Source organism: Lytechinus variegatus, chromosome 11 (genome assembly GCF_018143015.1).
Source record: "Lytechinus variegatus isolate NC3 chromosome 11, Lvar_3.0, whole genome shotgun sequence".
Lineage (NCBI taxonomy): Eukaryota > Metazoa > Echinodermata > Echinoidea > Temnopleuroida > Toxopneustidae > Lytechinus > Lytechinus variegatus.
Window position 1 is genome coordinate 28,108,271 of NC_054750.1, and position 142,409 is coordinate 28,250,679.

Genomic DNA, 142,409 nt, shown 5'->3' on the forward strand with positions numbered 1-142,409 from the left:
CTCCAACACTCAAAACAAGAGAACAAAAGTGACACAAAAACTTATACAAATCCCATCCCCATTTCAACTTATGAACACAACCCTCCCCCCCCTGCACCCTTCTTGAAAAAAAATAATAATTATAATAAAATAGAAAAAAAAATGAATAACATAAAATAGACAATAGAGCCATGTGGAAGTGAAATATTTCCTCTGAGAGTGAAAAATTAAACAACAAATTTTTTGCATTTTAATCATGGGCGGAAATTGGCCCCAAAGGTAGGGGGACGCTGGCATCGGCGGCGAAAGCCAACAGTTTTAGGGGGACCACCAAATTATTTTGATAATCAAAAAAATACACCAAAGGTTATCAACCAAAAATTATAGGGGGATGCAGAAAACTAAATTTGACAAGCCAAAAAAAAAGAAAAGAAAAAAAAGGTTATCAAAAAAAAAAAAAAAAAAAAATTGAGGGCGGGGGGGGGGGGGTACACTTCCCCCAGCTTTCGCCGCCTATGGATGCTGGCAACTCTGACAAGTTAAAAAAAAAGTTTATCCCCAAACTGTTGTAAGGTCATTTTCACCCCAAAAAGTTTGACCAAAAAAGAAAAAAAGAAAGAAAAAAATGTATTATTGTTACATGTCCCCCTATTATTTTGGGTAGGGGGACGTGTCCCCCTGGGATTTCCACCCATGAATTTAATTTTAGAAAAGTCAACATTGATATTCCACTGTCAAAAGCAAATCCAGTTTCCAAATGAAACGATAATCAACCACCTAGACTCTTGAGTCACATAACCTTGGGATGATAAAATCTTTCTGTGACAAATGAATGTATTAAAATCAATATCAGAATAATTATCTACGGTATAATGACAGATATTTCCCAAAAAAGGCACAACATAATCATCAAGTAAGCAATTTACGATCTAGTTCAATCCAGCATGAACGACTCACTATCGACCGCTCCCATCACCCTGCCAACCGCAGGCGCATCGGGCAGCTCGACTGACGAGAGACCGGCTGTGACAAGGGTAGCATCGCCCTGCCAACGGCAGGCGCATCGGGCAGCTCGACTGCCGAGAGACCGGCTGTGACAGGGGTAGCTGGCATCTCTTATATCTGGACTGCGCAACGTCAGAATCGCGTAAGTTTGGATTTTTTGATAATTCAAATATATTTCCAGTCAAATTGTATACCTAATCGGATTCTTGTTTTACTTACCATTAAAAAATTTCGAACATTTACGCGTCCAAAAATTTGATGAACTTTCAAGCTCCGATATCCACACTTTACAGGCGAGTATCCACATTGAAACTTATATGTACAGAAAGAGCACATCTTCAGCTGTCTGTTAAAAGGCACGAGACTGCACCTACTATGTGCGCATGCGCATTAAACCCCATTTTCAATGAGCCGCCCAGACAGAGGCGATGCCACTCGTAGCAAAACCCGCGCGAAAACCGTGCCACCAAAACCAGCGCTCGCGATGCCCCGTATTCGCACATAGGCATAGCTAAATATTGGTGATGAGGTATGCTGGTAACCGGCCGGTGCGAAACTGCATTAGCGCCCTTTCTGGTTTTGTACCCGTATGTGGGGAAGTATAGGGAGGAATCCCAGGCGTTAGTGGGGAGTGACTCCATACGTACAGTATATAACTTTCACTCCCCAAAACGCCCCAGCCCCAGGCTAACGCCGACGGGAGGCGTCCCACTCCTCAGAGCCCAATTCCCACACACACAGTGCAGTGACCATTGGTGACTCGATCGACTCATTTTCGGAGTGGGAGTGACTGACGGAAGAAAGGCAAATTTCCTTGCAAGAACGATAACATAATTACCAGAAGAGTTTCCATTAATGAAATATCAAATTTCATTCAATTTTTTAAACATTATTTACATACATTTAAAGTAGAAACAACTTATTATCCTCAAATTATGTTTTGTAAAATTTACCGTCGTTTCCCCGTCTCTGTGTACACGTGAGTAAAAGGCTGAAAAACGAGAAAATGTGTGTGCGTTGTTCTTACTTATGGTATCGCTTCTGTAAAAATAAAAAAGACAATTTACATTTCATAATTTCAAGTCCTGTCCTATATAGATCTATATAGTTCAGGGGCGGATCCAGCCTTCGCCAATAGGGGGGGGGGGGGCGGAATTTTTCAGCCATATTTTCCCCGATCGGCCGCTCGAATATGATTTTTGTTTCTTTGAAGGGGTAGTCCTAATGGTCACTTTTTAGCTTTATTCTTATGAAACATAAATGTGTAATACCATAACCCTTATTTATATAATGCGAGCGCGAAGCGCGATAATTTTTTGGAAATCTTATGTACTTTTTCATAAAATTTTGAACATTCTCGGAAATGTTTGTTTTCCTGAAAAAAAAGATGTGTATGCAAGTTTATACGAACGTAAAGAGTGAGCAGAAATGAAGTGATGGAAAATGTACTGTTAAATACTTGCTTGCAATTAGCCATGAAGACGTTACATATTTCAAAAAATCAAATAATGCGAGCGCGAAGTGCAAGCCAAAAGTTTTTGACATTTTTACCTAAGGAATGGAAATTCTTAGCACTTTTTGTAACTTAACAGAATATGTATATAATTAAACATGCGAGCACGAAGCGTGAGCAAAAAATGTCGATACCTATACTGAACAAGACACTCTTAAATTAGTTTTGTAAATCATGAAAAGGATGAGCTAGTAAGTGGGGATCTTCCTTACATTAACAATGCGAGCGAGCGCTTTTTTTACGTTTTGAACTGCTCGAAATTGTACCTGTTATGGACTGCTTGCTTTTAGCCATGAAGACGTTCATATTTTAACATTCAAATTGCGAGTGCAAAGCGCTAGCTGAAAATTTTTGACCTTTTTTACCTGAATAATGGAAATTCTAAGCAATTTTTGTAATCTTGGAAGGACTCTATGTATATAAACTAAACTTTATTGATGCGAGCGCGAAGCGCGAGCGGAAAAATTCTGGACACTCTAATCATATGTTTTGTAAATCATGAAAAGGATAAGTTATTATCAATTTTCATACACTTGATAATGCGAGCGCAAAGCGCGATCAGACACTTTTTGATATTGTGATCTGAAACTGGATAATGATTTGAATAGAGAATAATCTGCGTATCTGAATAAGTCAAGCTTCGTCTATCTGTCCTTCGGCTTTTATCTTCATCATTTTGTAATACCAAATTTGTATATTTTTTCTTTCAAATTTGTATATAGGGAATAGAAATAAAGTTCATATCTACTTATAATATTCATGTACAATAAAATACAAAGAGCATTTTGAGAAATGAAGGAACAATATAACCAAACCTGAAATTATAGCAAAAGTGGAAATAATTTTCTTGGTAAACTATTTCATTTCAAAATTTTCGGAAAATTACAATTAGGCCTATATCAATAATATTGGCCGAGTGATTTTTATTTTAATCAAGTCCACAGTCAGTGGTGGACCGTGACCAGAGCCGGACAAAGCATTGGAGGGGCACAGCATTGTTCACAAACAATCCCCTCCAATGCCTTTGTCACATCCCGGAGGGGCCACTTACATTGACGAGTGGATACCATGCGCGACCAAAAAAACACGTAAAAAGGATGTCTTTTTCACGATAGGGCACGTTACGTACGTAACGTGATATGGGTGCCAAAAACACAAATAATGACAAAAGGGTATCTATTTCGCTAGGAAAATTACGTGTTTAGGGTCGAATTTGCGGGGATGATAAAACAAAATTAAAATGTTTTATAAAGGATGTCCTTTTTGCCCCAACACTACGTGTTTAGAGTCCGATTTGCGAGAGGTGTAGAAGTAGGGTCGTACTAAACCAAATAAGGTAAAGCCGACGACCGAAGGAACCGTAACAATAAAACATTCCTACTTGTTTAGGGGTTCATTTCAGGAATATTTGCCAAGAGTATCGTTTTTGTTCCCAATACTTGTTAAGGGTAGGGTTTCACACGCCAATACTTGTTAAGGGGTTCATTTTCAGAATATGGAAATTACGTGTTTAGGGTGCTTTTCGAGACCCCTTGGTCGCGCATGGTATCCACTCGTGAATGGAAGTGGCCCCCCCCCCCCGGGGCTCGGTGTAAAAATGGCAGAGGTAATAATGGCAGAGGTAAAAATGGCAGAGGTAAAAATGGCAGAGGTAAAAATGGCAAAGGTAAAAATGGCAGAGGTAAAAATGGCAGAGGTAAAAATGGCAGAGGTAAAAATGGCAGAGGTAAAAATGGCAGAGGTAATAATGGCAGAGGTAAAAATGGCAGAGGTAAAAATGGCAGAGGTCATAATGGTATAGGTAAAAGTGTTAAACCCCATGAAAAAAAATAAAAAAGCCCCCGCCTGTAAGCCCTACATAGATTAACGAAGAACGGTTCTATGAAAATAAAAATAATGGAAAGGGTGACATTCTTAAAATCATAGATAGATCGTCTGCACCAAAATTGATAATCTTTTGGCTAGAATATCTTATTTTTTCTGGACTCTCATGGACGGCCTTCTCATGTCAAATCGCTGTATTAGTATTCGAATATGAAGCACACTCTTGATCGCAATTGTACTTAATTCATTACAGTATATCTATATCTTCAGTATATATCAAGAGACAAATCAGTTCACTGACGCTCCTGAAATATTTTTTTTAAACAATTATGGACCATTTTTAGTGCATAAAATGTCATGGGCAGCTTCCCATATATGACGTCAAACCCTTTGGGAACCTGGCATCCACTAGCTGCATTGAGGTATTGCTGAACAATAATTGTATCATTTACATTTAACGTATCACATTAATCAGGGGCAGGTCCAGGAATTCCCCAGGGGGCACATTTTCCTGAAAAATGACACGCAAAAAAGTTTTCCGCCTACTAACTCGTCCACGAAAATAATTAGCAATCAGAAAAGGGTATCGCTTTAAAAAGGGGCACACTTGAGTTAGCATATTTGCTAAGATTTTAATTGTACCTCTCAAGGGGGGGGGCACGGGCCAGCTGTGCCCCATGGATCCGCCAATGACATCAATATCTATTCATCATGATCCATCATGATATGGAAATTAAAAAAAATACTTTTATTACAGAATGTTCAGTTATTTGTTTTATCCAGTTTAAATTATGAAAGAAGTTCGACGTAGACCCGAATTTGTTCGTTTCAGAGGGTTATAAGTGGCTGCACACATTGGTGTTTACATTTTAAAAAAATCGTTGGGTTTGTATGTAAAGCGTTGTTCTGCTTACGAGCTTAAGATCCTTTCATCATGCAGTCACTAATTGAAATCATTTTGGCGAGATATTGCTTTAGTTTAGTCACATAAATGACAGAGTATAGATCTTAAATGATGAAAAACAACATAATATTTAATCAGTTTTTATAGCCCATTTCGTCGACAAGAGTCTGGTCATGGATGATAATTATTATGATGTAGCTTATCTTTATCATCTTTACCTCTGCCATTATTACCTGTCATTATTACCTCTGCCATTTTTACCTGTCATTATTACCTCTGCCATTTTTACCTCTGCCACTTTTACCTCAGCCATTATTACTTCTGCTATTTTTACCTCTGCCATTATTACCTCTGCCATTTTTACCTCTGCCATTTTTACCTTTGCCATTTTTACCTCTGCCATTTTTACCTGGCACCCCCCCCCCGGGTGTCACCTCGGGTCACGGTCCGCCACTGTCCACTCCATCTAAACAACCCAACTTACAGGCCCCTTGGAACAATAGGGGTGCTGATCTAAATTTGAAAATAATAATAACGTTTTATTTATACCCAGGGTATATAGCCACTTCAGTTAGGAAACTGCTCTACCAGCGGGCCCAGCATAACATAACCCATAACATGTTATTATTACCCTTCTCCAATCTAAATGCTGAGCGCCTAGTACGAAGGCAGAAGGTCCCATTTTTAGAAGTCTTTGGTATGACTCGGCCGAGGATCAAACCCACGACCTCCCGTTCATGAGGCGGACGCTCTACCGCTGAGCCATGCACCATGCCCGGAAAGCAAAAAAAAAAAAAAAAATGGTTTCACTACAAAACGTAGGTCATTTTGGTCCAGAGAAATTTGACCAAAAAAATGTTTTACTTAAAAAAGTATCTAAATTTGCTTACATTTTTAAATTTTTCCATCCCATACCAGAAGCACCCCAGACCTCCGCTTCCAAGGGTCATGCCAACTAAAAGTGTTTTTTTTTCTATTCGAAAAGCATAGGTGGATCCGGGAGGGGGGGGGCATGGAGACCGCCCCCTTCCTATTGCCTATTGGTGGAGCAAAAAAAGAAGATAAAAGTGGGAAAGAGAAAATAAAGAAGGGATAGTCATAGAGAGGAGAAAAGGAAAATAAGAGGAGGAAGACGATCGATTGAATAAAATAAGATGAGGGGAATTAGACTTAACAGGAATAACTTTAAGGTGTTGTTCTCAATGAATATATCATTTTTCTTAATTTTCATGCCAACATTTGGAGTTAATTCACTTAGAAAGTTGACGGAACCAACGCCGCGGAGATAAAATGGCCCATATACCCTCTTTAAGTTTATTTTATTTTTTTCTTCAGAGTAACTTGGGCGCAGGATTTTTTTTTTTATAATTGTGCCCGAGCAAATTAGCTCAATGCGTGATAAGCATAAAAAATACTTGGCATTCAAGATAAAAATTGTAAACTTTATTTTCCTTGCTTTCAAATACTATGTTCACTTTTTTCAATTCAGTAACAACTGATATTGGAATTCAAAGCCTTAAGTATTGATAGGGACATTATACTTTTTGGGAAAGAAGAATGGTAAATTTAGGTCTAATTCCAATGGAGATTATTTTGATATATTTGTGTGTGTTTCGTATCTATTTCCATAAACTTGAATAAATACTTAAGTACTGCTCTGTTTTATGATGTAAATAGCATGCTGATTTGTTTGATTCCTATAATGTGATTTATATCGATAAATAAAGATTGAAGAAAAAAAGAAGAAATCTATTATGACAACAATAGGGAGCTTCCTCTATTTATTTCAACGCAGAGGACGCTATAACTGTGGCCATTTTGCGTTGTCAATGTAAACTACTTTGTGAATTTTCAATGAAAGGTGAATCAAAAGTTACGTTTGTAATAGGAAAACCTGTTGTGACACCTTCCACTTTTGCTCAAAGAAGAACTAATATCATTTCCGGAACAAGTCAGTAAGTATGGAAGTTATAATATTGTGAATTTATGTACGTTTTTAAGTTTAACAAAATATCAATCATTTCAAAATTTCAATTCATTCGCACGGGTACGATACCGGTACCGGTACGTACGGTACCGTATCTCAGACTCAATTTTCTTTGACATTGAATGAGATTGCATCATGCATGCACTGATGCAGCTGGGTGCGGGATGGGATGGAAGAGCGGAGCTCGGCCTCGGAGAGAGATGCCGCCACAGCTCGGCCTCCACTCACACGTATTGCGAGGTTAGTAATAGGATGATGGGGTGTCCAAACTTCGCGCACTTTTCAAAATATTCATCAATCTTAATTTTGTTCACAAATCATTCATAATTTATAGGATGGGGCCTTGGGGGGTCGGGTGTCCAGACACTTTATCTTTTTGAAGCCTTCTTTTTTTGTCTGTGGATTACACTAAAATATGAATTCATTACTTGTAATCATTATCTATATTGTTCTTTATAATATTTCCTAACATTTTGTACTAAAAATTGATGAAACTTCGCTTGTAATTTTTTTCCAAATGACATTCTAAAATTGATCGTCCGGATACACGACAACTGGGTAAATACAAAACCAATTCAAGAAATAGTTACCACATTGACGGCAAGATCACTGGTAAACTATGAAATCATGGACGAAAATGTAAAGTAGGTCAAGGGGTTTCGCCGGTATCGCGATCTCAAAATTCTATTCCGATCGGCGAATGCGGGCTGTGCTGGAAAACCGTTCAGAAAAAGTGTGACCTAACTTCGCGCACCAAAGCTTTTGTGGAGATTTAAACAAAACTCAAGCTCAAAAAGTGAAATATTTATATCAGATTGATAGCAAAATTTTATGGAATCGGTTAGTACCACATTTAACTCACATTTTTGATGATTTCTACTTGCAAAATCGTGATATTGTGTTGCTTGTTGCTTTCTTCAAAACGGGTGCTAACAGTGACAAATTTGCCGATCTTTTGCCAATATTTTCATGAATACTGAACTCATAAAGAAACTTTCACCAAAGGGTAATTTTAGGTCGCTTTTCACGTTGATGATGTCAGATTTTAAGGATATTGGCTAGTTTTTGAGATAATGACCGTCCGCGAAGTATGGACACGCGCAAAGTTTGGACTCACTGCCATATGCTAACTCGGCCTCGGCTTCAGACCAGCTCTCTTATTGTTGACATGGCACAACACTAACGCAAGTCCCGTTCAAGTGCAGTGACACCCGCCGTTTTGGGGCTCTCACAAGAAAAACAGTAGGGCGAATGTATACCCAGTTGTTAATGTTGGGTGTCTGGACAGGTTGTGTATCAGGACAGTCACAGTCAATTTTAAACAGCCAATTGAAAAGTTAACAATTCAAATCTCTTAAATGTCTTAGCACAAAGTGTTAGACAATATTATAGAGAACAAATTTGATGATGATTAGCACTAATCAATCACATCACAGTTATTGTGGAATAAAAAAAAGAAGGCTTCATTTTTGTTACGTGTCCGGACACCCAACACCCCATCCTACCCATCAGACATGAAATTAAAAATTAAGTGTGGAATGGTAGTTGGTACTCAGATGAAAGTTTTCTACATTGACATTGTAGACAATGGAATCTATCGTCATGATCATAGAAAAAATGTTCTATGATCATTGTTAAGTTTAATATGGGCCCAGGCCCAGGGCAGGTTTCACTGCAAAATTTTAAGTTCAAGACTTCTTCTAATTTCGATTTCAGTTCATGATCTTCCTCACTCAGGGCTCAGTGTTTTTGTTGTTGTTGTAAAACTAGTATGAAGAAGGTGGGCCCCATGTCTGCGCACCTAACTAGATATAGATCTATTTAAGATATAACATAAATTTTTATTTCACCAAAATTTTTAGTTGATAATGTTCCTTATATTCTTAAAAAATATGATTTAACTTAGTTAAGTACCAAAAATCTAAAAAATTTAAAGAAAATGTGTGATTTTCTTGAAAAAACCCGGCCAGTCATTTTCTGATTGAAAAAAAGGTGCCCCAAGTCAGTTCACCCATTTACTTCACACATGATTTAGGGATTTTGATGAGAAAGGCCGCATTTTGAGGCCGTCACATGAAATGTCTAAAATTAATTATTTTTCCTCCATTTTGAGTTGTTAGTCTTCAACATGTTCACTGGGTCCACAGGCATCAGTGCCTCCTAGGATCAAGTCCTTGCCCCTCTCGCCGGAGGGTCTGCCAAAAATGTGTAATTGCTCATGTTACCATTATGTAAACATTTGTTGCTTTATTGTTTGATACATGTATTTACAGGTGTCTGGTTCAGCTCCGTCTATTGAAATCTCTAGCAACCAAGTGGCCATTCTTGCAGTAGCACCACAAAGGGCATAATCAACTAAACCGTCACACTCAAATCGCCATTCTCGCTTATTGTGGTCGATCATGAACGTGCCCTCTGTCTACACACCAGGGTCACAGTGATTTCTTCATGCGTGAATCAGAGATGTTCAGACATGGAAGATGTCAACGCTAATATGATGGAGGCGTACGAGAAGCCCCTCTCACTCTGGCGTTTGGTGGAGGAGTTGGTGTCCCCGGGAGAAAGACCGGACATTCGAGATATCCTCGGTTCCTCCCTGATCGAGCAGAGTCTGGAATTGCATGAAGAGGTATGGTATTTGGTAAAGATGTAAGGTCGAGTCAAACCAACCTGTCTACCTGTGACCGACAGGTTCTGCCGGTTCTTGCATAGAATTGTGTTGAATAAAGTTTGTGTACAAATTGCTGTAATAATGGACTAGTTGTGGCTGTTACCTTTTGACATCAAGCTGTATCTGGATAAAGATTACTTTATCAATCTCACAGATGCAAAAATGAAATGCAACACTCATTCCTCACCTGAATGAGTTTGAAGCTATTTAGATTAGTGTAATATTTGATATTAGGCAGACTGTGATATAAACATGTAATGATACTAATGATATTGACAGGCCTGATATTGATATTGCATAAAAACAATTAACCCTTTGCCTACTGAATTCTGTAATCCCCATGTAGGCTTTGATACAGGGACCTCCCACTTCCAGTAGACAATTGGTTAAAACTTGCCCTCTGCACTTTAGATACAGGTCTCCAAGTCTATTACATATAGTCATTCAGAGTAGAAAATCACACGGGGCTAAAAAAATTCCCCATTCACTTAAATCCACTTTAAACAGTCAGACCGCAGGTCCCTATGCTAATGAGCAAAAAGGCCAGATTCATCCAAATCATCTCGTGGCTGAATCCTCCTTGCAAAATCTCGCGATTCATGAGATATTCTTTCTCTAAGAATTTACCTGTTTTAACCTCAAGTTAAATGAAATATTACTGTACCATCAGATCAGTAAATGTTACTCTTTCATATTGGTTATTTATTTTGTATACAATATTTAGTTAAATAAGTAAATTTTGGGCCTGAAAATGTGCCTCAAAACTGAATTTTCTTCCTCTGTTTTCTTTTGCAAATTGTGCCAAAACTTTTTATTTTGAGCCTCAATGATATTTATATCACCATAAAGCTGAACTTCTGTACTTTCTCGCAATGCCACTCTTGATGTGTGGCACCTTTTAATCCGGTCAAGATTACACTTTTCCCACCAAGGTACAAGACGAGATTTCTGAAATTTTGGACTTGCATGAAATCCAGAATTCTGATTGGCTGGATAAGATTCTCAGAACAACAGGCGCGGGGTATTTGAGGAGATTACCACATGGGAAGTGTGACCCTCCCATGAACCCAGGCACTGGAACCGTTGGAATTTGGCAGTGGGTGGTCTGTTTGACCAATCAGAGTGCAGTATTCTTGTTTTCAAGCTGCTTTATGTACTTGGCAAATGAAATGTGTGATCTTGACCCAATTAAACCAAATCTTATTTTGAAACCTATATGATTTTAATGCATACATATTCAGCTTTATCGCGATCTAAAAATCATTTGGGCTCAAACAAAAATAAAGCGTGAAAATAGCATCTTTTGTCAGGTGAAAATAATTGTTTTGTAGCATATTTTAGATCAAAATTTTAACCTATATTACAAACTCTTTAAATTATTTCAAACACATGACCTGAAAGAATGATTCTTCTTCTTTACAATGATACCAAATTCATTAAATTCGATGCACAAATAGAGCAGCAATGACCGAATGAAGAGGTGTTTTGGTCCGCATCAAGCTCATTAAATATGCAAAACATCTCAAGTCATGAATATCACTTGGATGAAAGAAGCCACTTTCTTGGGACCTGCCGTCTGACTGTAAAAGGGGAAGTTCACCCTGGTAAAAATTTCATTGTAAAAAAGAGCAAAAAAAAAAACGATAAGAAATATTGATGAAGGTTTGAGGAAAATCCATCAAAGAATAAAATTAAAAAAGAATTATTAGAATTTTATAATTGTGATGTCATATGTGAGCAGCTTTCCTACATATTGTATGGTTAAAAAATCAATGAAATGTAATTTTCTCAGAAAATTGAAAATTGTTTTTACCGTGACATTCAGTATATCAATAGACAAATCATTTTACACCCGTTCCTGAGAAGTAATCAGAAATAGTCATCATAAACCATTAAATAATTGAAATATATGCACTTTATATTACATAACATATGGGGCAGCTGCTCGTTCATGAAGTTATAAATAAAAAATGTTAAATTCCAATAACTTTCTTAATATTTAATGGATTTTCCTCACACCTTCAATATTTTTAATTATTTTTTTGTATAATTTTTAGAACAAACTTTTCTTCAGGGTGAACTTCCCCTTTAAAGTTAGCTAATCTTGCAGATTATGCAATACATGTACTTCGTGAAAAGTAGGCCCCCCAAAAAAAAAAATTGAATAAAAAAAAATTTAAAAAAAAATGCCTGATAAACATGTACATGTAGATGTGCTGGCAAACTTCACATTGGGGCTGCAAAAAATTGAAGCTGAACTCCAAATGTTTTTTAAAGATTTTATTACTTTACTTCACAAGGTGGATAACCTTCTAAGCATATGGCAGGACTATCGGGCGGAAACGGATGACGACATCCCCGCGTCTCCTGTCAATCTTCTCCCGGAGCCACCAGGGATGAGGGAGAATCTGAAAACCCACATCAGGATGCTGCTTGAGTGTGTGCGGGAGAAGGCAAAGGAGGAGGGAAGGTAAATGAATGGTTTATATACATTTTGTATTCACCAAGACCCATTTTACATCTGGAAAATTGCTGGTTTTGGGCCATCCCAAGACCTGGGGGGGAGTGTTTCACAAAGATTTAAGTATGACTTAGAGTCGCACTTAAATGCCTAGTTGCGGGCGTTATCAAAGACATGATCACATTGGTCAGATCATGCCAAAAGGATGCGCATTACTGCGTATCGATCAATAACATTGCGCGTTGCGTTTCATTTACACGTCAGCATTTAAGTGCGACTTAAGTCATACTTAAATCTTTGTGAAACACCCCCCAGGACCCCCTCTCACAAAGAGTTACGATTGATCCAATCAACTTCAACTATTAGGAAATCCAATGTCATAATATTCTTCTACAGGAAATTTGCACAAAGTGAACAAAGAGAAACACACCGAATTTGCAATAAAATTATAAATTTATTAATATCCATTATAATAACAAAATATTTTGAACAAATATTAGGTGGTGATGTTGCTAGCTTTCCATAGTTGTGGTTGATCAGGGCCCATCTTGCAAAGAGTTACGATTGATCCAATGGTAATCCTATGGAAATCCATCAGTGTCATAATTTTTTCTATAGGAAATTTGCACAATGTCCTTTTTAAACAAAGAGAAGCACGGTGAATTTTCAAGAAAACAACGAATGCATGAATATCATAGTCAGAAAATATTTTGAACAAATATGGATTATACATGTTGACGTTGCTGGCCGTCCATAGTTGCGATTGATTGGATCAATCGTAACTCTTTGTAAGACAGGACCCAGTTTTGACCTTGTAGAGATATGTGGATTAGCTTCACTGGTATGGAAGAGTCTGTTTTCATCAAAGCTTTCTTTCCTCCCAGATAGGTCACAGAAAGTTTGGCAGTCTGTTTCAAATCCATGGTCACTTTCTAGGAAAAATCTAAAAAACTGTCAGTGTAATTTCTGAGCCTTCTAGGATGAAAGAGAAAAACTAAAGACACACAGGAACCTTGTATTTGCATTTTGAAATAATTTTTTTTTACTGAGGTAAAATCACTTTTTGAAAAAAAAGAAGAAAGGAATTGTTAATAGAACACAACTAAATGTATGCATGGTATGCAGTAGTTAAAACATTGTATTAAGCGCTATATGTTGCATATTATTAGTATTATTGATAAAAAGAAACAGAATAAACACTGCCTTGCTGGTCAAAGGACATCAACTGGATCATGTAAGCATTACATAAGATGGTAGTGAATTTAAGATCTAATCTCTCACTGTGGTGCAAAGTTCAGTGCATTCTTCATTATATGCAGGGTTTTAGAACAATAATTTACCCCCCCCCCTGGATAATCTACCATCCCTCTGTAAAATCACCCACTCTGTATAGCAGGCCTGCTGTATAGTGTACCCTGGAGGAAAAAAGAGCGACATGATATCTGATTTCACCGATACTAAATATTACTTTCTTATCTATTGAAGATAAGTAAGGGCTTAATTAAAAAAGTGTTGCAGTATATTGAGGTTAAATTCAAACTAATGTTAATCTGATTACATCTTCAGAATGATTTATTTCATGCTTCAATAATGAACTACAAAAAAGGAGAAAAAAAGATAATGGAATATTACATGACATATCAGATAAGTTTTTGTTTGTGTAGTGATGTTTGTCATAAAATCTGAATTGTGAAAATATATTCTTTGTTGGACTTTCATCAAACTTTCCTGAACATTTTCCTCTTTTTTTCTTGTTATCAAGGTGATTTTTGTCTCACCTGCGAAGCAGAGTGAGACTATAGGCGCCGCTTTTCCGACGGCGGCGGCGGCGTCAACATCAAATTTTAACCTGAGGTTAAGTTTTTGAAATGACATCATAACTTAGAAAGTATATGGACCTAGTTCATGAAACTTGGCCATAAGGTTAATCAAGTATTACTGAACATCCTATTAAAGTTTCATGTCACATGACCAAGGTCAAAGGTCATTTAGGGTCAATGAACTTAGACCATGTTGGAGGAATCAACTTCGAAATCTTAACCTGAGGTTAAGTTTTTGAAATGTCATCATAACTTAGAAAATATATGGACCTAGTTCATGAAACTTACACATAAGGTTAATCAAGTATCACTGAACATCCTGCATGAGTTTCACGTCACATGACCAAGGTCAAAGGTCATTTAGGGTCAATGAACTTTGGCCGAATTGGGGATATCTGTTGAATTCCCATCATAACTTTAAAAGTTTATGGATCTGATTCATGAAACTTGGACATAATAGTAATCAAGCATCACTGAATATTTTGTGCAAGTTTCAGGTCTCATGATCAAGGTCAAAGGTCATGTAAGGTCAATGAACTTTGGCCATGTTGAGGTTTTTTGTTGAATAACCATCATATCTCTAAGTTTATTGGTCTCGTTCATAAAAAGTGGACATAAGAGTAACCATGTATCACTGAACATCTTGTGCATGTTTCAGGTCACATGACCAAGGTCAAAGGTCAATGAACTTTGGCCGAATTGGGTGTATCTGTTGAATTACCATCAAAACTTTGAAAGTTTATGGATCTGATTCATGAAACTTGTACATAAGAGTAATCAAGTATCACTGAACATCCTGTGCGAGTTTCAGGTCACATGACCAAGGTCAAAGGTCAATGAACTTTGGCCGAATTGGGTGTATCTGTTGAATTACCATCAAAACTTTGAAAGTTTATGGATCTGATTCATGAAACTTGTACATAAGAGTAATCAAGTATCACTGAACATCCTGTGCGAGATACAGGTCACATGATCAAGGTCAAAGGTCATGTAAGGTCAATGAACTTTGGCCATGTTGAGGTTTTTTGTTGAATAACCATCATATCTCTAAGTTTATTGGTCTCGTTCATAAAAAGTGGACATAAGAGTTACCATGTATCACTGAACATCTTGTGCGAGTTAGAGTAGTATTCAAAGTCAGCACTGCTGCTATATTGAACCACGTGATGCAGGTGGGACGGCCAGAGGCATTCCACTTGTTTTTCATAAGCAGGCAATTTCTAAATAAACTCTTTCATTTATTACAGAGACGTGGATGGCCTTCTTTCAAGACACAACAGCGATATTTTGGACTACGTCAATGATGAACTGCCCAGAAGTAAGAACAGCAACTTTATCTATCATTAGAGGGGGTCACTGCCACTGGACTGCTGAAAGCATCTCTGAGAATAAAAAAAATGGAAAAAGGCGTGTAATGAAATCCCCTTATAGAGTGTGCAAATCCAGGAGATCTGCACAAAATCTTTTTTTAGATTGTCCTAGTGGCTTGCCCTTGAATCCTTGATCCGGCTGCCTTTTTTCAGGACAATGTCCAATGGCAGTGACCCACTGGCCCATATTCTGAAGTGGGGTTTAACTTAAACCCAGGTTTAAAGTTGTGGTTTAAGTATGGAAAGCCAACTGTTACATAAATCACTAATGGAAGAGATATCATATTTCAGCTCATTTGGCTCTCTAATCATTTATAATAGTCTAGGAAATATAAATAGATGATCGTCTCCACCATCGATGAATCAGGAAAGAGCACAGTAAACATAAGAAACATACAACTTAATAAAAAAAGACACCTTTGGCTTTCCATAACTTTAGCACAGAGTTAGACCATGGTCTAAGTTAAACCTGACTTCAGAATATGGGCCCCTGTGTCTGCATGATTTGTGTGTCAAATATCAGAGCCATGTAATGAATGTTGCACCAAAATCTCCCAAATTTCCCACGGGCATTTCTGTTCATTCGGATGCCATATTGCATGGGCTAATGGATAATGATTGAAGATTTGAAGGTCTCTCTTCATTGGTTACCCCCCCCAAAAAAAATCAATTTGTTAGGGCCAATATTGCGCTCTTCTCCATTCCTGCAATATTCTCTGAATTGTGGAATATTCCTTGTTTCCCATTATGAGCTACCCGAAATATTATAGTCATTGAACCTTTGCTAAAGCTTCAGAGAGGATTTAAAGTGCTTTATGATGTTGGTCCTTGTAGATACTAGTCCAGGACTAGGCTTCCCGAGACCTGGTAGTTCTAGGAGCAGTAGAGATGGAAGAGAAACTCCCATGAGGATGACGCCAAGCAGTGACAGTGATGGGTAAGTCTGCTATGCAGGGGGGTGTTTCACAAAGACTTAAGTATGACTTAGGTCGCACTTAAATGTCGACGCGTACAAGATATGCAACGCGCAAACTTATTGATCAATACGCAGTAGTGCGCGTCCTCTTGGCATGATCTGACCAAAGCTGTCATGCCTTTTACACTGCGCGCAAGTAGGCATTTAAGTGCGACTCTAAGTCATATTTAAATCTTTGTGAAACACCCCCCAGTTGTGGTAATGATCTCAAAATGAGTTCGAACAGAATCCAATGAAATGGCCCACCAAGTGTTTGTATGTATAAATATGTGCAAACTAGCTCTGGAAAAAATGCGCTATTGCTGAGAAATGAGCAAAATGAGCACAGAATTCCATTAAATGTCGGGTATTTTTCCAAGCAATGTTAATACACTGTCTCACAGATGCCTTTTTGTGTTAGTTATCATCAGAGTTTTCGATTTTCAGCTAAGATTTCATGATTTCACAAGATGAGTTGATTTCAATATACCAGACCTAGATGTATGATAATATGGTGGTAATTCATCTTGATTTTAGAGGTTTTTTGTGAAATAGTTGTTTGGCTGCAACTACTTTCTTTACTTGTAAAGTCGACAAGTGCATAATTTCTGCTCCTTGGGTGGTAATCCAGCAATGAGCTGTCATGTCACTGTAGTGTTAGGAATAAAAATATATGTAGGTCTGCTATATAAGCGCACTTCCCATGACCATGTTCATATGTGGATTCAGATATGAATTTAGAAGAAGAGATGAGCTTTTATGTTTGTTGATGGTAATGATACTGTAATGATGACAATGACAATTTACAGCAAGGTTTGGTTGATTACAAATCTATGTAAATTGCCCGGGTCTCCATCTTTACACCTTATTGCATTTGCTGAAAGCCATAGGCGGCGGAAGCGGGGGACCTGTCCCCCCCCCTAAATTTTTTTTTGATAACCTTTTTTTTTTTTTTTTTTTGCTTGTCTGAAAATCTTGGTTAGCTACTCCGAAAATTTAGGTTGATAATCTTTTTTGCGGGCGCTTGTCCAATAATTTTTTACTTGTGTCCATCCCAAAATTTCAGGTGGACACCCCCTAAATTTTTGGGCTTCTGCCGCCAATGCTGAAAGCATGCATGCCTACACAACACGGACATTCAAATGTAATGCAGAGAGATTTCTGATCTTTCTTATGATTATTTCTTATATTTATTTTCAGAATGTCAGCCACATCAACAGTCAGTGACCAGGTAGATGCTGTCAAGGACCAACTCAACATACTACGGATAGATGAGGTTACAAACCAACTCAGGTAGGATCGTCTTTCTTTTAGGAGGAGCCGTGGTGTAGTGGTTCTGACTCTCACCTTGTAAACAGAGGGTCGTGTGTTCGAATCCCACCGCGGTCTGGCGTCCTTTGGCAAGGCGTTATCCACACTTTGCCACTCTCGACCCAGGTGCTAAATGGGTACGCGGTAGGATGTGAAAGTCATTGTAGCTTGTCCAGTATTGTGTGCGCCTCACAGGCGACTGACTGGAATACTCTCCAGGGAGTGGAGGATGTGCACACATTGTGTGCGGGAATGACTGATTGAATCCGATGACCGGGGTAATAATATATGTGTAAAGCGCTTAGAAACGTCGTTCCGATGGATTAAGCGCTATATAAAAGCGGATTATTATTATTATTTTAAAGGCAGTTAGAGTAATATTCTACTTTTCTGTTGTGCTTACCACATCGGAATGACATACCTAATTAAGCACTTTACAGAAATACATTAGGCCTGAGACGAATACCCTTTTTGCCATATGAATGTTCACCAGGGTAAAAAGTCGAATGGTTTGAACCATCAAGATTCAGAAATCACTAAAAATTAGACATACAGATATGGTCTGAAAACAGTCTAATTCCTGAACAGAACTCTTCCTAGGCAAAATGAGGTTGTCTCTCATGTCACATTCCTAAAGTATAGCTTTTTCTGAACTGTCTTCCAAATTTTGAGATATTGAGAGAGGAAGTTTTAACAGCAAAGTGGCAATTTGTGTCATTGCATTAACGTTGCAACCTTGCAACGTGGAGCGTCGTGGCCCAGTGGATTAGTCTCCGGACTTTGAAACAGAGGGTAGTGGGTTCAAATCCCAGCCATGGCGTAATTTCCTTCGGCAAGAAATGTATCCACATTGTGCTGCACCCGACCCAGGTGAGGTGAATGGGTACCCGTTAGGATATATTCCTTGAATGCTGAAGCGCCTATTAATATGGCGGCTTAGCTACAGCCGGGGTAATAATATGATACTAAGTATCAAAGCACAGTTGAGTATATGCACATTCATGTAGTAACTGCGCTATATAAATGGACATATTATTATTATTTATCTTTCATTCTTTGATAGATCCATGTTAGAGGATGAGATCTCCCAGCTTCTTAAGGATTCAGTATTCCTTCAGGGATGTCTGGAAGATGAGAGTGATTACAGGAGCCAGTCAAGGATGTCCATAGTCAGCAGAGAGCCTTCTATACAAGGTAATCTTGCAGAGTGAACTACTCCCTCAGTTTTTTTACCAGTGCTCAAGAATCTAGGCACACATATTCATCTTGGAGTGCAGATGTGCAAGACTCGTTTTAATTGTTTAATCAGGAAAAATCATGTGCGACCAAGTTCTCCATCAGTTGTCCAGATTTTGCTCATAGGCTTTGGCACATACCGTACATTTGTCTTAGTGTAAAGACGTCCAAGACACATTTTCATGGGTGTTGAGTACTGTGTGGTCATGGCAAGTGCATATTGCAATAAATCAGCAAAGTCTTGCAGAGCGATTACCTCTCTTGTTTTCTATAATGATCATGCACATTAGCTACACGCATTCATCCATATATCTTTCATTGGTGTGGTCAGAGCTGCCAAGTCATACTGGTTTTCAGTAATTACCACTGAAAAATGAGAAAGAATACTCATGCAAAAAAAATGATTTCTAAAGTTTCAGTTTTATGTGTTATCCTATGGTCTTTCTCTGAAAATACTTATTTCTACACCAAAATACTGATTTCAGCCTTAAAAATACCGAAATGTTCTTATTCAGGTTGGCATCTCTGTGTGTTGGATGTTGAAATGTTGACCCTACATATTAAGCACTATATAAAAGTGGAGTGATATACCTTAATTGTTCAAAGTATTTGAAACTTCAGAAATTATCACACAAAATGTGATGGTACATAGTTTAATGTATACATTTGTAAACTCTATTTTTTGTTTCATCTATTTTATAGAATTGAAGGAGGAGAGAAAGAAACTGGAGAAAGAGGTCCAGAGTGCCCCTCCCCCAACCTCTGTTGGTGTCATGAATTCTGTGAGGACACGGAATAAAAGCTTGCCAAACTCGCCTAAGTAAGTCCCATAAAGTTATTAAACACTTTGCAGCACATTTAAAGGCAGTATGCCACAAGCAGTTTGATCAATGCCAGCTTAAGATCTAAACTTCACATGAAGACCCTAGATCTCTAACATTGGTGCAACATTTCAATCTTGTAGTCTGAAGATATTTACCCAGTAATATGTTTGATATTTTTTCGTTTAATCTTGTAAATATTTATACCACAAAAATGGACCAAGAATTAAATGTTTAAAGTATGCTTCCAAACATTCTTGTTTTTTCAGGAAGGATTGACTTCATTATCATTAAAAAAAAAATCTTTTAAAGATATTCCAAATTTTTTTATAGAAGGTTATGAAGACTACCCTAACATACAGAGGACTATGGCTAGATATTCATTCAGAATTCACTTTTCCTATAAGGGGAGAATAATTGTTTTGTACATTTTCTCACTCATTACAGTCGGAGACTTCCAAGTCCTCTTAGTCCGACGACTTCTGGTAGTGCCAAGCTCCGTCCATCACCTCCTCCATCGGCCGGTAGCGCTGGGAGAGTTGCACCTGTCAAAGCAATCCACAAGATGCCACCGTCCCGTCGTGCCACCGACCCCGACCTGTCCCAAGAAACAAACTCAAATAGAACTAGCAGTGCTGGCACTAAGCCATCTATTTCGTCCAGGAGCGAACTGTCAAATAAACCGAGGTCTCCGATCTCGAGCTTGCGCGGTGGCGGGCCGGACTCGCCAACGAGGATGCAACCGTCACCACCATCTTCGGCAAGGCCTCCTGCAGGAAGGTCCGGGAGCGGGGGATCAGGGAGGTTCAGGCACAGGGTACTTGATGCAAAGCAGAGTAGGTGATATCACGCTTCAAAACATGCGCAGTTTGTGTGTGCTTGCTCAAGTCCCTTGAGAAAGCGGAATTAGATGCTTCAAATGCGTTTTATCTTGCTCGGATCTCAGAAGAAGTAAGACTGGTGTTTCAAAGACATGCACAGAATGCTTGAACATGTTGAAGTCTCGAGAGAAGTCAAACTTGATGATTCAAAGATGTCTACAGGATGTGTGATCCTGCTCGAGTCTTTGGAAAAGTCAGAATACGATGCTTCAAGGACATGTTCAGGACGTGTGATCCTGCTGAAGTCTCAGAAGAAGTTGGAATTTGATCATTCAAAGGTGTGTCCAGGATTTATGGGATGCCATTGGCATTTATTGAAGAAGTCTGAATCAATTCTTTCTGGTAACATGGGAGGTTCTTAAATATGTTTTTGTATTGAGTTTTTACAGACGTGAGTTAATCAGATGCAGATATTTACACGAGCGGACTGTCACTTCCCCGTAGAAGGTATTCTGACTTGAACTGTGTGCTTTCGGGAATAAAGACAGACAGCTCGACCAATAGACAAACTCACTCTATGCCACCCTATGTAATGCCAGATTGATGATTGCCACTTATTGGTCAAGTGGCTTTTAAGGTGTGAAAGTCGATTAGAGTTTCTTTGTCTAACGGAACCGAGTCATCACTGCTTTTTACGTATGTTTTGGATGCACAGGGTACCAAGTGACCATTTCACGAAAACTCATAGTCAATAATTTTCACTCTCTTGTAATAAGCTACAGCAAATCCTTGAATCTGATTGGCTGAGAGCAAAGTAGTTGGTGAATATCACCAACCAAACTTTTCATGAAGTGCCCCCTAGAAGTAAAGAACTGCGGATGAGAAGTCAGTTTAAACAGGGATAAAATTGTCTTTTTATGCGGAAAAACAAGCCAGCATACATGAAAGTCCATGCCATTTAATCGTAGGACCATTTTAGAATTAGTCAAGCCATAACATGTGTATAGAGGTTGAGGAGGCCCACCCCCCCTTCCCCAACACAGTGTATCAATGAATGATAATAAAAATGGTCTAGTACTAAAATGGTAAGGGAATGCTTGAAAAACTTTTCATTCAGAATAAATCAAACTTAAAAAAAAAATATTTAGTCTTATGATGTATGGCCACAAAATTGTGGATAATAATCCTCTTCTCATGAAAATATTTACAGTATTGTCCCAATCAGGCAAACAAATAATTTTTTTATTTTCCGGGGACTACTTTTCACACCGTAATTTCTTAATCTGCAATATTGATGAGCGTTAACATTTGTTGGCCCCCCTTTTTTTTACAGGGCTCTTATCATTATGGGGGGCGAAATTGCCCCGAGCCCTGTGCAATTTTTTTTTCTGTGTTGTGTACCCAATCACTTTTTATTTAAAAAAGATCAAATACCAGGATGATTTTCATGCCAAATTCATGACAAATTTCTCATGGTTTTAATAAAAAGGTGTATAGACGAAGACTATTCTAATGCACATGGTTCCATGGCAGGAAAGCCTTGTGTGCTATAATGGATCCCCTTGGAGTTTAAACAATTCCCCCTGGAATACTATTTTGGACTGGAAGCATATCAGATAAATGTGGATAAGTATTGAGATGGCCCAGCACCTTTAAGGGATTGGTCTCGTTCAGGAAGGTTTTATCCAGAAGGAAAAGAGAATGACTCACAGAAATCTAAGAAGTGGACAAATGTACACAGTTAAAAAAAAAATAGCACATTGATTGAGCCTGTCACTCTGACAACAAGTTGTTTAAACTATTTTGTGATTGCTTTAACTTTTTAAGCAACTTGTTAAAAAAGTTTAAACAGTAGTTTAAAAAGTTTAAACAATAGTTGTGAGAGTGGCAGGCTTAAACAATGTGCTTAAAATTTTAAATATCGTTTTTTACAGTGTAAATCGATCTTGTTTATTCCATGAACTTTGTATTTGTATATTTCCAATTGATTTATCTTGTCTTTGAATGAAGTGCTTTGAAATTGGGGGAACATGTTTTCCATTAAACTCAGTGTGTGTCTGTATATTATGTCGGGTGTGTTTGTGACGGTGTGTGTATGTGAGTAAGAGAAAGAGAGAGAGAGAGAAAAAAAAGAGAAATGTGTAAAGAGTTTATATGAAAAGGCTATCCACCATTAGCTAATAATATGAATTTCCGTCCGTCCAATATCTATGCAAATCCTTAATTGGGTTTCTGATTCAAGGGGCATTTCTTACATGAAATGTTTTTCATGCATTTCATTATAGATTTTCCATAAAACTTAGCATTACCCCATGTGTTTATTATGGGGGGATCAATATCATTCAACCTTGTGTCCAAAATATATTATGTAGTGGGAGGTCATACAATAACAGTTCATGAAAAAATGTATTTTTACCTAAAGTCAAAGGAAGGGGTGGGGGTACTTTTCAGCAATATAAAATATTTTTAGGAGTGAAAACTTTGGTAAGTATGTGTTGAAGAAAGGGGATACATGTAGTACATGTAGTTAATTTGACCTTTGTTGACTTTCAGTAAGCCCCCAAACCAGTTAACTTCATTCGATTTTTAAATCGTCTGTAGATCAATAGATTACCGCACATTGAGCAATTCGTGGAATGCAATTGTGTTTGTATTTAATAGATGCTGTAAAATGTGATTACTTGGTCGTGATCATTATGGAAAGACCTACATGAAGGATTATAAAACCTGACTTGATGCAGTCACAAGCCAGCTAATTGTACGTAACAGCCTTCGTGACACGAGTGTGATTATCACTTTTTAAACTGTAGAAATGAAAATATCTAGTACATGTATGCATGAAGAAAGTCATTTCAAAATGTTTTATGTTATATGATTTAACAAGCAGCATTCTTATTTATGTTGAGGGTTAGTGTGAACACCTAGTCAAAGAATTATGACAGTTGTGGCTTTCCAAAGTTGATCTTAGTTTAAATCAGATGTTCTTGAAATTGAAAGTGCTGAAATATTTCTACACTAAAAATCCAGAAAAGCTTTTGGCTGAGCAATCACATCAAAATTTGGTAGCCTATTTGTAAAAATTCTTTATGACCTCCTCTCTAATTTTGCCAGTATTACCAAGTGAAAAATTCATGTTCAGTCTTTCATTTTTTCATGTTTATACTGTTTGGGTATGTTAGTAGTCTGTCAGATGAATGTATCTTCTGTTTAAAAAAGATTTTTCCTCATAGATATTGTAAGATATACTGTCAGAGTTAATTAATTAAAGGACAAGTCCACCCCAACAAAAAGAGAAAAATTCAACAAGCATAATACTGAAAATTTCATCAAAATCGGATGTAAAATAAGAAAGTTATGGCATTTTAAAGTTTCGCTTATTTTCAACAAAATAGTTATATGAACGAGCCAGTTACATCCCAATGAGGGAACTGATGACATCACTCACTCACTATTTCTTTTGTATTTTATTATATGAAATATGAAATATTTTTATTTTCTCGTCATTGTCATGTGAAATGAAGTTTCTTTCCTCCCTGAACATGTGGAATTAAATTATTTTAACATTTTGTGTTTCAGGCAAGGAGGTCCTAATCGTCAAATTCGTAAAAATTGAAATATTGTATAATTCAAACAATAAAAAACAAAAGAAATAGTGAGTGAGTGACATCATCGACTCTCTCATTTGGATGTAACTGGCTCGTTCATATAACTATTTTGTTAAAATTAGGAAAACTTAGAAATGTCAAAACTTTCTTATTTTACACTCGATTTTGATGAAATTTTCAGCATTGTGCTTGTCTGATTTTTCTCTATTGATTCAAATCAACATTTTTCTGAGGTGGACTTGACCTTTAAGATCAATTTTATTTCTTGGATTTAGAGTATTCCTTTGGGGTGGTGGGGTATATAGGTCTAAAATTCTTCAGAATTGATCTCAACCTTGATGACAGGATGGGGTGAAATTGGGCGGACTTTGACACAATTATACTGCTTAAATCTCAGTGTGTGATTTTATGGGCATATTTAGATACAAATTCACCTTGTTGTATTTATGATTTTTTTTGCAGAATTATGTTATCAAATATGATACATATATGTATAACTGGTTGATATTCCTTTCTCTTTGGTAAAACTTTCCATCTGAAAATGTTGAATCCTTGCTCACATTCCAAGAATTACCATACATAAAGCTCCAACACATGCACAATTCATACATACATCTTGAAATTGTGGATATTTAAGTATTAAGAATGTTACACATAGAAAGATGATACAATTACCATACAGAGAGATAATGAAGTATACCATTTATTTACCAAATATTAAAATACTCTACAATGTATAAAATATATTATTACATTTTCCATCATTCTATTTCAATGAACTATAAACAAATTTGGCCATTTTGATTGTCAATATGCAATACGACATTACAATGAAATGTAACGATGTTCTTAAAGTTTTATTCATGAGATTTGATATGCATTATTTCCTATTTGATTTTTATGCACTGTATGTTTATATCACAGAGTTGCATAAATTATTGTTAAAACAAGCGTAAGCCTTATCTATGTGTATTATTGTATGTTTAACATTAGCATTATGTATTTGAAGTAAGGGCCATTTGCAGAAAAAAGTTGCTTAAATGCAACTCAAGCAACACAAAAAATTAAAACCTAAGGTCTAAATACATGGTTAAGAATCTAGTGACATTTGATTGCAACTAAAATAAAACTCAAGTTGCATTTGATTGCAACAACAACAAAAAGTCAAGATTTGTTTTATTGCAACTAAAAAAAATCAAGTTGCATTTGATTGCATCAACAAAAAATCAATTGGCGTTTCATTGAAACTAAAAAAAATAAGTTGCATTTGATCAGCTACTAAAACATCAAGTTGTGTTTGATTGCAACTGAATAAAATCAAGATGTGTTTGATTGCAACTAAAGAGGAATCAATTTGCATTTGATTGCAACTAAAAAATGAAACAAGTCCTAAATTCATTCTTTTAAATGGTTGAAAATGAGTCGCATTTGATTTCAACTCTTTTGCTGCAATTGCCCCTTGAGCATTTTACAACTGTAAATAGAGAGAGAGAGAGAGAAAGGGAGAGAGAGGGAAGAGGGGGGGGGGGGATAGTTGAGCTGGGAAGATAAAGGGGTTGAGGGAAAAGGAGAGAGAGGGGAGAAAAAAGTTTGGGGTAAACTAGGGGAGGTTGAAAGATCGATGGGTTAGAGAGAGGGAGATCCAAGGAGGGGGGGGGGGGATTGCTTAGATATCTAAAAGTAATAATAGAAGTAGTATCAGTCAGAAAAGGGGATAAAGAGGAATGTCAGAAAGAGCTGCATAATTTAGCGAAGTAACATAACTAATATGAAATACTGAAAATACACATATGACTATAAATTGTGACACATTTTTACATTCAAACCTAAACCTAAAAAGACTGCTCTCTTAAACAGATATACGCCAAGTTGTGTATACTAAATTATTCATAATATCTATACGAAAATCAATATTGTCATAAAACATGATTATGTATATTGTCGACAGCTTTATCCAGCAGAGCAGTGTATAAAATTAAAAAATGTTGTAGCCAAACTACATGTTTTGATGACGATCATTCAATGTCAGGATTATACATCAATAAACTTTGCACTTTATATGGCAATGTGACAAAACAGAGACGACACCAGGGTGGGGAGGGGGTGTCCTACAGGCAATATAGGCTTTCATTTCCTTCTCTCTGGACTGAATATACTTTTTTTTTCTTTCTTCATTTTCTTCCGCCTTTTCATTCTTTTCTATTATTTTTCCCCTACTGGACCCCCCCAAAAAAATCATGGCGCGGGTCGCCCCTGTTCCTCAGTGCCAAAGAAGGGGTGGGTGACCGCCCCTATGCATGTTCCTCCAAATTACAGAAAATGAATACAATAAAGAGAAAAGTCGGGGATAAAAAAAAATAGATTAGAGGACTACTGGTAAAATCCAGTGATAAACAAAGAATATGTCACCTTATGGCATTTCCCCTAAATAAAAACATCATGGTGCCGCTATTGAATGCATGGATATATATTTCTTTTCGTTTCCAATTACTTGTGAAGGTATGTTTCACAAGACTTTTCAAAAGAAAATGAGATATGTTAGTTTACTAATCCGTCAAAAAAGGCTACCACCATTGACATGCAAGGACATCCCCGCCCCCCCATAAAAATGCCTTTATGATCAACTCGGTCTTCTCTCTCTCACTTCCCATCTTTTCAAAATTTAATGTGTGCCCCCCCCCCCCGCCCTCGATAAAGGGCCAAATTAATGACGTATGCATCATTCCAAAATCAAATGGGACATGAGATGCCTGAGGGTACTTACATGAGAGACATTTTTTAAAGTGTTTTGGCAGACGACCAATGGCCGGAATTTTAATCGATCGGCGATAGTTCGATACTAGCTGTTTGGGTGAGGAGGGTCCTCGCCTTTAGCCATAGCGTATTCAGGACCCGGCCCCGTAACATGAAGGTTTTCGATGAATAACAGATATGAAAAAAGCCTCTGATTGGTTAATGGTCGGTATTTTTAACAAAGTGTGCATGAAACGATGATATTGATTGGTCATTGGCATTGCAAGTCTTTATGTTACGGAGCCAAGATCAATTCCTTCATAACATACATGTAACATACATGTTTGTAATCTCTGTTTTTAAGACTCTGTAACATACATGTTTGTAATCAAATGGAAAATTCCAATGACTAACTCTGACAATGTCCAACCCGGCAGGAACCAAGCGGACTGGTTCATTCATATCCATATTTCGTTGTTTTTGTACTATATTCATGATATTATTACTTTGTATATTCTATATGAAAACGGGTTCCAATGTCAATTGGAAGAAAAATAAATGTTGAATTGAATTGAATATTTGTAATTTATCGCAATTGAAACTTTATTTCTTTAGTCGTCAAAGTCATTGGAGTCCAACCAGGCGTCACATTTACTTGATGAGTCGACATACCCACAGGGCAAGCCTGACTTCAGATAGATGGGCATCATTTGAGGAACTTTACGATCTGCAAGAAAATAAAGCAAAGAAAAATAGAAAAAGAACAGAAAGGAAAATGAAAAAAAAATTGGCTTCATGAAACGTAATTCACTCTGTATATTTTCATAATTACCAGCAAAATAATAAACCAGCCATATGTTCTTTAAAATGATAGCAATAAAAGCAAAGTACAATCTGATGTTAGAACGAATTGTTCTGGGGTAACTGAGACCACGGACCTATTACATGTGCATGGATAGGTTACTCTTAATTCAGTTATAGTGTTTGATAAATCAATGTTCATCTCTTAAATCGGTTCCGGCAATCTATATATTATTAACCAACTTCAAAGAACTATAATAATTTTGCAGCAGAAAATATGCGACACTCAACGACTCAGTTTACCACATCACATCTGTCAATTATTATTTGAGATTTGTTTTCTTCTTCTCCTTCTTCTTCCTCTCATCATCATCATCATCATCATCATCATCATCATCATCATCATCATCATCATCATCATCATATCATCATCGTCTTCATCATTATCATCATCATCATCATCATATCATCATCGTCTACATCATCATCATCATCATTATCATCATCATCATCATCATCATCATTATCATCATCATCATCATCATCATCATTATCATCATCATCATCATCATCATCGTCTTCATCATCATCATCATCATCATATCATCATCGTCTTCATCATCATCATCATCACCATCATCACCATCATCATCATCATCATCATCATCATAATCACCACCACCACCAACACCACCATTGTTATCATATTATCATTGTTATTATTGTTACTATTTTTATTGTTATCATTATTATTATCATTACTACAATTATTATTATCATCATCATGATTATCATTATCATGATACATTTTGTTTAGCATATTTAATCTCATCATTATCACTATATTAGTAGTTATAATTTGATATGACGGAAGTAATTACCTGTAGGTTTTGTGACAGTCTCAACCTTCTCTGGGCCCTTGATGATAAGACGAACCTTCTCAAAGACTTCCCTTGCGTCCGATCGTCGCGTATGCGTGCCTCCTCCTTGGCTTTCGTCGGCAGACCGTCGATCGTTCGGCGGCACCTCCGCATCGCCGCCACTTATCCCAGCCAACTTCCTGTATCGAGGAAGGAGCAGGTCCTGTTGGAAAGCAAAGAGTTCTTTGTGACTTCTCAAGTGCCTTCCGCGACGGCGACTTGGAGAAGAGACGCCCTCGCGTTTACGAGGAGCGGTCGTTGGTTTTTGCAGATGATCTTCGCCATCTTTCGTTGCCGCGTCATCGGTTGATGTCCTTTGGAAACGACTGCGGACATCATCACTTTTAGACACTGTACTAGTATTCTGACCGATTGTCTCGCTTCCGATTCTAGCCACATACGGTGCTTTCGTTTCTGAGGTACCTCCCTTAAGAAGTACAGAATAACGGTGTTTCGTTCCGATGGTTGAATCAGATTCCGTTCTGTCTTTATCGGAGTTAGAAATTTCTGCTTCTTTGATGGCAATTTGGCGAACTTCTGACAGGTCTGATGGCTGAGTTGAGCTGGCAATGTCTGGAACACTGAACGTTCTCTTCATTTTCGATTCATATTGAATAGTTTTAACATGATCGTTTTTGAGGGGCATACTCAATTTGGAGTTTTGGTTTCCAAATTTATGTTTTGCTGCAACTTTTGACGACGGGTGACGAACATTCGCGATCAAATCTAATGAGTTGTCCCTCATTATCCTCGGTTTATCGTTTGGCAAGTTTAAGTTCAGACTTTCCTGTTTAGTTGTTTTGGCATTTGAGCCTAAAGCTCGGGGACCGTACAACCCTGTTTTTGGACTGTGTTGTCTTGACTCACTGTCAATATGAATTCCTAACGACGGGGAAATTGCCGGCAACGCCGGGCAAGAATTCCTTGTTTCTAAATCTGGAGGTTTAGGCAACGTTCTTTCTCTCTTCTCCTTCGCCGACCACGTCTCCAACGTTCTTGATTCGGATCGCCATGATGAAGGCGTCGATGATTGTTTTTTAATCCCTCCATGGGCGTTGGTTAGTAACTCGATTTGGTGTCTGGTTTTGTTGCCTCTCCGTATGTCGGCTAGTCGCCGACTTCTTGTACGATCGTCACCCTCGCGCGGAGCGCGGTCGGCCCGGGTCTTGGCAACACCACTGCCATGGTGCCGACGTTCTTTATTTCCGCTCATCATAACGTCATAATGCCTTTGCAGAAACTGTTGTTGCTTCACGTACAGAAGATTTTTAAAAAGAACAAGAGCAGAACACAAGTTATATCTGAACTCTCAAAGAGATGGTGTATTCCGGTATATTTCAGCGTTACAAAATCTAATGTTCTAGAAAAATGTGTCAATTAAACATGGTAGAACTTGAAGTCATTATTACGAGATAAAGCCAAGGTGTCACAAGGTGTCAAGTACACTGATTAAGTTGACATAATATTCAATGAAGAGTGCTTAACTTGGTGGATCTTGAAGTGTTTGTCATTAAGGTTGTTTAAACATTGCTAGTCAACTTTAGACCCTCTCCAGAATAAAGAATTGAGATATCCAACCTTTTCTCAATCAGTGGTAATTAAGAACAGTATAAAATATCGTAGATCGTTATTGCACATGATGGAGTAAGGAAGAATCACAGATTGCCGATGGAGATCAAGTGGTGAACACACGATTTCATTTCCTGTTCAAGTCGTTCACATTTATCACGTGTTTTTTCCCCAATATGTTGTTTCAGGAGACTTTGATCAAATCAGTGAAACACGCGATGATTCGACAAATGATAAAACAAAGATTAAAAAAGAGTACCACTAATTATGTAGGTGAACGAACAGTCGAGACATTCCATGCGTCTTAACATTCAGTCCAAATGGACGTTGATTTTTACCATGATGATTTAAAAAAAATTCAATGATTTATTCAGTTTGTTTCATTCCCCGATAACCGATGACTTCGCTATAATAATTAAAAGTAATCTAATTTCCATGATAAAAAAAGATGATGTAAAGAATGACACTCTTCAAATTCAAGCGCACTCGACCAGAATCATCTCCGCATTATGAAAAGAAACACTCCACTGACCAGACGAGAACATCATGAATAACATCGTAGATTGACACGAGTGATGATTTGTAATTAGATCCACATAACCGCATCCATTGTACCTCACGATGTTAATCCTTTTTATATCTAATCGAATCTCCTTGAGCGATCACAAATTGGTTCGATAAAAACTTTATAATGTGGCGGGAAAGACACGGACGAGTTCGATACCAAGAAACATCAGTCGAATGCCGAATTCATGAAATCCTTCGAAGGGTCCTCAAAGTATAGCAAGAGGTTTAGGCGAGAAATTGTAAATACTAAGGCTGCTAAGTCTTGCATCTGAGTAAACAACTTCTCCCCTTCTCGTCTTTTCAAAATATAAGCCTGTTGAAAATAACAATTGTATCCAGTGGGACACACAGAGCCCACACCGCCCTTGCCTTTTGACAACTCCACGCGATTTCCCATCTGCCTATTTATCAAATCGATCGCTGCGATCGATCGTCTGCTTTTGTTCGACGGGACTTTCTTTTAGAGCCGACCTGGCATAAAAGAAATCGCCTTGTAAATCCTGATGAATGCATTCTGGGAATAACACCTCTAGAAGAGTGGAGAGAAGAGGGACGAGTTGTTATCAATTTGTCGGAAGAGGCTTAACTTGCTCGCAAGATGGGCATTTATTTAGAACCGTGTCAATAAAAGACGCATAATTGATATTCACTCGATCTGAAGAGTAATATCGGACTTTGTTCTTGGGAAAAGATACAAGTTATTGTCTATCATTCCCTCATTATCACGCACTAGAATGTGATGATTAGAATTAACGATTATATTAGGGCTGATCTGATTTTTTAAAAGACCCCGATGAGCAGAATCGGTGGGTATTTTTCTGGGGGCGAGGTCAAAATCAAATCAATGTACAAAAATCGAAATATATGCTCAGCTAGTTTCAAAGAATAAAAAAATGGACACACATGCGAACACGAATGAATAAAATGGTGAGAAATCATACATTTTGTCGAATGGAAAAAAGAGGAATCTAAAGGTTTCTCTAAATTTCATTTCATTTTATTCTGTTTATTTCCATCTCCAACATTTACAATCTGTTTCGTACATTTTGATATAGAAATATGAGCCAGAAAAATATCTTAAATCTCTATGTACAAAGATTATAATCAAGATTATTATATAAGCAGGTCTGAAATTGAGGAGGCTGCTAAAACGCGGAGCGTGGAGAGTGCAGCCTCCTCATATTATATAAATTTAGTATAGGGGAAAAGTAACAAAATAGCTCGTCATTTTATTAGCAATATAGGCATTTTTTAAATAAGCTTTTCAAATTGAATATTAAGATGTGATGATGACGATGATAACTTTAAATTTACTGCAGCGAATGCAAACTTGACGGTCGCCTCCTGGCCCGGACCTTCTGGGAGGCATATATTGCATCTCAAAGCGCTTTGTTATCCCAAAATGGTAGAAAATAAGCGTATGATCAATAGCGATTATCATGAAAAAATGGGTACTCTTGTGTAGGGCTCTCAAAGTGAGGGTTAGGCCTATGAAAAACTATCCTATTTAAAAAAAACCCCTACTAATTCATCAATCACGTATATAGAACAGACATAGGAACATGGTTTAAGCAAGTTTTTATGTTGATATTGATCGTATTAAGTAACAAAACTTTGATATATATCATTTGATAGAGATGTTTATCATGGCAGAAAATAAGTTCCTATATTTATCAGCTGAATGCAGTCTTTGTGATTTATTGATGATATCATGATTGTTATAGATTAATATATCATACTTTCAATACCGTCAGCATTGAATATGAACAATGCCTATCCTCAGTCAACTCGACTGAACAAAATATATATATCATAGTCATTACAGCCCTACGGGCTGCCAGCTTGAATATATTATAAATTATTTCATTTATAACACTGTTTAGCCAATACAAAGAAGATATATATATTGGATTTTATTTCAATAAAAACTATCAAAATACAATCACAAGCAGTCAAAGACTGAAATAAGTGAATGTTTACATACAAATAGAATCATAACTAAATATAAAGTAAACGTTATAAGTAAATATCAACGATACAAATTCATACAGATAAAAAAGAAATGTATCAGAAATAATAAGAAATTCCGATCGAGTGTCCGTCGAGTGTCAGTACAAAACTATTAATTTGACGATAATCATTCATAAACTTAAAACTTTATCGCATTTTGTAATTTTGGGAATACATATTTTTCAAATTCTAATGAATTACTAGAATCATTGCCGAAATTAGATAAAATGTAGCTAAAATCAGCAATCAGTAATTTAGTTTTAATAGGTGACAACCTGTTACACTTTCGTATCATATGAAGCATAAAATTTAAAGCTATAATTGAAGCAAGGATCCCTTGTGACTTCATTGGCATCTTGTCGCAAATTAAGAGGGGGTTGTCAGTATCGATTTTCTTTTCAAGTTGAAATACGTCACAAAGCATATATCGACGTACGGTCTTATGCCCTCTTTGTCGAAATGATCTTAAATGTCAATTGAATCAATCTGTCAATCACGATGAGTATAGGATCAAATTGGTGACTCTTGAGAAACTGGGTATTGAATATAAAGTATCTCTGATCGGACTTGTCAGAGGTCTTTTGTGATCAATATAGTCAGTGAAGGAGATCCTCATTGTTTTTCTGTGAGGATTTTCATTACCATTTCATGTTGGATATCAGTAATGACGTTGTCATTATGAAGGCATAGGGCCTATCTATAGGGGGAAGACTCGCCCAGGAATTAAAAGGCATTATGTGTGTGTACTGGGGGTTTGGATAAAGAAAGATGGTGAAAGGATTTTTTGTTGTTTCAAAAGGAAACGTTAATGGGGTGCATATATGCTTGTAATGTACAATTAAGTTGCCAACAATCGAAGCAAAGGGCATGTGCAATAGGCAGGAAATAACATTTGCCGCCTAAAAAGACAAGTGACAAGCGCCCCAAATCCACCACGTGGATTCGGCATGTCATATTTATGATGGCACACAAAAATTCAATATGATTATTTTTTCTGACTCCCCTTACTTAAACGCTTCCAAATGAGTCCGTTCTCATTTCTGAGCAGAAAACATAAATGAGTGAGAAAACTTTAAAAAATACATATTAGATATATTCTCGGAATTTAAGAATCGTCGTGGTCGTTTATATATCTGTTTCTTTTTTGTAGGATGATCTTTTTTCGAGGTGCCTTAATTTTCTCGGCCAAAAGTCCTTATAGTGCGCTGTCCCCCTCTTCGAAAGCCTACGCCTTTGACCATATAGGGTCACGATTAAATCAAATATTGCTAATTTTAAGGGGAGGTACTGCTGTGGGGGGGGGGGGGGCATGCAGATGGGTGCGGCCGCCCGGTGTCCCTATATGATTTTTCAAGTAGTAAGGGAATCGAAAGGAGAATAAGGAAAACTAGACGAAAAGGTAAGAAGGGAGGACAACTTTCGAAAAGAGAGGTCTGACCTTACAGCCATAGCCCCTTATAGGCAATTGAAAAAAAAAATAACATCATCCTCCGATTATAGCCTTGCCCCTCTTACACTAGCTACCCTGCATCTGTACGTCTAGATCTAGTGACTAAAAATCGCTGGCAGGCATGTTGCCAAACTGTTTCTCGTGCATACAAACTGTATGATATACCGGGGAGATGTAACTCTGTGCTAAAACCATATTGCTGAAATAGCTATAATAATCTCCATCTTTGCATTCATATAAGAGATTGAGGTGATTCTGAAATAATGAGGAACGTGTTTGTAATCCAATCTCTATTACGAAGAAGCCTTTGCAATGCAGCGAGCATCGGTAGGACTGTTGTCAACACCGTCCCATCAGGATCGCAATTCGTGAGTATACAAGCGCTGGAACCAGCTCTGCTCTGCGCTGTGTGCATGTCGTAATGAGCATTGTGCATTCAAATCAACACATTACCTGGGACATGTTCTTATTACTTGCTTTGCTATACCGTATACGTGCTTCATTTGACAAAACCCCGGGACCCATAAGCATACCTTTATAATCTACGGAGAGTGATTCTTTCATGATCTTGTTTAACCATAGAGATAATTAGTATACATCTCTATGAGTTTAACCAAGGAAATATCTCCTTGGTTTAACCCACGCTAGATTTCAAGACCGAGTACGCCATGCCCAGAACAAGCCCCCTACACGCCCACTTATGGTCTACCTGACTCTACCTGACTCTACCATAATGCATTCGTAAAACAAAAGTTCGAGCTATGACGCGTAGTCTGCAAATTCAGACGTGAAATCATTATGCGTATTCGTGATTAGATGGGTCCATCCATCAGTTTGGCAAACGTGGATCATGAATTTCATACAAGTGGGGGCGCAGAAAGTTGATCTTTTTTTAAAGGTGAAGTCCACCTCAGAAAATGTTGATTTGAATCTATAGAGAAAAATCAGACAAGCACAATGCTGAAAATTTCATCAAAATCGGATGTAAAATAATAAAGTTATGACATTTCAAAGTTTCGCTTATTTTTAACAAAATAGTTATATGAACGAGCCAGTTACATCAAAATGAGTGAGTTGATGATGTCAATCACTCACTGTTTCTTTTGTTTTTTATTGTTTGCATTATACAATATTTCAATTTTTACAAATTTGACGATTAGGACCTCCTTGCCTGAAGCACAAAATGTTAAAATAATGGAATTCCACATATTCAGGGAGGAATGAAACTTCATTTCACTGACATTGACGAGAAAATAAAAAGACTTCATATTTCATATAATAAAATACAAAAGAAATAGTGAGTGAGTGATGTCATCAGTTCAAATGTGCATATAACTGTTTTGTGAAATGAAGCGAAAGTTTAAAATGGCTTACTTTCTTATTTTATATCCGATTTTGATGAAATTTTCAGTGTTATGCTTGTTGAATTTTTCTCTTTTTATTCAAATCAAGTTTTTGTTGGAGTGGACTTGTCCTTTAACAATTAGTACAATAAATAAGGGTTCGCAATAATTGATTAAAAAAAACACGATACAGGCTTATACCCCAAACAAAATCTTAAGAGCATATAGCTGTGGAAGATACAAAGATATTGATCCCCCCAAAGAACATAATCCTCTCGCGGATCGGCCCCATCTCATAATACATGTAATGTTAATACCACGAATACATTGTATGCATCACAAAATGTACAATATCATCTTATCTGAAACGTTTATTGTTTAAATTCTTTATGCCAATCTAAAATTACCTGTCTATCTATCTATCTATCTATCTATTAGTTTCTATCTTAATATATCTACCATTTACATTCAGTTAGAATGTTGATATCCAATTGATAAAAGAGTGAATTATGTGATAAGTTTAGATTTGTCTAACGAACTCATGAGTCGGTGTTTTGCTTATTTCTTGCTGATCTCTTTGTTAAAAACTTTGATCTTAATGTAGAATAACAATCATATTTGATGATTTTTCCGGAGTGCGCGCACAGTGAAAAATATACTGCACTTGACACCCGGACCCACACTCAAGAGATATTAAACTTCTTTGCTTTGCCTGTATTTAGAAATATGATTCATTTTATGTGACAATTAAATAGACATGTTCCTTTTCATTTACAATTTGATAGTTTCCGATGTGAAATATTAAACAAATAATGTTTGTCGTATGAACGGATAAGACAAACTAACCTAGTTGCTTCCAAGTCAATATCAGTGTACATGCTTTTCCCCCATTTTTTTAAGGGAGGAGGGGGGTAGCTGCATCCTGCCTCTGCCCCATGCTGCGTACGACCATGCGTTTATGAATGACTGATTGATTCGATTGATAACGAATTTATTTCATTTCAAAATTTCAACAAAGTTACTAAGTAATGCGAATTATGATACAACGCGATTAAATGAAATATAAACCTTTTGAAAAGCAACGTTTGTTAATGAAAGTGTCCTTCAATAAATAAGTCATATCAATGTCCTTTTTCGTTCTCCCATCCTCCACTTCGCCTCCTTATACTCCATTTGACTGATAGATACAGAATTGTCTTGTGCCCATTAACTTTAAAACGAATCCCTCTCTCTTCTGACATATCATTTACTAATATAAATTCAAAGAGACTGGTCTTTTATTTATTCAGATACATATCCTTCTTTTGTCCCAATTTTCAGCACACCTCGGTGGCAAGTTACAGCAGCTTTCCGGGGTTGGTGAACACAGGATGGCTAGCAGAATCACTTGCAAGACAGGAGACACCAGATGGAAGGCCTCTCCGAGTCGTGGACGCCACAAGGATAGCAATGCAAATAGACAGGTTGCACATACCAGGAAGTGTCCATGTTGATCTTGCTCAACTCTGCGACAAAGAGTCCCCTTTTCATTACACCATCCCATCTCCAGAGTACTTTGCCGATTTCGTCGGGAAGACGCTCGGCGTCGACAACGACACGCACGTCGTCCTCTACGATGGCCGGGTCAGGATCATGACATCACCTAGGATTTGGTGGATGTTCCGCCTCTTTGACCATGAAGCCGTGTCGGTGCTTGACGGTGGTCTTCAGCAGTGGATGGAAGAAAAGCGAGAGGTCACAGAAGATCCAACGCCGGCGCCCTCACCGGTGACTTATAAGGTACCCAAGGTACGTGAAGATCTACTAAAGACTTTCGAAGAAGTCCTCCAGAATGTGAAAGAACCACAGTTTCAGATTATGGATAGTCGTCCTGTTGACTGGTATGACGGAACGCTACCTTCTGCTTATCCAGGTATTTTGATCTCTATCATGTGACCATTACAATTTCATTGTATTTTTTTCTGGGATTGTTTCATAAGTTAAAATCCTGTTTCTCTTTTTGCCCACGATTGTTAACATAGGCCTATTTTGATTTTCAAATATATCTTTATTAAAATATTTGATGTGGTTTATCCTAAGACGATCTCCCTTTGCTTCTAATCTAGTTAAGACTGTCCATTTATCTGAAATAGAAGTCTACCAATATTCTTTACAGACTTATGGCATTCCCTCACTAATATTTTCTTCGTCATCCGATTATGCAGGTATGAAACTGGGCATAATGAAGATGGCCGCCAACATCCCTTACCCAAACTTCTACGTCGACGGCACCAGCAAGTTCAAATCAGCTGACGACCTCAAGGCGCTCTTCCGGTCAAAGGGCATCGACCTTTCCCGCCCTTTGACCTCTCAGTGCGCCGTTGGGATCACGGCCTGCACCCTGATCCTCGGCGCTTACGTTGCGGGAAAAGAAGATGTGGCCCTCTACGATGGGTCGTTTGAAGAGTACTCCCAGAAAGGGCCTGTAGAGTCGATGAATCTGTATGAGGAGAAACCAAAGAGTAACCCATATGGATAGAATTGACGACTTACAACATGTACCATTGGTATTTCGATGGGTGGACGACGGGTGATTAGCTGAATTAATTCTAGTCAGGGTGTTATGACGAATAATGCCATTTTGCAGAAGCACAAAGAAGACAGAGAGACATTGGGGTTAATATGTTATGAAATCGGAAAGCTATTTTATTTCAATTTGCCACGCAGTCTACGCAAATAATGGTACTTTTCTCGACTCGCAAAGTAAAACTCGTCGAAATGTAATCATATCTCAAATCATTATGATGAAATTCCTATCATAAACATGATCAATGACTGTAGATTCCATTTACCAAAGAGTTGCTACTTGGACTGTTTTAATAATCTCACGATTCTTGTGGAAACAGGCTTGTGACTTTTTGAAGGTCATGAAGATTTGTCCAAATCCTCCCCCCCCAAATCACAGCACAATGAGCGATATTTTTTAAAAATCAGAATCTGCAAATTTGACCAGTTTGATAAAATGTGTTTTGACTGTACATTACAATGCAAGCTGATATGACCTATTGATGCTGTTTCGTTTTCCGCCTTTATGAAAATTTTGATATGAAATGAACTTGTATAATACAATAATTTCAACTGTATATTTGTCTCATTTAAATGTGAAAAAGAGCATATTTCTCGTTTATTAGGTTTCTGTTTCTGATAACTCCCGCAGGAACTCGGCAGGACAGCATTTTTTTTCTGGTAAACGCCAAGCTGGTATATAACCAATTACCTTGGAAACATTTTACGTCTAGGTTAGACGTCACAGTGGCTAACATAATAGACGACAGATATCACTCTTGGGCCTTTTTATCAAAGTGGAGACAATGTCAGAGTTGGGATTCGAACTCACAACCTTGCTATTATGAGTCCAATGCTCTAACCACTGGACCGCACGACCCGTTTCTCACTGAAGCACAGGGCAATGCGATACATCTGAAACTAAAATCTAAGAAATTCCACAAGAAATTGAGTTGTGTGAAAAGTGATCATAGTAAGTGCCTTCAAGGGTGTTATTATACAAGCTTGAGTTGACCCCTCCACATTACTTCTGTTTATTGCATTTGCATACATTGTTATTTATTTGAATGTCTTGCAAAATGTTCATGTTGCATATGTTGCCAATGTATTGTTACATTTTGTCGTTCTTACAGAGGTCTCTTGTAAACCAAAACTTAAGAAAATAAGTAATTGAATTTTAGCCCAGAAGTGTAAATTGATTTACCTGTCCTTTTTGTTTATTAAAGCCTCAACACTACAGTGTTTTCTGTCTAGAAGTTGTATAGATTTATGGTTAACATTCACATTATTCATTTTTGGGCGAAAAAATAAATGAATACTTGCTTCAAAAAATCTTTGTGCTCATATTTGTGTATGTGTTCCTACAACCTTTACTGAAAGGAATAAATAGCAAAAGTCGCTATTGCCATCCAAAATCGGGAATTCATTTGAATATGGTCAAACTTACTACGCAAAATATGGCAAGGGAACGGTTTTACTTTTTCTTTTTATTATGCTCCAGTAATTGTGAAATTCGACGCAGATTAAATATTTCTTTGTTAGAGGATTAGAAGTAGTTTGCTAGATGTCCTAAAATTTGACGATAAACGCTTTTTTTCAGATATCCTTTATTAATGAAGTTTATGCTGCAAGGCCTGGAAAATCAAAAGACTGGAAACTTTGCCTTTTGGCTCATCTCACTGTGATAGATACATACATATCCGAAATTAACTTTATAGGTCTATCTTACTTTTATATATCCGTCATTAATCATGTAGCTCCAGACTCTACAAATTTAATAAGTTTTAGAGATAAAGAAAGTAGATAGGAGAGAGAGAGGGAGAGAGAGAGAGACACACCCTCACAGACAGACAGACAGACAGACAGACAGACAGACAGACAGACAGAGGAGAGATGGGTTGTGATAATTTGCTACGTAGTTGATCCCTCTTACATGTCTTAAGTATCTTTTCAGAACGGTTTGACTTATTCGAAGGAAATCTTTTGAAGAAGGGTGCATTTAAATCAGGGTAAGTGTATTTCCAAAGAAGTACAATAGCGTTTATCGACAGCTAAGAGCAATTATAATATTCTTTCCTGGGACATAGGGAATAAGAAGAAGCACATCAACAAATCGTCCGTATCCCCGTATCCCCAGCCTTTTCTATTCACAATCCGACACACCGATATAGAGCTATCTCTGTATTTATACTAGCAAACATTAGACCTCCAATCCCAGATTTCAAGTGTGTCTATTTACATTTGACATACTTGTCAATACAGCAGTAGGAGTCTCAACCTTAATATTTCAGCGACTTCTCGTGTGGCAAGCTTGGCTGTACTACGGATAGGAAATTCAATAGTACTACATAGGTCTAGGCCTATATGCTTGAATTAACTATTGGTCAAGGTCTCATCCGCCATGAGGAATATATTGTTTGTACAGTCCCTGACAGTGTTCAGAACAATATCCCATCATGGAGTCAGAAGTAGCTGTGTTTACGGGACAAAAATTACCTGCAACGCGTCAGCTTCACATAGGCCTATTGTAAGTACAGCCTTGATATTATAGGATTATACCACATGAAACATTTTATAAATAACTTTCTATGAGCAGAATCTATTTTGCAGTGTGTTCACAAAACATTTTAAAAATCGTAGTACATGTTAAAAGCCCGGGTTAAAAGGCAATCTCTCATGTGGCAGTGTATTTGCATACAAATCGAACTGAGATTGTATTGTTGCAAAATGCACAGCATATATCCCACCTTTTATCAATCAAAGAATGAGCTCTAGTTTTATAATACCGGTAGTGCATCTAGTACTAGTACGCAAGTTATCTACTAAAAAGTCTTTTATATGCAATGTATGTCTTTATTATGATATATCCTGTCGGAAGACGAGTTGTTATACGCGTTATAAGGACTTTGGCCCTCCATACCTATTGACAATAAATGGCATATAGGTTCTTAAATTTCATGAAATGATTCGACTTTGACCTGTTTTCACATACAAACTCAATCTTAATGACAAAAATTACATACGTGCACACTCTACATACGTATTGCACTATGACAAACTATATTTACTGCAACGTGAATGGTATTTTAAAAGGAAATTATGACGTAATCAAATAAAGAAAAACAAGTAAATAAATGTAGCGTTTTCGATAAGTATTGAAAAGATATGTCTTTGTCAATTCCACATAATCGGGCAATATCCTTCCTTTCAGAACATAACTGACCTTGGATTTATACCAATTAATGCTAGGAAATAATTTGTATTTTTTCACCCGAGCTAGTCCTTTGTTCCAACATTATTTTAACAGTAGTCATGTAATCGTGGGATACAAAAGGAATTCCTTGAAATTTTACTCATTTTCAGTTGACAAAATTTTTAAAATCAGACGTGCTTCATACAAATACTTTCTTGATACACAATCCGATCCCACAAAATAATGTTAATAACCAAGGAGATTTTAAGAGATGGATCAAGTGACGACGAAATGCAAATTTATTCATATAGCTTCCACTTTCTAAAGGAGTATAAAATAATACACAGGTGCACTGTACCTTTGGTGGCGACTTGTGATGACGCCAGTTTCGTAGGCAAGTGATTTATGATAAAAATTGATTATTGCGATTGTTTCAAATCTTATTTGATAAAAATGTGGATATCAAGAGCATGACGAAATATATCTCAAAGAGTTATGTCCAGAAAGTGGGCAGATAATCTATCATAAAAGTTTCATAATGTGAAAACCCTCAGAATTCGACAATTTTAAAATCATCGTTTTCAAATTACCACACACTTTCACATTACCAAAAAATAAGATTAGTTTCAGGGATTATATCTATTTGTGATGATATGTGTCACAGTTGAGGCCACATGTGGACAGTCGACTAAATTCAAATCATAATTCAATAAATATTGCATCATTTATTTTTGCGCCCCCTGTAAAAGCTAGCAATGCGTCTGCTCATAATAACCAACTATATGCAGCGAAAAGTAATCATTACAAAAGCAGGTTTCCTATTGTACCTGACCAGTTAGTCTGTAGTTAGGCAGGAATCTTTTGTCTACTATTTGCAAGACAATTCCAATCAAGGCGTGTCTGACATATTTTATCCTTGGGGCATCAAGGCGTCTTTATAGGACATTTGTTGTATTGTTCTCCATCTCTTGAAACTCACTGCAATAACAGTATCTGTCTCTTTTCATGCCACACACAATATCTTTAACAGCATACGACTGTAATCTCTAAAGCACAATACCCAGCCTTAGTCAGTACGGAATGGGTGGCAGAAGCAATGGCATCACGGAAGACACCGGAAGGAAGACCCTTCCGAGTTCTTGATGCTACTAGGATCGGGGCGGAAACTATGGAGGCACGCATTCCCGGAAGTCATCATATTGACCTACACCAACTCTGCGACAAGGACTCGCCCTATCGTTTCACCGTCCCGACTCCCGAGAAGTTTTCCGAGTACGTAGGAGAGACACTCGGCGTCGACAACGACACGCACGTCGTTCTCTACGAGGAGAAGGTCAACGTCATGACGGCACCAAGGATATGGTGGATTTTCCGGTATTTCAACCACGATGCCATCTCCGTACTGGACGGCGGGCTTCCGCAGTGGATGGCGGAGAACCGAATGGTGACAGAGGTGCCACCGCCTGCGCCAGAAGCTGCCGAGTTCAAGGTGACGGAGAGACGCGAGGAACTCTACAAGGGTTTCGAAGACATATTACAGAACGTGAAGGATAAAGAATTCCAGATCATGGATGCTCGTCTTGAGGAATGGTATGATGGATCGAAGCCTTCCGTTTATGAAGGTAGTATGCTTGTAACTCAGTTATTACTTTAGCAGCCTTTCTCTTCAGTCGTCACCACTTCTCTTTGACTTCCGTCTCTGCTCAAGAAAAGTGACCATATATCCCTTTTCATTTTTCACCGCTTTTCTATCGCTCAGTGTGAATTTTCTTAAATTGTCAATCACCCTTTTACTTTGTCATGATTTCTATGATCGTTGCGAGTATTTCTGAATCAATCATTTGCTTTTTGCATTGACCAACATCCTATGTTTGAGTGGCCCTTATCTTTTTTATTTACACAGTGGCGGATCCGGGGTTGGGCAGAACGGCCCTCCTCTTGATGAATTTTCCACTGAATTGAATATTCTCCCCTCTTTTGCTTCTCATTTTATCGCCAGCAATTTGGTAATTTATGGCAAACGATAAGATTTTCTTCTAAACATAGACTTTCCGTTTTTATTAACACCCTTTTAAGTGAATGGTCAAATATTCTAAAACATCATCATCCTTTCTGTTTTATCATCCCCAATTCTATTTGATCGATAGCCCTTCTCTTCGATCGTCACTCTTTCTCCCTGATCGGCACCCTTTCTTTTTGGTCGCCACCCTTACTCTTTTATCGTCACCCTTCTGTCCTTCTGTTTGATCGTCACCCTTTCTCTTTAGTCACCACCCTTTCTGTTTGATCGCCAACTTTTTTCTTTGAACATCACCCTTTCTCTATGATCGTCATCCTTTCTCTATGATCGTCACCCTTTATCTCTAATAGTCACCCTTTCTCTTTGATCGTCAAACGTTCTCTCTGATCATCACCCTTTTTTCATCACCCTTTGTATTTGTCGTCACCCTTTTTCTTTTATCGTCACCATTCTGTTTGATCGTCGCCCTTTCTCTTTAATCATCACATTTTCTCTTTGATCATCACCTTTTCTCTTTAATCATCACCCTTTCTCTTTAATCATCACCCTTTCTCTTTGATCATCACCCTTTCTCTTTTATCGTAACCCTTTCTCTTTTATCGTCACCCTTTCTATTTGATCATCACACTTTCTCTTTGATCGTCAGCCTTTCTCTTTGATCATCACTCTTTCACTTTATCGCCACCCTTCTGTTTGATCGTCACCCTTTCTCTTTAATCATCACATTTTCTCTTTAATCATCACCCGTTATCTTTGATCGTCAACCTTTCTCTTTGATCGTCACCCTTTCTCTTTGATCGCCATCCTTCCTTTGATCGTCTCCCTTTCTTTCTGATCGTCAACATTTCTCCTTGATCGTCAACCTTTCTATTTGATCGTAACATTTCTCTTTGATCGTCACCCTTCTCTTTGATCGTCACCCATTCTCTCTGAACATAACCCTTACTCTTTGTCACTCTTTATCTTTGATCGTCATCGTTTCCTTTTGATCATTAACCCTCCTCTTTGATCGTCACCTTTTTTTTTTTCGATCGTCACCCCTTCCTATTTGATCGTCAACCATTTTCTTTGATCATTACCCTTTCTCTTTTAACGTCACTCTTTCCCTTTAACTGTTACCCTTTCTCTTTATCGTCAACTATTCTCTTTGATCCTCACCCTTTCTCTTTGATCGTCACCCTTTCTCTTTGATCCTTATTCTTTCTCTATGATCCTCACCCTTTCTCTTTGATCGTCACCCTTTCTCTTTGATCGTCACCCTTTCTCTTTGATCGTCACCCTTTCTCTTTGATCGTCACCCTTTCTCTTTGATCGTCACCCTTTCTCTTTGATCGTCACCCTTTCTCTTTGATCGTCACCCTTTCTCTTTGATCATCAATCTTTCTCTTTGATCATCACCCTTTCTCTTTGATCGTCACCCTTTCTCTTTGATCGTCACCCTTTCTCTTTGATCGTCACCCTTTCTCTTTGATCGTCACCCTTTCTCTTTGATCATCACCCTTTCTCTTTGATCGTCACCCTTTCTCTTTGATCGTCACCCTTTCTCTTTGATCGTCACCCTTTCTCTTTGATCGTCACCCTTTCTCTTTGATCGTCACCCTTTCTCTTTGATCATCACCCTTTCTCTTTGATCGTCGCCCTTTCTCTTTTATCGTCACCCTTTCTCTTTTATCGTCACCCTTCTGTTTGATCGTCGACCTTTCTCTTTGTCTTTCTTTCTCTTTTTTTTATCGTCAGCCCTTCTCTAATCATCACCCTATCTCTTTGATCGTCACCCTTTCTCTTTGCTAGTCAACCTTTCTCTTTGATCGTCAACATTTTAGACACATGGTCTTCATTTTCCCTATTTGACACGTTTTTCTTGTTTTCTTTTCAATCTGGTCGCCACCTTTTATATTATATTATATTACTCATCTTTCCTCTATGATCATAGCCATATCTTGTTGACAAGTTAATTGTTATCCCTAATATTTGACCGGCACTTTTTACATGTATATTTAGTAGTCACCTTATCCCTCCTTTAATGTTCATTTAATCTCAAAGTTACCATAAAACGTTTATGCAACGGGTTCCCCTTTTCTGTGCTCAGATATCCCCCTTGGTATCATGAAGATGGCAACAAACATCCCTTTCAACAACGTTCTCAACGATGACGGCACCAAGTTCAGGTCACCCGACGACCTCCGAAACCTCTTCGAGTCACGCGGCATCGACCTGTCCCGACCTTTGACCTCGTCATGCTACATTGGAATCACAGCCTCCATCCTAGCCATGAGCGCCTTCCTGGCGGGGAAGGAAGACGTAGCAGTGTATGACGGCTCCTGGGAAGAATATGCCCAAAAGGGACCAGAAGACTCGATGAATTTATACACCTACGAGGAAAAAGAACCATAAATCTGCCTTCCCAATACAGTTATGTCCTTATGGTTCTTACTGCAAATTGTCGGTATTTTTCAAAATTGTTACCCAAGTATTTTTTAAAGAATGATCATAGAAAATGTCTGCTTACTGCCCTACAGGAAACGATATGTTTATCTATATTTTAAGTCTATCAGTAGAGTAATTTCCGACCGGTCAAATATTCAGATATTCTGTTGGTCCTAAAGCATCATGATCATTAATTCAAACTTACAGATTGCTTTTAGTCAACATCCAAGATAATCCACAGGAAAGTAATTTCTTTGGGTTTAGATCAATTACACAGATAACTGTAACATGATCACGAATATGAATTTGAAATGGTTGAGATTGTAACACTCTTTATTCCTTTTTGAAAGGGAAAGACAAATTATTTCTGTGCATATTAATAATTACTATTACATTTTCTGTGATATGCAGTTTTATTTAAATTGCATGTAGATGTAGTCTCTAACAATTCAACGAAGTTCTTTTAATTGTAATTTACAAGTACGGTTCTAAAAATGCTTTGATTTTGTATTTTTTTGAAGGATTTTTTGATTTTCTGCTACATACTGAAATAAAGTCATTGCTGTGGGGAAAGAGAAACTAATTATGAACAAGTGGAATGCCTCTGGCCGTCTCACCTGCATCACGGGGTTCAATATAGCAGCAGTGCTGACTTTGAATACTACTCTAACTCGCACAAGATGTTCAGTGATACATGGTTACTCTTATGTCCACTTTTTATGAGCTAGACCAATAAACTTACAGAGATATGATGGTTATTCAACAAAAAACCCCAACATGGCCAAAGTTCATTGACCTTACATGACCTTTGACCTTGATCATGTGACCTGAAACTCGCACAGGATGTTCAGTAATACTTGATTAACCTTATGGCCAAGTTTTATTAACTAGGTCCATATACTTTCTAAGTTATGACGTCATTTCAAAAACTTAACCTCAGGTTAAGATTTGATGTTGACGCCGCCGCCGCCGTCGCCGTCGGAAAAGCGGCGCCTATAGTCTCACTCTGCTTCGCAGGTGAGACAAAACAGTATAAATATGAAAAAATTAGAGGTTAAATTACTCCATTTTAACAATCATGAATTTTAGATTTTGCATCAAATCGGCGTTACTTATGTAAACAGTATTCTCATACTGCTATTAAGGAATTGCACTTGTACCACATACATAAAGCAGAGTTAGTTTGATTTGATTGTTGTAACCTGAAACTCTGTAATAATTATTAAAGGACAAGTCCACCCCAACAAAAAGTGACTTGAATAAAAAGAGGAAAATTCAACAAGCATAACACTGAAAATTCATCTAACTCGGATGTAAAATAAGAGAGTTATGACATTTGAAAGTTTTGCTTAATTTCACAAACTAGTTATATTCACATCCTGGTCGGTATGCAAATGAGGGGACTGATGACATCACTCACTCAATATTTCTTTTGTATTTTATTGCATGAAATATTTAATTTTTTCTGTTTTCCTATGAAACAAAGTTTTATTCCTCCGAGTCCCTAAACATGTGGTATTACCATTGTTTTAACATTTTATGGTTCAGTCAATATGCTCCTTATTGTAAAATCTGTAAAAATTGAAATATTGTATAATTCAAACAATAAAAAACAAAAGAAATAGTGACATCATCGAGTCTCTCATTTGCATATCACTTTTTTGCGAAAAATAAGCGAAACTAAATTGTCGTAACTTTCTTATTTGACATCCGATTTTGATGAAATTCTCAGCCTCATATGCTATTTTGATTTTACTCTATTGCTTTTAAATTAACATTTTTCTGAGGTGGACTTGACCTTTAAAAATCCTTAACTTCTGATTTCGATGCAACCACGCCGCTGTTGCAAATGCCATGCCTGTTTCTCACATTAGGGCCCTGTCTTATAAAACATTTACGATTGATCCGATCGACCTCACATATATGGAAATCCATCAATGCCATAATTTTTTTCTACAGGAATTTTGCACAATGCCCTTTGTAAACAAAAAAAAAAGCACACCAAATTTTCAAGAAAACGATGCATGATGTATGAATATACATCATATTGCATCAGCAGAAAATAATTTGAACGAACATGCATTTTAGATGTTGATATTGCTGGCTTTCCATAGTTGTGGTTGATCGCATCAATCGTAACTCTTTGTAAGATGGGGCCCTGTTTTGCTCTAAAAAAAAAAGCAACCTTAAACAGGCCTTATGCTTTTCTTCACAAACTTGAACACACACAAATTTGATCAAACAATATCTAGGATTGTTTTGTTAATTTATTTTTAAATTCTTTGACTAAAGAATAGACTAAGATACATGAATAAATAATTTAAAATGAATATCAAATAGCTTATAAATATATATATAAAAAATGATACATTCCTCATAATCTTTGAAATAGCAGGCAATTTGAGCAAAACGATTTATTTCAATAAAAGGCGAGGTGTAAAATATTTAAGGAGGTAGTTCTAGCCTGGTGTCAAAATAGTTTTATTAAAAGTAGGTACATTAGAGAAATATATTGATGAAGGCTAGGTTCTTTATCCATCGTATAATAAGAATTTCATCAATTACCAGTCTTTAATGATTAATCAATATACAATATATATATATACATAATTTCTCTACAGATGTGTTTAATTGCTGATGTGGTTTACGGTACACCATGTGGAGTGTTATAGAATCAGTGGATAGAAGAGAAGGAAGTGGATAGGCGAGAAAGTGGAGATTTGAGAATAGAGTATTCTTTCTTGAGAGTATTCTTTAATGTTGACTGTCCTGAAGACGGACAGTCAACCTGTCCGAAACGTCGAGTCTCTCTACTACTCATCATCTCTACTCGCCGACGCAAGCCAGCATCTCATCAGCTCTACTACTCAAGCTGTTCTCACTCAACATTCCTTCTGGTCTACAGTCCTTTTCAGGACTATTCCCAAGAAAGAATACTCTATTCTCAAATCTCCACTTTCTCGCCTATCCACTTCCTTCTCTTCTTCTATCCACTGATTCTATAACACTCCACATGTTGTACCGTAAACCACATCAGCAATTGTACATGCCACCATGCAAACCTTCAAACAACATCAGATGTGTTTAAGGTGAAATTATTTATCTTCTTTCAATGTTCGAAAAGTGCCTTAACGCCCTCTACCTTTGACTTTAAATTCTAACGTCTATATGTGTATAATAACGAAATAAACCCATTTATAGACTTCGTCCTTGTGTAGGATGTATGCATACATATATATATATATATATACATATATATATAATTCTTTTATAAATATCAGGAAATTATTGATATTATTTATTTAGTGATATCATTATCTTTCGTGGCCATATGTTGGTCTTGTAAAGGACCAACATATGGCCACGAAAGATACATGCTGCACCATTAAACCAATACACTCTTCTTCTTCGCCTTGGAAACATTCAGAAGCTACATATCGTAGCAGAGAGGACGGTTCGTGGTGAAATCGCGAGACGCGAGAGCGCACTGCATCTATTCCACGAACCGTCCTCTCTGTTACGATGCCCACTGTGGCGTAAATAATTCACTTCAAGAAAATATAAAGATACGGGATGAAACTTTGGAACCTGAACTTTTAAACGAAGACCCCGGCAAACAATTTGCTCTCCTTGTAGGTGCACTTATTGCTGGTTTTAAAAAGCTTTTCTTTAAATGCATTTTCTGCAAAACTAACTTTCGCATCGAAGTGCACAGAGAGGACGGTTCGTGGTGCGTACGATATATATATATATTTATATATATAAATAGTATTTTCAAAGAAGTGCGTAGGTAATAATAAAATATATGGCAAGCACTATTTCTCAATCATTCATATTGAATACCCCCAAAATAAACATACAAGCTTGCAGTATCAATTTTAATGCTCTTAGCTACTTCATTAGCTATGTTGTAAATATCATACATGATATTCCAATATAATTTAATCTCTTGAATGAATTCATAACACACAATGATGTTGTGGGGGGGGGGCAGGCCAAAGTGTTCAAAATAATTTTCTAGGTACATGAATGTTTTCTCTTACAAATTATAGTACTGGTAGTGTTTGAGGCAAGAAATCATTCAAAATTTTCCACTTTTATTCTAAATTGTGCAAATTTCAACTTTCTTTGTAAATCATGAAGAAATTTAGATGGGGGTCATCTAAGATTTACAATGTTATAAAACTGATCTCAAAAAAGGAAAGCATACAGCATCAATCATCATAAAAAGAGTAGAAGAGTAAAAAAAATCAATTCAAAGGCAATAATTCTTAAATTCTACATTCCAAAATCCTAAAAAATATTCTAGCAGCATGCTAAGAATGATTTCTTTGTAAATATTATGGGATGAATATTATAAAGATTAGAAGGAATTATTTATCACTGTAGGGGCTATATATCATAAGACTACTGCTACACATAAAGCTGTTGCTTCCTGGATAAGGATGTAAGGTTAATATGTTACAAGACTCAAGGTGGCGCTTTTTGAAATGACTGTGACAACTGGTAGATCCAGGGGGGGGGGGGGGTAAAAATGTAATGTAAAAATGCCATTAAAAAAGAAGTGTCCCCCCTTTAGAGAGTGGAGACCTTTTTTTTGCTTGTCAAATTTTCCTTAGGAAAATGTGCCCCCTGACTGACTTTAAATGGAACCACAGTTCAGACTGCTGCTCAAATTTATGATACACTAAATACTATAATGATATAAATATAACAAAAACAATAGTAACAGTAATACAAATTCTGTAAATATTCTATCCCAGTGCTGAAACATATTATTATTAAGCCAGCTCCAATAAACATTTATGTAATACAAATATTCTTTTACAAGAAAAAGAACTATACTCACCAAATATGATTATTATTTCACAAAAACCAACACGTAAAATCTTGCGTTTACAGCCTCTTGAAGAGTATTATAACTTGATATCAATCAACACATCATCAAATATTATCTGTTCTCACCAATACAACTGAATATTCATGAATTCCACTAGCATTGATCATAACAATTTTACAAAATTCTGGCTGTTTAGGTTGATTAGTATACACCACCATCAAAGAGTATTTATATATACAATACATGTAGAAAGACCTATTTATCTGCTGTTTTATATGACTAGGGCAAAGAGCTTTGACTGAATTTCGATAACATGATAAAGTATATGACAGCCAGATTATATACACAGTATTGATAATCAGCCTCTTCAAAATGAATATATATGATTTGAATTATTGTATGAAATAACAGAATAATGAAAAAAGTTTTTAAAGGTCGAAATCCACCTCAGAAAAATGTTGATTTGAAACAATAGAGAAAAATCAGACAAACATAATGCTGAAAATGTCATCAAAATCGGATGTAAAATAAGAAAGCTATGACATTTCAAAGTTTCTCTGATTTTTCAAAAAAATAGTTGTATGCAGCACAATTTAGTCACATGCGAATGGAAGAATTGATGATGACCTCACTATCTTTTTGCTTTTTATTGTTTGAATTAAACGGTATTTCGGTATTTCAATTTTTTTTAAGATTTGACAATAAGAACAAACTTGTTAGAAACATAAAATGTAAAACAATGGTAATGTTACATGTTTATAGGGAGAAGTAAAGCTTTAATTCACAAGACAACAGATAGAACATTAGAAAATGTCATATTTCATACATTTGAATAAAATACAAAAGAAATAGTGGGTGAGTGATATCATCAGTTCCCTCATTTGCATACTGACCGGAATGTGCATATAACTCTTTTGTGAAATTAAGCAAAATTTTAGAATGCCATAATCTTCTTGTTTTACATCCAATTTTGATGAAATTTTCAGTGTTTATACTTTTTTTTCTCTCTTTTCATTCAAATCAACTTTTTGTTGAGGTGGACTTGTCCTTAAGAGGCATGTCAAATTTAAGTAATTAGTGCTCTTTCTTAGCACAGGAAGTCTGCAGAGGCTAAGCCTTTGTAAACAAGAGGAATGCCATCAACTCTTTATGGTTCTGTAGCCCAACGCACACTTTGCAAATTAGATGCACCACAATTTTTAATAAATCAAATTTTGCATTAAATGTGAACGTTCCAAGAAGTACAATTATTTCATTTGAAGTTCGGCATAAATTGAGGAATAATAATAAAATCATGATTTTGCTTTGTGGCAAGCCCCAGTGCTGGGAGGGAGTAAAGTCCAAACCGGCTTCAAGTCGCAGTCGATGATGACATCATTATGTTTTGGAAGTGAATTTGCTTTTATTTCTACATGGATCGAGGCTCGAACTAGACTGAATTTAGATTTTTGTATTCCTAGCACTGTTCTGAACTCTGATCGCTAAGATTTTATCAGTTGGAATGTTCATATCAAATGTTATTACAATTTCTCTGAAATTTGGATTGCAATGATTCACATAGTGTGTGCCAGACTTTAGGAATGGCCGTGAACAGAGATTGAATCCCTAATTCTTATATAGTGAGCAATTACAAGTATTGTCTAAATATGGTGTTGTGGCAACACCAGCCATAATCCTATACTTTAAAGGGAGGGGGGGGGGGGGGGGGGGATTGACCTTAGAAAATATGACATATCATGAGTTTGCTGTTGGTGATGACAATCTCAAGTTTCCAAACAGAATAAAAACAATACAGTAAAATGAGGTTTTTACATTTCAATAAGCAAAAATGTGAGGTTGCTTCAGACTTTGCATTCTGTACAATGAGATTTGAATCCAACATTTCCCTGACTTTCTTCTTTCTTTTTTATCACCAACTCTTTTTGCATGAAGTCTAGATGCTAGGGCACAGGCGTGACGTCATCTCTTGGTGTTGCATTAGTATTCCTCTAAAGAGGTTTCAATTGTACTATGGTACAAAACCATGGATCATGCAGATTTTTTAAACATTATTACGCTTACTTCATTGCATACACTAAGTTAAATCCAATAAAATGCATCTTCTCGGCAAAGTGTGTTTAAAACGAAGCGTGTTAATTAAAGGTCAAGTCCACCTCAGAAAAATGTTGATTTGAATCAATAGAGAAAAATCAGACAAGCACAATGCTGAAGATTTCATAAAAATCGGATGTAAAATAAGAAAGTTATGACATTTCAAAGTTTCGCTTATTTTTAACAAAATAGTTATATGAACGAGCCAGTTACATCCAAATGTGAGAGTCGATGATGTCACTCACTCACTATTTCTTTTGTTTTTTATTGTTTGAATTATACAATATTTCAATTTTTACGAATTTGACGATTAGGACCTCCTTTCCTGAAGCACAAAATGTTAAAATAATGGAATTCCACGTGTTCAAGGAGGAATGAAACTTTATTTCACATGACAATGATGAGAAAATCAAGATATTTCATATTTCAAACAATAAAAAAACAAAAGAAATGTAACTGTTTTTGTGAAATGAAGCGAAATTTTGAAATGTCATAACTTTCTTATTTTACATCCGATTTTGATGAAATTTTCAGTGTTGTGCTTGTTGAATTTTTCTCTTTTTATTCAAATCAAGTTTTTGTTGGGGTGGACTTGTCCTTTAAACATGATTACGCTTACTTCATCGCGTACACAAAGGTAAATCCAATTAAATGCATCTTCTCGGCAAAGTGTGTTTAAAACGAAGCGCGTTAATTAAATAAATCTGCATTGTCCATGGTACAATTGAAAACTCTTTTGAGAATTCAGGCTTAGAAGCCTGAATCAAACCTAATGTACGTGTAAGTGTCTGAGATCAGTTCATCATCCTTTTTCAGCTGAACCAAACCTAATGTAGGCGTCTGAGATCCCTTTTCAAGCTCTCAACACCAACAATAACACTTGAAATCACCAATCGGACTGAATATATGCATGCCATGAGCCAAGGATTTCCCCATGGTTCCGCATGCTTACAAGACGGAGATCTACATGGGAATGATGGGCCTCTGAAAGAACAAAAGGACAGTCGTGGTTGCCGAGGTGAGTCCGCTCTGGCGTGTTTCAGGCGTTTCCAGGATACAAGCCAACTCCCAACCACGTTGACCCATCTCTACCAGGATGGGGTCCCAGTTATGCCTTGATGCTGCTACACCACCGAACTGAGCCTAGAGGAAAGTAAAGAGGGTGGAGAATCATTTTAAGTTCCATGATCTTAGTCATCATAGGAAACTCTTGGTATCATCAATCACTGTGTTAAAAATTTATACGTAATTCTAATTATCAATACCGTCACCATCATCATCATCGTCGTCATCATCATCATCATTATCATCAGCACCATGCTCATCGTCATAATCACCATAATCATCATTACCACCAGCAGTATCATAGTTATCATCATCATCATCATCACCACCACCATATGCATAATTGCCATCATCATGACCACCATAATCACTATCATCATCAATCATCATCGTGGATCTTTAGGCCGGCTTAACTCGACTTTTTTGATAGCAGAAAAAAAATATTACTGACCTTGACTTTGTGTTGGTATGTTATGATAGTTCCCTGCCATTTTGGTGTGGAGTCGTTCGCATATGCAGCTTCCTTCTCAAAGAACCACATGGAATTCATAGAGATCTGCCCAGTAGTAAATCCAGTTGCTGAATGTTTAAAAGGAAAAAGTGGAGCTTGTACTTTGATCCTACTCAATCCGGCACAGTGATCAGTAATTTTGAAAGAAACTCTTTGCATCAATGACAATTGTTACAGCAGCAGCATCGAACCAAAACTATGATATTTTAATTACCGTAGTCATCAAATGAAAACGATCTTTCAGAGTCAAGAAAAAGGGGAATATTCTTCTTAATTTTTTGGACAGTTTCCAACTAAATAAAAACAATTTCTGAGAGATACGGAAAATAGACTGGCATTTCATGGATGTTAAGATGTGAAATGTGAAATTTCAGCTACGTTTTGGGAAGGTATAGGCCAAGTTTAATTAAAACAAAAGAACGCTCAAGAGTGTTGCACTTCATGAAGCAAATGGTGATTTTCACTGGCTAATTTGTTCTAAGCCAATGAGATCTAAGGGTTTCAGTAGCTGAAAGAACAACTTCCATGAAATGCTCCCGAAACAGGATCATCCCCCTTTCTTACTTCTTTGCATCTGCGAAGAGTCCAAATTAATCTCCACTAGCTTCCATCCTTGGTTCAGGAAGGCACCGAACTGGGCGTTGAGGTCCGTCATACACTGGTAGGAGGGTATGCCAAAGCCCGCTTGCACCGTGTAGGTAATAGGCACATGGATGCCATGGTATATGTAAGGGGTCGGGTTGGGGTGCTGCGGAATGTGAAAGAGCAGGTCCACTCCGATGGCTGGGGAGAAAGCAGGAAAGAAATTTTGATTCATAATTTTGCATGAATAAATCACACCAGTCATAATAAATTGACAAGGTATCCTAGTTGATCAAGTGAGCGTGGGTGATCACTGAATATTTTTTAAATGCCCGCCTCATTAGGGAGTTTTCACATTTACTACGGGGAAACTCTCTACAACGCCTCGATTCCATTGAAAATGCAATTAAAAATCACAATGGAGAGCTGACAGGTATCTGTCGAAAGTTGGTGGAGGGGGACTGCAGATCTTCAGAAGATTTGCAGAAATGGTAAACTGCCAATTCATCCACTCACCACATGGTCTACCTTCATGAAGTCTAATGCCATTACGTCCATCAACGTTTCGTCTAACAGCCATGTGGTCGAATAACCATTTGGTCCAATCATCACTTCGTCTAATCACCAATTTGTCTATGACCATTTCGTCTCGCAACCAGTTTGTCAATATTTGTTTAATTTCCATTCATTTTGCACAATTAACACAGAGTCCAATTAGACCAAACGGTATATGGACTAAATGACTATTGGACCAACTGGTTATAAGACAAAATGGTGAGTATACGAAATGTGAAGTAGACCATGTGGATATTGGACAAACTGATGGTAGACCAAAAATGATAGTGGATAAGTTGGCACTGGACGAATTGGCATTAGACCAAATGAAAATAAACTGGATAAATCTGGGACCCATTTCATAAAACTTATCATACTAAAAAAATGACAGTAACAGTTAAAAGCTATTGAAATCCTTTTATCTGATTGGCTGATGGTAAATTTGTTATAGAAATTCTGCATTTGTTTATACTATAAAAAGTCTTGGTGAAACAGGGACCCGGATGTACTTACTGCCAGCATGACCACGCAGTCCTGACGAAAATGACGGATTCTGCTGCATTCCTGTCGCTTCAATACAGATAAGCCTGGCCCCTCTCTGACACATATCCATGATCTGGGAAAATATAATTCCAAATAAAATGAAAAGACAAGAACAAAAAACAAATGAATTACAAGGAATCATTTTCCTGGCATCGCGCTATACTTCGCTCCAGATTTTTACATAGCACTGCAAAGCACATAGTTCTGGGGGCCATTTCATAAAGTTGTTTGTAAGTTAAGAGCGACTTTAAGAACGACTGGCGATCCTTTCTTGTGATAAATGATGTTCACCATTATATGTTTATTAATGATTATTTAGCGCATAAGAAGGGTTCACCAGTCATTCTTAAAGTCTTTCTTAACTTCCGGACAGCTCTATAAAACACCCACAAGAACTCTTGTCTTCAGACAAAAAAATGCTAGTTTTCTGCTTACAACTACAAATGGATTTGACATGTCATTTGTACAAATCCAAAGAAAATTGTATGCTTCATTAGGAAAGTGCACTAGTATACACTAAACAGACTCATATTTCTTACCCCCAATTAAGGTTGGCTATTCAATATTTATAGAAAAGTAAATCACTGACGAACAAGATATGTTCTAAATGAAGATTCGAAGCCAAGAGCACTTTGTTACTTCTCATTTGAGGAATGGTTTTTTCCCTTTTGCATGAATGAACATCTCGACATCTGCAATCTGCCTGTATAGAATAACTGACCTGCCAATCTCTGGGAATGAAAATTGTATTCTGTGATAAAAAAAAAGTATTTTCCCCAAAAAAACTGTATTACATAATAAAATGCGCGGCGCTCGCACTCATCGTGGCACTCAAGCTTCATGCCAGCTCAAATGTGCACTGCTCTTGCAGATGAAAAAAAAAAAAATTAAACATGTGCATATCTCACCCTGGTTTTAACAAAATGATTGAAAAAAAAACATGTTACCTGAAATTACATTGATCCAATAACCATATTTGGGAAAGTTTTATGAAATAGAGACAGATAGGGATGATTTTCTCAATAAATTACACATTTGTAAAAAAAAAAAAATTGTTAAGTACAAAATTGTATTTTCTAAAGAAAGAAAATGTTTGCAAAAATGTACTAAATATGCCAAAAATGTACTAGTTGGCAGCTCTGGAATGAGGAAACTTCTGAACAACTAAGTTAATCTAACATGCGCCTCTAAATGTTTTTTTTTTTTTACAGATAAAAGGCGCTACACAAATGTTGTTCATCATCCTTATAATCCCGTACCTTTGCCATAACATCAGTAGTGTTTGCCGTCTGACCATTGGTGGACCACGATGTGAAAGAGTAAAATATTTGGAGCTCGATAAAGCTCTTGACTATTTGTAGATTCCATTGCTCATTGGGAGGAGGCCTGTAAAAAAAATAATAAAAAAAATAAAATCAGCAAATTATTCTTCCATATAGTAGATATCAAGAGTGATTATAGTCCGGAGGTAACTTTGGAACAGTTTTAAAAGTGCATGTAGTTTTTCAACGGTAATAAGTTAAAAGAAGATTCATAATAAATATGATAATGAAGTGGATTCTTGTTATTTGACAAATCGTCCTCATCTCAAAAACCATAACGGTTTATAGAACTCATCATTAGTACCAATCACATTAGCCCGGCCTTAGGTCAGGCTTCCATTCAAGGAATTAATCCCGCCATGTACCCATTCACCTCTCCTGGGTTGAGTGCAGCACAATGTGGGTAAATTTCATGCCATGGCTGGGATTCGAACCTACGATCCTATGATTGAAAGACAAGAGTCAGAACCACCAGACCACCATGCCCCCATGTCATTATGAAATTATAGTATGAAATATTGAGATATCGACTATAAAAAAATGAACCCACCCCCCCAACAAAAAAAGAAAAAAATTATTTTGTAAAATTCAAAGATCAAACATTTCACGGTTAAATGAACTTTATTCTTTCGATAATTATCTTCATCCTGTCAGTTTGTCCGTCTGTGGGTGCAAACGTATCTATTGTTGACAGTGTAAACACTGCCTCATCGCTTTTTCTTTTTCTGAAATATGAATATAAAATTACATATTTGCCTTGCAGAATACACATGGGCTGTAATTGGTCTACAACATAAGTAAATGCAGATATTTTTAGCGCGATATCGACAGAGAATTTAATTAACGATAACAGCCCTAAGCATACTACATGTACATAGGATTTTGCATCATACTGGATACCCATTTAACACCTGGGTGGAGAGTGGCAAAAGGTGAATTGTTGCCTTGCCATCAAGGCCAGAAGACTATGGTGGGATTCAAACACATGACCCTCTGATTACAAGAAGAGAGGCAGAACTGCTACACTGCGATGCTTCCACATAACAAGTGGAGTGCCTCTGGCAGTCTCACCTGCATCATGTGATTCAATATAGCAGCAATGCTGACTTTGAAAACTACTATAAAATAATTATTCTCAAAAAACACCATTCATATGATACAATACTACGTTCACTGACATTTGACCTTGAAACTCAGGCAGGATGTTCAGTAACACTTGATTGACCTTATGTCCAAGTTTCATGAACTAGGTCCATATATTTTCAAAGTTATGCTGTCATTTCAAAAACTTAACCTTTGGTTAAGATTTGGTGTTGATGCCACCGCCGCCGGAAAAGCAGCGCCTACAGTATCACTCTACTATGCAGGTGAGACAAAAATGAGAATAAAATACCTACACTCCAATGGGTCTTGTGAGCACAGCTTGGAATGGGACTGCTTGGCTGAACCATCCTGCCTGGGACCTCACCCCTGGTATCGTCTGAAACTGAATCATCTTGAAGCCATGCTGGTACGGTTGAACCAGAGTCGGGTAGTACTCGTCCACGTTTGTTGTGATCATGGATTGAAAGAATCCAGCTGTAAAAAGGCAATGAGCAACAGAAGGGATGAGTTTTGGTTTCAAGGTTTATTTCCAATTCGTCTAATGCCAATTCTTCCTATTGCCAACTCGTCTACTATCATTTGGTCTACCATCAGTTCGTCCACTATACACATGGTCTAATTGCCAATTCTTCCACTCACCATTTCATCTAATAACCAGTTGATCCAATAGCCATTTAGTCTGTATACCATTTGGTCGATTGGACTATATGTTAATTGCGCAAAACGAATGAAATTAAAATGGACATTAGACCAACTGGCTATGAGACGAAACAGACGAAATGGTGATTAGACGTAGTGATGATTGGACCAAAATGGTTGTTAGATGAAATGTTGATGGACGGAATGGCATTAGACTAAATGAAAGTAGACCGAATTGGCACTTTACCGATATAATGACTAACCTAGGCCTTAAATTATACAAATTTTACGACAAATCCACTTTTCTATATTTTATTTCTATATTAGGGTATAGATTGTAAAAATGGAAAATGGCACAACAAATATCTGATGCCAGTGAGAGGGGCTTTAAGGCCAGTCCAAAGGCATCCACCCTTGTGATTGTAACTGCTGGCCTTGAATGTAATTTGAGCCTTGCTTACAGCAATTCACACCCCTTTTTCGATGATTAAGACCATAGACCTACATGTTCAGACTACTAGTGAAAATAGATCTAAATAATCCTCTCGCTGCAATTGAGGGGAGGTTGAGTCGGCATAAATTCTCTTTCCAGAACTGACATTACATATAAGTCTTTGTGTTTTTTTTAGAGCTCAATCAGGGGACGACACCAGGATAATAGGCCTATAAAGCGAGAGAGGGGGAAAAGTGCCCCAAAAGGTCAATTGAGTATTTCATTTATAATACATGTATCTTTGATTTTTAATTTTTATTCTTCATTAAATCATCACTAAAATTGACGAACAAATAATTCCATGACGCAACTCCTTTTCTGTATTCTTCTTCCTCCTCCTCCTCCTTTTTTCTTTACTTCTCCACTATAAAGTTTGTTTCTCCTACTTATTAACTTAAAAATATCATTAGCGGAGGGGGGTTACCCCTATGGCTCTGCCCCCCTAAAGCTCAATAGTAGCATCTAACATCTTTATACAATGAAATAAGTAACTCACGTTGTACACTCATCTTAGCCGAGATATTGATCATCAGATACTCCAGCTTGGGCCCTCTATAGGGCACGGTGTCAACTGGTAGAGGCGAGTGGGCCCCCGACTGGACAGCGCCCTGAGGACCTTGCATCGTGGTGACATTCAACGACCCTTGGGGGACATTACCCTGTGTGTTTCCCATCTTGGCTTGGTCAGGTTTTCAAAGCCACAGGCAGAAGTCTTGTAGGGTAAATCCTGTTGAAGATAAATTCAATCTTCAAGGTTCAAGGTTTATTCATATCAACATTTCACATCTCCAACAAAATCAACAACTCAATACACACAATACTATTATACAATACCAATTATCATAGATAAGCATAAATAAATATCGTAAAATATGAAAATGTATACCTATAATATAACAAAAAGAAGTATAATGTATAGAAAAATCATCACTTTTGTTAGGGAATGTCTTCACATTGCTGCTTGAAGGAGGAATTCATCCCAACACCTGATACAATTATGATGTGGAGTATATAAAGTTTTATTTTAATGGGTAAATCTTGCAATTTTACAAGAAAATTTATTTTTGATCAGGCATCTGCATGTTTTCTGTTTTTGAAGATTTCAGAATTTGAGATTAAAAGCCTTTCTCAAACATGTCATGGGCTGATGTCTTCTAAATTTGATATTTTTGTGTAGCTTTTTATTTTTCAAATAATAGAATTTGCAATATATTTGCTCAATTCCTTTTTTAAAATTAAAAGGATAAGTTAAAAGAAAATGTATTGTAGTACGGGGTTCTTATCAATTCTCATTCCTAGCACTCTTCATGCACAGAGACAGCCCAGCAGACAAGACATGCTATCATGTTCAGAACTTACTGGCCAACTCCCAGTTTTTTAATGTACAGAAGCCTTGTTGCATTCTAGCAACATTCCATTCAAATTATTTAAGGAAAATCAATATTCATATAAATGTAAATCAATGGAACAAAGTATAACTGAATATTCATATATACAAACAAAAGATATTCAAACTATATGCAAATTATCCTAAAAGCTTGAGTGCATCAACTTAACATTATAACCAATCAGGAGAGAGATGGAAGGAGAAGGAGAGAGAGAGAGAGAGAGAGAGAGACAGAGGAGTGAAGAAAGCTGTATGGAGGATGGTGGAGTGAATAAATACAAAAGAACCTTGTGTGAGGATAAAAGGGTGAATATAAATGAGGGGTGTTCTATTAGAACAAGTGGAATGCCTCTGGCCGTCTCACCTGCATCACGCAGTTCAATATAGCAGCAGTGCTGACTTTGAATACTACTCTAACTCGCACAAGATGTTCAGTGATACATGGTTACTCTTATGTCCACTTTTTATGAACTAGACCAATAAACTTACAGAGATATGATGGTTATTCACCAAAAAACCCCAACATGGCCAAAGTTCATTGACCTTACATGACCTTTGACCATGATCATGTGACGTGAAACTCAAACAGGATATTCAGTGATACTTGATTACTCTTATGTACAAGTTTCATGAATCAGATCCATAAACTTTCAAAGTTATGATGGTAAATCAACAGATACACCCAATTCGGCCAAAGTTCATTGACCTTTGACCTTGGTCATGTGACCTGAAATGTGCACAGGATGTTCAGTGATACTTGATTACTCTAATGTCCAAGTTTAATGAACTAGCCCAATAAACTTCCAAAGTTATGATGGTAATTCAACAGATACCCCCGATTCGGCCAAAGTTCATTGACCCTAATGACCTTTGACCTTAATCATGAGACCTGAAACTTGCACAAAATTTTCAGTGATGCTTGATTACTATTATGTCCAAGTTTCATGAATCAGATCCATAAATTTTCAAAGTTATGATGGAATTCAACAGATATCCCCAATTCGGCCAAAGTTCATTGACCCTAAATGACCTTTGACCTTAGTCATGTGACGTGAAACTCATGCAGGATGTTCAGTGATACTTGATTAACCTTATGTCCAAGTTTCATGAACTAGGTCCACATATTTTCTAAGTTATGATGACATTTCAAAAACTTAACCACAGGTTAAGATTTCGATGTTGATTCCTCCAACATGGTCTAAGTTCATTGACCCTAAATGACCTTTGACCTTGGTCATGTGACATGAAACTCTAATAGGATGTTCAGTAATACTTGATTAACCTTATGGCCAAGTTTCATGAACTAGGTCCATATACTTTCTAAGTTATGATGTCATTTCAAAAACTTAACCTCAGGTTAAGATTTGATGTTGACGCCGCCGCCGCCGCCGCCGCCGTCGTCGGAAAAGCGGCGCCTATAGTCTCACTTTGCTTCGCAGGTGAGACAAAAAGGGGATGATTCATGACTAAGAGTGGAAAGAAATTAAAGTGGAAAGAAATAAAAGTACAAAATCAATCCCTACAAACTAGACTTTCCTTCACAAATAAAATGTCCTCATTTTATAATTTGAAATATCTTGTAGTTATCTATCTTCGAAAATTTACTAAACATCAGAACTATTAAAAATGTACCATCGTTTTGTAATCATTGGAAAATGACTATCAAGCATATATATCCTTTTCACTAAAAAAATAAATTGTCATTAGTCGCTATAAAACAATGGAATTTAACAAATGGAGTACTTTCATAAATATAAACATATCTAAAGTGATTGACTTGTATCAACCATACTATCCATACACCTGGATGGAATTATTCTTTTTTTTTTCTTTCTTTTTTTTTCAAACAGATGATTCGACTTTAAAGTTTAAAAAAAATACCTTTTTATGTTTTCCTCTTTTTTTTATGAAAGAAAACAATTTTTCTTTTTCGAACACCATTTTTTTGTGTTTTCTTCTCTTCTATTCTTTTTTGTTGTATAAAATATATAAAATTTCATCAATGTAAACAATCTTCTTTTTTTTTTAAACAAGATCATGTCTGTACCAAATATGAAATGAGATCAATACATAGGTATGGATAATCTGAAAATTTTAAATTCTCCAAAGTTACATGAATGATTTCAGATCTCCATGATTTTATCATTTATCCTAGATGTTATTATCAAGTGCAGAAATTACTTCATTTCTACCGGCATTAAACCATTGATAACAAATTTCAATAATTATCAAAACTTTTAGAAAGCTTTGTCCTATGAGTTATCCTTGTACTCAATAAGTAAACTGATTAATTTTTCACTTTTTTTGTACCAACTATCCTGCTATACGCAATCACTAAAATGAGATAAATCATTATCATCACTATCCAAACATATTTTATACTGAAATATGTGATTGTACCAATAAATCTGAAATATAATCACAAAATTATTTCATTTTTTTTTTAAATGATTTTTTTTTTTGAAACACATATCGATTTGATCAAAGCAGTACCTTTTGTGCAGGATTAAAATCAACTCAATAATATCTTTAAGTTTTAGATATTCAGCATCACATATCACATTGAAATATACTTAAATACCTTATATTCTGAAAGGAATTCTTTTCCTCTTGGTTCACTTTTGGAAAAAAAAACCTACTGTACCAAAATAGTAATCTTTTTCCTATAAAGATAAATTTACAATTATCATAAATTATTTCAACTGACAATATAAACAGAGTGATGTCTGTCTTGGAATAATCTTAGTTTTGCATGTATAAGTATGAATAACAGTATATGAAAACAATATCTTTACTTTTTTGTCAAATTTTTTGGTTTCAATAGCATTTCTATCTGATCCTTTTCATATTCTATCATGTTTTTAAAAAAAAAAATGTTTGACTTACAATTTTTTGACATAGAAATAACGGTATTTTGTTCAATTTTCCTACATAAATGTCAATAGTCAATCAGTTAATTAAAAAAAGTAAACCAAGTACATGCATGATTTTCAAATTAATATTCTGATACTCTTAACTTGTACATCAATGATTGATGTTCAAATGCTGTCCATATTTAAAAAAAAAACTCATTTTCTGTTTCAAAATGACTAATCCATATGATTTAAAGTTCATTCAAATTCATTTATCCGTGTGTTGAAAAAAATAGTCAGTTCAAATTTCTTATGTTTGGACTTGTAGATCAATGAAATTTGAGTCTGTTCAATATCGGATCATGAAGAATCAGTTTGCATGTGACGAATCGTTCACTCTTCTAAATATTAATCTTGGTTCGTAGATGTCTCTGTCCGATATAACAGTTCATTCCAAAATATTCACTTTTAATGTCGAAGTCAGTATCTGACGCGTCCATTGTAGTGTTCGGTTTTCTCTTCTTTTTGGATAAAGATGTCAAATTTGAATTTATTAAATGTTCAGATCTTTCCTTCGGGAAGTAATCTAAAATTAACATTGACGATCATAACATCTTCAGTTCTATGAATTACAAAATGTCTCACTTCCAGGAAGAGTCATAACTGATAATCGCTATACTTCTTTGGTTTATGTATAGAACGGCCTGAACGAGTTCGTGAAGTTCGTGAAGTCGAAGAGGGATCTTCTCGCATACGAGTTACACGCTGGCTCACAGATTCATCAGTTGATGGTTGAGGAGGGCGTTCTCGGTTGGTGACCTCCAGGTTGTCACCTTGGTTCTCTCTAGAGGGTCCTGGTATATTGGATTGGTCAGGAGAGTTTACTTGTCGTCCTTGAGAATTAACCTGGTTTGGTTCCAAGGGTTGAATGGATTGGTTAGTCTGCTGTTGTAGAGTGGACGACTGTCCCATAGACTCTGACCATGGTGGTTGGTCAGAATCATCCAACATAGGGTGTGAATTTATGGATTGGGTAGACGACTGCATGGATTGGGTAGACGACTGTATGGATTGGGTAGATGACTGTTCTTTAGACTTCTCTGACCCTGATGGTGGATCAGAGTTGTCTAACCTCTGGGGTTGAATGGATTGGTCTGCAGATTGAGAAAATGAATCTGACCGTGAAGGTCGATCAGTCTCACTTCTCACAGGGTGGATTGGTAGTTGAGGTGGAACCTGAAGATTTTCCACCGGCTGGATGGGGATCTGATCAGCATGTGTTTGAGATTTTGCTGACCATGGCATCTCTATTGAAGACTGAGATGCTAAGTTAGATGGAGGAGGAATATCAGGCTTTGCCTGAGCACTTGAAGGAGGACGAATGGAAAGATGTCTTTCCTGACTGTCTGAAGTAGGACGAGTGATAGGAGTCTTTCCTTGAAGATATGCTTTTGACCTGAAAAGTTTGAGCCTATTGTGATGAACCAGTTTCTTCACATTTTCATTATGGATGTCGGCAATCTTGTAGTCAAGTTCATCAGGAGAGGATGAGACAATGACAAAAGGTCCCTTCCAGTTAGGCTCTAATTTGTGTCTAGCATTGACGGGATCGTGCAACCAAACAAGATCTCCGGGAGTGTACTTGATGGTTCTAGTTGAGACATCATAGTCCTTTTTCTGTCGAAGTTGAGCTTGGTCTGTCTTCTGCTTGGCATGTTGGAAAGCCTTTCTCAGCCGAGAACAAACATCGGTGACATACTCTTGAGGAGAATCATATGACTGTTTCATGATAGGACAAGTGATACTAGCCGGGTCCGTGCTTCACGACCATGCATGACGAAATAGGGTGTCATACCTGTGCTTGAATGAACACTGGTATTGTAGGCTAGTTGTAGTTGATGTATATGTTTGTCCCAGTCACCTCCTTGATCGGCTATGTACTTTGCAAGCTGTTCCTTAATAACTCGGTTCGCTCTCTCGACGATACCTGCTCCTTGTGGGTGGTATGGAGACGAACGCGATTTGCGGATACCAAGCTTCTTGCAGAGATCTTGAACAAGTCGAGATTCAAATTGTCTTCCTTGGTCAGTGTGTAACGACTCTGGAACTCCGTGTTCTTTGATGTATTCTTCAAATAAGTGTCTTGCAACAGTTTGGGCGGTCTGGTCTCGCATAGGGTAAATGTTGGTATATTTACTGAAGTGATCAACCACAACCAAAATATAGTGGTATCCACTTCTCGAAGTAGGAAGTTCCGCTATATCCGCGAATACAATCTGAAGAGGGTGGTCTGTCTTGATGTTCTGAAGCGGAGCTTGGTGCTTTGGGTTCGGTGATCTTATTGACTCACAGGCATGGCAGGTTCTGCAGTAGTTGGTTATATCTTTGTGCATGAACGGCCAATAGCACATAGCTTCAGCTCTGTGTAGTGTGCGTTGAACTCCGAAGTGTCCAGAAGATGGATTACCATGTATCTCTTCTAACACTCGAGGGATGAGAGATTCTGGTACAACTACCTGAAGTGAGGATGTTCCAAAGTTGTCTTGTCGTCGTCGGTATAAGAGACCATTCTGAAATACAAATCGAGGGAGCTGCCATAAAAGACGTCGAAGACGGGGTGATTGTCGTCTTACTTCTCTCACTGTCGGATGATGGTGCTCCTTGATGTACTTGATTATCCTTTGAATGTCCATGTCATGTTGCTGGTGGTATTGTAAATTAGCATGATGGTTAGAAAGGATAAAGTTCTCAGTAACTTTGTCATCCACAGAGTCACGTGACTTTGGATTGGTAGATGCTTGGTCGAATTGAGTTGTAGATCGATTTCTCGTAGAGGAGCGTGTGTTTACCATGCTAACAAGGGGTGCTGTCTCGTCTGGCATGCGTGACATAGCATCGGCATTACGATGTGCAGTGCCCTTTCTATGATTCATGGTGAAAGAATATGCGTTCAACTCTACGATCCACCTTGCTCTGCGTCCTGTGGCATCATCTTGTATCGGAACCTTGTTGTAGGCCAAGAGGGGTCGATGATCTGTATGGATTGTGAATTCTCTGCCCCTTAAGTAATGTCTGAAATGCCGAACAGATGAAATTATGGACCATAGTTCTCTGTCATATGTTGACCATTTCTGTTGGGCTGGAGTTAGCTTCTTACTGTAGTAAGCAACAACTCGGTCATTTCTGTCTTGTGACTGAGAGAGTACGGCCCCAATAGCATCTTGTGAAGCATCAGTCGCCAAACTAAACTTCTTGGCAAAATCCGGATATGCAAGGATAGGTGGGCTTGTGAGAGAGGACTTTAGTTGGTTGAAGGCTTCCTCGCATTCAGCCGTCCAGATAAACTTCTTGCCTTTCTGCGTCAAGTCAGTGAGTGGTGATGAGACTTGAGCAAAGTTTGGTATGAATCTCCGGTAAAAGGAGGCAAGTCCCAAAAATGATCTCACTTGGGTTGGAGTCGTTGGTTGAGGCCAGGATGACACTTTCTTGGTGTTGACTGGATCGGGGAGAACTCCGTCAGTACTGATCACATGACCAAGATAGGTTACTTCCTTTCGAAAGAATTGACATTTCGAAGGTTTAAGCTTGAGGTTAGCATCTCGGAATCGTTGTAATACTTCTTGGAGATTGTGTAGATGGTCTTGAAATGTCTTGCCAAGTACTATGCAATCGTCCAAGTAGATGAGGCATATTGACCAATGTAACCCATGGAGAACTGCTTCCATGACTCTCTGGAAAGTCATCGGTGCGTTAACCAAGCCAAAAGGCATGACCTTGAATTGATAGAGTCCAGTTCCTGTAGTGAAGGCAGTCTTTTCTCTGTCCCGCGGCTCAAGTGGGATCTGCCAATATCCAGATGACAAGTCGATAACGCTAAAATAGGAAGATGATGCTAAAGCGTCGATGGAATCATCAGAACGTGGGATAGGATGGGAGTCTCTGACTGTGATAGCATTTAATGCTCGGTAGTCTACACAAAACCTGTAGGTGTTGTCTTTCTTTCTCACCATCACAATTGGGCTGGCCCATGGACTGAAGCTTTCCTCAACAATGTCTCGTCTTAGTAGCTCATCGACTTGATTCTGTATTTCAACTCTCATAGTAGGTGAAGTTCTGTATGCTCTTTGTCGAACTGGTGTCTCTGTTGTTGTGTTGATTTCATGGTAAGCAAAATTAGTTTGTCCAATATCCTCAGATGTGCTGCTGAAAACATCAGAATAAGAATTGAGTAGACGTTCAGCGCTTTCATACTCGGTTTTGGACAGGTTCGAAGTAGGGAGCATTGAAGAAAGGTCAAGAGGTGAGCTTTCCTGTGTGCCGGCTACAACACCGTCAAGAATCTCGTACTCTTCCTCTCTGTCTCCAGTAGTAGAATAGAATTGCCCGAGTGCAGTGTTAGCAGACAATTCTACCATCTCAGATGTAGGGTTTATCAGTCTGAGTAGGATGATACCATCTTGTGGTCGAGAAAGGGATCTCGCACCTGCAATATTGAGATGTTCGTCGATAGAGGGCTCAAATATTCCATTGTAGTCTTGTGGAACTACATCAGGTTGTGGTGAAATCAATCGACCTTGAACATGCACCTCACTCATTCCAGGGAGAGTTGTCTTTCCAATCAGACAAACATTACATTTGAGTGGTACTTGGTGTTGATGTCGTTCAACAAGTGGAATACTCATACCAGGCATATTGAATGTAGATGTACGAGCAGAGATGGAGGCATCATGTTGGTCCATGAAGTCCCAACCAAGGACGAAAGGGTGAGTTATGTTTCTCGCTACTCTGAACAGATGCTTGACTGTCTTGTTTCCAAGATGGATGGTTGGTGAGGTTGTTCCAATAATGTCAATACCTTCTCTGGTTATCGTTGAAGCCAAAGTTATTGTCTTGTGTAATGGACTTCGCTGGCTCTCTGGGATTGAGTAGTAGAAATCTGCACTCATCAGCGATATAAAGGAACCACTGTCGATGAAGGCTAAAATATACTTGTTGTCGACAATTGTGGGAATGTATGGTGGTGGAGGTGATGAAGACCTACGATTGACAGTCGATATAGATGAAGGATGACATTCATTTTCAGTTTGGGTCTGTTTATCAAAGAGGGATGAAGTTGATGGTCGACCCTTGTCATCAACTATGAATAGTTTCCCTGGTTGTGATCAAAGTGAACTTTCCTCGACTGAGTACTGTTCATCTGACGATAGGGTGAATCTCTCACATCAGAGGGATGGCGGTCATCAGAAAATGTAGGCTGCCAGCTAGGTCGACTTTGGTATCGGCGTTGGTGAGGGCTAGTTGATCTGCCATCATAAGTGTTATATCTGAGTGGACTTGATCGGGGAGGGCTGCGATGAAAGCGTTGAGGGCTTGGTGACCTAAATCGTCTATGGTGTGGAGAGTATGGACTGGGTGACCGATGATGTCCAGACGACCGATGCCAGTGATCATCTGAATTTCGGTACCTCGATCTAGATTGATGTTCATGTCGGTTGCGTACAGGGCTTGGTGATCTAGACTGCTTCTGATGCCCATCGTAGTATTGATGTTTGGGCTTAGATTTGTATCCTTCGAATTTCAGTTCTAGATCGTCTAATCGTTTCATCACTTTCTCCAATAATACAGAGTTTGGATCACTTCTTTTCGGTGAAACTGAAGCTATTGTCTCATCTAGCGGTTGCCCAACTTGATTGGCTCTTTCGACCCGTACGGCAATGTCTAATGCTTCAGCGAAAGTATTAGCGCCCATCTCGTATATCTTTATCTGAAGGGGTTTGTCAATACCTGCAAGAAATCTGCGAAATTTCTCGCCGTCCTTTCCTGCAGCATCATAGTCTGGAAAGGCTTCTTCAACGAGAGTGGCTATCGCCGCTGCAAACACTTCTAGGGCCTCGTTTCTATGTCTTTTCCTTGCATCAATGCATGATTTGAAGGAATTCAGGTAATTTGTATTCCCAAACACTGTCATCAACTTTTTCTTTACTATGCTATAGTCTTGTTGGTCAGAGGCTGGTATGCTCTCCCATACTGTAAATGCGGCACCGGCAAGTCTCGATGGAAGAAGAAGATGAAGCTTCCTCTCTGCCTGTGGGAGTACCTCGGCAGCAACTTCTAATCTCCTTGCCCATTGACCGAAATTTCTGCCATCTTCTCCAGTGAAGATTTCAGGGAGATCAAGTCGAAACATGATGGTAGGGTGTTAAATGTGTATAACAGAGTTCTATATATACAGCTACATATATGTATATGTCAAATTACTATAGATTGACTATCAACTTGCAAGAGTCAATAATAATCACTCAGCTATCGAAGCAGAAATAGCTCTTGCTAAATGAAGGAGGGTGAATGTATGAACAGGAGTTAAAGCTAAGTGACTCACCAATATTCAAAAGTCAGTCTTGAGATACAAGCCTTGACAAACTTGAGAGTGCACATCCAACTCACTATAGAATGTAGAGTACATTCAGTTTTCAACTGCATACATGGATACAAAAGTAGCAAGTATGTAGAACAAAATTTAGATCATGAAAGTAGAACTCACATTAATGGAGAATTCTCATGAAGTAGGAAGAAAATACAATCAGTAGATGCTTTATGGAAGCTGTATCCACAGAAGAAGGGTGTACTGATAATTTATCCACAGAAGAAGGGTGCAGTAAATCACTCGAAGTAGGATGTAAATAACTCGAAGGAGGGTGTAAATCACTCGAAGTAGGGTGAAAATTCAACTATCAGCTGCTGGTGGGTAAAGCTGCCTGAAGCTCTGGGGTAGAAGAGGACTAGAAAACACCGCTGGCACCAATGTAGTACGGGGTTCTTATCAATTCTCATTCCTAGCACTCTTCATGCACAGAGACAGCCCAGCAGACAAGACATGCTATCATGTTCAGAACTTACTGGCCAACTCCCAGTTTTTAATGTACAAAAGCCTTGTTGCATTCTAGCAACATTCCATTCAAATTATTTAAGGAAAATCAATATTCATATAAATGTAAATCAATGGAACAAAGTATAACTGAATATTCATATATACAAACAAAAGATATTCAAACTATATGCAAATTATCCTAAAAGCTTGAGTGCATCAACTTAACATTATAACCAATCAGGAGAGAGATGGAAGGAGAGAGAGAGTGAGAGAGAGAGGAGTGAAGAAAGCTGTATGGAGGATGGTGGAGTGAATAAATACAAAAGAACCTTGTGTGAGGATGAAAAGGGTGAATATAAATGAGGGGTGTTCTATTAGAAAAAGGGGATGATTCATGACTAAGAGTGGAAAGAAATAAAAGTGGAAAGAAATAAAAGTACAAAATCAATCCCTACAGTATGATTATGAAATTAAAGTTCAAGTTTTCACAAAAATAAACCTCTTGAGGCCAAATCGTGTTTTTGGGAACCACTCGTAGATTTGTGTTCGTGCACTTGGGTACGAAGTGAATGGAGGTGGAAATGGGGAACCGTGCGTGTGACTGAATAAAGCACCGCTGTATGAAGTGAACGGGGGTCCGACCACTTGACCGAAGGTCCGCGAGACCGAGGGTCCGCGAGACCGAGGGCCCGCGAGACCGAGGGCCCGCGAGACCGAAGGCCCGCGAGACCGACTTTTTTTTCCTTCATCAGGGGAGCTAGCGTTTCATCAATATTTTCATCCGACAAGTTATCAGATCTGACATCTTTCCATGAATTTGATTGGCTGAGATGCACTGTTCCTATGGTAACTGTCGGATAAACTTGTACTTGTCGGATAAAATGTCCGACAAGTCCTTTCATGAAACGCCCCCCAGGTGACGAGTGGTTTAAAGCGCCTCGTTGCGAAGCGGCCTGTTTTCGGGGGGGGGGGGGGAGGTGGCGGGGGGTAGAGCCAAAACATTTCCAGGTAGTGGGCTGTAGTGAGCACGCGAATCATGCGAAACACTTACTGCGCGCATGAAAGGGCTCTGGGGGGGGGGGGGGGTCCGATACTTACAGTAGAAACTTACGTTGCCTAATTTCACTGACACTTCTAAATTATATACTCATTTAACGTTTATTTTTTTAAGGTAATTCTGTTACATGATCTTGTGCATTTAATCTTTAACAAGAAAACTGGAAACAATATAGAAATACATACACCTGGAGCATTGAAGCTTTATTATGGGCAATCCTATCTTACATGTCCTAGCATTTTTCTTTTCAGTTAAACAACCAAAAATAAGAAGACCAAGAAGGTGAAAGTTTTAAAGAGAAGAACGTACATTGATTTGTCACTCAATTAAGAGTGCCGGTTTTAATCAGTATTCCTCCGAGAAGCCTGTCCTCGAGGAATGGTCCTCCGGGGGAATTTCCATGGGGGAGTCGCCCTCCGGAGGAGTAATCCTCTCGGGGTGTTACCTAAAACCCTTTTTTTATTAGTCCCCCATCTTACTGGTTTGTCCCACAGATGATGACAGATCGACGAGATTTCGAGACTTATACAAGAACTGAAAGATGCGGATCGATTGCATCATTACATAGCCAGAGGGGGCGGGGTATCCCCCCCCCCAAGAAAAAAACACACATTAATTCTTCAACCGGGCTGGAGAAAAAAAAACCAATACAACACAAAACAAAAGCAAACAAAGTGAGAGTAAGCGGGGAAGGGATTGTCGATGTGTCGAAAGGGTGGGTGAGCAGAGTTCCATGCTAAGACTCCCCAAAAGTAACACTACACATGGCACTTTCTCTATACATTTTATTGGAGTTTTTGAATAGTTTGCCCCAGAATATTCGAGAACACGGTTTTCATTTCGTAAAAGATATGAAAACTCACTTGATTAATGAAGTTTGATGGTTGACATGAGTTTGGGGAAAAAAAAAGAAAGTTGTTTTAGTAGAGTAGTTGCACTTTGATCCTTTTGGGGAAACCATTTTCGACTAGCACTTTTGCTAACTTTTGGTTCTCCCCTTAACAGCATTTCTTTTGGTAAAAAATCACCCAAACCATTTAATTTATGTTCATGCATACGATCAATTTTTATGGTGATTTGCTTCTTGTCAGACTGCATCAAGACTCTTTTGTATTATATGCTGATATCACATGGGGTATCACACAACCGCGTAGCCAGGATTTCATCTAGGAGGGGGCGGTCAATGCACGCGAAGCGTGCCAACACTTACAGAGCGCGCGAAGCGCGCTCCCTAGGGGGTGGGTGCAGGGAAGGGGAGTTTCCCCCTCCCGCGCGAAGCGCGAAGCTTTTAGTGTTTCATAAATTAAAATGAAAAGGAGCCGCTTCTCTTGTCTCTAGTACCTCCAATTCGGTTGACTATATTGCGATTTTGAACCTTGTTTTCAAAAGTGATTGTGAACGCACAAAAGAGGTATACAATGGAGGAAATTAAAATGATAATAACTCCGCGCGAAGCGCGGAAGCTAAAGTGTTTTATCAATTTTTCTTGCCATAAAAAGGGTCCCGAGAAAAGGGTATTCTCAAAGATATATTGAAACTTTCTTTGGAAAGATCAGATTTGATTACAAACAATTTAGCATCAGTGCATATTTTTAACTCGCAAAACAGAGGAGAAGATTGGTAGAGGAAGATATTCCTCCCCGCGCAGAGCAATGAAACTCTGAAATTTCAAAGGGCGGACGTTTCATCAAATGTAGATATCTCTAATACCCAATCGTCTCTAATTTAATTGATTTTCTAAGATTATTGAACTTCATTACAAAGAAAATAGTGCGCATAAAGTTGAAACTTCTTGAAACTATCTATCTATATAATAAACTTTATTATATAGATAGATAGTTTCAAGAAGTTTCAAGAAGTTTCAACTTTATGCGCACTATTTTCTTTTAAGGATGATTAATTTTTTTGACTCATCCTGAAGCGCTTCATTTTGAATATAAAGAAACTTAAGTGTCATTCAAAATTTCAAACTGAGGGCGCAGGACAGGAGATGAATGTATACAGGGAAATGACATGAAGTTTAATACAATTGGATTTAAAAAAAATTTTACTTTTTTATTTAATACGACACGAATTCCATACCTTCCTCTTTTAAAATTAAGAACCTGTTTGCCCCCAAATTATGGTTGTTTATAGTAATGAGCTGAAAAGCGGGAGAAGCTGACTTTATGGAGGTGACGGCAGAAACTGATATAAAGATTTTACCCGCTCGGAGCCGACCAGACCAGAAGTTGCGCGATCAATTGAAAAAAAAGATAACTTCATATATTTACTTCGGAATAACCTTACTCAAATTCATGCCCTAATGTATACAATTTTAACTTTAACTGGCAAGAAGCACATAGCTGAGGTGGAAAAACAGGGTTAGAGAAAAGGTGGGGGAACAATGGAGAACTTCAATATTGTCATTTGACCGCGCGCAGCGCGGAAGCAAAATTCATATATGAATTTAGAGCAAGAAGAGTGAAGGAGTTTCTCTTTTGAGAAAAAAATAAAGAATAAAAATAAAAAAACACAAAGCTACCTTTCTTCCCTTTCCTCCCTTCCCTTTTCCTTTTCTCCTCTCTTTTTTCCCTTCTTTTTTTTTCTTTTTGGGGACGTTTTGGGGGGGGGGTGACCGCCCCCACCGTCCCCCTGGCTACGCGCCTGGTATCACATTGTGTTCTTTTATAGACTATGCTTATGTTATGAATTTCATTTATATGATTCATGTTATACAAAAACATTCTTGTAAACATGTATTATACATAAATTCATTCATTTAAATATGTTAATGTTGTTAATAAACACCTATTCATGGGAACTGGGGAGGGGCTTGTTTCGAAAGGGTGTTTTGAGTACACCGGTGTAAATCCACTTTGAGGAGTTTGGGATGTTCGAGTTTTTATCCCCCCCCCCCATAGGCGGATCCAGGGGGCGAGGGGCCCGGCTCCCCCTTCTATTGGCGGAGCAAAATAGAAAAAAGGAAAGAGTAGGAAGACGAGTGAATAAAATAATAGCAGAGGAAGACTTGAAGAAAAAAAATCTTTCATGTCACTGTATAAAATTTTTGCTCGCGCTTCGCGCTCGTATTGCCTGTCAGGCGATTCATATATCTTGTTCAACATGGAGCCTAAATATCAAGTTTGGAAGTTAATATACAAAACATATTTCTCCTTGAAAATCGAACTTTCATTAATTTGTGTGATTTACAAATTGATGGTTAAAAAGTGCTCTGCTGTAAAAATGTCAGTTTTATGGTCTGAATATTAACATTTTCTGCTCGCGCTGCGCGCACGCGAAATTGATTTATCAGGTACCTATTATTCTCATGTATTCCCTAAAGTTTTCAAAATATCCCTGTTCAGGTCTGATTGTCAAAACGTATCAGCTAGCGCTGCCATGCTTGCATTTTGATTTGCGAGGTATTTATGTCTCAACAAACTACTTAAATCCCCTTTTCATGGCAGTTTATAAGAAAATTTCGGCTCCCGATTCGCGCTCGCATTATTGGTTAAAAATATATCAACTGAAAACTGAAGCATCCTATTCATGATCATAAAAGTGCTTAAAATGTACATTGTTCAGGCCATAATATCATCAGATTCCGCGCCCTCATTATGCATTAATAAATAAGGTATCAATTTAATAATTAAATTGTTCCTTTTGTTTAATGTCGCGCTTAGCAAGATGAATAGGAAGATATATAGTCATCATATTCATATGATAACATGTCCTAAGGATGTCTTGGTCCTATGTCCAAAACTCAAAGTAATGATGAAAAATATCAGCTCTTTATCAAGTAATATTTTATATCCACCTTACAATTTTCCTACAAAGTGTTTGAAATATAAAGCTCAAATTGACCCCTTTTTTCAAATCGGAATATCAAATATTTTAAGCTCGCGCTTCGCGCTCACCTTTATTTTCATGCTAAAAGATGTATTAAAAATGCCTAGATTCTATGTCTAAATCTGAAACAGGCGCACGCATGTTCATTCAGAAAACTTTCTGCTCGTCCTTGGTGCTCGAATTATTAATGTAAGAATTCCCCCTCTTACTCGTCCTTTTCATGATTTACAAAACATGAATAGTGTCCCGTTTTAGGTCTAAAACTAGAATTTTTCAGCTCGAGCTTCGCGCTTGCATCAATTGTTTAGTTATGTAGCTATCTTTTCATGATTACAAAAATTAATTTTTCATTCTTTATGTAGAAATGTCATATTTTTCTGCTCGCAATTCGCGCTCGCCTTATTTGATTGTTGAAATATGTAACATCTTTATGGCTAACTGCAAGCAGGTAGGCCTACATTCCCGATCATTTCAAAACGTGTATCAAAAATTTCTGCTTGCACTTCGTGTTCGTAGTAATTATTGCAGGCACATCTTTTTATTCAGAATGTTCAAATTTAAGGAAAAAATACAATTAAGAAAAATTTGCTCGCGCTTCGCGCTCGCATTATTAAATAAGGACTATAATATTATATATTTACGTTGATTTAAAGAATAAAAATAAGAAGTGACTCTTAGGACTACCCCCTTCAAAGAAACAAACAAAAAATCATCTTCGAGCGGCCGATCGGGGAAAATATGGCTGAAAAAAATTCCGGGCCCCCCTATTGGCGAAGGCTGGATCCGCCCCTGCCCCCTCTATACACACATTCGAATATCTATTTAGCGAGCGGTCAAAGCGAACGAGCCATAAAGAACAACTTTTCTCGTTTTTAATCACATTTCATAATATAATTTTTTTGGTTTTAAATCGCATTTTCAAATAGAAATTTTGAAGTATGTTTTTTCACTGATTACTTAAAATATATTTTCTTCCCTAAAATGTGGGGGGATATTTGTACACACCAACCGCCCACTCCAAAAAGTGAGTGTGTGGGGGCGGGGTATATCCCCCGGATTTACGCCAATGGTTAAGTATTCTGATGTACTGGCCAGCCTTTTTTTATATAGAAGATTTTTTAACGGATTAAGATGAGCGAGAGCAGCTAAGGAACAAATCAAAGAAACGTCAGACCTTCCTCGTTTCTCGGGGGGGGGGGGGGGGGTATAGGTACACTCCCCTCCCTGCAACCCCCCCCCCCCGGAACGCGCTTCCCGTGCTCACTACTGAAACCTTAACTGAAATCCTAGTTAAATGTATGCAATTATTTCTAGACGGAATTACTCGGAAATATTTGGCTCTAGATCTGCCCCCCCCCCCCCTCTGATAACAGGCACCTGTTACGCCGCTGCAACGAGTCGCCTTAAACCACTCGACCGCGGCAACCAATGAAGGGAAAAAAAGTCGGTCTCGCGGACCTTCGGCCTCGCGGGCCTTCGGTCTCGCGGACCCTCGGTCTAGCGGACCCTCGGTCTCGCGGACCCTCGGTCTAGCGGACCTTCGGTCTCGCGGACCCTCGGTCTAGCGGACCCTCGGTCTCGCGGACCCTCGGTCTAGCGGACCCTCGGTCTCGCGGACCCTCGGTCTAGCGGGCTGTCGCCAGTGAACGGTGGTTCCCAATATCACGATAATGCCACCTCTGATAAGGGATTCAACAGCCACTACACTTTTGAAAGATGGGTATAAAGATGTTTCTTGATTATAAATCAAGTATAAATGAATTATTAAAGACAGTTAGTTAACTGTAAATCTGTATCAGCACTACATTTTTTTCATAAACCGCATGTAAGAAAGTACATTCACCAAAACGGTGATTTAGCTCCTGTGCAATTCAAATTACTCAAACACGGAATCGTGATAATTCCCTTTGTATATGAGAGCATAGCTAGAATTCTATATCCAGAATTACAGCAGTCCTGAGCTGCGAGCTGTCCTGACTAAGAAAGTAAGACCAGTGAAATAACTCCTCAAATAAATTACCTTTCGAAGCTTTGAACAATGTCAATGGCTGTTCGTGAAATTCTACTCCAGATCTTCACTGGGTCGATCGTCTGACCTTTCCTCTCGTCTTTTTGAAATCGCTAATAATTTGGTGCACAGCTATTTCACAATGTTTAAAAATAACTCTGACTCTCCTCCTAGATCCTTGGCCCGTGTTTACATCGTGGAGGTCGCACGATCAAGCTCCATGCCCCACCCATTAAATACGAAACGCGTGTAAATCCACACACAAATAGTAGGCACGTGAAAGCATTAACATTACGGCACTTTTCGGTTTGTCAGCCGGAGATTCACCGGGAGTACGCGGCCGGCGTAACCGCGGGTCAGAGTGCATACGTGGCGACAGCAGCTGGCCTGGTGCACGTGCCATGATTTTCTCCTCCCGGTTTAATTTCGTCCTTAATTTAATCCTCGTCGAAAATGGATTCCAGGGGAACCCTCGCATTCATGATAATATTGGGCGCTGTCGCAGTACGATGGTGTGTTTCCTTGAATGCATACTCAGGTAAAGTCTGATTTAGTAAAGAGGGACTCATTTGAAATTGTGTGCGGGGATTATTTTCGATTTTTTTTCTTACCTGCAGAGATGCCATGTTCAGAGACCAGCTATGCGTGAGATTTTCTGTGAATCTGAGTGAGATCACAGACATTGTGTATGATGGGGTGTCCAAACTTCGCGCACTTTTCAAAAATATTCATCAGGCTTAATTTTGTTCACAAAATATTCATAATTTATACAAAACCAATTCAAGAAATAGTTACCACATTGACGGCAAGATCGTAAACTATAAAATCATGGACGAAAATGTAAAGTAGGTCAAGGGGTTTCGCCGGTATCGCGATCTCAAAATTCTATTCCGATCGGCGAATGCGGGCTGTGCTGGAAAACCGTTCAGAAAAAGTGTGACCTAACTTCGCGCACCAAAGCTTTTGTGGAGATTTAAACAAAAACTCAAGCTCAAAAAGTGAAATATTTATATCAGATTGATGGCAAAATGCTATGGAATCGGTTAGTACCATATTTAACTCACATTTTTTATGATTTCTGCTTGCAAAATGGTGATATCATGATGCTTGTTGATTTCTTCAAAACGGGCGCCAGCGGTGACAAATTTGCCGATCTTTTGCCAATATTTTCATGAATACTGAACTCATCCTAAAGAAACTTTCACCGAAGGGTAATTTCAGGTCGCTTTTCACGTTGATGATGTCAGATTTTATGGATATTGGCTAGTTTTGGAGATAATGACCGTCCGCGAAGTTTGGACACGCGCGAAGTTTGGACTCACTGCCATACAATGTACCGGTATATGGGGATAGGTTGTGATAGTTGCGTGAGACAGAGATTTGAGGGGATGAACAAGAGTCCAAAATGCTTGAGTCTCGCGCATAATGCGTGAAAATTGGTAGCTCTGTGTCCGGACAATCCATTTCAAAACGGCCATTGATGGCATTGGAAAAAGTGACAAGCAAATCTCTTCAGTTTTCAGTACCGGTACCATTTAGTTTAGGCAATTATATAATAAAGAACAAAATTGAGGAAGATTTCAACAACCGAATATGTCATGTGTATTCCAAAGATAAAGTAAAGAAGGCTTCAAAACCCAGCTGTATTTTGAGAGGCTGCGCAGCCATTCATCTGTGTGACCCGGGGGGGCCACTTCCATTCACGAGTGGATACCATGCGCGACCATGGGGTCTCGAAAAGCACCCTAAACACGTAATTTCCATATTCTGAAAATGCACCCCTTAACAAGTATTGGCGTGTGAAACCCTACCCTTAAAGTAGAAATATATTGAAAATCGTAAAACTGGAGAATCATATATCACAATAAAGGAGAAAATAAGGAGAACACGATGGTGTACATCATTTATCATGGAGACGGATGAAACTCAGTTAATTGATAGTTTAAAGTTCTCTCTCTGAATGCTTCAAACACGCAGAATTACGTCCGCGAAATTGGGGATTTTTTATGACGTCACTGTCTGTACGAGAGGCGTGATTGGCTCTCCCACGTGAAGCTCCACTTGCATGCAAAACCTGTTGCAAGGGTACATTTTCTCCACATTGTCACTGAATACTTCGATCCCGAAATGATCGAAAGAAAACCCAGAATTTTATCTAGATTTGGATTTTCAAATTGATGATTTTGAGATGAAGAGAATGATGATGAAGTGAAACAACACAGTGAGGTAGTTGGAGGTAAATTGGGGGAATTACGCCGATGATGATGATGATGATGATGATGATGATGAAAATTCAACTTGCAACACAATCACAAGTAAAGTCATGTACATACCGATTCGCTACCAATTCATGCTGCTGGAAGTGCTAGCTACACCGCGCGGGCCAAATTGAATTCATGCTGAACATGAATAACCACATCCAGACAGTCTATCATAAGAAGGAAAATGATATAACTGTACTTACAAACAAGTGAATAATCCGAACCTGAAGGCAAATCAACTCAACGAATATCGATATGGCATATGCACTGATGATAAACTTCATGTGGCTGGATAGATTGTCACTCGTTCTGTTAGATGTAACTTTTATCTCATTAATTTGACAAAATTACGAAACTCGGGGAATTATTATTCTATATAAAAATATAGTAACATCTCTTATCATTTTTTGAATTACGATAAAACCTGTTTTAAAGGAAAACGTTGAGGTAAATTAAAATTAGATGTAAAAGATCATCCCATCATGCGTAGCATTATGTGATCGTAAACAAACCATCACAACAACACATGCCGTATTGTTTGCTCGCCTTGGCTGAGACTGAGAGAATAGATCTATGTACGTGTTGCACAGCTCTCAATCAGCAAGGAAAGGAATACGTGCATGTTTGCGATGGTTTGTTTGCAATGACATACAAGCTACGCATGTTGGGGAGGGATTTAAAAGTAATTTTAGTTTTCCTTCAAAAGAGGTTTTATCGTAATACAAAAAATAATAAGAGATGTTACTATATTTTTATAGATATAAATAATTCCCCGAGTTTCGTGATTTTGTCAAATTAATGAGTTACAAATTACAAACAGAACGAGTGACAATCTATCCCAGCCACATGAAGTTTATCGTCGGTGCATATCGTCTGCTGCTATTCGTTGAGTTGATTTGCTTTCAGGTTAATTCGGATTATTCACTTGTTTGTAAGTACAGTTATATCATTATTTTCCTTCTTATGATAGACTCTCTCTGGATGTGGTTATTCATTTTCATGGATTAAATTGGGCCCGCGCGGTGTACGTATAGCTACCACTTGTAGCAGCAGCTGCATGAGTTGGTAGCGAATCGACATGTCCATGACTTTACTTGTGATTGTCAGGCAAGTTGAATTTTCATCATAATCATCGGCATTGTTCCCCCATTATTTACCTCCAACTACCTCACTGTGTTGTTCACTTCATCATCATTCTCTTCATCTTTAAAATCATCAATTTGAAAATCCAAATCTAGATAAAATTCTGGGTTTTCTTTCATTTCGTGATAGAAGTATTCAGTGACATTGTGGATAAAAAGTACCCACGCAACAGGTTTTGCATGCAAGTGGAGCTTCACGTGGGAGAGCCAATCACGCCTCTCAGACAGACAGTGACGTCATCAAATTCCAGTCAATTCAGAGACCGATGCGAGGCATATTTCGGAGGGGCATTTTAGCGTTTTTTAATCGGCGATTTTCACCTTTTTGTATTATTTTCGGTATTTTTGAATGACCCACTGATGATCCCCACATCATTACCTTTCCATTGATATATAATAAGACCACATTCATAATCAATATATTTCTCCTTTAACAAGTATTGGAAACGAAACGATACTCTTGGCAAATATTCCCTGAAATGAACCCATAAACAAGTACACAAATGTTTTATTGTTATGGGTCCTTCGGTCGTCGGCTTTACCTTATTTGGTTTTGTACGACCCCACCTTCTACACCTCGCGCAAATTGGACTCTAAACACGAAGAGTTGGGGCAAAAAGGACATCCTTTATAAAACAATTTAATTTTGTTTTATCATCCCCGCAAATTCGACCCTAAACACGTAATTGTCCTAGTGAAATTGATACCCTTTTTTCATTATTTTTGTGTTTTTGACACCCTTATCACGTTACGTACGTAACGTGCCCTATCGTGAAAAAGACATCCTTTTTACGTGTTTTTTTGGTCGCGCATGGTATCCACTCGTCAATGTAAGTGGCCCCCCCCGGGCTGTGTGATGTAGCCTCCTGTTGGGTCTCTTATGCTGTAAACCAAGAGGCAGTTTTTACTTGCACGTTGCACATTCACTTTTGATGTACATATAAGTGAAATTTCAAATTACTTCACCATGGCACCTTGCACTGATACACAGAATGTTTTCATCCCGGGATATAGCTTTGAAGCTGCTGAAAGGGATTACTCTTCAAGGAATAGTTGTCTGGACACCCAACTCCCCATCCTAGTTTGACCCAGTGCTTCCACTCTTCCCAGAATACAGGAAATTCCAGGAAGTTTTGCTACTTTTCCAGGATAATTCCGGGAAGCGAGAAATTCCGGGAAGTTTTCCTATAACCGGGGAAGCTATCATTCCCACAGGAATGATATTATTTTCTGAATATTAATTAGTCCTAGGTCTATGTCAAAATCTATCACAAAACCCAAAATTGGATCTTTTTGATTAAATGTCAAAATTTTTTGCTCGCTCGCTGGCAACTCTTAATAAATATTGCCTGATTTTGCCCCCTTCAAAGTTTTGGGCTCACTATGGCACTGGGCCCTTTTTTGTGTATAAAGTAAAAAGAAGAGAATTATAACATAAATGGAACTTTGATTTGGAAGACTGGAGAACACATGTAAAATTCTGGGATATTTTGTATATTCCATGAAGTTTAATTTTGAAAAGTGGATCATGAAAGCACTGGTTTGAACATTGCCATTGCTTTTCTGAAATTCTGGTCATGTACTTGGAACAGTAGAGGTGCACACTCACAGCCATCAGACCCTCCCATGCTTCATGGGAGATTATCTCCAATATTCAGAGACTTTTGTAAAGAATTCGGGTATCAGATGTCAGTGACAGTCTCTGGTTTGTGAGACCAATTTCTTTGTTACATTTGATGCAAATTTATCTTGGAGGAAAATGACAATATGTGATAAGCAGATTCCTCATGTTATTGTAGGATTGTTATTTTGTCTTTTTCCTATTTTGTTTATTTCATTTTCTTCAGCTGTTTTACATTTCTGTTCCGTCTAGACTTGAGTTCATTTGCATTTCTTTTCAGTACTGCCCTTGCAGTCTGAACTTTTAAATAGGTTATTTGAGTTTAATGATATTCAGTTGTCATTCATTCATTCTTCTCTGAATGCCTTTCCTCCAATTCTCTTTTGTCATCTTCATTCCTTCTCTATTCTCTCTTCAGGTGTTCCACTCATTCCATCCCTCACCTGACTCCTTAGTTTGTACTTTCATGATTACATAATCACCAGACGTCTTTGTCATCTCATCTCATTCCTTATTGGTTTATCTTATGATTTGGGTTCATTACATTTTAGTTCGATCCTTCCATTTTCTTTAGTTTGATTGGTTGTTATTTCTAATTTAAATATCTATGTAAATTATAGAATGATTTGATTTTAGCTGAGGCAAAGCAGCCCAGATATTAAACTGGGGCCGATTGCACGAAAGGGTCTTTCCAAGGACCGTCGTTCGTGTCGCCCATCTTTTATGATACGCTATAAGCGGTGTGTTTCTGAAATTTATGATAAAGAATAAGATTGTTAGCTTGCTTTTAAATAAAATTTTATACAATTTAATGATATATCACATCATTTATAAACAAATATTTTGTTTATTTTAACGGACGAATAAACTATGTTTGCAGATGATTTATTTAAAATGTGTTTCACATGGCGCATCATAAAAAACTGGCGACACGAAAGACGGTCCTTGCAAAGACCCTTTCGTGCAATCGGCCCCAGTGCACTACCAGACTTCTTCGGTTTAAGTTCTCTTAATTTTGCGTCTGTTTCACTTATTCTCCCCCTTTAGTTTGATGATCTTTGATATGAGTTGCAGCTTGAACTCACATTATTTTCTTCCTCCAAACATATAATTTTCTCAACCTTACATTATAAAAAATTACCCCTTTTCACTGTCTAAGCCAGCATTTACTTTAAATTCACAAAATTCACTGTGGAGGTGCGTACCATAGTTTTGTTTTCATAAGGATTTTTGTTGTCATCCTCACATGAAACAAATGGGCTTCTGACCTCAGTGAGACAAAGTTTTGTGTGGATAAACTTACAATCTAATGTTGGTGTTTTTTTCTTTTGTCCTGTTGCAAAGCAACTTAGCAAGTCCCCAGTTAGACCAAAAGCTTCAGTCTCTGTTACTTGCCTAGTATTTTATTCAGTTTTAATCAAAGAATATTGAATATTTTTTTGAAAATCAGATTCTTTCCCTGTCTTTTCATTTTAATGTGCAGGTGCTGGTAAGCCACCTATGTTTGGTGACTATGAAGCCCAACGACACTGGATGGAGATCACGTATCATTTACCAGTCAAGGAATGGTGAGATAATTGCTTATTAGATCAAAGTCTCCTGTCTCGGTAACTCACACTGTCTTGAGTTGAGGCATAACGCCCAGGGTATACACTGTTCAATGGATACCAAATTAAGTGCATTTCCAAAATAATGCGTAGAGGTAAACTACACCATGTAAGCTTCCTTATCAGCCCAATTTGTCTGGATGACATTGGCCCCTGTGATAATTTCAGAGGGCTTTTTAGATTTCCAGGGCTTCTAGTGGGTTTTGGGGGTCAAATTTGCCCAAATCAATCCCCCATGTACCCCCCTCCCAGCTATGCAAGTATTTGATTCAAGTACATCCAGAGATGCCAAGTTCAAAGACCAGCTATGCGTGAGATTTTCTGTGAATCTGAGTGAGATCACAGACATTGTGTACAATGTATATGGGGACAGGCTGTGATAGTTGCGTGAGACAGAAATTTGAGGGGATGAACAAGAGTCCAAAATGCTCGAGTCTCACGCATAATGCGTGACTACTTGGTAGCTCTGTACGTCTACAGTATGTGGTCATGAAATTTTGTCCTTGGTATCGCATTGCAATTCGCTCCATATTTTTTCAGGACTGATACACAAATAATCTGATGTGTCGCAGATATTTACATACTGTATTTTAGTACTTTTCTCTTCTGACCAGAAATGCTGATCAAACTTGGTAAGCAAAATAATTCCCAACTAGATGATTTCCAGGGGCCTGTTGCATAAAACTTTTTACCTGAGAAATCTCTGGTAAAAACTGAAAACTACGGTTAGTCTGATTTCTGCCATGCACTTTAACACAGGGCAAAAACTCTGGTAAAAACAACCTAAATTTTCTCAGGTAAAGAGTTTTATGCAACGGGCCCCTGGGGTCCATTACACAGAGCTGAGCAATCAATGTAGAACATTTTGTTTTTACAATTGATTGCATTGACTATAATGTACAATTAATCGCGAAAATCAATCGTACGATTTATTACTACCCTCTGTGTTAGGTGCCCCTGATTGTACATTATTATGCTCATTCTCCAGGTATCACAATACCAGTGATAATGACCTGCAATACTGGGGCTTGGACTACCCCCCTCTCACTGCCTACCACAGTTGGCTTTGTGGTTATATGTAAGTAGATTCTGCATAGTTGACTTTCCATTAGTTAGTTTAATAATTGCTGAAGTAAGAATTTTTTTGTTTCAAACGAAGACCATGTTTCATAAAGACTTAATGGGTGTTCACAAGAAACTTGTGATCAATTGTAAGTCCGCTGGAGGCCCCCAAATTAATCATATATCTTGTAACTATGCCCTCAGTTGCTGGTCTGCTTTCGAAACAAGAAGTTCAGATCAATTCGCTTGAAGTTACTATTGATCTTGAAAATATCCTTCACTCCTTCTCATAACGTGCATCCAAGTCTAATTTCATCTTTGAGATTACCGCAGACGATGATGATGAGATAATCTATCAATCAGAGATTTTCAATGAATAAACCATTCATTGATAAAATAATGATATTATGATAACATGATCAGCATTTATATAGTGCCATCAATCTAGATATGATTTATTCCGAGGCCCACATTAGTCCCTGCTTTAGCTTAAGCTGCCAATTTCAGTGCCCAGTGCATTCAAGGAATTGATCCTGTCGGCTACCCATTTACCTCGCCTTGGGGGAGTGCAGCACAATGTGGGTAAATGTCTTGCTGAAGGAAAATACGCCATGGTTGGGAATCGAACCCATGACCCTCTGAACCACTAGACCAAAATGCACTCACATACTGCAATACTATACTAATTCTGTAGTTGTAACATTACAGGCATGTTTATCTCCTCTTTTTTTTCCAGAGCCGATAAAGTGAATCCGGATTGGGTTGCTCTCCAGGGGTCAAGAGGTCATGAAAGTCCGGCGCACAAACTCTTTATGAGATATACAGGTAAAACAGTCATTATCTTTGTATTCTCACTTTAACTGGAAGATTTATAAACAACTTAAAGGCAGCCAATATACAAGTATTTGGCCGGTAAATTTGTTATAAAAATATTGATTAACTCATTAGCATGCTGGATAAATTTGCTGCTCTATGGGTTGTACGTGTATTATGTACTGCGAGTTGCATGTTAAGTGTCAAAGAATGAAGAAATTCTTCATATTTTCAATAAACTTTAATTCATGCAATGTAATATAGAATTGCCATCTTGAATAAATTAATAATAATAATGATAATAGGCATTTATATAGCGCCATCTATCTAGAAATATTCTATTCCGAGGCGCGTTGTTATCATTACCCCGGCTTTAGCTTGAGCTGCCTTTCATGCATTCAAGGAATTAATCCTGCCGGGTACCCATTCACTTCACCTGGGTTGAGTGCAGCACAACAAAGTGGATGAATTTCTTGCTGAAGGAACTTAAGCCATGGCTGGGATTCGAACCCATGACCCTCTGTTTCAAAGTCAGAAGACTAATCCACTGGGCCACAATGCTCCACAATTCAATTCTTCTTAAAGTTTGTGGAAATGCAGAATAGTCACACATTGAAAATACAGAGTACAATATACATTCATGAAATATCACTAAGAGTGCTTAATTTCTGAAAGGTATGCAGTTTTATTTTTTAAGGGCACTGCTCAGCCGTTTATTCTTAGAATTGAGTGCATTGATATAAAAATGTATAAATGTAAAATGAAATATTTAAAATTGATTTCATCTGCCCAAACTTCATAGTAATGTGGCATATCTCAAAATAAATCTCTATCTTGATAATACAGTTTTTACTGTTCATTTTTTTTAACAGTCCTGGTTGCTGACTTGCTCATATACATTCCAGCTGTACTTGCTTTCTTCTTGTGGACAGTGAAAGACCGGTCAAGCGTCCAGCTTCTGTCCTCTCTAGTGGTCACTCTTCTTTACCCTGGCCTTATTCTTATAGACTACGGTCACTTCCAGTATCCTTTGAATTCATTAACGACCTGAGTATATAAATGACCTTAGAACACATCTTCACCAAATTGTGTTAAAGATAGGAATTATTATTTGGAATTGATTGTAATTGCTTATACATGATCCAGTATTATGCAGGCATTATTTTTTGTAATACAACTTAGGGTTTATTTCTTTATTACAGTAGAACAGAAAAAAACAATCTAAATTTTTAGGTGTAATTATGGATGAATCTTTGACTTGGAATCAACACATACACCACGTGACGATGTCCGTTTCCAAAAGTATTGGGATCATTTCCAAGGTAAAATTCACTCTTCCTGACAGTAATTTATTCTTGTACAATTCGTTAGTCCTCCCTTGTATCAAATATTGTAATGTTGTCTGGGCAAATTGTGGTTCTTTTAAACTCAATTCTATCTTTAAATTACAAAAAAGAGCAATCCTTACATGTATGTGCACAGGGTCACATTACTTGGCTCATTCTGACCCATTGTTTCATAAACTCAAAACTTTAAAAATATTTGATATCAATAGGATTCAAGTAGCCATCTTTATGTTCAAATACTTTAATAATCAACTTCTTCCGTCCTTTAATAATATGTTTAGGTTTAACAGGTCTGTTCATTCCTACCCAACCGGCTCATCAGGAAACCTTCATCTCACCAACCCTAAGTTATGAATAACTCATAAATCAATTTGACATTATGGTCCTGACATTTGGAACAACTTTCCAGAAATATTAAGTCATGTTCAACAATATACTCATTTAAAGCCACTATTAAAAGAAAAACCATCAAATCATATGCATCCCCCTCTTCAAGTTAATTATTCAGCTGCCCTTTTCTTCACCCGCACCTGCACCTGCATTGCACCCACTTGATCAATGAAGAAATAAATTTATGTACCATTTTACGAGGCCGCCATCATTTTTAAGCTTAACCGCTCACGATGGCGGTCTCCTGCATTCATTTAAACTGTCTTCTTTTGATTGAATATTGCTTCTTGTTATTTATTTTTCATTGCTTTATTTTGACTATTGCTTTAATACTTTGTAAAACTTAAATGTATCACCTTGATGTTATGTTGCATATATTATCTTGAATGCAGAAATAATAAAATAAAATCAAAATCAAATGAAAAATAAAAATAAAATGTTATAAAAAAAACACCCTGGGAATGTATATCCTGGTAGATCTGTGATCATAATGTATGTTTACATATCTTACAAAGTACAATGGCCCGTATTCTGAAGTCAGGTTTAACTTAGACCATGGTCTAACTGCTAGAATTATTGGGAGCCCAAAATTCAAAAATTGTGTTTATATTGTTTTTTTATATTTACTCGTTTGTTTCCCTTTTGCATTCATAACAATGAAAATACTTCAGTTATAAATCTGAGACAATTATAAATGTGCCATTAGAGTTAATAAATTGAACATATTCTAATAGAGATTTGTGCCCCAATCGGCTCTCGATAGTTAAACCACAACTTTAAACCAGGATTTAAACCCGACTTCAAAATATGGGCCACTAATAGGCATGGGACTTTCGGGTTTTTTTCTCTTCGGGTACCCGTGGTAATTTTCGGGCGGGTACCCGAAAATCATGTCGCTCGAAATATGACTGGTGGAAAAACCCCATTGGTGACGTCATCAAGCCAATGCGATGCAGGCCAATTTATGAATGAAAATATAGTAAGCATGCGCATTGCAAGCCTCCCGTGCGCCACGCAGTATTCCATCGAAACAAGTCTGCAATACTCTGTCACCTCGTACCAAAATCGACCTACAATTCCACTTTTCTATATTTTATATGAATTATGAAAGGTATTCTCAGAGGATCTGTTTTCTCACCGATACCGCACAGGTAAGCAAATATTTATTACTTCTTGCTTTTCCGTCAAAATCGTACGAAGTAGCGTCGATATTACATCGTGTTCGTGAGTTTGTAGAATCTATCGCTACGTGAACAAAGTCAATTGATTTCCGGGTTTCGGAGCGTCAAATGCGCCAGCCAATCACGATCGTGTTACCATTTTCGGTTTATGATGAACTGAAAATGGTATCAAGAATGTGATTGGCTGGCGCCTCGTATGCTCCGAAACCCAGAAATCAATTGACTTTGTTCACGTAGCGATAGATTCTACAAACTCACAAACACGATGCAACATCGACGCTACTTCGTAAGATTTTGACGGAAAAGCAAGAAGTAATAAAATTTGCTTACCTGCGTGGTATCGGTGAGAAAACAGATCCTCTGACAATACCTTTCATAATTCATATGAAATAAAGGAAAGTGGAATTCTAGGTCGATTTTGGTACGAGGTGACAGAGTATTGCAGACTTGTTTTGACGGAATACTGCGTGGGGCTGGGATTGCAATGCGCATGCTTACCATATTTTCATTCATAAATTGGCTTGCGTCGCAGTGGCTGGATGACATCACTGCGCTGCAAAAGAAACATCATCACTTGAAAAACTAGTATATTTATGGATATTTCGAGGGTAATTGGTGAGATTCAAAATGAGACTTGTGTACTTTTGTGATGAGTTTACAATCATGTCTTACACTACGCAATACAAATCAAATGTACGTTATTATACTGGTGAGCAATTTTCGGGTATCGGGTATTGATTTTTCTACCCGGGTACCCGAGGCTTCCGGGCGGGACCCGGGTACCCGGGTTTTAGTCCCAGCCCTAGCCACTAAGTCTTAGTTGTATTATATAACTTCTCCCCATCACATGGAGAGAATTTCTTCTGTCTTTATCTTTAACAAACTTTGACCAGATACAACTGTATCAGTCTCGGATTTACTCTTTGGGCTGTTGTTGCCATGGCAACTAACCATGAACTGTTTGGGTCGGTCGCATTTGTTCTGGCATTGAACTACAAGCAGATGGAACTCTACCACTCTGTTCCCTTCTTCTGCTATCTGTTGGGCAGATGTGTGTGGTCCAAGGATGAAATAAGGTAACAATCTGCCAGATCAAGGGGGGGGGGCATGTTTATTATCACAAATTTGTTAGTATAATAATTTTTATGAAATTGGCTGTTGGACTGGAAGAAGACTGTTATACTTTTGTGCAGACTAGATTTCACGTAGTGCACGATTGAAGAAAAAAACCCTTTCGCTAGCCATGCAAGAATTATAATAGCGGCATATGTGGATCCTTTTTGCAGTTCAGCCAGCTTGGCGATGGTATGTCATCATGATTAAGTTAAAATTTCCATCAAGGAATCATGGTAAATGATGTCATTAGTTTTATTTTTCATCAACTAATTTCAATTTCAGCCAACTTCTTTTGAAAGAATCCGATTGGTCCATAGATTTTTTGGTCGCCTTGTGACTTTAAAAAGCTGCTTGCCTTAGCGACATTTTGTTTAGTATTTCATATCTCATAACTTTTATTGATTTTCTTTTTTTACTTTTTACTTTTTACTTTCTGATCTTATATTACAGGTTATGGAAGCTGTTTAAGATTGGTGCGTTTGTGATTGCAGCTTTCATTCTCTGCTGGCTACCATTTATACAAGATGTCAACCAGATACTTCAAATTATTCATAGAATATTCCCTTTTGCAAGAGGTTTATTTGAGGTAAGTTTTCAGGGAATAACTTTTCTGTTGGGTGTTATATAAAGCTGTTCGTAAGTTAAGAGCGACTTTTGAACTTTCTCATGCGCTTGAACACCAATGAAAATTTAATGGTAAATATCATTTACCACAAGAAAGGATCACCAGTCATTCTTAAAGTCGCTCTGAACTCACGAAAAGCTTTATGAAACGGCCCCCTGGTATCACATTGCAGTTTACTTTTCATTTTTTCAATTCAATTCAATTCATTTATTTGACATCCTTTAAAAAAAACAAAAAAAAACAACATACAAACATAGGCCTATATACAAGTATACAACAAAGGAGTTTAAATTTCAATATAAGCAATAATAAGAAAATAAAAATGGCAGAAATATAAAAGAAATGGAAATAAAATGCAGCGGATGTAGGAAGTCAGAAAGGCCATTGACCTGTCAAGCCGACTCCCTTGATTACTATATTATACGAATAAAACACAAATAGAATAGTGGCCAAAAACAAAACAAACTAAATACTCGAACATATTGACATCAACCCCCCCTACACACACACATTAGAAAGGCAGTTGGAATTATTTACTATACGCAGACAGTTGGTTTTGTTTCAATCTATGTTTCAATGATGAGAATGTAACAGATGATTTTAAAGTATCGGGTAAATTATTCCACAAGTTTGGCCCTTTATAACGAATTGTAGATTTAGAAAGCGTATAACGAAAGAACGGAATATATAATTTGTTTGAATTTTTCGTTACATAATTATTTATACTGCTATTAAATATTAAATAATTGGGTCATTCCATGCCAATTCACCCAATGAATGTGCAATTTTGCACCCGACCGTCTCAGAATTCGTTGTAATTTGGTATACATAAAATTCACCATGGCCCAAGCACAAAACAAAAAAAATTAGTCCAATCGGTCCGTCGGTTCTCGCGCTACGGCCCGCCCTTTTCTCCTTGTTTTGACAAAAATGGGCGTGACCTTCAACTTTCAATGGCCACTGCATCGTTACGTGTTGACCAATTTTCATGAAACTGGTACCATTTGATAGGAAATTCAGAGAGGAATCCAAAACATGCATCGAATAATGTATTGGAGCAATTTATAAGGTCTTGACCTTAACTTTGACCTTGAGTTTGACCCCCGGACAAATAATTTTTTAACTTGATTTTCGTGTATGTTAATTATTGGTATGATATTGACAAAATATGTCAAAATCAATGATGATATTTTATTTCTTCACCTTTAAAAACTCTTCCAAAGATACCATGAAATTTCACTCTAGTCCCACACACTGATATTCATGTTAGTAAAGTGTTTACCAGTTACATGATTTCTTCCAATCTTCAGTTACTGCATGCAAACACATGAAAAGAAATTAAGCTTAATCAGTTTACAAATAAAACATTAAACCTTTATGCTCATGAATAGGTATCTGTTTAGGCATTTTATGATTCAGCAATATATATCATACACATATATATATACATGTATATATTTTGATGATAAAAGTGAAGACTTTACTACCATGAATATATATGATATATATTGCTGAACATCAAAATGAATATATATTGATGAACATCAAAATGCCTAAACAGATACCTATTCATGAGCATAAAGGTTTAATCTTTTATTTGTGAACTGATTAAGCTTAATTTCTTTTCATGTGCTTGCATACTGTAACTTAAGATTGGAAGAAATCATGTAACTGGTAAACACTTTACTAACATGAATATCAGTGTGTGGGACCAGAGTGAAATTTCATGGTATCTTTGGCAGAGTTTTTAAAGGTGAAGAAATAAAATATCATCATTGATTTTAACATATTTTGTCAATATCATACCAATAATTAACATACACGAAAATCAAGTTAAAAAATTATTTGTCCGGGGGTCAAACTCAAGGTCAAAGTTAAGGTCAAAGGTCATGACCTTATAAATTGCTCCAATACATTATTCGATGCATGTTTTGGATTCCTCTCTGAATTTCCTATCAAATGGTACCAGTTTCATGAAAATTGGTCAACACGTAATGACGCAGTGGCCATTGAAAGTTGAAGGTCACGCCCATTTTTGTCAAAACAAGGAGAAAAGGGCGGGCCGTAGCGCGAGAACCGATGGACCGATTGGACTAATTTTTTTTGTTTTGTGCTTGGGCCATGGTGAATTTTATGTATACCAAATTACAACGAATTCTGAGACGGTCGGGTGCAACCACTGGGTGAATCCAGATGGAATGACCCAACTATTAAAACAAGATGGAAAAGTAGAATTTAAATTGAAATATTGGTACATAAATAAAATAATTTGCGATTCATAAAGTTCATTTCGTTTTAAAATTTTTAGCTTAAAAAATAAAATCTGTGTATGAGTTCTAAAAAATGAATTTGTTATTACCCTTATTGCATGTTTTTGAATCACATATATCCTTTGGAATAAATATGAGGCACAGCCACCCCAGATAATCAGACAATAATTCAAATGTGGCAAGATCAAGGTATTATATATATTTACAAGGATGTGTAGTGGTAAACATTTTTTTGACTCTGTTCAATACTCCGATTACTCTAGAAATCTTTTTACAAATGTAATCTATGTGATATTTCCATGTCATATTTTCGTCAAGAATTACTCCTAAGAATTTTACTTGATTAACCTGCTTAATTGCTTTATTGGCAATTGTTATTCGTATTGCACTGTTATCAATATGTTTGTGTGTTTTAAAAATAACATAATTTCTTTTTTCGAAATTAATAACAAGTTTATTGGCAAGAAACCATCGTTGAATTTTGGCTATTTCAGTATTTAATATAAAATTGATATTAAAAGGATCATTACCAGATAAAGATATTGTTGTGTCGTCAGCAAAAAGAATAATTGATAAAATACTGCTAACACTTGGCAAGTCATTTATAAACAATAAAAATAATAATGGGCCTAGATTAGATCCCTGAGGTACACCCATTTGTATAGTGCTATATGCTGATGAATTATTGCCAATGCTCACATATTGCTTACGATTCAATAAATAACTTTTCAATAATAACAATGGAGTCCCTCTAATTCCATAAAAATACAATTTATGGAATAAAATATTAAAATCAATACAATCAAAAGCTTTTGATAGATCTAAAAATATACTGATTAAAAATTCATTGCACTCAAAAGCCTGAGACATACTATCAACAAATTTTAAAAGTGCATGGCAAGTAGTATGGTTTTTGTCTCACCTGCGAAGCAAAGTGAGACTATAGGCGCCGCTTTTCCGACGGCGATGGCGGCGGCGTCAACATCAAATCTTAACCTGAGGTTAAGTTTTTGAAATGACATCATAACTTAGAAAGTATATGGACCTAGTTAATAAAACTTGGCCATAAGGTTAATCAAGTATTACTGAACATCCTATTAGAGTTTCATGTCACATGACCAAGGTCAAAGGTCATTTAGGGTCAATGAACTTAGACCATGTTGGAGGAATCAACATCGAAATCTTAACCTGAGGTTAAGTTTTTGAAATGTCATCATAACTTAGAAAATATAGGGACCTAGTTCATGAAACTTGGACATAAGGTTAATCAAGTATCAATGAACATCCTGCATGAGTTTCACGTCACATGACCAAGGTCAAAGGTCATTTAGGGTCAATGAACTTTGGACGAATTGGGGATATCTGTTGAATTCCCATCATAACTTTGAAAGTTTATGGATCTGATTCATGAAACTTGGACATAATAGTAATCAAGCATCACTGAACATTTTGTGCAAGTTTCAGGTCACATGATCAAGGTCAAAGGTCATTTAGGGTCAATGAACTTTGGCCGAATTGGGGATATCTGTTGAATTCCCATCATAACTTTGAAAGTTTATGGATCTGATTCATGAAACTTGGACATAATAGTAATCAAGCATCACTGAACATTTTGTGCAAGTTTCAGGTCTCATGATTAAGGTCAAAGGTCATTTAGGGTCAATGAACTTTGGCCATGTTGGGGTTTTTTGTTGAATAACCATCATATCTCTGTAAGTTTATTGGTCTAGTTCATAAAAAGAGGACATAAGAGTAACCATGTATCACTGAACATCTTGTGCGAGTTAGAGTAGTATGCAAAGTCAGCACTGCTGCTATATTGAACCGCGTGATGCAGGTGAGACGGCCAGAGGCATTCCACTTGTTTCTAAAACCAAATTGCTTTTCGAATAAAATGTTATTATTTTCAATAAAAACAATCAACTTATCATATATAATTTTTTCAAAGATCTTACTGAAAATTGATAATACTGATATAGGTCTATAATTATTTAGTGAAGAGGTATTACCACTTTTAAAAACCGGAGTTACTCGGGCGATTTTGAGTGCGTCAGGAAATATACCACGTTCTATGGCCAAATTAATGATATTACAAAGAGAAGTCAAGACTATATGAATAGATTTCTTCAAGACTTTGGGGTGAATGTTATCATACCCTGGACCTTTACTTACATCAAGTTTCAGGACAACGTTTAAAATATCCCTCTCCGTAGCAGGATGTAAAAACGACTTTTCAAAATGACCAGTCATACCCTCTCTAAATGAATTTTCTGTGCTATTACTGTTGATGTTTTTTCTCTTTTTGAAGAGGAATACAAACTTATCTGATGTGTAGTAGACTTTTACTTAGTACTTAATGTATCACTGAAGGAAATATTTTTTCCATACATTTTCAAACAGCTTATCAAATTTAATTAAGCACAATTATTTCCTAGTTATTTTCATCTCGGATCTCCCACCAGCTTTGAAATACTATCTTGAATAAGACATAATTTTGATAAATCAGTGCAGAATAGTTCTTATCGTCACATCCTTATTAATGGGGGCTGTTTAACAATATATTAGACTATGGACTGACAAGTTGCATATCTATCATGTTTTTCCTTGTGACAGGACAAGGTGTCCAATGTTTGGTGCTCGCTAAATGTTCTCATTAAACTCAAGAACAAACTTAGCCAGCCATCGCTCATACAGCTCAGTCTTGCCTCAACCCTAATCAGTCTAGCGCCCTCTGCTCTTCACCTTTTACTCAACCCAACAGTACAAAAATTCAAGTATGCCTTGGTAAGTGCATCAAGGACGATACCACAGTCCAAGCATAAAACTTTTAAAAATATCATTTATTTATTCTTATTTATTTTTCATTCAATTATATATTTGTTTGTTCATTCGTTCACTCTTTCACTCATTTATTTATTCATTTTATTCAAATATTTATGTAGTTATTTGTTTATTGATTTATTATTTGTTTATTTTATTTACTTATATATTTATTTATTTATTATTTTTTTTTTTTGGGGGGGCTTCTTTTCACAACTTACTTCCTAAATCTGCAAAATTATGTAAGCTTTAACATTGTAATGAATGGGGTGATCCTGGGCTTCTATTCCAGTTTCCAGGGCTCTATTGAGGATTTCTGGGTAAAAGTTGTGAGAATTATGTTTTCTATTTGCCATTGTCTGCTTCCCTCGCTTTATCTTCTTATACCTTGTATAGCTCTGACTACCCTTTTTTCTTATTTATTTGATTCACCCGCTCTCTCACACTTTCTCATACACTCCATCTTGTTTCATCTCTCCTGAGTACCACTCTCTCTCCCCCCCCTCCTATTATTTTTCTCCCGACTCTCTTTCACGATCATTCGTTTGTTTTCCCCTCTTAATTTATTTTGATTTTGTAAGTGCACATTCTATCTATACTTCTTAATATTTAATAGTAATACATATTTGGAATTTGTTACAGGCCACCTATTGTGTAAACATTGTTACTACAATTCAGAATTTCTGCTACTGTAATAATGTTTTGTATTTTAATCAATTTATCCAGTACTCTGTAAATTATTTTGGATCTGCTTGCTCAAAATGAATACCATTATTATTATTATTATAAAAGCGCCCTGAGCCCCCATTCACTTTTTCTCTGCTATAGTCACACCAAAGAAACTGACTCAGACCTGTCAGAGCTATTACATTATTTTGAATGACATGCCATTGTTTTTTTTTGGAGTTGGTTGGACGTTGTACGAGCTCGGATTAAAAAAAAAAAATTTACCTCTCTTCACTTCGTCCTGCTACTACTCAAACCATCGCTTCTCAAGCCATATTCAGCTCACCTCATCTGCTTTACAGTCCTTTTCAGGAAGTCACTCATTTTGAAGAAAAAAATACTTCTGATTTCCTCTTTTCATCCTATCTCGTCTTTCCATGTCAATTTGCTGCCTGTATTTTCTGCCCTTCTTCATATTACACACATTCAACCATAAACCTTCTCCACGTTAGATTTTTATTGTTTAATAGACACTAATTCATAATCCACATTTTAGATATTATTGAACTGTTTAGTTGGAAAAAATAAAGGATAAGTCTGTATCCTGAGATTAGTCAGACGTGATAAATTTTATCTTTTTTTGGCTCTTTTCTGTGTATGAAGGATATATAATTATATAATATTGACTGGCCTTGAGGGGAACATCAAATATATTGCCAGCAAATGAATCATATTGGCCCGAGTCTTTAGACGAGGGCAATATGGGTCATTTAAGGGCAATATATTTGATGTTCCCCGAAAGAAGAGCCAGTCAATAATTTTATTATCATCCAAATCAGACATCTAGAGCAAAAATCATGATAATGGGGATATTTCTTTTAAAAATAGAGTTCTGTTGTGTCATGTTAATATCGATCTAGGCTCTGCACTTTACCATTATGACGTACTTGTAAGCGCTCGGATTCAGCGTTGTCTTTATTATGACGTATATTGTTGGTGGGCGGATCCTTATGAAGCGTATCTCTTTATACGCATCCACAAATGCCCGGATGGGAGACCAGGGAAAATACAAAGGTATATTTTGCTTCGTCTCTGCATGCAAAGTAAATACGCGCACTGAGACCGAGGAAAATACAAACAATATACCTACCCTTCCCGATATTCAGAAAATGTAGGGCAATACGGTTTTGTAAATGACCAGCTCAGATGTCTGATACGGGTGATAATGAGTTTTAGGGGGTTTCTGTCTTCGAAGAAGAAAACAATAAATGTTTTGAAAGCTAGGAGCCTATAGTTTCAGGAAGAGCTATGTTACAGAGAAATTGATTTTGGTAATTCATTGATGGTTTTGGAAGTGTGCTTATTATTTCTTAATGAAAAGTAGAATAGATTTGTATCTCAGATGATCTTGAAATGTTGAATGTTTTCTTTTATTTGCAGGTCAACAGTTCTCTGGTATTCTTCTTGTTTTCATACCAAGTCCATGAGAAAAGCATATTAATAGTAGCATTGTAAGTATGAAATCTGTAAATTCATTGTCCATATTAGAAATATTGATAATGCTTACTTCATAAAACATGTTTTGTGTGCTTCCCTTCTTTCACTTTGTTTATAGTTAAAGAATTGGTATACTTGTCAAATGTCAGTAGCAAAGAGGTAAAGATAATATCTTATCCAACAATTTTTAGTGCCTTATGAAAATGCTTCTATGAAAGTATTAGATTTTTAACTCAGACTTAGCTTTAAGTTTTTATTCTTATGCTTGTATTACAGACCGGTGTGCCTTCTTCTTCATGAGCAAACCTTCTTGTGTACATGGTTTCTTCTTATATCTGTCTTCAGGTAAGAAAACTAACACTAAACTTTTATTTGGTGTCAATGGCATTTGCTCCTGTGACAATTGCTTCAGGTTTTAATTCGTCTAAGGTGTAGGATTTGGGTCAGGGTTGCGATAGGCTTTTATGTTGGGTGTAGTGTTAGGTTTTAGGTTAGGGTGTAGTGTTCAACCCAGGATTGAAGTTAGTCATATGATAAGTCATATGTGTGGAATATAGAGTGGAACTATTGCCAGAGCAAGTGCCGTGAAGCCTTCTACTTACATGTAGCCTTTCACACTTTGGATATACTGAGATCAGGGGACCGTTTCATCAATATTTTCGTCCGACAAGTTGTCAGCTCTGACATCTTTTCTTGATTCTGATTGGCTGAGAGGCACTGTTCCTATGGTAACTGTCGGATAAAATGGGACTTGTCGGATAAAATGTCTGACAAGTCCTTTCATGAAACGATTGATCTGCTCAACCACAACTATGGAAAGCCAGCAACGTCATCAACCAAAATGCAAATTTTTTCAACCCAATTTGTAGATGTGATGTACATCCATACATTCACCATTCTCTTGAAGCTTCAGTGTGATTCTCTTTGTTTAAGTAAGCAGATTGTGCAAATTTCCTAAAGAAAAAGTTATGGTATGGATGGGTTTCCATACAGTTGAGATTGATTCGATCAATCGTAACTGATCAATCGTTACTCTTTGTAAGCTGGGCCACTGTTTGTTTTTACTAAGGAAATCTATTCAATTTGTTCATGTCTACATAAGTATTTTGTTTCAAAAAGTATGATTTTCAGCATCAATGTATTATTTTTTAGAAAATTCTTACGGTAGTAGTTATTCTCTTTTTTGCCTCTGAGTAATTTATATCTTTAAAAAAATATTTGTTTTTTAATAAGAGCCCCACACCATATATTGCATTTCTTTTTCTCCCTTCCTCTTTTCTTCTTAATAGTATGCTTCCTCTACTGATCAAGGATGGACTAATTCTTGCCACCGTCCCACTCATGATCCTCTTCTACACCGTGTCAAAGGTCAGCCTGAGTTCATGGGTCAACCCTCCATCAGACAAGCGAAGGCAGTCTATCATCAAGGATGTTGCTGTGAGTATGGAATCAGGGGGGGTCCATTGTGGAAAGAGTGGCATTTAAAACAACTAAAAAGAGATTAAACACAAAATCACTAATACACCCATTGTGTTGTTGGTTAGTAATCAAATTGACAGAAAGGCTGAGAACTAAGCCGAATTTCATTTCCCTTGATGGATCAAAGCTTGTAATAGGGCATGCACTGCTTCCTTTACCGGTAGTTGTATTATATCGTCGGCGGTCATCTGAAATGTTGAGCAGTCAATTTTGGTAAAAAATTGATGTTGAGATTTTTGCAGAAAATGAAATTACAAGCCCTACTCTATTCATAGCTAAATTTTTAGGCAACAATTTATTTTATTTTCTGAGATATGAGAGGATTTTCAAGGCGATGCCATACAAATGTTTAATAAAATGCACAAATCCCATTGGAAATTTGTCATGTAACAGAGTGATACAACGTTTTGACTGACCGCGGTTTCAATACGCGCGGTCAACCAAACCATCGTATCAGCACTGGGCACTTCATTGACTTTGCATGTGAAAAGCGATGCAACGTTTGGACTGATTGCGCGCATTGAATCGCGGTCAGTCAAACCATCGTATGTGTGATACGACGGTTTGGATGACCGCCCGCGATATATTTGTTTTTTTCTTGTATGCCAAAAGTTTAGTTTGGATCTTTTAAGGAGATTGAGATTAAAAAAACAACCTTGCTTTGATTCGCTTTACATTGTTTCACATTTCATAGCAAAATCTGTTTTCTTTTTTTCCCACATGCAGTTCTGGAGCTCTATGCTGGGTGCCATTGCACTAACAACGTGTAGTCTTGTCATCCAGTCCCCGCAACGATTCCCGGATTTGTGGCCGGTCTTGGTGTCAATGTACTCCTGCGGTCACTTCATCCTCTTCCTTATCTGTTTCAACTACCTGCAATTCACAGCCGAGGACTCTGGCCAAGTAACGACTGCAGAGGGAGCTATTCATAGCAAGCAGGGCATAAGGGACGGTTCCCACGCAAATGCCAAGACAAAGAAAGGTGGGAAGAGAAAGCAGAAAACCAACAAGACGGACTAGCGTTCAGCCAGCCACTGATTACCTCTGATCAAGCAAATGTGTTTTGAATTTACGGTAAATTGCCATTTGGTCTACTTCATTGTCTTTCCATTTGGTCTCATCACACATGGTCTAATCCTGCTTCATCTACAACCAGCTCTTCATCTATCCATTTGGTCCAATTGCTATTTAGCCCATTTATTAATTTGTCTTAATTTGTAGTTTGGCTACACCAGGAGGGTGTTTCATAAAGCTACTTGTAAAGTTACGCACAACTTTACGAACGACTGGAACATGTTCTTAGGTCCTAAATGAATGACATAGGGATGTATCATCTAGCACAAGAAGGGGTCACCAGTTGTGTGTAAAGTCACTCGTATCTTACAAACAGCTTTATGAAATACCCACTCGCTTTTCCTCATATTTACTTGGGCTAAACATCACTTGAGTCTATGGTCTGTGTCTGGTTAGACTAACTGTTTGATATGAAACAAAGTGTGGTTTGATTAAAGGGGAAGTTTACCCTGACGAGAACTACGTTATGATAAAAGTAGAAAAAAAATAGAGGAATATATTGAAGGTTTTTATAAAAACCTGTCATAACAGGATTATGAATTTTTGAAGTCATTACTCTGTGACATCAGAAAGGAGTGGCCTCTCCATACATGTATGTTGAGTGGCACAAGTTCCCCAAAATGTCAATTTCTCAAAAGAATTGATACCGATTTTATGTGTGCTTGGGATATATCTAAGAAAATATCTTTATTCATCATATTTCATTAAAAATTGTAATTTATGGAATTTATGTTGCATGACGTGTGAGGGAGCTGCTTGCCTATGACATCAAAAATCAAAATCCTTACGACATAAATCCAAATCTTTATGAATTTATGACCTTCTTATTCTTTGATTTTTTTTTCAAACCTGCACTAATTAATTTGTGATCTACAACAAAATCTTGAAATATGGTTGATTTGTTACGGAGAGAACAGGTATTAATACTTCCAGATTTAAAATGCCCCTTAAAGCGATCACGCCTTCCTCTCTTACCCGATGAGTCCTCCATGTTCGACCTGGTCTACTAATCTAGAGAGAGAGACCAGCCAGTCCCATACAGTATGGTTTTCTTCTTGCCACCTTCTAATGGACCAACCATCCCTAACGTTAAGGGCATGAAGTGTCTTGCATTGGTGAAATATGATTCCAAAGAATGGACTGAAAGATGAAATCCACTAGAAGGGCCAGGGTTGTGGACGATGTCTCCTGAGATCAGCAGTAAAATGCAAAGTCTAGAAATAGAATTACCGCTGAATAAATAAATCGATGTGCTTATGCTTTTCCTTAGGAAAATATTTAACATCATTACATCCGCCAGCAGTACAATGAACAAGTTCAGTAGTTTAGGACACAATTCAAATAGATCAAATAGATACAAAGGCTATCAGGCTAGCCACCTTTATTGTGTAAGTGTGCACAACCATGTTGAGATTTTAAAATTTATTTATCTATTTATGGGATGGAACACCCTATCGGGTAATGCTGGTTTTCTTAGGACTCTTAGGACTGTCCACTGACATGCAAACCAGATGTACAACATTTATTTGAACATGGCTACTTACGGAATGCAGTGGTGAAATCCACAATCTTGGGGTATCAAATGTATGAAGAGTCTCACAAGAACGATAAATTAATTGTCTAACAGGTTTTTGATCTGAAGATAAATAAAAAATATCACATAGCAGTGAATGCAAACATATATGCTTATAAATGAAATAAAAAAAAATCAAACAGACATTTGCACACACACACAACAACAACAACAAAAACATAATTTCTAGGCATTTGTTGGTCCTCATATACACCTCTCCATGATGCTTTACATACAAAATATAATGCTTTATGGTGATGCGTCAGAATATTGTCTGCAGGTAAGCCGTTCAATAAGTGTACCAGTGTATTATGATTGTTGAGACATGCTCGTATTCACACATTATCATTCTTTAGAATGAAAGAAGCCCCTTTTTTGTCTCTGTGTGTCTGAATGAACATTATTACAGCTTACGTTTGCTTCAGTTTAACCATATAAAACAGGCATATTGTGCAAAAGTATCAAAGAAGTTGCTTTTCCCAAATGAAAAAAATATGACACAAAATTGGACGAGTACATATTATGTACAAAGACTGTATACATTTTACGTATATCAACAGTGTTATTCATGAAAAAAAAATGGAATCGAGCTTGATTGCTTGCTGAAGCAAAGTAATGTTGAAAAATCTTTCACCTTGCTTCATATTGCAGCATATATTCTTGTGCTCAAAGTCTGTTGGTGAAGCCACATTTCCAACATCTACATAAAAGAATTTACAAACAGAAAAATACATAAAATATACTGCACGCCCTTCCCACAATTATATTGATTGTGATTGTACTTCTATTGTCGTTGTGGCGTGTGGTACGTCGAAATTAAACAAATCCAAGAATCAGATCGAGTCTAGAGAGTTGCTGTGTGCACAATGAGACTGGTTCAATGTCATTGGGCTCGTATCACGAAATTAAAGAAATTTTAACAACTACGGACAAGCGACATGCTTTCCATGACTGTACAAAAAACAGTACGCCCTCAATTGGTAATTTAAATCTAAATAAAATCAATTTACAAAATGAAACAAAGAGAGTCATCATAAATTAGAAATAACGAAAAATCTTCATCCTATACGCGACAGTCGTTGAAGTAGTTGAATCTGTATTTGCCCCCCTTTTTGCACAATTGTTGATTTCCATATTCTTGAAGAGGAATTAAGTAGATTTCTAAACCATCATGTCGGCAGCCTCATCCCACATCGAGACCTTAGTGATGTTCTCTTTCTTGTCACGGACCTCGAGACTCCCGACACGTTTCATTTTATAAACGTTGACCTATCCTACCTGTTAACACAACAATCACAATAGTGTATTATCTTCACTCATCATACCAAATTTATTATTTCAAATTTTTTCATTGTTGACGCTAATTCTTTCAAATACTCTTACAAATCATATCTACGCTACAGTGAACTACCTTTAATCCAATGGAAAATTAGGAAAAAATACTCTAGTAAACTTTTGAGAAGAAAACAGGTGGACAGATAAATATGCCATTGCCTCGAAGGAATTTCAGACTGCAATGGCTGTATTACGTGCACACGTTGCTAGTATATTCCACAACGCACACTGTTTCCCTCTGTGATTAGATCACATGATATCCGGTTAGTCATCACATGCACAATCTGAATTGATTTGGACTTTTACATATTATATTCCTCTATAAATCTAACACTTGTTTCTCTGAAAAATTTACTGATCACTGAAAAAATGATCATTACCTTTTGAGAAGAAAACAAGCGGACAAATAAATAAATATAGCATTGCTCGCCGTTTAATTCTGTACGAGGCATATTTGCGAAAAGTGGTTGCCTGTTATTGTGAGTATTGAGGGCCCTTTTTCCTAGCCGGTCCGAGATTTGCAGCTGGCGTGCCTGGGCGTTTGCCCTCTTTGTTTACCCATTGTTGATGAATGGGGGCAGGGCCCCTTGCCGAACGCGGAGATCCACCCCCTACTACATGGAGGAGCCACAACTCCCCGTTTATCTCCGCCCAAGAACCTCCTGGGGCATGAAATCGGTGCCGAAATTCTATGTCGCAGTCCCTCCAACCATATCCGTGGTAGCGTGAAGCAGCAGAACGGGTGAGGTGACAGTACTTCAGAATTTCACGAGTGTGTCATGGATTTGCTGCCAGATAAACGCTCATGTATATTAGGAAGGCATTCGTCCATTTTTCAATGGACATGATTTTGTTTTTGGAGGGGGCATTGTAGGGTTTTAACACCCATTTCCCTTCCTCATCGGCTATCGCCAGATTAGTTCTCTGTTCTGCTGCTTCGCGCAGTGTGTTGGAGGCTACATCTGGGGCGTTTACTAGAAGTTTTAGATCTACGTACTCCCCTTTCCAAATCTTTTCCTTTATGCTTTGGGGAATAGATACACCCAGTGTGTCACCTACAGGGTTTAACCAAGGAGATATCATCTCCTTGCATGTACATGTGACTCATAAATAATATCAAATAAAGCAAGATCTATTTTTGCTAATTAACTTTGGTTTTACAAGTACATTTAAATTTTGATTTCCATACAAAGTAATAATTGATCAGAAATAACAGAATCAATACTAAAATAGCACACTATACATGTTGGAAATAAATTGCATTTCAAGATACGTGCACATATATTTTGTAACTACTTGCGCCACCAGATACTACAAATAATCTCACCTCATCCTATCTCATTTTAAGAACACATGCAGGCATTTTAGGGTGTCACTGTCATGTACAAGTAAAATTGTCTATGTATATCTTACATGCGAGACTTAAATGTATTACGTCTTTCAATATAAACAATACAATGAAATAACTCAATATTCCTTTCTACGTGTAAAAGTAGGTTTTATTTTCCGAGACAGGAAAAAACACATCTCTGGCTAGCCCACCCATATTATTGAATTGCAAATACATCTGTTCTTTTCACATATCATGAATGTGAACATTCAACATTTTCTATTCACTTTCTTTGCTCCTTGAGTTTCTTCCGAAGTCCCTTTTCTCGTTTGCTTGCCTTCACTTCATCTCTTCTCTTGTCCATGAACAATTTCACATATGCACGCAGCCTAATCTCCACCCAATAGCGCACCATGGTTTTAAGCAGTTCATCCCCATGAGGCAGGTCACATCCTTGAATCCTGTTCCACATGTTGAGCACATGCATATTGTTCAAGACAGCCCCATGGAGTATGTCCTTAATGGGCTCTGCCCTTCCTTGCAGGAGAAGTTCATCGCTGACATGTTTTCTTGTTTCTAATTCCATGGCACGGAAAAGCTTGTAACACTCGTCGTGCACCTCAAAAAGTCCTCCACGATTCTGGACAGTTGTCCAGACTGAAGTGTAAGCAAGAAAGGAGTCTGCCTGCGTATGAGCGTCTTCCTTTGCTCGTAGCCCATCCAGAAATCTCACAAATTCACGAGCCACCTGCGACTTCTGCCTCCGGTACCTCTTCCTTAGAGCGAAGGGCACAAAGCCTGCTACATAACGAAGCACCTGTTCTTCGTGAGCGGAAAATTCCTCTCTTGAAGCTGTCTCATGCACTTTGAGTTCATTCCTTATTCCTAAAATCGTCTTTACAGTACCTTCGAGCACTCCTTGTAGAAGAAATCCAATTGAAAATTCTGAAATTTCGACATCAAGGCCTACAACAAATTCCTGCCATTTTGTTGTCAGTCCATCGTTTAGTCGTAACTCATGGAAACCTTTCCATAATACAGCGTTGGAAGATGACCCTACAGCCAGATGCCTTCCTCTCTCTGTCACCTCCCACACACTCTTCAAAATGGTTGCAAAAATATCTTGTAGCTGGCTGATTGGCTGTTCTTTGATTTTCAAAACCAAGGCAGATATTTCCGCCTCAATCGGAGTAGAAATGATCTTTTCAAGCTCTGTATCCAAGGAGTGCAGAAGAATTTCTGTTGCCCTCGGAAGGAGATCTTCGATGCTCACTGATGAATGTGGTCTGACTGTAAAAGTAAAAAAAAGAGAGAGGAAATTGGTGCATTATTAAATTAAAAAAAACCACAGAATTTAGTACATTAGTCTTAACAATATTTCAAACTGTAAATTCTCAAAAACGTATCCCAAGATCTTGCAAAAACTCCCTTCCAATTCTTTGTAAAAAATAATGATCTGATCAATATTTAAGATTGTGTAATTTGACATTGATATATATTTAAATGTCTACATTCTACAAATTTTAGTTCCAGTAGACCTCAAGAACATTTTTCTTTTTCATCGGAGGTGTACATACCAACAGATTTCTTTCTAGATTTTGGTTGAGAACTCGAAGATGGGACATCTGTTTCCATTAAATGCTCAGCTGTCATGGTGCCTTCTTTTTTTTGGAGATGGAAGAACCTGAAATAAAAAAAGGAAAGGGCTACTGTGATTAAAAATAAACATTCAAACTTTAAAAATTATTTGGAAAAGAAGTAGATCGAACTAGTAGTAGAATGGGAGGTTGTGAGTCTGGACACCTAACAGAAATGAAGCCTTATTTTAATTTTAGGAATAAGCCAAAATATAGAATTAATAGCTATTGTCACCATCAATATTTATTCTTTATATTTTCTTACATCTGTGCTAAAAAAGACATTGCTTGTTAACTTTCAAAATTGAGAGTAAACTATCATGACTATAAGTAAGTTATGCATCCCTAAACTCCTAAGACTGGTAGTTCTTCTGTCACCTTCATTTTCATCTGTCCTACATGTAGCCTGGGCCGGGGCTGGTCTGTATTCGAATGCAGTCAGGTTTTTGAACATGATCATTTTAAAATTTCTATCCCTGTTTCAATGCAAAGCAAATAGAAAAAACAAAGTAGGCCTAACTCCGTTCAGAATTCAGTATTCAGTAATCATTCATGGTAATCAATGACTCGGTAACGCATACAGTAGTCAGGAGACTTCTAAGTTAAAGTCTGAAAGAATAAAAATCATTCACTAATGTTACATGGGCTGAACTCTCCTGACTAGTAACGCACCCAGCCCAGTGTAGCTGGACCCGGCTATCGCATCCATCCACGCCGCCAGCTTAGGCGAAGACGAGAGCGGCACGGCAGACTAGTCAAGTCTGCGCGGCGCTGGCCATAACCTGTATTTTAACACTATACAGCTCGATCTCAAATTTTATAAAAATATCTTACCAGTCATTCCAATTTCCCACTCGTCTGGCCCTAACTCTAGATCATCGATCTCCGATAAAAACAACAATTCCTCGTCTAAAATAAGATTATCTTCACCATAGTCGTCTTCCACATTCGCGTTCGCCATTTTGAAATCCGACTGTAAGTCGTAAACAACAACATCGCTCGAGCAGCAAAGCCAGCGCAATGCGCATGCGCAAATACGCTGATCGAAAGGGACGGAAGAACAGCTGTCGTAAATCACAGTGGAACACCCGCTGCGCTCCGGCTCGCGGCATGAGAGGCCGATCAAAGAAGCTTCGCTCTGTTATGACTCCAGTTAGAGGTGATATCTCCTTGGTTTAACGGGGAATGGTGAGGGTAGTGATAGCCCCTATTCATGTTCTCTGTGTTAGGTCTATGTTCTGTATTGATTACGGTTTGGTTATTTGGCCCTGTGGCCTCATTATCATGGACACAGTGTGCACTCTGAGTTAGGTTGGTTCTTATGTGAACACTAGGAGGTACAATTGCGGGGAAGGATGTTGTGAATGGGGTCTCTCGTACTATCCCAGACTGATTTTGTTCTCTAATATTTTGCGATTCGTGCCCTGTGATGTTATTGTTAGCATGGCCAGTTACACAGAATGAATCTGTATGATCTTGTACAGATATGTATTCAGGTCGGGAAGGCACACCTGCGGTATTATAACTAGTGCTGGGACAACTCTGAGTCTGACCCTGAGTGGATGGTTGCAGCACAGGCCCTGGTGAGGCTGCTTGCCTCTTAGCTGAACGGCTGGATTAACGACCCTGTTCAACGTCAATGGGTTCTGGCGCTGCTCCTGCTGCAGTGGATGCGGGGGTTTGTCCGGGCTCATTCCCCATCGTACTCGTAGGCCTACTGCTTCCCGTTGGAGCTACCGTTTGATTTGTGTGTGAGGCAACTGTTGTTTTTGTCTGGCGGGCGCCTCGACTTCAACCTTTTGCTCGAGAATGTGTCTGAGCCAGTTCAGCTGCGGTCTTTCTCCTCTTCCCCATTGTTTTCCGATTCTGTTTGATTATGAAATGACTAAAAAGAGTTGACAAATATCGCTATTTTATCGTTGGGGAAAACAAAAACGTTGGGACCTCCAAAAAAATTTGTTGCCTCGAACTAATTTCAGACTGCAATGGTTGTATTACGTGCACAAGTTACTAGTATATTCCACAACACACACTGTTTCCGCTGTGATTAGATCACATGATATCCGGTTAGTGATCACATGCACAATCTGATTAGATTTGGACTTTTACATATTATATTCCTCTATAAATCTAACACCTGTTTCTCTCAAAAATTTACTGATCACTGAAAATGATCATTACCTTATCATTATTGTGGATATTGAGAAATAACTGGTAATTTCCAAGAGCTAGAATGTTCAATATCCAGAAAAGAAAAATTTAACCTCATAGCGATGGACGACGTGATAAGGAGATTCGCTCTGGATGACCATTTTTATCAAAATGTATATGAAAGTTGCCGTGACGGGCTCCACTGTGGTTATTATTACATGTCAAATTTTCTAGAAGTACCATTCTCGTGCCTGCTCCTGATTTTTTCCTCGTACTTATTGCTTTCCAAATGTATCTTCTCAACTTCGAGGTTGAGGAGCATTTCCACTATCTTGGTGAAACCATGCATGATGTCAAAAATGACATTACATAATGGAATGTGCTGAAAATAGGGACTCTTGGTGATACCTGTCCAGTACTTCCTCTCTGTCTGTTCGACGCCCATTTGGTGCCAACTCTTTGTTTTTTCTTCTTTATTGCACTGGTACAAATTCCATCCTGTTTCGGATGTTGGACTCAATTTGCCATACCCTTCTAAAACCTTTACGATGAACATCTCATCCCCAAACAAGTACAGGTTAGATAGGTCACATTCAGATTCTTCAATCACATTGTCAGAGAGTTTATATGCAGCGAGATTTTCTTCTAAATTTTCCCTCGAGTCACTCTCATAAAAGATGGCAAATTAATATGTGTGGTCAGGGATCCGATATGGAATACTGTGTAATAATTTTAAGTCATGCTTTTGGAGTGACAATGCCAATGCAGCTGAATGACTACCCCCTATTTCCCTGCCAACCCCCCCCCCATATTCTGACATAAAATTTGTCTGATATGAAATTTAAATGTCAAGATCTGTAACAGGTGGGCAGGATCTAGCCTCCACCCAGTTGCTGTACGACTTGGAAGGAGCATACAGTGAAACTGATTAAGGTATTTCTTTTTGTCTCCAATCGTGTTGCAACATTAGGCAAAATACCAGGGATGATTGCCACTAAAGTTGTCACGTAAGTGCACCAAGTCCTCTCCCGTTACTGGATGTAAAGATGTGTACATATCATGACCAGCATTCTGCAATTCCCTCCCCACCCAGATTTGGATTTGGACAACTAAAGTTGTCACGTAAGTGCACCAAGTCCTCTCCCGTTACTGGATGCAAAGATGTGTACATATCATGACCAGCATTCTGCAATTCCCTCCCCACCCAGATTTGGACTGTTTTTTTTATACACATATCAATCAGCTGTGTGACATATTTTACCTGTATGTCATGTCTGGCCAGATTCTCTATTAAAGAACCTTTTCCCTCCAAATTCGTTGATAACTTTTCAGTTACGTGTAAGTCCTGTTGGTAGTGGAAACCAGCAACGTACAGTCGGTTGAGATAGCATTTCAACTCTTCATGCATTTGCATCTCCTTTTCTGAATTCCCTGCCTGAAGACATGAAACAAGTACTAAAAGTGCTTGGACAGAAATGAATTTCCTATTGCAAATTCAATCGTACTGAACATTCCAACAAACATTGTCCCTTTCACATACATCTAAAATATAAAGTTTCAAACATGTAAACATTTATGTAATAAAAAAAACATGTAATTCATTACACAGTAAAATAAAAACAACATTCTTCTTCCCATATACCCACTGTGCAAATACATGAAATATTTGTACCCCCTTCCCGCAATTACATCCATCATACTTATTTCACAGCAAAATACATTGCTGCTATTAAAAATGTGTTAGAGTGTCCTGTTCTCTGATTTTTACCTTCTGTTCCTATTTGGAAGTTGTCGCAGCAGAAGCCATAACAGTCTGTTAAGGTAGAATTGGCTTGTCTTTTTTCCTTATTGAAATAAATTTCCTATTGCAAAATCAATCGTATTGAACATTCCAACAAACATTGTCCCTTTCACATACATCTAAAATATAAAGTTTCAAACATGTGAACATTTATGTAATAAAAAACATGTAATTCATTACACAGTAAAATAACAACATTCTTCTTCCCATATACCCACTTTGCAAATACATGAAATATTTGTACCCCCTTCCCGCAATTACATCCATGATACTTATTTCACAGCAACACACATTGCTTCTATTAAAAATGTGTTTGAGTGCCCTGCTCTCTGATTTTTACCTTCTGTTCCTATTTGGAAGTTGTTGCAGCAGAAGCCATAACAGTCTGTTCAGGTACAATCGGCTTGTCTTTTTTCCTTATTGTAGAAGGAGAAAAAATTAAATATGACATTGTAAATAAAAACACTTGCACACTGAAATTAACATGTAACATTATAAACAACGCAAAATTACATGTTATTATATTTATAGGGTATGCTTCAAAAATTAAGACATTGACACTGATATAAAGTAATTAATGGTCTGAAGAGAACATATATATATATATATATAAATGTGATCATTCTTGGCGATGTACGTGTACGGGTCTCCTTCATAATTATATTTGAGATCAGTAGTATGGAGAGGGCCGTAGCAAGGTCAATACCCATCTTCATCAAGCTTTCGGGCACATGCCCTTCATCAGGATCTAAACCAATATATAAAATACAAAATATAGGCCTACTAATAACAATGGTAAATACAATGCAATGCAATATATAACAGAGATAAGTAATTATAGTCCACTTGAAATAATCAATTATACATGCAAGGTAAATGGTAAGTCAATATGTAATGAAGTATAGAATATATAGTTACCGTAGGGTAACTTTACTGTCAACAATACACTATACTTACGGACCCTACGGTAACTATATATTCTATACTTCGTTACATATTGACTTACCATTTACCTTGCATGTATAACTGATTATTTTTTATGGACTATAATTACTTATCACCTACAGTTGGCTTACAAGACATGTTGCGAAATATGAGAGAAAAGTTGATTTCCTAACTTGGAGTTGTCTGCACATTTAGAATTACCTTCCATTAACCTCCATATTGGAAATCTGTCATAGATATATCACATGGGCCAGCTATAATAAAACTCTTTACCTGAATGACAAATACAGTACTGTAGGGCTGTCTCTGACAGATCTTGGGTCGCCTCTGAGAATGCTTCTGCTGCAACATGAATGCCTGCTTGGTCGGGAGTTGTCCCGCAAAAATCCACAACTCTCTGTGACAGTGGATTGACCCATCTAATCTGTTCTTCGGTTATAGCACCATCGGGAAAACCTTCTGGCTTGTCATCGAGCTGTTGCATTCCTCATAACTTCATTGTGTAAAGTAGACATGACCTTCTGTTGAGAACTGAATTCAAGGGAAAAACATATACACAGTGCATAAATTACAATTAAGTCAAGACCCTCGAATCATTATATCTATCCAGTCACTTACAAATCAAACAATATGATTCAGCATTTTCTTGGGATAATGTCTAAAATGGGAGGATTGATTATTTCTATGTTACATCAAATCATGACCATTAATTTTATTGTCATACTGTCTCTGATTTTTATCTCTTACCCTAAAGAAAGAGAATTGAAGAAGAGCAAATCAATCGTTACCTTGTACAAGTCCCATACATGTTGGAAAGACTTCATGACATCACTTTGGAACGAACGATGGTTGAAGTTACTCTTCAACTGGGCAATGGTTCCTCTGTCTGCCAGGCTTGCACCACCGAAGAATTGTTTGTTGGAGTCCTAATTTCAATCAAAATGTTTAGAAAGACTAGTTATAATTAGATCTACCTATGTACATCGATGGTCATCATGGAATGGATCTCTTTGTGCTTAACCCTAAAAAGACTGGGGGGCTGATTCAGCCCCCCCTCGACATTTTTCGCGATAAATCCGCAGCGCAAATTTTTTTGACCGCGTCGCTCACTGAATTTTCACTTTCAAGTCTGGCACAACTTTTGAGACCAAAATTGTGACCCCCGGGTACGCGGTTTGGAACTTACGCAACATTTTGTAAGTGCATGCACACCCAAAATTACTTAAAAACTTGAATTTGTGTACAAATCCAATGCAAATAGTGTTTTTAACCAAAATTCATAAATATATCATTATTTTTCCTTTTACTGCTTAAAATCAATTAATTTTATCTTTTTTATGGTCAAAATAAAGTCCCCGACAATTTCCATTGAAAAAACAATAAAAAACAAAAAGTCGAAAAACAAGGAAATACATAAGAAATTTAGAAAACAATAGAATACATAAGAAAATAAATGTGATGTTGAAATTTTTTTTAATAAATTTGATCAGATGCCTATCGAGAGTATGTGAAACAAAACTTAGCGTTTCAGGGGCATTATTTTATTAATCGCAGCAAACTTATGATTATACGCATAAATTAGCATAATTAATGAAACATGAGATTTTTGCAGAATTTGATGTTATAGTTTTGTAGATAATGTATATTATCATGTGGCCATTGACAATACCCACTGATTATCAGTGTTTATTTTTGTATTCCTATACTGACCTGGATGGAGGTAAAGGGGTGTGGGAAGGAAGACCTGTGGGTCATGGTAATCTAGTTACCTTTTCCAAACCCAGGCAGGTGAGGCAGCCCCCTCATCTCTATTCCAGGTGGGTGTTTCATAAAGCTGTTCTCAAGTTAAGAGCGACTTTAAGATCGACTGGTGAACCTTTCTTATGCGCTAAACCATCACCAATGAATATACCATTTACCATAAGGAAGGATCACCAGTCGTTCTTAAAGTCGCTCTTAACTTACGAACAGCTTTATGAAACACCCACCTGGTCCTTTGTACAATGTCAAGTATGTCCTACTGTTCATATGATTTGTATTGTACTATATTAATGTATTTTGAAATGAATAATAATAATAAGAATGCCATTTACTCAAATAGCAGTACAGTGCTTTCTTAGCCCAGGGTCATTCCAATATCTGCAAGCACATGCCCATACCCCTAACCCCTGAAAAGGATGACTAGTACTAGGTTAGCTTCGATTATGACAGATTTATTGAAAAGTGATAAAAAGTTAGCCTGACAGGAGACAGCAATGAAAAATTACCTGCATGTGAAGCATTTCTTTGTGAAATTCTTGGGGACACGCATGGAATCCTTCCAAACGATCATCCCGCTTCTCCCCGTTGCTCCTTGCTCGTTGAGAATTCAGAATCCTCTCAGTTGTCAAGCCATCACAACGTAAAAGGCATTGCACAGGTTTGTCTTTTACCACTGGGACATACTTCTGAAGACTTTCCATCACCTTAAAGGGGAAGTTCACCCTGACAAAAAGTTTATTGTAAAAATAGCAGAAAAAATAATAAAAAATATTGCCGAAGGTTTGAGAAAAATTTATCAAATAATTGAAAAGTTATGAGAATTTCAATCATTTGATTTGTGACGTCATATGCGAGCAGCATTCATACATAGCGAATGGTAAAAAATCAATGAAATGTCATTTTCTCAGAAAATTGAAAATGGTTTTCACTGTAACTTTTGTATATCAATATACAAATCGTTTCACACCCGATCATGAAAAGAAAACAAAATTAAGTCATCAGGAACCATACGAAATTTTGAAATTCATACATTTTATATTACATAACACATGGGGCAGCTGCTCGTTTATGACGTCACAAATCCAAAATTTTGAACTCTAATAACTTTCTTACTCTTTAACGGATTTTCCTCAAACCTTCACCAATACGTTTTACTATTTTTTCTGCTATTTTTACTACAAAGTTTTCTTCAGGGTGAACTTCCCCTTTAATCATTCCTTGGGTTGTACTTGGATCTGCGTCTACTACTCCTAATGTCACCTGTTAACACATATATACAGGCATATCAAATACTATCGGATTGGCTAATTGTGGAAATAATATGAATAGCATATATCTCTGCCGAAAAAGTGATACAAGACAAATATTAAAACAATTGTTCTGAATTCCGAAGGGAAAGACAGTGCACAAATGAGAGTGAGTGAAATAGATTATCATTGTGAGAAGAGAGATTCAGACTCATTTATTGGTCTATAAAAAAATCATGAAGGGAGATTGAGAGAAAAGGAATAGGGCAAATTAAACTTGAAATGCATTAAAAAATGTAGCATATAAGATATTTTAATTATTAAACATTAACCCCCTTTTTGTAATATTCCCTCTCTGCCTCTGTAAGGAAACTAGGTAAAAGGTATACTCTCAATGCTATATATTATATATATATATATATATATATATATATATTTTATTTGTTAACAGATTGTAAATGTATGGCTTAACTAGGCCTATAAAAAAATTGTTAACACTTACACATTCAGATTTTGCCTGCATTTCTTTGGTGTGCTGATGAAGAATTCTTTGGGGAACTTTGGTTTTGAGATGTAATGTGGGGATATATATTCCAGAAGAATCTTGCGAACAATGAAAATTGCCCTCTCTCGCTGCTTTTCCAAGACTTCTGGTGGAGGTAAGAAGGTGTATGGATCAAGCTGTGATGCAGGTACTTGCTTCTTTGTTTCGCCTGTTGTCACACGATCCATGATAGCAAATGTCAATGGGTGATTTCAAGTTCAGTGTTGACCTTTTGGTGTTGGTGTTGGGTCAATTTTTACACGATTATAACACCAAACATAAAATGAGGATGGTCCCGAAAAGTCACTCACTAGTTGTTTAGATGTCAATAATGTGATCTGGATCAGTTTTACAAACTCTGAATAAGTTTTGGAGCTAGGGGAAGCAATCAAAATTTCAACACTAACACCAACACCAAGGTCAACACCGAACTTGAAATCACCCATTGTCTGCATGAGGATTGTATTTGCATGTCCACCCCTCTGATCCTTCCCTTCCTTACTTATTTGTATGTTGTCACAACCGAAACCAACACTAGACCTGGGACTTGGAACAGCTTCGTAGCTCAACCTTCTTCGTGCTTCACTCCTCCGTTCCTGAAAATTTAGTGAGACCCCTTATCAAACTATTGCTTATCACTATTCAGCAGGTAAAATCAGAACTTGTGAGCAATATGAGCAATTCTTACAATTACCTTAATATATATATATATATATGATGCACCACGCCGTACACCGGGGTACCGTAGTACCCCGGGGTACGGCGTGGTGCAGCGCCATCTCGTGTTGTAATAGTGTACAGTTACATTGTTGTCATGGTGATCACGGTCGTAAGATCGGTGCGACACTCATGACAATGAATGGGGACAATGATCAAAACGCCTATTTCCTTTCTTTGATACAATCTAATGCCAATAATAATAAACAAATTATGTTATACTTAAGAATTTAAGTATACTTTTCGACAGCTAACTTACACAAAAGATTAGCTTATAGTCCCAAAACTCATTATTGAACATTGAAGATTAGAACAGAACATGAAAATTAGAATAAAGTTATCATTTGCATGCATCAATTGTTACATAAAATCACTAAAAAGAAGAAAAAAATCTGTACAAAACATTAAAATATACTTGCACACATTTTTTGGTAACCCAGGGTACAGCGCAAAAAATAAAATAAATAATTCAACAAAATGGCGGATTATCATTTGGTACCCCAGGGTACCAAATACTGCATCATATATATATATATATGTATTTCATCACATTATTTATTTCATTGGATGGCATTGTCAAGAGTGTCCCAAAGTGTAGGTCCTATAAAAGTGAATATTGAATATTGATTTATCAAGAACAGTCTGGAGATCTGGTACTGTGTTACATGTAGATGAAATTCACCAGCTTTCTTTTTTGTAAAGAGAAAAATCCAATATCTACATTTGCTCCCCACTTTATATCATTATTATTATTCATCTCCACATTCTTGAAGAGGAATTTAGCAGATTTCCAAACCATCATGTCGGCAGCATGATCCCTCATAGAGACCTTTTGATGTTCCCTTTCTGGTCGCGGACCTCGAGACTCCTGACACTTTTCGTTCTATAACTGTTGACCTCTCCTACCTGCTTACACGACAACAATCACAGTAGTGTTATTATCTTCACTCATCATACAATCACACTATCAAATTATTCCATTAACACTACATAATTCTTTCAGATACTATTACAAAGTATATCTACAGTACATTAAATTTCCTTTATGGAGGAAAATTCAGAAAAACATACTCTAGTAAACTTCATTTGTACAAATGGAAAAAAAGCCAGTAAACAATTTGCTTCTGCATATTCACAATTTGTCATTAAATGCAATCAAGTACACCATTTATCATACAAGTAAGCATTGTGTTTGTTGAAAATAATTTTACATTTGTTTCATACACAACATCAACAATCTCCATATATAATATTCTTGTATATCATTGCACGGCTGACAGAAGGGCATTAGCTCAAAGGCTGGCAGAAGAGCTTAAGCTCATTTTTCTACCGAAAAATCATTAGGGCTTTTCAGTGCTGTATGATAGAGTTTTGATAGCTTTTTCATTTGGTACTGAATAACTGTAAATGCCTCCTATGACGTAGTAATGACTTAATCATGCATTGTAAATGGCCACAAGCACTGGCTGTCAGACGAATTACTCAATAAGTACTTTCAAGGGCTCGTGCGCATTAATGCCCTTCTGTCAGGGTTCGACGATTTATCATCTATCTACTCTGTTGTTCTTCGAAAGTGGCAGCTAACCATCAAACATAATACTACACTTTCAATAAGACTGAAATAACACCCCCATGAATACACACACCCGACTGCCTTCCAGGCGCACCACGACAGGCATGTCAAGGAATTTCTATTCTTGCAAGAACCCATTTACTACACATGGGTTGAGTGCAGCACGATTGAGATTTAGTTAGATGTAGCAATTCATTTCATGGGCACATCAATTCGAATTGACGTACCCATGTTCTCTCTTCCCTTGGTTAAGAAAACAAAATACTGTTCTTTGAATAACTCATTCTTGATGATGTATGTGAGGAACGTGGAATTCCATGGCCTCGCTATATTTGTATTTCTGTGTTCTTGAATGATTGGCTTCATTGCCGCTTTTCCTCTCCTTCATTTTCTTTCACTTCTTGAAGAAGCTGTCCCTCTTGTTGGTCCATTTTTTTCTTGGCTACGTCACCTAAAAAAGATATTGTTAAAAATCCAATAAAATTGTTTTCGTATAACCTCTGAAATTTATCTTTGTCAAATGCCAGAACCCTTTTATTATACCTACGGTCGAGTGAAGCATGATTAAGATTTAGTTAGATATAGCAATTCACTTCTTAGCATGAGTTCAAATTGATGTATCTATATTTTCTCTTCCCTTGGAACAAGAAAGCAAACCGTTCTTCGAATAACTCATTCTTGATTCTGTATGTAAAGAACCGGGAGATCCATGGCCTCACTTATTTGTATGTCCATGTAATTGAGTGGTAAGCTCCATCGCCACTTTCCCTCTCCTTTGTTATCTTTCCATTCTTCAGGAAGCTGTCCCTCACGTTGGTCCATTTTTTCCTGGCTACCTCACCTGAAAGAAAAATGATAGAAAAGCTATAAACTCCTATTCCTATAACCTCTGAAAATTATCTTTGCCAAATAAGATTCACTTTATGAATAGTTATCATAATACTAAGTTGTGTTTAGACCCAAGTTGATATTATAGGAAATGGATTAAGCCTAACTGAAAAGAGGATAAAGATGTGAATGGACTAAATGGTATAATGTGACCAAATGGTTAGTCGAAAAACTGGTTGTAGATGTAGAAGTAGGATGAAACCATGTGGGATTAGCTTTGACATAGTGCAGATAAAGGAGACGAATACCACCAGCAATTCACCAAATGAATACATGGTAGTGATACAGTATATTTGTTAGTTATTGATGATGATAAATAAAGTAATCAACATATGGTTCTTGTGCACGTCTTCCAAACCTCATTGTCTGTCACTATTTCACGTCTTCCAAATTGTACAACGCATATTTTTTTATGACGTACTTTGAAATTAAAATTTAAAGTCAAATGCTCTATCTTGCAACAGGCAAATCTAATATGTGGCTAATGAAAGTTGATCAAAAAGAGGTTATTTCGTTCTTCAAAAAGGTTCCAAAAGTGCCAAGTTTCGATACATTTGAATAGTTTGTGGGTGGAAGATGAGGCGAGGATTTGATAGCAATGGTGGATTTCTCTGCATTTGCTATTTGGTATTTATGAAAGGAAATCTTGATCGATTGATTTATCAGCGAATATTTTGAGCATTTTCCTTAGCTCTGTTTTGCTTCGGGATCTAAAAGGAGTGAAAATATTCATGGATTCTTTAAGACATATAATTGTGGATTTCTGAAAATTATCTTTGCCAAATAATATTTAATTTATGAATAGTTCATCATATACTAATGGTATTGAGACCAAGTGAATATGAGAGAATATTGATGAAGCCTATTAATCTTAAGATTGGACAAATAGGTGAATGGACTAAATGGTATAATTTGACCAAATGGTTAGTAGAAAAACTGGTTGTAGATGTAGTAGTAGTAGGATAAAACCATGTGGGCTTAGGTTTGACAGAATATACATGAAACAGATGGATATCAATCTGCAATTTATTAAATGAATACATGTAAATGATACATTTGTTGAATTATTGATGATAAATAAAGTAATCAACATTATATATGTCTTGTGCACATCTTCCAAACGTCATACTCTGGCAATATGTAATTAATTTATGATGAAGTTTGAAAAAAAATATGTTCAAATGCTTTATTTTGCAACAGGTTGCAAATTCTATATGTGATTTATGAAAATTGATCAAAAGAGGTTATTTCATTCTTTGAAAAAGGTACCATAAGTGCAAAATTTCTATAAATTTGAATAGTTTGTGGGTAGAATATGAGGCGAGGATTTAATAACAATGGTGGATCTCTCTGCATTTTTCTATTGGTATTTATGAAAGGAAATCTTGATCGATTGATGTATCAGTGAATATTTTACATTTCCTTGGTTCTGTTTTGCTTCTAGATCTAAAAGGAGAGAAATATTCATGGATTCTATAAGACATATAATTGTGGATTACTGCTTCATTTATTTTAGCTTAAGAATGCTTCCCGGAATCACCCGTGTGGAATAATAGTGTCAAAATCGTTTGCTTTCCTTTAAAATTGGTCAAATGAAATTTGTTGTGTCAGATTCAGATGTTTTCATGAAATAAATCATATAAACTTTGCAGGTGAGGAATGTATTCAGAATTCTTTGTTAAAAAGGCAGCAAATTAAGACTGGAATTGTTCTTGAATTGGCAAGAATAGGTCAAATCAGTGTTGTCAGGTTCAGAATGCTGAATTATTGTATATAACTTAAAAATTAAAGGCATTTTTTTTCAAAGAAGATTATTGCACCACGTTACCAATTTTTAGTATGGTTGATAATTTCAAATTGAAGGAGGGGCTTCTATGTGATTCTGCGTATACATTCGTAATTCCGAAGCTTCGTTATTCCGAAGGTTCGGATATTCCGAAGGTTCCTTAATCTGAAAGCGAAATAAGGTTCGTTGTTCCGAAGGTTCGACAATCCGAAAACGAAATGAGGTTTGTTGTTCCGAAGGTTCGTTAATCTGCAAAAACAAAATAAGGTTCGTTGTTCTGAAGGTTCGTTTATCCGAAAACGAAATGAGGTTCGTTGTTCTTTTCGTTTTCGGACTAACGAACCATCGGAATTACGAACATCATTTCGTTCTCGGATTAACGAACCTTCGGAATTATGCCACAAATATTCAGATTAACGAATCCTTTTTCATTTTCGGATTAACGAACATCGATGTATAGGCAATTTATATGTTTCGGAATTACGAACCTTCGAAATTACGAAGTGTAACCGTGATTCTGTATCCCATTTTTGCCAAGTGTGCATTTTGATTGTCATAATTTCTTTGCTTATGGAATGCAAAATGTCTTTCAAAACTGCAAGTGAGTGAATGGTTTCACCAGAATAAAAATAAAAAAGCTAAGAATTACATGTTGATAGTGCAATTTGTGTGATAATTGTTGAAAACGTGAACGCTCTTTCATGGAATTATGTTAATCCATCTCCATATAGAGGGCCGTATGATGCCTTGCAATACTGGGTCAAATTTTAAGAAAATATATATATTTTTAAAATTAGATTTATAATTGAAGGGTTATGGTACCAACGTTAGCTGGAATTTTTGTACCTTCTTATGTATGGTAACGAACAAGGGGGAGAAAGGGGAGGAGGGGGGGGGGAAGTAAGTAGTCAAATTATGCATTTGAAATTTGCGATAAAACATACATACTTATATATTTCAGCATTACTATTGAGCAGACAGGTTAAAAAAGAAAGGGAGAATGAGAGAGGGAGAGAGAGAGAGTTTTGAGAGGGGGGGGGGGTAAATTGTGTGATAGAGAGATATGTGCAAGAAAGTAAAACACTGGGAGAGAAAGAGAGAGGGAGAGAGGAAGAGAGAGATATGGGAAGTCAGGGGGGGGGGGGGCTAAAAGAAATGAGAAAGAAATCAGAGAGAGGAACACAAGAATATAATAAATAAATATGAAAGAAAGAGGAAGGGGGAAAATTGCAGTCGGGCATTCACCTCTAATTTCTTCTCACCATTCTATCCTGGGGCTGATTGCACGAAAGAGTTTTTGCAAAGATGGTCTTTCGTGTCGCCCATCTTTTATGATGCGCCATGTGAAACGCATTTTAAATAAATCATCTGCAAACATGATTCATTCGTCCGTTAAAATTAATAAAATATTTGTTTATAAAATGATATGATATATCATGAAATTGTATAAGATTTGATTTAAAAGTAAGCTAACGAATCCTATTCTTTATCATAAATTTCAGAAACACCCCGCTTATAGCGTATCATAAAAGATTGGCGACACGAAAGACCGTCCTTGGAAAGACCCTTTCGTGCAATCGGCCCCAGGTTGATGAACTTCAATCACTTGGATTAAGTATTAATAAAGCTTTCGCCATAATATGTGATCATCATGTGATCAAATTATCCAATGATTTGCATGTATTGATAATAATTCAGTTACTCTCTGGCGCTTCCCCAATGCCTACCTGAGGAAGGCCCTTTACTTGACATCAATAAGTCCATTATTTTGTTATTCATTTACTCCATTTCTTTTTTCTATTAATTCTCTCTCTGCCTTTCTTATGTCTTTTATTTCCTTCCTTCCTTCCTTTCTTTCTTTCCTTTTTACTTGAAAAAGAAACTCTTACTTTTCCTTTTTGTTTCTTCTGGCTTTCATTTTTAGAACTATATTTTTTTTCTTTCTTATTCTCCCACTTATTCTTTCCCCCTTATAAAACCCAAACTTTTATGTTGTTTTGCGCCCTCTGATAGTGACGGGCTGACGGCAAAGGCATGTGATCCTTGTTCACAAATTAGGACACTGCTGCTATTCGAGTTTGAGTAAAAATAATGATCATGCCACCAAGGGGCGTATGTATCAAATACATGTATGAAGAATAGATGAAAGAAAAATGAAAGAAAAAAGAAAGATAGAAAGAAAGGAGAAAGAGACAGAAAGAGAACATAAAAGGGGGAAAAAGAAGAGGAGGAGAAGAAGTAGTAGAATTAGTAGAAGGAAAAGGAGAAGAAGAAGGGAGGAGGAGGAGGAGAAGAAAAAAGGGAGAAGGAAGAGGAGAAGAAGAAAATGAAGAAGGTTAAACAGAAGATAGAAAGAAGAATGAGAGAAGGAGGAAGAAACAGCAAGAAACAGATAATTGAACAAAAAAAAATTCCAAAATTGATGTGAGTGTGAAGGTGGTGAGGGTGCAAAATGTTCTCGTCTTGTTATTTTGGCTGTATAAAATTTTGTTCGAATTTTATTATTGACAGAAAAATTCTAGCCAAACCCTAATTTAATGATGCCGTCATTCAACGAAACAAAATACTAGTCCAGAGCATGTCATCCGATCGGCAAAGTTAGAGTCAACTTTCATTGGTTTAATGGTTACACTTCGTAATTCCGAAGGTTCTTTATTCCGAAACACGTAAATTGCCTTTACCTCGATGTTCGTTAATCCGAAAACGTAAAAGGGTTCGTTAATCCGAACATTTGTGGCGTTATTCCGAAGGTTCGATAATCCGAAAACGAAATAAGGTTCGATCTTAATCGTTACGTTTTCGGACTAACGAACCTTCGGAATTACGAACCTCATTTCGTTTTTGGATTAAAGAACCTTCGGAATTACGAACCTCATTTCGTTTTCGGACTTTCGGAATTACGAACCTTCGGAAATACGAACCTTCGGAATAACGAACCTTCGGAATAACGAAGTTTCGGAATTACGAATGTATGCGGGTTTGGTTAATTGTAGTATGAAAACTATCTGACATGTCTGGGCCCCGTCCTACAAAGAGTTACAATCAATCACAAATATGGAAAGCTAGCAATGTCAAAATTTAAAACACGTGTTTGTTCGAATTATTTTCTTGATTGGATACATTTTCATACACACCTATAGTTATCTTGAAAATTCAGTGTGCTTCCTTTTATTTACAAAGGACATTGTGCAGATTTCCTGAATAAAAAAATTGTGACGTCGATGGATTTCCATATACTTGAGGTTGATCGGATCAATGGTATCTCTTTAAAAGACGGGGCCCAGACTGTACATTTCACTATTTATACAATCATGTCCGACATATCACACGTATCTCTGGTCTAATTTCTCCATTTCTCATTTTTACGCTGTTCATGTAAAAGTACTACATTACATAAAAAAGGAAAAACAAACGCTTCTCACGTCATCAAGCTTAAGATCGTGCTTTGTTTATCAAAGGTATTTGGGGTTTGTTGAATTTTGAGATGCCCACCATCAGGGCCACCCCAGATATATGTACGGGCATTTATTTCTTCATCTCCTGTTTCTGATAAAGAGATCGTACCTAAGTTGTCAAAATGGGAAAAATCTACGTGTAAATGCAGCAAGATTTGGCGATTAACCGTGCATTGCTATTAAAAACTGTTCGAGATTTCTTGAATATCAAGATGCCCACCAAGGCCAGTCCAGATCCACGTACTATATGTATTTACGCGCATTTATTCTTCGTCTCCCATTTCCGATAATGAGATTGCAACTAGGTTGTCGGTATGAGCAACATCTACATCACGATTTGATGATTTATTGAAAATCTCCAATGACATGCGAACATGACTACTTTCTTAAAATTTTCTGGTACATCAAAAGCAGGAAAGTGATGTTGTGGTATCTAATGAATCTTTTTTTTTGTTAGAAAAATCTGATAGGCCCGCTGGGTTTTTGATAGTGGTTTCAAGAATTGGTGGGATTTAGAGCGATTCATTTTCAACGAGCTTATATGATATAGGGGTTTAATGGATATAAAGAAAACAGGGCACCACGTGATATAATTAGGTCCTAATGGGTATCCCTGTGGTAATCCACTCATAATTGCTTCAATATATTTGTTTGCGGGGTAAATAATGGAATTTGTCGATTTGATTATCGTTTATGCTCTCATTTCACACTAGAATTTAAGTACATATCAAGGAATGTCCAGTAGATAAACAGAAATGAGGAAATCAAGGATGTCTTTATTTGTTGTATTATTTGAAGTCATGCTCAAGTTTTTCTTCAGTGTTTGGTTTGACTCGAAATTGGAGGTTATAATTTTTTTTTATTATTCGACGATAAACGAGCTCCAAAATAAAATAAAGTTTTCTGCAAGCACCTTGATTCCCTCCATAATATTATATACAGGTACATACACTGCAAAAACTCTGGTGTTGATTTAACACCAGCCCGGAATCTTTATATGTCCACACCAGAGAAGTGTTTAAACAACACCAGTTTCCTTTTGGTCTAACACTAGATAGGTGTTTATACAACACAAACTCGTATTAAAACAGCATCGATTTGATTCCAAACTGTTGTTTCAATACTTCTCTGGTGTGGACATATATCGATTCCGGGCTGGTGTTAAATCAACACCGGAGCTTTTGCAGTGTAACCCTTAATGTTTTATTGAATACTTGGATTTTCACTTTTGTATTCTAAAGGTAGTAATCGCTAGGTGTGACATAATTATATGAGAACAGTCTCGCTCTTAATCTCGCGCTTAAACCCCCTTCCATTACGACTAATATGTGGGATCCCCTTAGACATGTTAGAAAACCTCCCTTGAGGCATGTGAGGTGGAACCGGATGCAAAGAGTGCGCAGTGAGATTTTTTTTTGTCTACTGGTCACTGTTCGGGGGCGGGACAGAATATGGCCCCCTTTTAGAGAGGGAGCCTTTCTATTTGCTCTCCAAATTGTACTGAAGAAAAAAAAAATCCAGCCACTAAGACCTGATATTAAGCCTATGTCATCTCCATTTTGTAATCCCCCCACTCTTCTCTTGCGGAGATCCCTGTCATCTTGGAACATGATAAAGCTTTCACGAAAAAGGGGACCTGGGGCCCGAAACACAAAGCCTAGTTATCACTATAAAATAATATCTTTACAATTGATAGCATTGACTACAATGTACAATAAGTATTGTGAAAAATCAAGCGTACAATCAATTGCTCACGTTTGTGTTACGGGAACCTGGCGTTCATCTTTCGTACCCATAGGCATGATCAAGCATTATAAATTCATGCCTGAAAGTACATATGGGGGCGGTTGCAGAAAGAGTATTGTTTAACCCCCTCCCCTCAGATAAGCATCAAGTCTAGTATACAGTACGTGCTTTTGATTGGTTGAAAATCGAGTTGCGTTTGATTTGTAAGACCTGCGTTTCATTGCATCTCTTTGTGTAAAGAACCTATGGTGAGCTAAGATCCAGTGGCGTAATGAGCCAGAAATCTCGGAGGGCCAGACATTGCGTATGGGGTAAACATTCTGATAAAAAAAGGTTACGAACGAGCACAGTGAGTGATATAAAATTCAGACCTTTTTAATACAAACATTTGATTTTGAGATAGATTTTGACACAATTCTCGGTTAGTATAATATTTTACCCCTTTTTATTTCCCTTTTCTTTCTTTTTCTCACCTTTTTCCATTATGGCCCCCAATGCCCTCATCTGTTCGCCTGTGTTAAGATCGTTTAAGTTGATAATCAATTAATTGACTAAAAAGGCAGCATTACACAAAATTGAATAGGGGGGGGGGCAGATAATTTCCATCTACAGAAATACAAATAGTTACCGCAATATTAAACAACAGAATACCATGACACTATTGACTGTTTTGTTAGTTTTACAGATTTTTTGAAATTGAAATTTATATTTCATATTTCATTTATTGGTTTCTGCCACATTTTTTTATAAACACATAAACAAAGAAAATACGATTATGATATACGTACAACTGACAAGCAAAACATTGAACAAATTGCATTTTCTATTAATACATATCGATTTTTAGAAGGTTGCAGGGGTTGCCACTATATAAGGTAAGCTTGACTGCGCGGCAGCTCCAGTTGTTATGAGACTACAATGTTAACTGATCATTGATGAAAACCAAACTTAATCAATTAATGTTTAATAAATGTTTTGAGTTATATCTTTAATGGCAAAATTAATTTTCTCTATATGTATAATCGGTGTTATAAACAAGAAATTGTCCGAGTTTGTGGAATGGTTTGTATGATTATGTATTTGATTAATTAGAGAAAATCTATCTATCTACAATCAATCAATCCATCCATCCATCCATCCATCAATCAATCAATCAATCAATCAATCAATCAATCAATCAATCAATCAATCAATCAATCAACCAACCAACCAACCAACCAACCAACCAACCAACCAACCAATCAATCAATCAACCAATCAGTCAGTCAGTCAGTCAGTCAATCAATCAATCAATCAATCAATCAATCAATCAATCAATCAATCAATCAATCAATCAATCAATCAAAAACTTAATCTTCTGTTTCTGTTACAGTAGTATAAGTACAGAAATATACACAAAATAGTGTTTTCTTGACGTTTTCCTCCAAGAAAAGGAGCAGAAATGAGATGCAACAGTTCGTTATTTAGCACGGTTATACGTGCAGTAAATGTTCCTCATCAATTAGATAATGAAAATCCCAGACTCCTCGTCAAATATTGTGAACGTAAACGCAAAAAAATCTCATCATTCCTCAAATACTCAGGTAACAAACCATTAACAAATACAAATATCGTGACGTCATTTAGCGTTTGTTTTTTAGAACTTGGCCTTAAAGGCCTTTGCTACTCCGATATGAGCATGACGTCACAAAAGAGTCAATATTTCATTAGTTTTTCGATCGAAAGAGAACAAGAACGCAATGACAAAGGTCATAATAGGGGAAGCGCATTGTCACTGATTTTCAATGAGAGATCAGGGGCTCAGTGATTCAGAAATATGCAAGGGTGGGGGGGGGAGGGGTGCATCGAGAGGACGTAGCAACCAGGCGAGGAGACTCTACTTAAGGAAGTATCTTAATAACATTGTAAAACAGCAACAACAACAACAATTATAATAATAATAATGATAATCATAATAATAATAATAATGATAACAATAATGATAATAATGATAATAATAATGATAATAATGATAATAATCAAAATAATGATAATAATGATAATGATAATAACAATAATAATGTGGTCTATTTAAATGGGGCTTAAAAATCCAGTTTTCATGTCGATATGAACAATTTATTCTTCTCTTCGTGATTCAAATTTGTCACTTTTTTTTTAGCAATCTTCGCATCCTGCATGTTAATAATTATAAAAATGGTGAATAGAAAAAAAAAATCAGCTCATACTACGAGATCGCATCAATTGTTTAGGTAGATACCCATCTTGTTCATTGTTAGAAACAGTCATCCGAACGTCCTCTTATCGACTCAGGATAATAAGAATTTTCAGCTCGCGCTTGCATTATATTTTGTGAGATATCATCTTCGCGAGTCAATGCATTCAATCACAAATATGTCCGTTTTCAAGTTGGTAATACCTATGAAAAAAAAATAGCTCGCGCTTCGCGCTCGATTTTTAGAAAAGGGCAAAAAATTGTGTCCGCCTTTACCCCCAAACTGTCTTTTCGCCCCTAGTTTGAAAATACTGGTGCGCCACTGCATAGCTAGGATTCGAATCAAGGTCCCTTTGATTGAAAGACGAGAGTCATAACCACTAGACCAGGACGCCCCATGTTTTTTTTTTAAATAGAACATTTTGAGATGAAAACGCCTTTTCCTTACTTTGTGCAGAAGTCACTTAATAAAGGTATTGTTTAACTTTGTGAGCAGCCAATCTAAAAAAATTCAAACCAAGATGAAACGTGTGTACTAGTGCATGTATTAGAACTAATAAACCCTGAAAACAACCATTATTGAGAATGAAAAGCTAAAACTACAAGGCAAACCCCAATTTTGTAAATAGTTGTCTCATAGACGCCTAAATACTACACATAAGTGTATGGGATGAAATTAAGATGATATTTCCGGTCACTTTATATTTCAATTTTTGAAGCACTAAATTATTATTTTCGAACGCATTTTTTTCTTGGCTTCATTTTTGTAACATATCACAGACACAGGTTACAAGAGTGACCTTCTAGCTCAGATTTTTTTAAAAGTCAAACCAATGTTAAGAAGTCACTTAATAAAAGCATAAAACTGGAGCTATGAATCATCTGTATGCCAAATGATTAAACCATATTTTTGTGAATGATTACTTCTGTAAGACTTGACGTCAGAGTAAGTATTTTGACGAACATTTTGACTTACTAAGATCAAATAATGAGTATGAGAATGAATAAGAATATCCTGAAGGTCAAGTCCACGCTAGCAAAAGGTTAATTTGAAGATTACACAACATAATATTGAAATTTCATCAGAATCCGATGTAGAAAATAACATTATGACATTTCACGATTTCGTTTTTTTCACAAAACAGTTATAATTGTGCACCGCACAGTGATGTGCAAATATCACCCACTGTTTCTTTTGTATTATTATTTGATTTATGCATTATTTCATTTTCCGCAGATTGACAATAAGGAAACTCAAACCTCACTGAGAAATCAATATTTGCTTCGCATTATAATTAGAAGTAAATTGAAAATCATTTTCATGTAATAAAATACCTAAAGAATATGTTGGTATTTGGTTCCTTTATTTGCATACAGACTAGGCTGTATAAAATACATGCAACTGTTATGTGAAATTGAGTGAAATTTTAGATATCACCTTTCTTATTTTACATCCAATGAAATCACCAGCGTTTAGCCGGTTTGATTGTCCTTCTCGAATCAACCTTTAATTGGGATGGACTTCCCTTCTAATCCAGAACAACACCCGAATAAAATACCCATTCAAAAGTTAATCTCCGCTTTGATTTTAATTACGTCCCACCTCTCAGATGCGAGTGAGTTTGTTAAAAAGGAATGGAGGGGTAGCCTAAAACGGAAGTGGGGGTGGTGGTCATGACTGCGGCCATCCCGTTTATTTTGATATTAAATGAATGAATTCAACAATTTATCTAAAACCAAACGTACATGTCATAATTATACATGGATCTCTATTAAAACAATATTGACTGAAGTTTAAAAAATCTAAATGAATTTTTTTAAAGATACCTCATGACAATTTCGAAGTTAGGATTCTGAGTGCCCCTATTTAACGGCCCTATTCAAAGTAAGGATACCAAACTAGAAGAACGACGAAAAATAAAAGATGAAAGCAAAATACTAAAAATGCTTTCAACCACATATTATGATCAACTTTTCCATAAATATATTCCACTCTTGTTTATGCATGTTTCCGAAATTAACATATAGGTATAATAATCATGACAAGATTTAACTGGCCTGAAAATATACAGTACATGCCAAGTCAATGCGCTTCATGCAGTTTCTTCGTTGATAAAATATATCAAGCCCTTCGAGAGGAATGAAAACCGTAGGTCATTGGTTGACCTTTGGTTTCTTATTGGGCAAATTTAGGTGAAATGCACACAATTTTCTAATCATACTGGAGAGTAAAGAGCAACAGTGTGGTATCGTTCTCTCCCATGTAATACAGTATAAAAATAAGTCTTCATTGTGGAGTATCACAAGTGTCGATGTTTGGCCCCTTCCTGTTTATATTCCATTACCAAATGACCTAAAAGCGTGTGTGTGTGTGAATGAATGAATGCGCGTGGGGAGTGTGCGAGTGTGGGCTTAAACTAAAGTACCATTGCAACAAGGAGCAAGATAAGTACAAGGGAGGACGTGTGTATGTGTGTAACGAAGATTGATTGGGAGAGAGAGAAAGACTGTCAGACTGAAACAGAAACAGAAGCAGGGAGGGATAATGAAAGAGTGAGTGAGTGGGTGTGTGTGTAATTGAGAGAGAGAGAAGGGACATCTCGATTCTCGTTTTGAGATGAATTTATAGATCAAAGCATTTATAGCCATATCCAAAAAACAGTAGGTTTAAGGATGACATACACGATGTGTGGAAGAGGGTCCGTGAGCACTGTGGGAGTGTGAGGGTTGTGTGTGTGTGTGTGTGTGTATGTAGGATGTGTTTGTGTGTGTCACACCTATAGGTCATCCCACTTTCTTACTCCTGTCAATAAACATTGTTTTCTTGATTTGTCAGTGTTTTCATTACATCATGTGCTTGATTAAAATTGTATGAAAACTATACACATCGGGGTGTTATTCTTACATGTAGCTCAATTTTTTATTTCATATTAAATTAAGATTTTATCTGAAAAAGTGATTTTAGAATACGAATTCTATTTCAAGATGAAAAGAAATAAAGATAATATGGATCACAGCATACCGCCCCTGTACTCTACAGATTAACTCATCTTACTTTGTGATATAGAGTTTGCACAATTATTAATAATGTATACACAATCATGATAATTGTCATGATCGTGTGGACTTCCTGTGCCCTTTTCCGGAAAATTAAATTGAAAAAGTAAAAGAATAAAAAGAAGTTAATCATTAGAGTGCAAGGAAAAAAGAGAATTAAATCAACAGTGCGCGTTTACACACACAATGCCGACACAAGGTATTTAAATGATTCATATTTTGATATATTAGAAAATTAGATATGCATGAGGAATATTTCGGATGCTTTTGGTTTCAATACGCTGAAAAGGAATTAGAAATAAAAAAGTTTAAACCGAACAAAATAATCCGTTTAGTGGTGGAATTCATATCCTCTCCAGCGTTCACTCTTATGTTCCGTCACACCAAATAATATGACTCTATATCGATCAATGGTTTGTGATTGGTCATAATGCAGTAACGTCGTTCTGGAGTTGCTTTCACTGGCGGTGCGACAGCAGCATTGATGACTGCGTCAACATTGCCAGAAATGTATGAATTTGACACCCCTCCTGACAATGGAAGCAATTTTGCAGTGAAATACAAAAAGGTGAAAACCCTTAACGAAAGCGGTAACGCGACATTTGAATATGTAAATATTTGTTTTTGTATGGTGAAAAACAAACCAAACAAACAGACCCCCCCCATAAAAAGAACATTTGCTCCTGCGACAATATTGCTCTTTTAGTTATTTCTCTGAAGATATACAACGCGCCTAAAAAAACGAAACTGAGAATGATCGATGATTCGTCATAACTCAATCACAAATAAAATTAACAAATGACCTGTCAATGTAAAAAAGTCTTTAGAATCTCTTTTTTTCACGTGGTACGTTTTTCATTATAGAGGTATACAATTAATGAGGAGATATAAAAGTTTTTAGACATGTGATTTTCTTTTTGAAATTCAGTTACCAACGACAAATTACCCTTTTCTATCTTTTCCTAATTTTTTTTATTCACCCAATGGAGAATCATCTTATTTATACCAACTGGTGAAGAAGGATATTCTAAGCTTTAAATGACAGGTCTATTGTTTTTTTTTCTTTAATCATCGAAAAATCTCGGTTTCGTTTTTTTCTGGGACGCACTGTATAATGTGAGGGTAAGGGATTTAATAGGGATTTTTTGTTTAGAATTATATGTAAAGTTTAAGATTAAGGGTATGGTTAGGTTTCAATTTTTTTTTTGGAAGGTGTGTGTTTTGTTTGAATGTGTGCATTTCCGACAGGAGCGATTGTCGCAGAAGCACATCCATGAATACAATATTTCTCAGTTACTTTGTCCAATATATCAAGAAAGAAAAGAAAGAGAAAAAAAACAATGGTAAGTTTAAACTTTCTTTCTTTAAATTTAAAGTTGTGTTGTTAAAAACATCACAAAATAGACATCGTTGCATCATAATTACCAAGAGTGAGTTGAAGTATTTTCTTGGGACGTACACTTCTTATCGAGGTGTACTCACTCAGTCATGGGTTTTAAATTACCTGTTGTCTTTATTTGATTTACATCACCTTTTGTTACTAAAATCTCTTTTATTCTTACATAATATATAGATTTGAAGATTCTAAGATAACGAGGCCTGAAACGTCGGACATTTCTCTCAAAAATAGAGAAGAAACAAATAATTATGCGCTTAATTAGTATCCCCACCAGCGCAAAGCAAGATAAGTGTCCGACAAGTAATGAAGAAAAGAACAAGAAAAAAAGAACCCCCCCAAAAAACCACGGCATTTGAATATTCACCAGAAAGATGAACCCAACTAAAAGAATAAAAAAAATGACGTGTGATTTATAAAATTGTGGTTCATTTTATTTACTTTTACAGACTCGGCAGATCGATTCTACATTATACAGAGTTGGTTAAGTGCATTTATGTCATTTTCTTTGAGGGGACACACGTCTTTCATGTTTTAATACTTCTGCAGGAACCTTCATTTCCTTTTGTCTTCAGGTGGAAAGAGTGGGTAGGGGTGCCGACGGCTCGACCTCAATGACCATGACGACTGCTCGTTCTACATGTTCTATGCCAATCATTTCAGGCGTTCATCCAATAAAGCAGTCTCAATGCCAACCAAAGTCACGTGATCATCGTCATCAATCGTTCTCTCATTAAATGCGTCAAGCAGAACCTGTCTACAATATAAACATTCTAATTTAACAACACTTTCTTAGAATCACGTCGACGCCCCCTTCTGGTAGTTCTTCTGAGAAACCCTCACCAAAGCTAAGTTCTGGCTAAGGACCAATGACGATAAATCTGCATTAATCTGATTTTTTTTTCGATCTCGCGTATTGGACGCCACAGACAGAATGCGTTTTGTGTCATTTATCCTAGGCGAGCGGAAAACGAAGCGTGTTTGTTGGATAAACAATGGCAAGCGTGTATTTGCAGACGGTCGTGAAACCGTTGGTCAATTCAAATTGCTCGGTGAGATTGAGTGGCGGTGGCGATGTCAGCAAGAAGGAAGCTAATCTACTATCGGCGCCACGAGAGGGGTACGGGATCGGAACAAGCCCCCTCATGAAATTTTCACAAAATAAAGGAATTAAGAGAAAATTGTATGAACGGAAGAGTTTAAAACGTAAAAACACAATAACAAAGGCTGAAAAGTTACTTCATTTACTCTTCCACTGCGTATTCCTGCAAAGATTTCTACGTCATCAAACTTATCATCACCCCCATCACGTACCAGCTTGCCCAAGGCTATGCCGATGACTTTTCCGCAATATATTATAATCCTTTATAACGGATATTAGATTGATAGAAATACAGTCACGGAAGGTGCTTACACTTATTGAAGTTCTCTTTAATAATGGATGATTTCTAAACGAAGCTTGGGCAAAACAAGTTAGAGCAATATATCCAGGGTCAAATTGTTTTTTTTTTTTTTTTGGGGGGGGAGGGGTAGAGCGTGGGCAAAGATCGTAAGAGGTATCAATTTTTTCAGGAGGAATTGTCAAGCGTATTCTGAAAAAAAATAGTGATTGCAAAAAGATATAATACCTGCTCCTTGATCTTTACATTGTTAAAAATAATCTGAACTTTGCTGTTTAAAATTTTAAACACTTGTTTAAATTATTTTTAGCATTTTTCACCATTCAACCATGTTCACACTTGGAAAAGAAGGTGAAATTTTGCATCCTTCAAATGCGATTTTTTTTTAGAAAAGAACTTTGCACCCACGACGCAAGTTGTACCTTTGAGAGTGCAGTTGCTGTATATCCAACCCACTTTGGGATACAGAATTGTACCCATTCGGGGAAGGTGCAAATTTGCATCTTTATTTGAACAAAGAATTGTGAGCACCCAATGGTGGTAACAAGTAGAACCTTCAGGGGCGGGTCCAGCTTTTTATAAAGGGGGGGTTGGGGTGGTATGCGAGGGAGCGTAGCGACCGAGTCCAAGCGAGTAGAGCGAGCAAAGTGGGAGGGGGGTGTCCCCCCTCCCACAGTAGGGAAATTTGTTGAAAATCTGTGTGTGAAAATGGCGTTTTCTTGCATCTAAAACACCACTATTTTTGGTATAGAGGTCGTTGCCAAATTAACCCCCATGAAAATTTGTAAAATTAAGTTGCATAAAACTCTATATTATTTTCATTCCCAAATACTTATTTTTCATCCCCAAAGACTTCAACAATCCCCCAATTTTTTTTTTAATGTGGGGATTTTGGGGATGAGAATCGGCAACGCTGGCCTAGCTTGTCACTTCGGCGCGCCGCGGCGGTGGCCCGTGTCCTCAAAAAAGCTGATGGGGGGGGGGGGCAAGGGACTCTGTAACATTTGTTCGCCCAACCCCCCCTCCCCAAAAAGAAATAATAATAATTTTAATAATAATAAATGAAATAAATACATAGAAATAGAATAAAATAAGATTACAAGTTTAAAAAAAAAATAAAAAAATGGTCCCCGGATTTTTTTTTTTTTTTTTTTTTTTTTTGGGGGGGGGGGGGGGGGGTTGCAACCCCCCAACCCCCCCTCTAGATCCGCTTCTGACCTTTCAGGGTGCGATATGTAACAAAATATGTTTTTCTACACCCCTTTTCCCTTAGTGCCTGCTGCCATTATTGCATTTTGAGTGATAAACTTTAACCTTAAATGTGTGCGTGTGTGTGTGCGTGAGGGAAGTGTGTGTGTGTGTGTGCGTGAGGGTGTCGGTAGATATAGGACACGCGGTATGGCAAAGAGCAATACATGCCCTCGCAACGCCAGTGATATGAAGCAATGTATATGAGGGCATGTGTGTGTGTGGGTGCGCGTAGGTGGGTGGGAGTGTGTCCCAAATATTTCTTTCTGGCATAATTGAATGTTTTTGCTATGATCGATAAGTTTAGGCCACATCGCTTCTTTAATTCGACAATGGAATTTATTTCATAACCACACTGTTGGAATTATAAAAGTAAGTTACATAAACCGCACTATGTGACAAAAACCTATACCTTTTTCATCTAAATGATAAAGCTAATCAGATCATATATGGTCAAAACTCGTGTCCATTATGATCTTATTTTGGTGAATTATAATATATCCTTTCCCATTCATCGTTCATTAAAAGTTTTTGGCAAACAACAAAGAAATAGCAACGGTCCAGATTAAAGCCCGGTATTCAAATCCATTTTCACTGTTAATGTCTTAAAAATGTTAATGGTAGATATGAATTTAGATCTGGATTATATTTTTCTTTTAGAAAAAAAAAATCGGCGCAGGAACAAGTATTTGCAATATGCAAAGAAAATTACTCCATATTAACGACATGAAGTCAATTTACACCAATTGCAACTCGTTCAAATAGAATGTCATGGCCTGGAAATGCTCAAGTGCGATGACGTGACTTCTCGGTAATTTTTCACATGATGAGCGGTGCACGTTTCGGCTGGTAAAATTCTTGAAAATGAACGATGTGATTAATATTTGCCCCGACAATATCAATCAGATGAACCCATTCCATTAATGGGTCTACTCGAGGTGTGAACGAGAAGAAGATTAAGCTAATAGCGACATTGACAAACATTTGCAAACAATACAATTTAATAACATATAAGTAATTCAATATCACACCCCCTTATACATGTTATACCAGGTAACAAGATAGATAGGAGGGGGAGAGAGATTGGAAAAACTAGGACGGGGTTACAAAATCGAAAAGTGCAGTTTTAAAGGAAACGGGACACAACCAGCTACTCAAACTTTCCCCTGTTCCTTACCCATAATGCAACCTTCTTGTTTTTGTAGTATTATAACTAAAATCATAACATATTCATCCGCTTTACCCTTTGTAATAACATTCGCTTTACCCCTCAGAAATACCAAATATACTGATAAGAATTAAAAGGTATTATACCCATCTTTAAGACTTTTCACCAGTTAGAGACGATAAGGGATCATCGAAATGATTCTGAATTCACATTATAGTATAATCATTAAAATGGATTGTTTACAATCTAAGACAAAAATAGCTCCTGCATGTTTCTGGTGAGGACATTGTCAATTTAAGGGAAGCCGAGCAAGGAGGAAAGTGTACAGAAAGTAAATAAACATTTAAAAAGAAAGGGAAACTTCCGGAAATATCGACCGGCCACTTCATTCGAACTTATATTGAGACAAATTACTTTAGGAAGAGAATCAAGAAATTCTGAGATTATGCTCTGCAGGGCAAAGTAAGATATAATAAAGTTATTTTCCCCATATTATTCGGTTGAGGTTTATGTAAGAAGGTAAGAAGACTGCATGAAAAGCGATATGGAGGAAGACATAAAAATGGTAATAACGTAACCATGGTAACGACCGAGTAGAATGGTATTGCTTTAATTTTCTTCGTGAGACAATTCTTTTTAAATGCTTCAATTGAAACAGTTTTAAAATTTCAAAAACTAAAGAGGGATTATTATTTTTTTTTGGTTTTATATTGAAAATCTATATCAAAATTTCTTCATTGTATATACATTAAGCTATAAGATCGCAGGGTCTACGATTTCGCTAAGCCCGAAGATATCAATTTTTCAGAATCATAGGGTCGTATATAGGGGCATCAATCAATATACGTGCATCGTACGAGCAGCGTTATTGCATGGTATATTGAGCAGACATCACACGATCAAGGCAGTGGCATCGTAAGATATCTTTACGATCTACGGCCTCTGTATGGCTCTTATACTTTAGCCCTCCTCGATGCATTATCTACATGAACTAGTTTGATGCTCGAAATACTGAAAACTTGTACCTTGTGGCCATCAACGATGCCTATGATCTTAAATCGTAGACTTATCAATTCTCTCGCACGATGCTCTTTGGAAATGTAAACGAGCCAACACGAACTGGATTGTCGTGAATCTGTTTGTAGTTTTAGTAGTACAGGGTTTATCTCGCCTAACAAAACAAAGCAAATGCACAATTCAATCAATTTGAGATTTATATCTATAATCTAAATTGATGTTTTGCAAATAACTTCAGGAAATTTAGTATACCGTATGAATAATTCAAAACTATATAGAGGATAAAAAAGGAATCATAACTGTTATCTTGTTCGACAATAATTATATCCCCATCGAAAGCAAAATATTAGAAAATGAAAGCATTTGCCATCTCCATTTGCGGATTCCAATCTTTCCTAATAATAATTGCCATTACCACGATGACAATACGAACATATGATTGCGACGATTATGATGATGGCGGTGATGACGGGGGTAACAGTGATTGCGATAATATTGGTTATAGGGACAGTCCCACCTATAATGATAATTAGGGCCTATTAGAGATGGTGGAATTTGTACAAATAGTGATAACAGAAAGTGAGAAAGTATGTAAAATGATAGTGATGATGATTACGTTACATGCAATTTAAAGCCCTCCGTGAAAGTATCCTGCCTCATTGTTCTCCTTTACGTCAATTCCCCTTGTGCTTATGGTAGCTTTTAGGCAGACAATTACGATAATAATGATCATGGCCAGACGCCGCAGGGGGAGGGGCAGGAGACAGTCGCCCCTTCCCCTGCAAAATCGTTAAAACGTAAATATTTTACTGAAGTTTTCTTAAATTCACCAAAAGGATGGACGAAATCCTTCAACTCACTTTTGAGAATGCAAAAGCGCCCCAATGACAAGCTCCGTCGCTTCACTCACTCCTTTCAAATGTCTTCGAAAATTTGTATGCATCCTGCCCCCATGCCGGAAATCATTTCTGCATACGGCTATGGTGATGTTAACAATATTATCAATAAAGATAGAGATGATTGTATCATACGACCATGGTGACAATTATTAGTTGATGAATAGTAATAATACAATTAAGATTGCACGAATAAAATACAATATTCATCAGCAATGATAACAGTGACAACGAAAAAAAGAATGAAAATGATATACGTTATACAAATTGAAGGATGAATATAGTATACACGCTAAGAAATACGGGTTCAAATTTGAACCCTGGGGGTTGGTACAACAGCACTCCAAGAGGTGCTAATGAGTGCAACATGCTCATTTTGTGCACCTTCAAGGGTGCAATTAGCTACATGAATATTAAACACCCTATACGGTGCAAAAATGAACCATGTATTTAAGGGTTCAAATTTGAACCCTTTTAATGTCAAGTATTGTGCACCTTTAAAGGTTCAGATTTGCACCTTAAAGGGGAATCCAGCCTTGGTCATAAAATGTAGTGTTGGAAAGGAGAAAAATAGATAAAACAGAATGGTGAAAGTTTGAAAGAAATCGGACCAGCAATAAGAAAGTTATGGCTGCTTTAAAATTGAAATCCCTATGATTATGTAGATTTCAAATTGGCAACTGGGTAAGTAAATTATGACAAGAGGCAAGGACAACTTTCCCATAGGCCATGTACTTAATTATCAGGGATTTGTGGTTTTCTCCTAACTGCCCATTCCCCTGGGGCAGTAATCTAAATATAACCCTGGTAGTATATTGTTTTATGTCCTCATGAAAGAAAAATAAAATTTGAAGTAAAACATTTGAAAAAATGACATATTAGCCATTTTATGTATTGGAGTACATGGAAGAGTAGTCCTTGCCTTACATCACTGTGACATCACATATGTGGCCAATTTGCAGTCTCCATGGATCTAGGGATTACCAATATTCACAACTTTAAAAAAAATCATAACTTTCTTATTATTTGTCAGATAGTGTTCAAACTTTCACCTATCAACTTGTCTGATTTTTCTTATTCCCCTATAAGAACAAGTTTTTATTTGGGTTGGATTCCCTTTAATTGGTGCAAACGAGCATTCATTGGTGCAAATAATGATAAAAGGTGCAGTTTTGCACCCTTTTCCCCATTTAGGCAGAAAGATAATATCCCAAAAGGTTGGTAAAAGTGTTTCTTTTCCGGTCCAAAAATGTCTTAGTGTGTATCGCAAAAATGAATCATAATTGAAATTGCCATATGAAACGTTATTACCTAATGATCCCTTTCACATCTCGATGATTGATCGATATTCTCATGTACCATAATCTTAAAATTCCAACCGTAAATTGAAAGACTCTAGATGATACTATTAGCCGCAATCGGAATCGATCAAATGTGCAGAAGATGCAAGGATCGTTAATGTTCTAATCCTTTTTAATTACATTAGCATTTCATCGTTTGAAAATTTATTATAACTTTGAATTGATAGACTATGGATTGATGATGGTTTATGATTTTAGGGGATGATGGAATTGCAAATATACAAAATAATGAAAATAATGGCACAATGTGTAGGTTGATTAGTCGAAGTACCTTTCTTTTTTACCTTCATCAGCAAAAGAGCAATAAATTCTTAATATTTGCCTTGATATTGTCACATTCGAAGGGGTGTCGCACACAGATTTGTATTATGCTAATCACGATTTAATTTATATTCCCAGTTGCGTTTGGTATATCACCCGGATCCATCACCCGGTTTTATACGTATTTAATACGGAGACGCTCTCTACAACGCATCGATTCCTTTGAAAATGCAATTAAACTCACAATGGAGAGCTGAGAGGCTTTTGTCGAAAGTTGGTGGACTGGGACAGCAGATCATCCGAAGATTTGCACCGGACGAACAATTGTAAATATTTCGTCGTCCTGCACTCTAAAAAATGAAGTGCTAATTCAGCTCTTAAAGAGCGTGTATAGTGACTGCACTTCGGAGTGCTGATTTTTCTCGTTCAAATTTGAACTAGACAAATCAGCACTCCGAAGTGTAGTCACTATACACGCTCTTTAAGAGCTGAATTAGCACTTCATTTTTTAGAGTGTGAGTCAAGAATTCCCGATGCTGTCTCCGTCCACCAACTTTCGACAAAAGCCTCTTCGCTCTCGATTGTGATTTGACTTGCATTTTCAAAGGAAGTGGTGAGTTGTAGGGAGTGTCTCCGTAGAATACTGCGAAAAGGTCAGAATCTCAGAGGGACGCGGTCGAGAGGGAGCCTGCCGGGGGGGGGGGCGATTCTACATTAATTTTAGGGGCACAATATGACGCTATTGGAAACAAATATTTAAAAGTTGCAATAGGTCAACATAGACTTTTTAAAATGAAAATGAAGTTTAGTACATTGTGATATAAAATATTGGGAACATTTCACATGATACCGCTTATGCGTCCTTCCATTTCCTTTTCGACTTTTTCCTTTTCATTCTTGGCCGTAAAGCTTTTTTTGAGGGGAATTCAAGTGCTCTCATAAGCCCAAATCACAGGTCTAGGAGTGTGAGAGGGTGCGTGGGTGAGGGTGTTACTTGTTCACCAAATAAACATTGCGGCCGAAAAGAGCGAGCAAGGGAAAAAATATTCTTTAATTTAATTCATTATGTTGCATAATACACAGTAATGATAACCATAGGCGGCGGAAGCGGGGGGGGGGGGGGGGTGGACAGCCCCCCCTAAATTTTTAGTTGATGATTTTTTTTTCTTTTTTTTGCTTGTCAATTTTTATTTTTTTTACTAGTGTCCATCACAAAATTTCAGGTAGACCCCCCTTAAATTTTTTGGCTTCCGCTGCCAATCATGATAATATTAAACATGATAAAGATAATTATCAGTTGATATCATTTACTGAATATCATTAATAATATAGGGTATTTATATTGCGCACATATCCACCTTCTTAGGTGCTCAAGGCGTTCCTATATTACCCGGCTAAGCTAGGCGTTCATAGCGCACACAGCTTTTTAAGGAATTACTTCCTACCGGTACCCATTTACCACATCTGGGTTGAGTACAGCACAGTGTGGATTATTTCTTGCTGAAGGAAACTACGCCATGGCTGGGATTTGAATCCACGACCCTCTGTTTCAAAGTCCAAAGACTAAACGCTCCACATTACACCATTACACATTACACATCACCATTACAATGTCTTCGATTTTCTACATCCATGTTCTTCCTAAAAAATAATATCAAGGCATGCCATGGTGAAGTTGAGTAGAAAAGTATCACCTTTTATGTACCTATTTATTAATTCATTTAATTGATTAATTATTTATATATATATTTATTTATCTATTCATGTTCTATTCAACAAAATCGATAAAAACAAAGGAGGGTAGTCTGGTTTAGTTACACAAAACTGTTTTAAAACGGAGTCCTCTACGAATGAAAAAGAACATAAACATGATAAAACAAATAGCAGAACATACACATGGTATATGAATGAATAACAGAATGAATATGATGGAATAGATGAGATTACATAATTCAAAACTAAAAATGTAAACAAAACACAAATATAAACATTAACTGTATTTAGCTGCGGCAGCATGTGGTTTACTATCCCCTCCCGAACTGGGCACGGTTGTAAAGTTAGAGCATATTAATGAAAGTTTTGCAACGTTTTTGAAGATATTTGGGGACTTTACGGACAAGGGTAATTTATTGAATATAGAGTTTGCAGTGAATGAGAATGATCTTTTTTTGTATTGAGATTTAGGGTATGGTATTTGTAAATGATTTTAGGCGGAATGTCTATTATTATTATTTCCATTGTGTTCATGGCTCATCTCCCCAGTACCTTATTTCACTGATCAAAAGTTATACCCCTTCAAGATCCTTACGTTCCTCCTTTTCCAATTCTCTTGCTACCCCCAAAGTTTCCAAAAACCTGGGGTGAAAGATCATTTGTTTACTCATCCTCTAAGCTATGGAATAGCATCCCTCACAACATCAAACAGTGCTTGACTTCTGAAACTTTCAAAAATTACCTCAAAACATTTCTGTTCCATTCTTCTTAATTTCTTTATTATTTATTTTATAATTTCCTATAAAGCGCCTTGAGCACTCTACAGAGTGGATTTGGCGCGATATAAGTGTAATTATTATTATTATAAACAATGGGTCGTATAACAGATAATAGTTTCAAGTATTTTGGTGCAGAAACATCCCGAATTTTGTGTATTAGAATACATTGTTGGTATTTAAAGACTAAAGCCTTGAATGCATCGCCACGCTGTACGCATCTATTCAAAATAAACTTAATCCTCCTTCAGAATGGATTGTGAAATTTCGTAGAGATTTCGAACAATCAGATACATTTGAGCCTTTGTATTAAATAGGAAGACCCCCTTTAGAATGTATGCAGTTAACCCGAACGCAATAATCTAAATGATCATAAACAATCCACATGCAATTTCAATGTGTTCCAGATTTTAAAGCTTTCCATTCCACTCTAGCTAGACCTTACTAATCTGTTGAAGATTATGAATTTTGTTTGATAGCAGTACAAAAGAAAATGTAATAGGAACGTACGGGATTTTAAACGTGATTTAAATTTTCGACGAATCACTTTTATAAACAATTATTCTCGTTCTATGTATTCCTTATCCCTTTTAAATGTATATTGATTAGAATACCGTCTGCAATCTTATCTTATAATCCATTTCCAATTTCCATAAGTACGTATACCGGCACATAAATACTGGCAATCAAATTATATATAAAAAATATTTTACCCTTAAAGGGGAATGAAACCGTTGGAAGAAGTTAGCTTGGGTGGAAACATAAAAAAATCCAATAATAAGATCAAAGAAAGTTTGAGAAAAATTAGACAAAAAAGAGAGAAACTTATGAGCATCT

The 142,409-nt window shown here is 37.1% G+C and overlaps 8 protein-coding genes and 1 pseudogene across 9 annotated transcripts in view; 4 read left to right on the top strand and 5 right to left on the bottom strand.

Moving 5' to 3' along the window:
• Positions 1–1,999, bottom strand: part of LOC121424588 (elongation factor 1-delta-like) — a 22,869-nt gene extending 20,870 nt beyond the window's left edge. The window contains exons 1-2 of the mRNA XM_041620329.1: positions 1,936–1,999; positions 1,772–1,777 (exon numbers count right to left, since the gene is read on the bottom strand). The gene's annotated coding sequence lies outside the window, so the exon portion shown is untranslated. The remainder of the gene's footprint in view (positions 1–1,771; positions 1,778–1,935) is intronic.
• Positions 2,000–9,601: 7,602 nt separating this feature from the next.
• On the top strand, positions 9,602–21,386 carry LOC121423505 (coiled-coil domain-containing protein 24-like; the record flags this gene model as incomplete). The annotated part of the gene is made up of 8 exons (XM_041618854.1): positions 9,602–9,841; positions 12,184–12,353; positions 15,412–15,482; positions 16,369–16,471; positions 17,690–17,782; positions 18,864–18,994; positions 19,739–19,856; positions 20,305–21,386. Coding segments are annotated over 8 exons (1,323 nt in total), but the record flags the coding sequence as incomplete, so codon positions are not given.
• A 5,995-nt stretch (positions 21,387–27,381) lies between these two features.
• LOC121423922 lies at positions 27,382–31,386 on the bottom strand. Its single transcript, XM_041619471.1, has 2 exons — positions 28,699–31,386; positions 27,382–27,743 (listed from the first exon to the last, which is right to left on the bottom strand). The coding sequence occupies exons 1-2, from the start codon at positions 29,951–29,953 to the stop codon at positions 27,628–27,630; spliced, it is 1,371 nt and encodes a 456-aa protein (XP_041475405.1). The 5' UTR covers positions 29,954–31,386; the 3' UTR covers positions 27,382–27,627.
• Positions 31,387–34,448: 3,062 nt separating this feature from the next.
• Positions 34,449–38,815, top strand: LOC121424404 (thiosulfate sulfurtransferase-like). The gene is made up of 3 exons (XM_041620073.1): positions 34,449–34,701; positions 36,997–37,588; positions 37,881–38,815. Exons 1-3 carry the CDS (start codon positions 34,597–34,599, stop codon positions 38,192–38,194), a joined length of 1,011 nt encoding a protein of 336 aa, XP_041476007.1. The 5' UTR covers positions 34,449–34,596; the 3' UTR covers positions 38,195–38,815.
• A 1,544-nt stretch (positions 38,816–40,359) lies between these two features.
• On the top strand, positions 40,360–46,450 carry LOC121424328 (thiosulfate sulfurtransferase-like). The gene is made up of 3 exons (XM_041619968.1): positions 40,360–40,747; positions 42,444–43,035; positions 45,523–46,450. The coding sequence occupies exons 1-3, from the start codon at positions 40,622–40,624 to the stop codon at positions 45,825–45,827; spliced, it is 1,023 nt and encodes a 340-aa protein (XP_041475902.1). The 5' UTR covers positions 40,360–40,621; the 3' UTR covers positions 45,828–46,450.
• Positions 46,451–53,612: 7,162 nt separating this feature from the next.
• Positions 53,613–77,771, bottom strand: LOC121423612. The gene is made up of 8 exons (XM_041618995.1): positions 77,621–77,771; positions 60,102–60,332; positions 58,767–58,947; positions 57,307–57,433; positions 56,018–56,120; positions 54,932–55,150; positions 54,308–54,435; positions 53,613–53,934 (listed from the first exon to the last, which is right to left on the bottom strand). The coding sequence occupies exons 2-8, from the start codon at positions 60,277–60,279 to the stop codon at positions 53,755–53,757; spliced, it is 1,116 nt and encodes a 371-aa protein (XP_041474929.1). The 5' UTR covers positions 60,280–60,332; positions 77,621–77,771; the 3' UTR covers positions 53,613–53,754.
• Positions 77,772–77,957: 186 nt separating this feature from the next.
• LOC121423611 (dolichyl pyrophosphate Man9GlcNAc2 alpha-1,3-glucosyltransferase-like) lies at positions 77,958–103,809 on the top strand. 2 transcript variants are annotated; one of them, XM_041618993.1, is made up of 12 exons: positions 77,958–78,146; positions 84,116–84,200; positions 85,228–85,317; positions 86,038–86,126; positions 86,987–87,137; positions 89,925–90,107; positions 90,598–90,733; positions 95,656–95,826; positions 97,969–98,039; positions 98,302–98,370; positions 99,315–99,462; positions 100,231–103,809. In XM_041618993.1, exons 1-12 carry the CDS (start codon positions 78,062–78,064, stop codon positions 100,522–100,524), a joined length of 1,572 nt encoding a protein of 523 aa, XP_041474927.1. In that variant the 5' UTR covers positions 77,958–78,061; the 3' UTR covers positions 100,525–103,809. The 2 variants fall into 2 exon arrangements, with proteins under 2 accessions (XP_041474927.1, XP_041474928.1); XM_041618994.1 differs by lacking the exon at positions 77,958–78,146 and adding an exon at positions 83,606–83,629.
• A 138-nt stretch (positions 103,810–103,947) lies between these two features.
• On the bottom strand, positions 103,948–107,414 carry LOC121423506. The gene is made up of 2 exons (XM_041618856.1): positions 107,288–107,414; positions 103,948–106,127 (listed from the first exon to the last, which is right to left on the bottom strand). The coding sequence occupies exons 1-2, from the start codon at positions 107,412–107,414 to the stop codon at positions 105,100–105,102; spliced, it is 1,155 nt and encodes a 384-aa protein (XP_041474790.1). The 3' UTR covers positions 103,948–105,099.
• On the bottom strand, positions 103,961–104,569 carry LOC121424340 (annotated as a pseudogene).
• Positions 107,415–142,409: the final 34,995 nt, after the last annotated feature.

What these genes read in the sequence shown, in the direction of transcription:
- LOC121423922 (XM_041619471.1), bottom strand. Translation starts at nt 29,953, where the DNA reads ATGATGAGCGGAAATAAAGAACGTCGGCACCATGGCAGTGGTGTTGCC. An exon ending in GACTGTCACAAAACCTACAG is followed by an intron (nt 27,744 to 28,698) that starts GTAATTACTTCC and finishes ATTTTCTTGCAG; the next exon opens with ATCGTAAAGTTCCTCAAATG.
- LOC121423611 (XM_041618993.1), top strand. Translation starts at nt 78,062, where the DNA reads ATGGATTCCAGGGGAACCCTCGCATTCATGATAATATTGGGCGCTGTC. An exon ending in ACTCTTTATGAGATATACAG is followed by an intron (nt 86,127 to 86,986) that starts GTAAAACAGTCA and finishes TTTTTTTAACAG; the next exon opens with TCCTGGTTGCTGACTTGCTC. An exon ending in ATAGACTACGGTCACTTCCA is followed by an intron (nt 87,138 to 89,924) that starts GTATCCTTTGAA and finishes AACTTTGACCAG; the next exon opens with ATACAACTGTATCAGTCTCG.
- LOC121423506 (XM_041618856.1), bottom strand. Translation starts at nt 107,414, where the DNA reads ATGGCGAACGCGAATGTGGAAGACGACTATGGTGAAGATAATCTTATT. An exon ending in GTGGGAAATTGGAATGACTG is followed by an intron (nt 106,128 to 107,287) that starts GTAAGATATTTT and finishes CCAATTTCCTCT; the next exon opens with CTCTTTTTTTTACTTTTACA.
- LOC121424404 (XM_041620073.1), top strand. Translation starts at nt 34,597, where the DNA reads ATGAGGAACGTGTTTGTAATCCAATCTCTATTACGAAGAAGCCTTTGC. An exon ending in TCCCATCAGGATCGCAATTC is followed by an intron (nt 34,702 to 36,996) that starts GTGAGTATACAA and finishes CCCAATTTTCAG; the next exon opens with CACACCTCGGTGGCAAGTTA. An exon ending in GCTACCTTCTGCTTATCCAG is followed by an intron (nt 37,589 to 37,880) that starts GTATTTTGATCT and finishes CCGATTATGCAG; the next exon opens with GTATGAAACTGGGCATAATG.
- LOC121423612 (XM_041618995.1), bottom strand. Translation starts at nt 60,279, where the DNA reads ATGGGAAACACACAGGGTAATGTCCCCCAAGGGTCGTTGAATGTCACC. An exon ending in CTACTGATGTTATGGCAAAG is followed by an intron (nt 56,121 to 57,306) that starts GTACGGGATTAT and finishes ATATTTTCCCAG; the next exon opens with ATCATGGATATGTGTCAGAG. An exon ending in CTCTTCGCAGATGCAAAGAA is followed by an intron (nt 54,436 to 54,931) that starts GTAAGAAAGGGG and finishes TTAAACATTCAG; the next exon opens with CAACTGGATTTACTACTGGG.
- LOC121424328 (XM_041619968.1), top strand. Translation starts at nt 40,622, where the DNA reads ATGAGGAATATATTGTTTGTACAGTCCCTGACAGTGTTCAGAACAATA. An exon ending in CAGCTTCACATAGGCCTATT is followed by an intron (nt 40,748 to 42,443) that starts GTAAGTACAGCC and finishes TATCTTTAACAG; the next exon opens with CATACGACTGTAATCTCTAA. An exon ending in GAAGCCTTCCGTTTATGAAG is followed by an intron (nt 43,036 to 45,522) that starts GTAGTATGCTTG and finishes TTCTGTGCTCAG; the next exon opens with ATATCCCCCTTGGTATCATG.